The 144179-nt window shown below is 41.9% G+C and overlaps 8 protein-coding genes and 2 long non-coding RNA genes across 11 annotated transcripts; 5 read left to right on the plus strand and 5 right to left on the minus strand.

Moving 5' to 3' along the window:
- Positions 1-9072: 9072 nt before the first annotated feature.
- Positions 9073-10257, minus strand: LOC134291436 (uncharacterized). The gene is made up of 2 exons (XR_009999089.1): positions 9935-10257; positions 9073-9864 (listed from the first exon to the last, which is right to left on the minus strand). It is a non-coding gene; the product is annotated as an uncharacterized LOC134291436 (long non-coding RNA).
- A 12717-nt stretch (positions 10258-22974) lies between these two features.
- Positions 22975-24592, plus strand: LOC109418534 (DNA polymerase interacting tetratricopeptide repeat-containing, protein of 47 kDa). Its single transcript, XM_019692734.3, has 4 exons — positions 22975-23236; positions 23308-24065; positions 24199-24363; positions 24430-24592. The coding sequence occupies exons 1-4, from the start codon at positions 23090-23092 to the stop codon at positions 24533-24535; spliced, it is 1176 nt and encodes a 391-aa protein (XP_019548279.3). The 5' UTR covers positions 22975-23089; the 3' UTR covers positions 24536-24592.
- A 4484-nt stretch (positions 24593-29076) lies between these two features.
- On the minus strand, positions 29077-47111 carry LOC109413090 (uncharacterized). 2 transcript variants are annotated; one of them, XM_029857642.2, is made up of 6 exons: positions 46427-47111; positions 36641-37690; positions 36451-36568; positions 35265-35947; positions 34291-35195; positions 29077-34228 (listed from the first exon to the last, which is right to left on the minus strand). In XM_029857642.2, the coding sequence occupies exons 2-5, from the start codon at positions 37676-37678 to the stop codon at positions 34308-34310; spliced, it is 2727 nt and encodes a 908-aa protein (XP_029713502.1). In that variant the 5' UTR covers positions 37679-37690; positions 46427-47111; the 3' UTR covers positions 29077-34228; positions 34291-34307. The 2 variants fall into 2 exon arrangements, with proteins under 2 accessions (XP_029713502.1, XP_029713501.1); XM_029857641.2 differs by having other exon boundaries at positions 29077-35195.
- A 173-nt stretch (positions 47112-47284) lies between these two features.
- Positions 47285-66431, plus strand: LOC109418478 (ATP-dependent RNA helicase DDX24). Its single transcript, XM_029857749.2, has 5 exons — positions 47285-47579; positions 47641-48111; positions 61676-62304; positions 65105-66145; positions 66213-66431. Exons 1-5 carry the CDS (start codon positions 47376-47378, stop codon positions 66343-66345), a joined length of 2478 nt encoding a protein of 825 aa, XP_029713609.2. The 5' UTR covers positions 47285-47375; the 3' UTR covers positions 66346-66431.
- On the minus strand, positions 57520-59204 carry LOC115260723 (uncharacterized). The gene is made up of 2 exons (XR_009995621.1): positions 58472-59204; positions 57520-58198 (listed from the first exon to the last, which is right to left on the minus strand). It is a non-coding gene; the product is annotated as an uncharacterized LOC115260723 (long non-coding RNA).
- An 18586-nt stretch (positions 66432-85017) lies between the features above and the next one.
- Positions 85018-86712, plus strand: LOC115257444 (sister chromatid cohesion protein DCC1). Its single transcript, XM_029857034.2, has 4 exons — positions 85018-85180; positions 85239-85320; positions 85383-86437; positions 86507-86712. The coding sequence occupies exons 1-4, from the start codon at positions 85164-85166 to the stop codon at positions 86604-86606; spliced, it is 1254 nt and encodes a 417-aa protein (XP_029712894.2). The 5' UTR covers positions 85018-85163; the 3' UTR covers positions 86607-86712.
- A 4481-nt stretch (positions 86713-91193) lies between these two features.
- LOC115257666 (uncharacterized) lies at positions 91194-93747 on the minus strand. Its single transcript, XM_029857505.2, has 2 exons — positions 92643-93747; positions 91194-92336 (listed from the first exon to the last, which is right to left on the minus strand). The coding sequence occupies exons 1-2, from the start codon at positions 92910-92912 to the stop codon at positions 91467-91469; spliced, it is 1140 nt and encodes a 379-aa protein (XP_029713365.2). The 5' UTR covers positions 92913-93747; the 3' UTR covers positions 91194-91466.
- Positions 93748-99785: 6038 nt separating this feature from the next.
- LOC134290795 (uncharacterized) lies at positions 99786-106229 on the plus strand. The gene has a single exon (XM_062857996.1). The coding sequence runs from the start codon at positions 99786-99788 to the stop codon at positions 106227-106229; it is 6444 nt and encodes a 2147-aa protein (XP_062713980.1).
- A 29274-nt stretch (positions 106230-135503) lies between these two features.
- On the plus strand, positions 135504-136485 carry LOC109418514 (RNA polymerase II transcriptional coactivator-like). The gene is made up of 3 exons (XM_029857418.2): positions 135504-135668; positions 135787-135890; positions 135952-136485. Exons 2-3 carry the CDS (start codon positions 135837-135839, stop codon positions 136207-136209), a joined length of 312 nt encoding a protein of 103 aa, XP_029713278.1. The 5' UTR covers positions 135504-135668; positions 135787-135836; the 3' UTR covers positions 136210-136485.
- Positions 136486-143056: 6571 nt separating this feature from the next.
- LOC109413086 (transmembrane protein 222) lies at positions 143057-143911 on the minus strand. Its single transcript, XM_019686779.3, has one exon. It carries the CDS (start codon positions 143770-143772, stop codon positions 143230-143232), a length of 543 nt encoding a protein of 180 aa, XP_019542324.3. The 5' UTR covers positions 143773-143911; the 3' UTR covers positions 143057-143229.
- Between the last annotated feature and the right edge of the window lie 268 nt (positions 143912-144179).

The raw sequence follows: 144179 nt of genomic DNA on the forward strand, positions 1-144179 counted from the left end.
GCCTGTTCCGCGCCTGTTTGTAACGTGCCTCATTCGCTCTCGTACGGTGTTGCAGCATTCTCGCCCATGCAGCATTGTTCTCGTTTTTCAACTGTTCACATTCGCCGTCGTACCAGTCGTTTCTGTGATTCGGAGTCGCGAAGCCTAGTGCTGTAGCCGAGGTACTACCTATGGCGGATCGGATGTCCCTTCAGCCATCTTCAAGTGTAGCAGCGCCAAGCTGCTCTTCCGTTGGTAGGGCCACTGCTAACTGCTGCGCGTAGTCTTGAGCCACTTCTACGTTACGAAGTTGCTCGATGTTGAGCCGCGGCGTTCGACTTCGACGCGTGGTGATAACTGTCGAAAGTTTTGAGCGCATGCATACAGCGACTAAGTAGTGATCCGAATCTATATTCGCACTGCGGTATGTGCGGACGTTGGTTATATCCGAGAAGAATTTACCGTCGATTAGAACGTGGTCGATTTGGTTTTCTGTTTGGTGGTCGGGTGATCTCCAGGTGGCTTTGTGGATATCTTTGCGGGGAAAGAAGGTGCTTCGGACTACCACCCAGTCAACCAGTCATCGTATAAGATGTTGTATAAGATGATAAAGTGGAGGCGATATGCGTACATTTTACATGCGCCTAAATGGAGGCATGCACGCATATGGCCTTCACTTTATCATCTTATACAACATCTTATACGATGACTGGTTGTCTGGGCATACCACGGGAGGCTGCAAAGTTTACGCATCGCTGGCCGTTATCATTCGATACGGCGTGCAGGCTGTTTCGCCCGATTACCGGTCTGTACATTTCCTCCCTTCCTACCTGCGCGTTCATGTCGCCGACAACGATTTTCACGTCACGCGGCGAGCAACCATCGTATGTTTGCTCTAACTGCGCGTAGAACGCTTCTTTCTCGTCATCGGGTCTCCCTTCGTGTGGGCAGTGGACGTTGATGATGCTGTAGTTGAAGAAACGGCCCTTAACTCTCAACATGCACATCCTTGCGTTGATCGGCTGCCACCCGATCACACGTTGTCGCATCTTGCCCAACACTATAAATCCTGTTCCCAGTTCATTGGTGGTGCCACAGCTTTGGTAGAAGGTAGCCGCTCGATGCCCGCTTTTCCACACTTTCCGTCCAGTCCAACAAAATTCCTGCAACGCCACGATGTCGAAGTTGCGGGGATGTAGTTCGTCGTAGATTATCCTGTCACATCCTGCGAAACCTAGTGACTTGCAATTCCATGTTCCAAGTTTCCAATCGTAGTCCTTATTTCGTCGCGTGGGTCTTTGCCGATTGTATCGAGTCGTATTTTCTCCCATGTTATTCGCAATGGGGATTTTTACGGGTGGCTTAGGGAACGTCCATAAATTACGTCACGCATTTAGGGGGGAGGGGGGGTTCAGTAAAATGTGACGATCCATACAAAAAATCCAGAGGTCTCATACAAAAAGTGTGACATAGGGGAGAGGGGGGGTTGAAAATGGGCAATTTTTGCGTGACGTAATTTATGGACGTTCCCTTATTGGGCCTACGCCAACACTCCTGTCTCGCCGGAGGGCCATCGTGCCAGTTCTGTTTAACGTCCCAACCAACACTGGGACGACCACGCTGATGGGGCTACCACCTTGGATCTAGCTGGGCGTGGTGCAGCGTTTCTTACTCAGCCGCTGGATGCCAGAACAGACGCTGTTTGAGCCGCACCTCCTTGGTGAACAGACACTCGGATCGTACCTCCTCAATCTAGCTGAAGTCAGAAGGACAACAGTGCCCAGGCTGCACTACCAGCTAAGCACACAACTCTTAGCTGGCGGTCTTTGTCATCGTTTTACCCGTGGAAGCATGAGGTAGGAACTTGTGAGGACCAGACGCTCTCCTTATCGACTCACCGTTTTGCAGGCTATGTTCCACTAGGAACGTAATTCCTTCAAGAAAAAAGCAGAAGGTGGTGCATTTCATCATAAGGAACTACTTTGTAGAACTTACGAAAATCTCCAAAAATCCTTTGGAAAAGTGATAACGAAACAACTTTAAAATTCTATCGCACTCTAAAGTGGGTTGATTACAAAGGTGAAAACTCCAAAATAAAGGGTAAAGTATATAGAACATTTTTTTCTAAGCCACCCTTCCGCTAAAATCAATACTTGAGATTGCCAAAAATGGATTATGGATGTAAACCCGGATAAAAACTAACCATAGGTAATTTGGTAAAAACCATTCCTGCACCATGTTTTGATATTTGATATGGAATACACTTTAAAGTTCGATCTGGGTTTTACCCAATTTACGGTTAAATTAATCACACCAAAAATTAGTAGTTTTTCGCCAAATGCAGATAAAACGCCATTTTTTTATAACTTCGACTGATTTAACTCACTGTTTTATTTTTCAATTTTAGAGATAATATGTACATCTTAATGAATTTTAGGTTTTTACCTGAAGCTGCCACATGACTCAAACTTTTGCCCCACTATGTGTAAATATGATTGTAAATCTTTTTTGCAAAAAGTTATATATATGCCAAAGCATCTTCAAAATATACCTAGTTATAGGCCCCAAAATCAAATACCATCAAAATTCACCGTGGATCTAAGAGGATTCGGGGCGAAGAAGGGCTGCAATTGGACACCAATCTTATAAAAAATGATGGTGCCGCAGTTAATTGCCTTTATTGTAGGTTAAAATGAAAGTAATATCCACAAAAGTAGAAAAAATTTCACAAAACTTGGTGATATTAGTAGAAGGTAGTAAGGTCGCCTGATTCCGTGGTAGTAGGTACTCATTCACCGTGTACATATCAGATATTTTTTTCTTTTTTTGTTTAAAATGATCAAAACAATCCAGCCAAGGGAATTTTCATCTTTTATATTCATTTCAAGTAATAACTTGCAAGATGTAATTAGAAAAACGAATGTTCAAACTTTTAAATTTTTCTTTTTATATGGGACAATATGGGGCACGGTGAATGGAGACCATCGATTTTTAGGGCACTCATTTACCGTGCCCTTTTGTTTCACTTAAAAAGTACAAGTAAACGTACGTTCTTGTTAAACCTGCTTCGCAAATGCAAAATACGTACCTGATATGAGAATTTAATTGTTTCTTGATGGAATAAAAACGTTAGTATATTCAGTTTATCGCTTCGCTTGAATCACCTTAGTGCAGTTTTCGTTTTTTGACTATGAATGCAGTAAACGAGCAAAAAATCGCTTCATGTAAACACGCTTTAGTGTCAAAATGATACTTTAAAAAGTTTCTATTGAGCGTTTTGACATAGTAACAATTCATTATTGTTGTATTAGTGAAATTGAAGGGAAATTGTCATACCATTCAATCGTGGAATGAAAAAATATTCGAAGGCACACGGTGAATGGAGCCCCCACGTGAATGGAGCCCCTACCCCCGGTGAATTCATTAAAATTTCAATCCACACATTGGAAGTACCAACGCAAGTTACATTTTTTTTATCAAAAACCAACATTTCGTCATAACTTTTCAAAATATTAATCAATTTTCATAATTTTTGGAGTGAAAGACTCTCATTCTAAAAGGTATCGAACAACCTTGACACCTGAAAGAAATAATTTGAATTGAGCTCAAAAACTTAAAAAAAAAATCTTGACCCACTCGAACTTTTTCCCCACTCTACTATACCGTTACCAGAGCTTGAAGCAAACAGATGCCCACCATTTCCAGGTTCGTCTTGATCGTCTTGAGATCATTTCCAGCTAACTTATCCCTCTAATACCCAATCCCGCATTTAGACGGGGTATAGTTTGAACATTTTTGTAATTTTTGTTTCGAGGAAAATCATTTTTTTATATTTTTGGCTGATATTCAGGACTGTTCTGTATATCTCAAAATGGTTTTTGGTATATTTTAAAGCGTATTTACATTTTTTAAAAATCATTGAAAAATTGATGTTTTAGTCACCTTTTAGAAGTCGTTGTTTATTTTGTATTGAATCGCTACAATTAACATATTTTAAATTTTTCCCAAATCATTCTATCCTTGTTTAATAGTTTACGGGAATCGAATACGCTCTAAAATTATTTTCCTTAAAATTACACAGAAAATAAAATTTTCTGTGAAAAAAATTTAAGATAATAATATTTTAACAATAATCATAAAATCTCAAAATGTTTCCATCTCAAAAAATCCGTTCCCCAAATTGGCTTCCAGGAAAAATATAAAACTGTGGGGATGTTCAAAAATAAAAATTAAAAAAATCAAAAACTGAAATTCACGAAATCGAGAATTAAAAAGAATCATCTTCCAAAACATGCTTAAATCGATTTTAGATGACGAAAAATGATATTTAGATCAACATCAAAAATTTGGGTATTAGAGGGTTATTTAAAAAAAAATTAAAAAAAAGACACGGACACCGACTTTAGCCAGAAGCTGTACAGACTGAACGAAACGTTAACACTAGAATCGAACCCTCACCCCATGGCGTGGTACATTTATACGCTTGGTGACGCTAACCGCACGGTAACGAGGCTCCACATTATTGTTGTTGAGTTGTTGAATGGCACCTTCAACGCCATTTAGCAAATGCCGCCATGCATTCGTAGTAATTTCTTCAGCTCACGAAATGCTGCTTCCACCTTTCCAACGCCTCATATTACACCCAAGTAACCCAAAGTTCCGCTTCTCAATGCACCTTCAAGTTCCATCCCATAGAATCTATGAATCCACGAATTTCAGATAAAGTTCCGAATGGAACTTTCTCATGGCTTAAAATACTAACTTGTTGGAACTACGCACATTCCGTTGCCAAACTTGTACTAGGTATGTATAAGCTGAATAACAGCTCAACTGCTTTCCGCTTAGCACTAAAGCACGCCAAGTTTGTGCCTCCCGGAGATTATTGCCAATACCCATTTAGATATGAGCCAGTACAAATTGAGTTGTTGCTAAACACCTGCGTGCGATAACAGCCAGTAGTGTCGCTGAAAAATTTGTTTATTTTTAGACGGAAGTTTGAGTTGTGCACCATTAGGGAATCGCGCTACTTGGGCGGTGGCTTCTATATTCGTCTGTTTTCCACTATAACTCAGTCAATTTTGAACCAATTGGCACAATTTTTGGAATGCGGTGAGATAGGTATAGTATCTACCCGTGTACAAAATTTCAAGTCAATTGGTTCAAAATTGACTGAGTTATAGTGGAAAACAGACGAATATAACAGACGAAGAAAACCACCGCCCAAGTAGCGCGATACCCTACATAAATTCAGCAATCGGTGCGACTCAACTTCACTTTACGCTATATGTATAAACGCCCAGTCCCTCTCTTCACAACTCAATTTAAACGTTGAGGGTATCGCAATTGAACCCTTTTAACGCATGTTTCATGCGCACATATTATCGTAGTATAGCCTGTGTTTCATTTAGATGAAAAGTGCCCAGCGGCAACCGGTGGCGTTGGGCCGCATGGCTTTGGTCATTCCTTACCTTACCGCATGATCTAGTTGGATAAGACACGCCGACTGGAAATGAATATCGATTAAGTTTCTTTTTTTTCTGCGATGTGAAAAACGCAGACCTGTGGGCCTTTTTTAGGGTAAGAACTATATCTGTGGATTGGAACTTAAAAGAAAGTAAATAGCATAATTAATTCCAATCAGCACTAAGATGAAAGTTCGAAAGCAAAGGACCTTAATTCTTAATGAATATATAATAAGGTAATCAAAGTAATCTTAAGTTTAATTATAATCTTCATCAAAAATAAAAATGAAAGACAGATAAGAATTCTTACTATATTTTAAAGGTCATTCAATAATAAAATAAATGTAATAACGAAATTAGCAACCAGAGTGAGATTGAAAGATTATTCAAAATCAATATATATATATATATATATATATATATATATATATATATATATATATATATATATATATATAAGAATTACAATTTAACAAATTACAATGATAACAAAATAATGATAGTAATAATTAGATAAATTTCAAGTTGAAGTGAAGTAATGATCTAACATGTAGTTTACTACTATTATTTGAATATATATTTCTATTTCAATTTTTCCAGTTAAATAGTTGAACGAAGTCGTGGTGGCGTGGAATTGGCCCGGGAATATCCACGTAGTGCACTATTACCTATTTGATAAATTGCACAAACGAACTATTATCACCAATTCTGCAATCCATATTGTGGTTTGAAGCAATTTAAACTCCTAAGCCTACTGGTCTCTCTCCACAGAGCTATTAAGCAGTAGGAGGTAATCGTGTGCATAAGTAAGCTGCATCATCGACCGCCCCCTTCAACTACCGCTTTCATGGTTCATACAAGCGATGCATCCTCGGGAGATATACATGTAAGATTGTGCGATGCTGCTTATGGTACCTTTTTATGATGTGATTATTGTCCGCAAGGTGGTCATGCAATTTGCTGGTTGCAGCTACGTCGTTGCCGATGAACCACTATTTGCTATAAGGCGTGCTGCGGACATAATCGAGCGCGCGTAGGTATTTGAAAGAAAATTATCCTACATCAGAGCTGCCTTCGAGATGCATCATAACATGCAGTCTGTGACCCTACAGAGGCTCGGTATGGTCAGAAGTTTGTGGGGCGCGATGCCAGTGCCATGATGTTTCTATTTACGTTCGTACATAATAGCTAATCCTGTTAAAAGTATCATGATCAAGCAGTTAATCACTGCAAAATTGTGCTGTTGCCGTGTTGCATTCTACTGTATTTAGTGCCGATGTAAGTTTTCAATGCTTCTGCCTACTTTCTTACTTACTTACTTACTTACTTACTTACTTACTTACTTACTTACTAACTTACTTACTTACTTACTTACTTACTTACTTACTTACTTACTTACTTACTTACTTACTTACTTACTTACTTACTTACTTACTTACTTACTTACTAAACCCTTTGAAGCCGGAATTTTTCCAAGTGTTATTATGGAGTTTTTTCAACGTATTTCTGTAGTTTTGGTGCTCAATAGTATAAAAAAGGTAGAATATTATGCAGAATATTTTTTCCGGATATCCTAGGTCATCCAAACTGTTCTTGAGTTTAGATCCTAGAGTCTACGTAACGGTAATTTCTTTCATTATACAAAGCTTCAATTTGTAATCTATCATGTCCAGTAAGTCTTCAGAAAGTTCAATAAGATCAGTCGGGTTATCCTAGGTCATCCAAACTATTCTTGAGTTTAGACCGTAAACTCTACGGATGTAACGGTAACTTCTGTCTTATATAAAGTTTTCATTTGTAATCTATTATGTCCAGTAAGTCTTCTGAAAGTTCAATTGAGAGTATAAGATCAGTCGAGTTATCCTAAGTCATCCAAACTGTTCTTGAATTTAGATCCTATAGTCTACGGGTGTAACGTTAGCTTCTTTCATTACACAAAGCTTTGGTTTGTAATCTATCATGTCCAGTAAGTTCAATAGACAGATTCAGCTAAGTCGGGATATCCTAGATCATCCAAACTGTTCTTGAGTTTAGATCCTGAAGTCTACTTGTGTAACGGCAGCTTCCGTCATTATATAAATTTTTCATTTGTAATCTATCATGTTCAGTAAGTCTTCTGAAAGTTCAATTGAGAGTATAAGATCAGTCGAGTGTTCTTGAGTGTAGATCCGAAAGTCTACAGGTGTAACGGTAACTTCTTTCATTATACAAAGCGACGATTTGTGATCTATCATGTCCAGTAAGTCTTCTGAAAGTTCAATAGAGAGCATTACATCAGTCGGGATATCCTAAGTCATCCAAACTGTTCTTGAGTTTAGATCCTATAGTCTACGGGTGTAACGGTAGCTTCTTTCATTACACAAAGCTTTGATTTGTAATCTATCATGTCCAGTAAGTCTTCTGAAAGTTCAATAGAGAGTATTACATCAGTCGGGATATCCTAGGTCATCCAAATTGTTCTTCGGTTAGCATCATATTGTCTGCAGGCGTAACGGTAGCTTCTTTCATTATACAAAGCTTTGGTTTGTAATCTATCATGTCCAGTAAGTCTTCTGGAAGTTCAATAGACAGTTGGAACATTTTCGAATATGATTTCTTCACTTGACCATTGCTTGAATTTTTAATCCAATATGCTGAATTGATAGTTTGAATGAGAAAATTTCAGGTAAGTCTGCTTGATACCGTTATAGTATCTTGACATGCCTTTTGAAATTCCAAGATGCAATCTAGTTGATTGTGTTCCGTAATGTTTACAGTGAAAACACCTACTATTACGGTTGTATATATTGAGAACAGAGCTGAAAGTTATTTGGACAACTTATAATATCCCAAAAGTATTTTACCTGACAAAATGGTTCAGTGCACATTGTTGATTATTGAACGTCTTTCAACCCATTGTAAAATTCATTTACCATAATTGTAGACTTGAAGCTCTGAACTCAAAATTATTGACCGAGCACCAAACCATGGCTGATTTTTTTTTTTTGTTTGTATTTACGTGTATTTTAACTTATGCTAATTCTACACTTACCATGGCTGATGTGGAATGTGGAATTATCGCAAAAATTATCATGAAGTATCCCTTGAAAGTTTAGAGGTTCATAGATCCTATTTGGTAGTACAACGTTACTATCTAAAACAAAATCACCGCGATTGATTATGAAACTTTACTCAGTATGTCGGATAAAGCTGATGTTACGAGTGTAGACCTTAAGTTCTGAACTCCAAGATAGTTTGGCTGACCTGAAATATTTCCATAGTGTTGTAACCGTTCAAGAGCTCAACCGAGGTTTTTTGTAAACTTTCGGTGGCTTTAGCGCCACTCTCGCACGCGAGAGACCACCAGTCTGTTGATTTGCCCGACTTTGCTGAGACAGGTCCTCAGGGGTTATTCGAACGGCTGTTTTGACTCACCAAAAGCAAAATGACCAAACTTGACACCTTCTAGAAAAACGTCAACCTTATTGCTCAAATTACCCACACCTTTATCGACTCGCTCAACCCTAAATCGCAATACCGAATGAAAGATGGAAGTCCGGCGGCTCAATTTAGCCCTAACGTAGATGGAAACAGAACTCAAGAAAAATGAAAGACCTTCAGTGCTAAACGGGACAAAACTAAGGCTCGGAACTTCAACTTAATAATCAGTTTTATTGAATTAATACATTCGGGTTGGACGGAACTTTTTCTGGTAGCGGGAAAGGAAACAACTATTCATGGCCATGAACTAGAACTACCACATACCTGCGCAGGATTTTCGATGTCGTTGACTCGAAGTGACGGATGCTACGGTGATGGCTACGTTGGCTTTCCGGCGGGGTGCCGGCAAAATGTTGGTTGAAGACGAAGCCTTGCTAGCGATCTGCCAGCAGCGATCCTCGCACGATGGCGGCGAGAAGCGAACCTGAGCTCGTGCTAATATGGCCGATCTAAAGCTGCGGTGGGAAGTGGCGGCTGGACGGAGGCCTTCCGATTTTCTTCAGAGGAGAGCTTCCCGTCGACAATTGGTCGCGGGGTTCCCGAGACTGTCTTCCGGACCGACACTAGACCTAACGACCCGGCTTCACGTACCTTTCCGTTATGACCGAGCGAGGAATAGCGCCGACCTTTGGACTGTACGGAAAGGGACACGCTTTTGGCGACGTGAACCCAATCCGAGCTCTCCTTAACTCCCGATCCACAGAGGTTGTAACGGTGGGTGGATCGTACACAACGGTTGATTGGCGACCGTTGGAGATTATCGCTCGACTTGCAGGCGATCTACACTTCCCCCGTTTAACTGCCTTCGTGAGGCGGGCCTTAGCGGATGCACGAGCTCTTTCACTTGAAGACGGTGGCTTGGACGGCTTCACGATAACCCCGAAAACGACTCCGCTTGTCGAAATCTTTAAACTCCAGCCCGTACCAAAAAAGCGCCCATGCGCTGAAATGTCCAACACGAATGACGATTTCAATTAACTGACAATTTAAATTTAAAACTACTAAAAATTTACCTTTTTTGTACGATAAACTGCGAAATCACTGATAGCGTTCGCGTAAGAAAAGCAGAGACTACGTCTCAAGCTATAAAAACACAAAAAAAATCAAAAAAATCACCGTTTAGGAACACTGCACAATTTTTCACTTTTTCCTAAATTACCTTTATAAAATTTGAACTAAAGCACAATTCAATATAACTCAACTAAAGAAACTCAACTAATAAATTTGTCCTGAACGCGATAACTGCTATCCTCCAGCCGATATGCGAGCGAAGTGATCGAGCTTAAGTCGTCTTCCTATCATGAAACCTAACTCTAACAATCCCCCTATTATCTTCTGCAATGGATCACTAAAATAACTAAAACAGCCGCTATAAAATGAACAGATAGCGCCACCGTAGTCTTGTGTGTTTGACATAACTCGACTGCTGTCACTGTGTTACAGTCCATATACGGTGGCTCTTTTGTTTTGATGCGGTGAATAGCGGAAAAGTTGGCTTCAATGATCCATTGCGCCAATGACAAATTCAAATGGCGATATAAGAAATTGGCGCTTGTCTAGGTTCGTCAGGATGGTGATAATGAGACACATATATTCAGGAGCCATTGCTGCACTCACTACGTCTTATTATGGTATGGTTATAGCCGAGATACAAACCAGTCGACATAAACAAATTTACTTCTATTTTATTTATTTATTTCGTCAACCGTTTGTAGACTACATACATACATAATTTGTTCTATATTCTATGGTATCGTACAGAGTTGAAATATTGTTTTAACTTTACGCGAGACATGGTCAAGTCGATAGATTCGTAATGCTTATTGTAAATTAACATCATTCTATTGATTGGGCTGAATTTCGCATAATTTGTACGATGATGACTGACCGCAAATATGTTTCGATTTCTTAATTGTCGAGTCGGAGTATAAAAATTTAAACAGAATAGCAGATTGCTGCAATCTACACGTTGCGAAGCAATGTCATTTACAAATGTTATCATAGCATATTCACGACGTTCCTTTAAAGTTTGTATGTTTATTAACATACAACGTGATTCATAAGAAGGAAGTGGAAAAGTTGTCCATCTCAGTTTACGTAGAGCAAATAGCAAAAATTTCTTCTGCACCGATTCTATGCGTTCTTCATGAGTTTTCATAAATGGGGACCAAACAATACTACAATATTCAAGAATCGATCTCACATAAGAAATGTACAATGTTTTGATAGTGTATGGATCGTTAAAGTTGATACTAAATCGCTTAATGAACCCCAGCATGTTGGTAGCTTTATGAATTATAGTATTGTAATGATCGATAAAACTCATTTTAGTATCTAAGATCACACCTAAGTCTCTAACTCTTTCACATCGTTCAACGATTTGATCCCCTAAGGTCACACTAGTTATATGCTGGTTCCTTTTTCCACTAAAGGTGATAGAATTACATTTTTTAACGTTTAACTGAAGCAAACTTTTATTACACCATATGTAGAACAAACGTATTTCGTTTAGATATATACTAGTGTCTTCTTCACTTTTGATTTCCATGAAAATCTTCATATCATCTGCATAAATTAATATCTTTGAATGCTTGAATATATACACGGTGTTCAATAAGTTCGGATACACAGTAAAATTGAATTTATTTCCCATATGTAATTCAGTTTTGCAAAGTGAATGTATTAATTGAAAGCTTACATAATACTGATCAAATACAGTATATGTTTTGAAATAAACTGTCCTTTATCCTTTTGTAATAATTGCAAATGTGTCTCAAGTTCCTTTCGGCCGGCACGCACGTCTGTCATTGGTATTTCGTCTAGTTTTTATTGAGTAATGGTGTTAAGTTAAATCAAATTAGGTTGTTGTCCTCAGCATTAGTGGTAGCAACTATGGCCATACGAAATAATCTATAAGATTCAGATTGGGTAAAGTACGAACTCATTTTATTTTGATCTTTAAAATTGCTAAAATTGCCGCTGTACCTGTTTTAATGATTTTTGTTTTGTCAAAAAGCAAGGCTGTGTTATATCTCAGTTTAATCCATAGTTCTCTTTTCCAAAACTTGAATATATCCCTTTTGTGGCAAATTTGAACCAAAATTGGCTTTATATAATGTATTTATGCCTTTTTCATAGATTTAAGCACATTTTGACTAAACTTGCAAATTTATCACCATATCATCACTGAAATAGCAGTGTAAAGTTTTTGTCTATTAATTTAGTTATTTTAATTTTGTATAGTGAGATGGGAACTCAAAAGTTAACGTTTTAGACTTCTGTAGCTTGAGCAACTTATCGAAAATTATTCCAGCGTGCCGGAGCTAACAAACTTTAGATACATCCAAGGCTTATGAAAAAAAGTAGAAAAAGACTTTATTCAAAACCATATGCTATATTTGATCAGTGTTATATGACCTTTCAATAAATACATTTACTTTGAAAATCTGAATTACAGATGTAAAATTAATTCAAGTTATATGCTGTATCCGAACTTATTGAACACCCTGTAATATGCGTCGTTCACATATAAAATGAAAAGAAGAGGACCTAAATGTGAACCCTGGGGGACACCAGACGTTACATTAACGGGTTGAGATTTGCTACCTTCGAAACGTACTGTTTGTTGTCTATTTGTTAAATATGATTGAATCCAAGAAAGCAGTTTATCATCAATTCCTATTTACGAGAGTTTGAACAGCAATAAAGGGATATCTATGCGGTCAAAAGCTTTACTAAAATCAGTATACACTGAATTCTTTTTTTACACGACTTTTTTTTACGCGATTTTATTTTGCACGACTTTTTTTACGCGATTTTCTCGAAGTTACGCGACTTTTTTTTACGCGATTTTGGTCATTTGCGGAGGGCAAATCGCGTAAAAAAAATTTCCTTTGGATTTTTTTTTGCGCGAATTCTCGAAGTTACGCGAACTTTTTTTACACGATCTTTTTTTGCGCGAACGCATCCATCGCGTAAAAACAGAATTTAGTGTATAGAGCCTCCACATAATTGCCGTGGTCCATAGCATTTACTGTGAAATTTACAAACTCTAGCAGGTTAGTTGCAGTTGAGCGGCCCTTGAAAAACCCGTGTTGAGAATTCGTTATTCTGTTCTTCACTTGATTAAACATTTTTTATTAACAATGGATTCAAACAGTTTTGGGATACAAGAAATAATTGCAATTCCACGGTAATTTCGTATGTCGGACTTTTTTCTCGATTTATATATAGGGATTAAAAATGAGTTTTTCCAAATACTGGGAAATGCAGATGATTCAAGGGACATGTTAAATAGCCAAAATAGAGGAGATGTCAGCTCAATTGCAAAAGTTTTCATAAATACTGGGGGAATTCCGTTCGGTCCTGATCCTTTTGAAGCGTCCAAACTTTTTAAACCTGTTAAGGACAAGGTATTTGGAGTACATAGCTCAAAATTTCTAGAGCACCGTTTTTTAGAACCGTTGTACGGATTTGGATGAAAATGCATCACGCTAATTGTTCAGTGGTTGTCAACAGCGTGATGCATTTTAATCCAAATCCGTTCAACGGTTCTAAAAAACGGTGCTTTAGAAATGTTGAGCAATGTACTCCAAATACCTTGTCCTTAAAACGTCCTCCACATTGATATGACTTACATGAACATCTCTTGAAAATGAGGGCATGAATGAAAAATATTCTAGATCACGATCATTCTCGGAGAAAGTCATACAGATGTCTTGGAAAAATATAGCGAAGAGATCGCAAATCTCCTTAGAGGTTTCAGCCGTTTTTTTCATCTAATATCATTTTTGAGGGGAAATTACTTGATTTTGATTTAGTCTTAACATAATTGAAGAAATTTTTTGGACAAGACTTGATTTCGTTCTCAGTTTTCGCATTATACTCTTCGAGTGTTATAATGATGGCTGTATTTAATTGGTCACATATTTCCAAATATATTTGTAGATTTTCATCAGTGTTATTCTTCTTATATATTTTGTGAGCTTTTTGCTTCCGGTTTCTTAAATTTATGATATTTTTGTTGAACCAGACTGGATGTTTAAAATTTCCATGACGCCTTTCCATTTTAGTAGGAACTTCTTTGTCGATTATTTCATATAATATTTTATAGAAGGTACCAAACCAACCGCATTTTCAATATTATCTTCACTTTTCAAGATTGATTGCCAGTCTACCACATTTAATTTATGCTTTATGTTGTCATAGTTTGCTTTATGGTATTCGAATACTTCCTCATATTCATAGTCATTAGATCTCGGAATGTTGTGGACGAATAGAGAATATTCTATGGCAGTATGAAATGCTTCATTTTTCCATAGAGGAGAAACACATGCATTAACGCAGAAATCCTCGTTAACATTGGTCAATAATAAATCCAGGTAACAATTTTGCTGATTTTTTACATTATTTATTTGATTTAATCCCATAATGGCAATTTTGTCGAACACAAATTGTAAAGTTTCGTTGTCCCCAACAACTGGTAACAAAATACCTTCATTGTCTATGTCTGGTATAAAATCAGCATTGCGTTGATTAAAATCGCCGTATATGTGGAGTTTTATTTCTGGGGGTAGCTGTGATAAAATTTCGTCAGCGTTAGCGAAAAAGACTTCATATGCCGTTTTACTTGCAAAATCTGGAGGAAAATAAACTGATGCAAATACATGTGTTTCACCCGCAACACAAGTTTTAACCCAAACATGTTCAAACTCCTTAACTTTCGATGAGTTTATCAATTCCGAGTTGAATTTAGAGGACACCGCAATAACAACTCCACCTCCTGACTTTCTTTGTGACAATTGTAAATTGCGGTCGTCTCGAAAAACATTATAATCACTTCTTCACTTTTTATGCCTTCATCCCAACTTGTTTCAGTGCCGAGAACAACTGAAAAAGATGAACTTAATAAATTTTTATGAATCTGCTTGATTTTCAACGAGCTTCTCATACGATTAAAATTTTGACAGTATATTAGAATTTCATTGGTATGAGATTGAGAAGAAGTTTTTGAAAGATTGTCATTATTGATTGCGTTAATACCTGAAGATATCTGACAACATTCTGTCTCTAGCGTCAAATTATTCAAAAACTCGATTGTTGACAGGAACACGATGAGCAATGATTACTGAAAGAATTCCGCATCGCCGGGCCTAATGTCCTATTACAGCTGGTAGAAGAACTCGTTTGCGGGAGTTGGCAGTCTGCACGAATCGGATTTAAGATCTCACCTCTATGGAGCTTTACGCCTCGGTGCGCCGAAGGTGGCTTTGAGAATGCTACTTTCGCTGCTGCTAGCAGGTCCTTATCCAGTGGAAGAGTTTGCGCATCATGATGGCGGGAATGGTTTTTTGTGCTCCTGTTACTATTGTGGCAGGACGGGCGAAGTCTAGTGGTGTCATCGTCAATATTGCTTCGATGTCTGTCGTCATGATTATAGTTATGAAAATAGCTTGGCGGTGATTCATTGTTGTTTGTTGCCATTTTCCTTCGGCGATTTTTTAACATTTTTCTTCTATTCTTTGCTTTATCGGCAGCTTTTTGCTGTAGTTTACGACGTTGCTCCCGTTCATCATAGTCAGTCCAGTAATTTTTCCAGATTGTTTTAGATCCTAAGGTTCGCCATCCTGATTGGGCTTTGGGTGAGCTCTTTACAAAAGTTGGATCGCGATTCAGCTCATTAGCCAAACTGTCTGGTGAATCCGATGAGATGTTTAATACATCCTTCGAATTTGCATCATTAAATTTGGAAAATCCTACGGACAGCGTTTTAACTTCGTCCATAATTTCCATGATGACTTCTGACGGAAAGTCACCTGACGCTGATGCAATTGAAAGAAAATCGTGACGATCGCTATTCATTTTTTCGATTATCCGTTCCACTGAATCACTTATATTTTGTTTGATAATATCCACAAAGCTTGAATTGCCCTTAAGTACAATTTCGCCAATTTGGTCAGCGGTTTCCGTTGATGAAGGCTGTTGTGCCATGCTGCTCAAACCGTCCATAATGTTTTTGCTGTGGGTTGCATTTTCGCACCAACGCTGCTCCAAAACGGTCAACCGCCTTTCAATTGCATCAGCCATATCAAGCATAATGGTAATGCCTTCCAACTGTGTGTGTATTTTATATTGTTGCTCCATTTGTCGCATGCAAAGCATTTTTAGGTCGACGGTCTCAAAAAAACTTGAGGCACACTTTTTGCACAAAGGGAGAACATAATTCCGAAGATTCCCCTCCCAATCACGCTTAGCGCCTATGCGTGCTGTATGGAAGCTTTGTCCACAGGTTCCACTACACATCCACACATGTTGAGTGATTGATGCACGGCATTCCGGGGCGTTGCAAATCATGATAGTAAAGCACACAAAATCGCGCACGACGGGCGAAGCAAATTTAAAGCTGACTTAATAAAAATGATTAAAATAAAAAAAAACGAATTACGCGCGAGGTGCGGGAGCAATTGAAAAACGCGTCCGAACTGGTCGACGATCGATTGAGTGATTGACTTCTAACGTGGACAGTCACAAGCAAAGTCAGGTTATGTTTCAATCTAATCCAAATGCTTTTCGTCTGTGAATTTAAACTTCAATTTTGTAATAGAAATAAGTCAACTATTTACTAAATACAATAATTCAAAAAAAAATTTGCTTAAAAAGAGAAAAACGTCAAAGCGTTTTTCTGATAATTAATTTCGATTAAGCAATTGTATTAACTCAAGAATTTATTTCAATTTATACTCTTGAATAGAAACTATATACACATTTAACGTAATTCAAAGCAAATTTAAACGAAATTTATTTATTTTACTTAAAAAGACAAAAACGTCAAAACGTTACAGTGTCTCTAAATAACTGTTAAGATTTCAAGAGCTTCACGGATCTCAACAGATTATCCTATGCTTTTATTTATGGTGAAAACACAAAGTTTTTCTTGTAGATTTGAAGGACTCCATTTTAGAACAGTTTGCCCGACCCTGAATGTCCTGAAGGTTAATAATAAAAAGTAGCTTTTAGATTGGTCCAGTAACCACAGATAAATATGCAACGTTACTTAGTATTGCAGATATGACTGTTGTCACGAATGTAGACCTGAAGTTCTGAACTACAAGGTAGTTTGGCTGACCTGAAATATCCCTATAGTGTCTCTAAATGACATTTGAGATTTTAAGAGCTTCAGGGATCCCAGCAAATTGTGCAATACTATAATTTGAGGTGAAAACACATAAAGACATTCTTGTAGATTTGAAGAACTTCATTATAGAACAGTTTGGACGACCGTGAATATCCCAAAGGGTTACAATAAGCAAGAAGACTTCAGATTGTTCCAGTAACCACGGTTGATTATGCATATTTACTCAGTTAAACAGCTATGGCTACTGTTACGAGTGTAGACCTGAAGTTCTGAACTCCAAGTAAGTTTGGCTGACCTGGAATATCCCTATAGTGTCTTTAAATGACATTTGAGATTTCATGAGCTTCACGGATCCCAGCAGATTATGCAATATTATTATTTATGACGAAAACACGTAGAGTTATTCTTGTAGATTTGAAGGACTTTTTTATAGAACATTTTGGACGACCGTAAATATCCCAAAGAGTTAAAATAAGCTAGAAAACTTCAGATTGCTCCTGTAACTGCGGTTAATTACGCAGCGTTACTCAGTATAACGAATATGGCTACTGTTACAAGTGTTGGAAGTTAGGTAGCGTAGAACGCTCGAGTAGCGTCGAACCTTCAGGTGCGTGAACGGCGGCAGTTTTGTTGGTAGGTACAATTGTTGGAGAGATGGCAGAGGTATGAAGTTTGGAAGAAGTTTGTTGAATTGTATATACCTGAATGGAATAAAGAGTGTGGCGGTTGCAGATTGAGGTATCAGTCGGCAGCCGTCTAGTTTGATGGAAGATGTCTAGCGTTCTATTTTCATTGTAATTTAGAAACAGTCATCGACGGAGCTAGCCTCGCTATGGCCTTCATGGCTATAGTGGACTAGCCTCCAACAGGTTATGGGCCCAGGAGCGTGTTCCACAGCACGTATCGACCGGGAGAAGGATCGGCCGCATAAGTCGCGGAGTCGCAGCACGGGATCCTTGGGCGGATGGATTGGCTGCAACGGAGGACAGGATCCATGGGAATGTTGGCGATACGGGTCAACTGGATGACTGCTGGCTGGTCACCGGACGGAGCTCGAGGATTGTTGGGTCGGATGCAGCTCGGTGGTCGCACCTGGACGAAGAGGTTGGCGACAGGAGGAGTGATCCGGAGGACAACAATAAAGGTGGAGCTCGGAGATGGACCTGGTCGGAGCTCAGAACTGGTGTAGAGCTGGTGCAAGCGTCGGAGTTGGGCCACTTGTCAAGCGTTGGAGTGAGGAGGAGCTTCGAGCCAGGAGGAGGTGATCGTGTTTCGAAGGTTGCGACGCTAAGGAGGAGTGTTGGAAGGAGGAGTAGGTAGTGTAGAACGCTCGGGTAGTGTCGAACCTTCAGGTGCGTGAACGGCGGCAGTTTTGTTGGTAGGTACAATTGTTGGGGAGATGGCAGAGGTATGAAGTTTGGAAGAAGTTTGTTGAATTGTATATACCTGAATGGAATAAAGAGTGTGGCGGTTGCAGATTGAGGTATCAGTCGGCAGCCGTCTAGTTTGATGGAAGATGTCTAGCGTTTTATTTTCATTGTAATTTAGAAACAGGCATCGATGGAGCTAGCCTCGCTATGGCCTGAATGGCCATGGTGGACTAGCCTCCAACAACAAGTGTAGACCTGAAGTTCTGAACTCCAAGGTAGTTTGGCTGACGTGGAATATCCCTATAGTGTCTCTAAATGACATTTGAACATGAATGAGATTTCAAGAACGGTTTCACGGATCCCACCAGATTATACAATACTATTATTTATGGTGGAAACACATAGAGTTATTCTTGTAGATTTGAAGGACTTCATTATAGAACAGTTTGGACGACCCTGAATGTCCCAAAGGGTTATAATAAGCTAGTAGACTTCAGACTGCTCCAGTCCCCGCGGTTGATTATGCCACAGGGAACAGACATCCAGGCTAGAACAAATTTCATTCAGAAAGTTGTGTAAAGATGTAAATCTTCACTTGAGTAAGGTTGCAAACCAATACACGATGAAAACACTAACGCCGCCAAACACCATATTGCCAGAGTCAGTGGTGAATTGAAACATTTCAAGTGGTGAATTAAATTAGAATGGGAAATTAACCGATTGCAGCGCCACGATGTTGCCACTTGTGTTGCCGATTTCAAATGGCCGTTAAATTCCTTACACAGTTTCGGAACTGGACTTGGATGTCCGTTCTCTGTGATTATGCAGCGTTACTCAGTATAACAGATATGGCTATTGTTACGAGTGTAGACCTGAAGTTCTGGACTCCAAGGTAGACTCCAATAGTGTCTCTAAATGACATTGTAGATGTCAAGAGCTTCACGGATCACAGTAGGTTATGCAATGCTATTATTTGTGGCGAAAATACATAAAATTATTCTTCTAGATTTGAAGGACTTCACTCTAGGACAAGTTGGAACACCTAGAACATCTCAAAATATAAAACATCTCTTGATATTCTTGACCAAGGGTTAATGAATACATATAAACGTAACCCATATCCAAGTTCAGCTTTTAGAACAACTGGTATGTCAATTATTTCGTTTTTCCAAATTTCATGGTGTTCAGGATGTTCTAGGTTGTCAATGAAGTCTCAAATACAAATATTCCCATTTTTCCATAATAGAGGACTCAATTTGCAACAACTTTGCCGAAGACAGTATTCTGTTTTGCTGAATGGGTGAATTTATACAGCCGTTTCTATGTTGGGGTCATATATGACCCCTTCGGCTCCAAAGGGTTAAGTAAGGGCTCTCCCAGGAATTCTTGCAAAACTTCCTTCAAGAAATCATTTTATGGTTTTCCCAGGCATTATTCGAAGTATTTCTTCAAAGATTATTCACTTTCTGTAATGCTAACTATGGTAGATTAGATATTAGGTATTAGGTTAGATATTAGATATTAGGTATTAGATATTAGGTAGACCGCACGATTATCGGAAGCTTAATCCAAGGATCTCTTCAAGTATTCTTGAATTCTTGAATTCTTACAAAAAATTCAGCGGATTTTTCCCAACTGTTCCTACAGGAATGCTATCAAAGTATTTCTGTAGATTTTTTGTCTAGGATTTTTAACAGAAATTCTTATAAGGATTTTTGAGGAAATTCTTGTAAGAACTCGTCCTGATTTTTTTTCAGGATTCCTCGAGAAAATTTTCCGATGATATCTCTTGGAATTCTTTCAAGAATTTCTGCAGAAGTTACTGAGAAATCATTTATATGAATTCCTACAACGGTTCTTGAGTTAACTTATTAAGAAACCTTCGGAAGTACAGTGGTTTTTCGGATTTATCACGATCAAAAAAAATTTACCGTGATATAAACGAAACCGTGAATTTGGTTACCAGTTTTGGTGGACAGCATTGCCCAGTATTGATTTTATATTGATTTCGGAATGTTTTACAACAAGTGTGATGAAAACGAAACGAAAATCGTGATAAAATCGAATAGAAAACCGTGAATTTGGGCGAGTAGTGATTACAACGACTAGTGATAAAACCGAAACGCCACTGTACTCATTTAGGTATTCTTGATAAGGATTCTTGAAGAGATACTTTACAAGATCCGGTGGAGGATTTTCAGGATGAATCCTTGGAGGTCTTCATTGAATTATTTCGGTATAAATATCCTAATGAATCCTAAAAGATACTCCTGGAAGGTTTCATGGAGAATTTTTTGGAGAAATCTTTGTAATATCTCTTGAGATACCTTTTAGAGGAACCATCAAAAGATGCAATTGGAGCAATTTCTGGAAAAAATCTTTAATACATTTCTTAAGTAATATTTCACTATTGTTCTTAGAGAAATTCGCAAAGGAGCTCATGAAAAATTTTCAGGAGAAATACTGCAAGAAAGCATGGATGAATCACAGAAAAACAAACGTAACACTGTCAAAATTATCATCGCCCACGATAGATTTACTTTCACAACCAGAGGCGCGTGCATCCTTTTTGTTCGCATTTTACGTTTCACACTAGCGCCTGCTGTTGACGATATTGCAAAGCTCAGTGCTTCGCGCAATATCGTCACCAGCTGGTGCTAGTGTAAATGAGCGATAAATTTTTGAGGTATTGTCTATCCGGTTGGAATCAAAACAGACATTTAATCAAAAATTGTCATTGTCATGTCGCAACTGTTTCGCATCTAGTGCGCTATGTTGCTGACAACAACGGGAAGGATGCGTACTACTTTTGACATGATTCAAAAACGTCGCGAGTTGGGTCGCGTCGCGACTAGATTCTGCGACGTCCGGTTTGGTGGCGGCCCAGCAATATTTGTTCTAAGTGTTACGTCTGTTTGTCTGTGGATAAATCCTTAAAATAAATCCTGGAGAATTAATTGGAGTAATTTTTGGAAGAGTTCAATATTTTTTTCCTGAAATTTCAGCGAGAGTTTTTCCTGAAGTTTCTTCGAGCAAATTAGTGTTCTGGAAATGCTTCCAGAGGTTTCACGGAATGATCTTTCTGGATATTATTGCAGACTACATCGCAAATTGAACTATCACACTTTTTTGATACGCCTAAAAAGTGTGATAAAAGTGCGCATTTGCCACGGATCGTCTTGACGTCTTCGGTGCACTTATTCCTCTATTTACAAGGAATAACTGCACCGAAGACCTCAACTCGATCCGACGTGATCCTGCGCTGCAATCACACTTTGAAGGTCTGTGCACACTATTGTGTCAGTCCAATTTGGGGTGCAGTCAACAATATCAGAAAATTCTTCCAGATGTTCCCTGGATTCACAGCTTCCCCAAAAATACTTTCACAATTTATACCGCATTTAGTTCACGACTGGACTGCGAACTGCGACTTCATAAGTGCGAAAACGTAAATAAAAGTGCGCGATTGCATCAAATCAGGTTGATGTCTTCGGCGCACTATTCCTTCAATCTATGGTGAACAAGTGCTCTGAAGACACCGAGTTGATTTGATGCAATCGCGCACTTTTATTAGCGTTTTCGCACTCGTGAAAACTAGTGCGATAGTCCAGTGGTGAACTAAATGCGCTATATATCGGGAATTCTTCCGGAAGTTTCTTCAGTATATCTTCCAGAAGTTTCTTATAAGTTTTTCTGAGAAATTTTGCAGTATTTACATTTTTCCGGGTTTTTCAGATATTCCCAAAGGATTTGTTCCAGAACAATACTCAGAGAGAATTCTTTCATCCTCAGGGATTCTTCCAGATGTTTCACCGGTAATTTTCCGAGTTTTTTTTTACGAGAGAAAGAATGTTCCTTTGAATGTGTTACATACGGGTAAAAATAGATTTAAAATCAAGACGTTCCCTTGTAAAATGCGACCATGACGCAGCACCTCCATGAATTCCATGAAGTTTCCCAAGAAATTCCTCTAAGACTTCAGAAATTTTTCTAGGAGTTCCTGCGAGATTTATTTTGGATTTCTTTAAAGGCTGTTTTTTTTTCGTTAATGTTCTTCCCGATTTTCTTAAAAATTCTTAGGAATTCCTCCAACCATTCCTCCCGTATATTCTCAACAGATTTCCTCCAGTTTTTTTTTCGGAAAAAAATTCTCCCAAAATGTCACCAAGAATAAATTCCATAAATCCAGTGTAGGGTTTCTCCATCGGATTTTTCCAGGAGTTCCTCCAGGGACCCCTTTATAAAAGGGACGATTCAAAAATTACGTCCATCGTTTTTCGGGATTTCTAGACCCCCCCTCCCCCCTCTGTCACGCAATTTCTCTATACCCAATACACGTACTGTCACACTTTTCTAGACCCCCCCCTCCCCCAAATGTTGGACGTAATTTTTGAACGTTCCCAAAGAGGATATAAAAACAGCATTATTGAATTCTTTCCATTTATCGTGTAGTCACATATCCCGACTTCATGAGCCTCGACTGTGAAAATTGACATTTGTCGCACGTGCGTCACTCGCACCCGCATTGCACCGAGGCGATTAATTGTTTTGATTTCGTTGTGCGCAAACGAGTGAGTGGTCGCATTTCCTGCTAACAAGTTTTTATTGAAATATTCAAAATATTTAATAGATATTAAGTTGAAATTACACATTAGATTAGAACGATGGAATCTGCGTGTAAGAAACCTAAAATTTCCGACGAGGAGCGGTTGGAGTTGGCTGCCAAGCTTGATAAAGATTTGGACCAGTTCATCAATTCCCTGGAGAAGCGACGATACACCGAAGGATGGCCCGAGGATCGCTGGGAAGAGGTTCGTAGAAATAGAATCATTTGTGCACCTTGTTATTTTTTACTTCAGTTGAGAATTTTTCTCCGGAACAGGAAATGGCCAAACATCCGTTTTTCACGCGTAAAGCACCTGAACCTGGTGAGGCACTAAGCCCTCTGATGGAGGGTTTACAGCAACTCAAGTATGATCCTGAGGAGAACACAGCTCAGGAACTGGCCGAGGCGTACAAGGATGACGGTAAGTTCTACATGCAGCACAAGAAGTTCCGACTGGCAGTTTTGAGTTATACGGAAGCACTGAGTTTCGGTGTCACCGATTCGGAGTACCGGGCTGTGCTGTATAATAACCGAAGTGCTGCGAATTTCTTCCTCAAGAACTATCGGTCTTCGATGTTGGATGCCCAGAAGGCACTGGAACTCAAGCCAGACTATGATAAGGCACGGTGGAGGGCTGCCCAGAGTGCCGGTCAGTTGGACAAATTCGACGTGTGCATCGAGCATTGTGACGAAATCCTTCGAAAAGATCCAACCAACGCCCAAGCCCTGGAACTTCGGAAAAACACGCTGGCTAAAAAGACCACCAAAGAGAGAGATGCTCGCAAAATGGCCCAACAGGAGCGCCGGAAGCAGGAACAGCTGGAAAGGACAATAGACGCTCTGAAGAAGCGGGCAGTGCAATTCGAAGAATCGGATGCTTTGACCAACGAAAAACGGTTGAAACCTAGGTTGGCTCCGCTGGAGGATTTCATGGTGAAAGCCGATGGCAACGGGGTGCTACATTGGCCAACGGTGTTTTGTTATCCGCAGTTTTTGAGCACGGACTTCCAGCAGCAGTTATCCGAGGAGTGCACGTGAGTACCTACCAGTCATATTAACGAGAGTTCGGGTAGTTTTGGTCCTGGGTGTCAAAATTAGGAGTGGAAGACCCCAATGCTATGCAAACAGAACAAAAGCACTAGAATATAATGTCCTTATTCATTCTAGCATGGAAGATGTTCTGATAAACTTGTTCGAACAACCACTGGAACTGGACAAGGAAGGAGAATACGTTCCGCACAAGTTGAATGTGTACTACGAAAACAGATTAGCTGGAAAAGTGCACAAAGTTGATGTCAAGAAAGCCATCAAGGAAATCGTGCGGGAGAAGACGTGAGTTATTATTTAATAATTCTATTAAGACAGGGCAAGACAAATGAATTGTGTTATACATTTTAGGTTCTACGTATATGACGGAACGCTGGCATTCTTCATTCTTCCAAAGGATACAAAACACGAGACAGAATTTTTGAACCAAACTCGAGTGCCTCTCCGTTTAAAGTAAGGTCATAAGGTTATAAGGCGGGTCTTATCCAATAAAAACTCAATTATGTAAAGTAAACTAATGTATTGTCATTGTCATGTCATTATAAGCCAAATTTTCTATCTATCTATCTATCTATCACAAACGAAATTATCTGTTCGATTGTTTGCACACGTGTCCATCGTTGTTTTTGTCAATCATGCAAGCTTGCCGTTAGCTTCCATGGTTTTCAATAGCTCTGTTGGGTCGCTCCTGAACGTCAAATTTAAGATGAGACAATTATTGTTATTCTTTCTAGAACTCTTATAGATATACCACTTGAAATGCCTTCCAGAATTTCTCAAAAGATTGCTTCCTTTCATGATAATTTTCTTAGTATTCCACATTAACCCTTTCCTTCCCACGACTTTGAACGACTATTTCTTTGCTAAGAAAGCGTTTCCGAAAAAAGTGCTTGAACAAAAGTTATTGCAAATTGGTCAAATTTTTCGAAATCAACGAAAAAAATTTTAGTTGTAAATCAATAGTATTTTGATTGTTTATCAATAGTTTCACTATTGAAACAAGTAGTTGGGAGTTGGGTTTACCTAATGGGATTGTAATCATATTCTAAAAACTATTGCATCATATTCATCTGATTCCGTTTGTCTCGAGTTCGTCGAAAATCGATGGTGCTCTAGAGCAACCATGGGAAGTAGAGGGTTAAAGTCCTCTCAGAATAGAGACGAACCAGCCAAGGGCTGAAAGTCTCTTTAATAAAGACAAATCAATCAATCCTCTCAGAGAGTCTGCCTGATTCCCACCGGCACTTTCTTAAGATTTTAGCAATTCTTTTCGCAATTCCTCCGGGCGAACTTTCCAGGATTCATGAATGTTGACAGATTTTGCCTGAAGTTTTGTATCTTGCTGCAATCTCCTGAAACCGCACAAGACACCCTGAAACGATGACACTCCATGGAATCACCTAAAATTCGCTTGGACGACCTGAAACGCCCTCGAAATGCCCTGAAATCCCTTGTACCATCTTATGACGTTAATGAGACCCACTGAACTCCCCTGAGACTCCTTGAGTTCCTGTGACACGCCCCTGAGACCCTCTCAAATACCCATGCATGAGACCCCCTGATCTTCTCTAAAATCCCTTTCTAACACATCAGAAACCCCCTGAAAGCCTTCTGATCCCTTTTAAATCCACTTGAGAACCCCCCTTCGATACCCCCGAAACTCCCTGGAACCCATTGAAATGCTCCTAAAATCTCCTGGATGCTTCTGAGATCGCCTAGACGTCCCTAAAACTGAAACCTTAGAATTTCTTTAAAACACCTGAAACTCGTAAAGCTCATAATCTCCATGAAACTGCCATAGACATTCCTTTGAATGTCCGCTAGAACGCCCTGAGCAGAAAGCTTATTGGCGTGTTCCAAGAAACTTACGAAACGAAACCCTTTTTGAAACCTTTGAAATCCCCCCGAAAACCATGAAAAAGCCTCTCTGCTGTTGCTCTCTCGTAAAACTCCCTAGAAGTCTGTAAACTTTTAAGAAAAATTTTCAGGAGAACTACTATAGAAACCTGGCGAGAAATTCTAAGATAAACTCAAAATAGAACTTACCTTACCGATCAGGCTAAGGCCTGGGTGGCCTCTGCTGTACATAGTAGCCGTCTCCACTCGGTCCATGGCTGTTTGTCTCCAATTCCGCACTCTGCGTAGGGTCCACAGATCGTCCTCCACTTGGTCGACCCACCTAGCTCGCTGCGCTCCACGTCTTCTTGTACCGGCCGGATGACTCTCGAGAACCATTTTAGTCGGGTTGCTATCCGACATCCTGATGACGTGACCCGTCCACCGTAGCATCCCGATTTTGGCGGTATGGACGATGGTTGGTTCTCTCAGCAGCTGATGCAGCTCGTGGTTCATTCGCCTTCTCCAAGTCCCGTCTTCCATCTGCACTCCGCCGTAGATGGTACGCAACACCTTCTGTTCAAAAATTCCAAGGGCGCGTTGGTCCTCTGCACGTAAGGTCCATGTTTCGTGCCCATAGAGGACTACCGGTCTAACCAGCGTTTTGTAGATTGTAGTTAACTTCGTGTTACGGCGAACTCGATCGTAGAGTTCTGCGGAGTCCAAAGTAAGCACGATTACCTGCCACAATACGCCTCTGAATTTCTCTGCTGGTGTCGTTGTCGGCGGTCACCAGTGAGCCCAAGTATACGAATTCTTCAACCGCCTCGATTACATCACCGTCGATATAAATTCGGGGTGGCGGGAGCGGTGATTCCTTCATGGAGCCCTTTGCCAGCATGTACTTTGTCTTCGACACATTAGTATTGACTAATCCGATTCGCCTGGCTCCACTCTTTAGTCGGATGTACGTTTCCGCCATCGTCTCAAATTTACCAGCAATAATATCAATATCATCAGCGAAACCCAGCAGCTGAACGGACTTCGTGAAAATCGTTCCACTCGTGTTAATCCCCGCTCTCCTTATTACACCCTCTAACGCAATGTTGAACAGCAAGCACGAAAGACCATCACCTTGCCGTAATCCTCTGCTGAGATTCGAAGGGACTCGAGAGTGTCCCTGATGCTCGAACTACGCACATCACTCGATCCATCGTCGTCGCCTTGATCAATCGTATCAGTTTATCCGGGATACCGCATTCGTGCATAATCTGTCATAGCTGTTCTCGATCGAATGTATCATACGTCGATTTGAAATCGATGAACAAGTGATGTGTGGGCACGTTGTATTCGCGGCATTTTTGCAACACCTGTCGAATGGCGAGCATCTGGTCCGTTGTAGCAATTCAAAATAGAAGCATCCGCTCGATAACTGACTGCTGTTTAACTGGACTGCTTTTTAATTGGGCGCTCGATAACTGGACCAAAGTCCAGTTAAAAAGCAGTTGTCTGTCAAAAATAAACAAAATTTAACCTCACATTTTGCAAATCAGTAAACAAAACAAAATATAACAATAGCCTCCGGCTCCGGGAGCTCAGTCCAGTTATCGCACGGCGCTCGCTAACTGAATTGTCGTCAAAGCCCAGTTATTGAGTGGAAGCTGTACTGAATTATCGTTCAAAACTCCTAGAGAAATTGTTGGAAAGTTTCCCTGGAAAAAGCACAAATACAAATCTCCGAAGGAATTTAGGGATTATTTTAAAAGGGTTTCCGGAAGAAATCTCCTGCAAAAACCCTGCTAAAAACTCCTGCGAGAACTCTAGAAGGAACTCTGGTATGTACAAATCCCTTCAACTACTCACAGAAGTCTCAGTAAGAACTCTGGGAGCAAATCGAGAAAAACCCCTTGGATGGAGTCCTGGGAGAAACTCCTCGGCAAATCTAGAAAGAAAATGTTCCACAAGTAGTATTTACTACCAAAAATGTAGTAAACTCAAGTTTACTACTTATTATTCATACAACCCAGTCTCGTGTACGTAGAGAAGTACCGTTTTTTTACATGATGCATTTGTTGCGGAGGTGCATCTTTTTTTATCACCGTCTCTTCTGCAGCCCGTAGTGCGCACGACTTCCAGGATAATGGCGTGTCTTCGTATTTCACGACTCACGCCCTCAGTAAGGATCCAAGGTAGACGAATTCCTCAACTATTTCGAAGGTAGTCCAGCCTATCGTAAAATTACTTCCTATACGGATTCTGTCGTGATGGGTTTCGCCTACCAACATGTACTTTGTTTTTGACGCATGATGTTGACGGAAGAATGCTTCGATGAGCGGGTTGGCTGACATCTTATAGAACGTCCTGAAGGATCTCGCGGCCAATACTTGCATCAATGGTGTCGACACCTTCCAGCTTGTGGAGATCGACCGTCGGGTACAAGAGATTCAAGTTGAGCGCCATTTTAGGCAGCTTAGGGCCGATTTCTTCACCTCGGCTTAACTGGTAAGCCAGGCTTACCCATATAGTTAAACCTGGTTTAACGCTTAAGCCAGGGTGAAGAAATCGCCCCTTAGATGCGTAGGTAACCGGATGATGCACTTGACCACCAGCAGCTTGTTTTTGATGTGATGTTTGGGAACCTATGCTCCAAGATATTTAACTTCATCGTCCCATGTAGTTGGCTGACCATTGACCCTGATCGACCTACGGGGAAGGTGTTGAGCAGCACGCCTCCACGTGATGAAATTCGCCTGGGTTTGCCTGCATTCAGTTTGATTCGCAATTTCCGTTGGAATTCCTGGAGATTGTTCATCGCCGCTTGGAGGTGACGATTTGCGGGTCTTTGTCCGACACCAGGAAAGCCGTGTTGTCCGTACATATATCGATCGTTGTTCGTTCGTCAGTTCTTGGGCGCGCGTCCACCTTCTGACCAGCCTGAACATTTATATCTCCTATATGATGATCTTGACCGCTATGATGAGTAGCAGTCGTATTCGCGTATGCGTGTTATGTCATCATTAGTGCTTCCGAAAATGGAAGATAAGTTACAAGCTGGTAGTTTTGAGTATGCGAGAATCCAACTTAAAACTTGAAAGCTACCCGCCTTATTGTCATCGGTTTCAGGAGATTTCTTTCCACAAATAACGCTACAACTGGTTCCAATTAATTTGCCCATTAAACTTGATAATGTTTTATTAGTTCACGGTTTGCTTGTTTATTAAACGATTTAATTCATGAATTTTCTGACATGTTCCGGTTCATCTAAGCAGTATCTGCTAGTGGAGCAGCAAAATATGTGAGACGCTCGCGAAAGGCGCCAAACCAGATGGGTTGTTGTAAGTAGAGTTCGTACAGAACCATATTTTCTCTTCCAATCCGGCGAACGCTCAAACGGAGATATTGCCGAATACTACGACCTCACCGTCGTTTCGCTTCATCACACACGCGAGATTTTCTTACAGTGTGTTTATGCATTTTTCAAATAAAAAAAAAACATCTTTTTTTCATGACGACGCTTCATCATACTCTCACAGATCGTAGTTTTTTGTTTGCCTTGGCTTCTGGATACCAAAAAATGTATCTGGCGTGTTTTACTTTTTCGTTTTATGAAAAATAGCTTCATAAATAAGAAGTGATACAATTCTTATGTTTTAGGATAAATAAAACATTTTCCTCCTCGACACTTTTTTTTGATTCGATTTCCTTGTCAATCAATCAATCAACAATAATGGTTGTTGTTGTTGTTGGTTTTTTTGTTTTCTTCCTAGAGAGGCGAGCGTTTGGTTCTCTGCTGTTTTCAGTGTTTCAATTTTCATATTTTTCCTAAAAATTCTCTTTCGACGCGGGATGGGCGTCGAGACGCGCACAAAACCTTCACATAAGGTTGCACAAAATGTTCCGAACGATCTTGGCTGGCCAAACGCCGTCAAGATCCTCCCTATAAGATTGTGTGTGTGTGTGTGTGGTTCGCTTACAAACAACAATGTATTACAAAGTTACCCGATTTGCTTCTCTGTTTTGTATGTGTGTCTTGTTTCTTTTTTATATTTGTTAATTCGGTTGTCATTTTTTCACAGATGCGAGTTTTTTTCTTTTTGTTTTGTATATCGATAATGACTCTTTTGTTCGTTTTTGCTTGGCTGTTTCACCTGTCTTCTACGACGACATACTCTCTTTCTGATGGTTATCACAATATCACCCAATGGAAAGCGCAAGAGAGTACGGATCTTGCTTGTAAAACGAAAGTTTTTGTTTTGTGTTTCGGTAGAAGTGTGAACACAGCGCATTTGCCTGCGCATCCATGTTCTAGTACTGCGTTGGTTTGGTTGTGAAAGAAAGTTTTCTGGTTAACTTTTTTGTTTTATTGCAACATTTGTGTTGTTTGTGTTACGATACTCGAGAGAAGTAAATTTCTTCTGTTTTGTTATCATAGGTTTGTTTAATGATTCTAGCTTTATGAGAACTAAAAATACCACGTGGTTTTCGATCAGGAACAATTTGACGAATTTTAATTTTTCATTTCGTTTCGATTTTAACATAAAGTAAATTTCCTTCGTTTGTGTATCAATATGAATACTTTTGGCATACATTTCATTTTTGTGTCAATTGAATGTATTTTAAACACTTCTAACTAGTAGTTCTTAAACAACAATAATCAGTCAGCCAGAGTATGAACAACTCCGAATCACACACGAATGTATTGTTCTAGTACTTATTAGCTTTTGTAAATAACAAAAAATATAGTAGATTTGTAGGTGATATAACAAATGAAGGTGTAAAAAATGAGTTTTGATCCCCCGTCGAAAAGGGGGAGTTATACGAACTTGTCCTCTTACAACAAAGTGATGAGAAAAAGGAACGAGACGAGATTTGATACGATCACAGTTCATTTAAAGGCAATTTGGTTATGGTTATCCGTTCATGTTTTCTGCTGTAAATCTATCGTTCGATTTCGTGCTAGTAAATGTCATGTGGATGCCATGCATTCAATAACAGTGCGCGCGCTGAACGAGAAAGAGTCCCTCGTTTTGAAGCAGATGAAAATACCACTGCCGAGTGCCCTCTAGCGGGAAGACTAACAATCCACTTAGGTACTAGTGGTTGTTTGATTGCGCGTTGCTGTTCTACTATCTTTTCCTAAATTACTCTTTGTGTTTGGTTTTTGCTAGTACTTTTCTCGCATCATCATCGAGAATTGATGAAAATAGTCTCATCTCTTCATTTTTCTTGTATTTTCCGTAAAAAAAAAAGAACCATAAAAATGCCACTTTTCGCAACGACAGTGGCGCTATTCACGTTATCACACGTTGGATTTCCCCTATGTATGATAAATTCTAATAAAAATACAAAATAAAACAACAGTTTTTTCGGACTAGATTTGTGTGAGAAGGAAATCCATGCTTTTTAACTACTACCGGTATTCAACTGACGACTGTTGATTACTGTTATTTGTCCCCATATTTCCCATAAACAATTTGAACAGTTTGCATTTTTCATCTCTCAAATTGATGCTTAAATTAAAATTCGTCTTTTCATCATTCACTTTGCTCTCGTCAACTACGTTTTCGCGTCTATGTTTTTTTGCGTGATTCTTGTTTTACTTTTTCCGACTTTGAACAGGTACTGAATTGTGTATGTGTGTTTTCAATGAGAGAAAAACCTAACAACTACTGAGATATACCGCCCGAGAAGGGGGCCCAACACGCAGCAGTTTGCTTCTTTTAAAGGAATGTGGCCTCTAAACATTACTACATAGCCTATTACACAGATTCTCAGACGGAGCTGTGGACGCTTCGAATGCGACCGATTTTCGCCCGCTTTGGACTTGTTCGCATGCTTTTTCTCGTAAACATGTGTCACGTCTGCTGTGTTGTTTGTCAATGATACGCGCGCGAATTTACTTTCTCGACTTTCTCTCCAGGTTGCCGGGGGTTTAGCTTTTTTTTTTCTAAATTAATGCTGGCGCGATGTGTCAGATACGCGAAAGGAAATATTTACGAATATCACAAATTTCATTAAATAAAACAAAAAAGTTTTCAAGTCTCTTGCCTTCATTGTGTGTTTTTGTTCTGTTTGTTTGCGTACTTCAGTTTTTGTATTGTTTTCTGTTGTTATTATATCATTATCATTCTCACAAGTGACATCAACGTTTATCACACAAGTTTATATCTTCGCTTAAATCTTAGGCGCTCGCCGTCTCTAATTGCTCTTATCGATTTTTGCCTATCCGTTCTCATTAGTATTCTAGTTATCCACTAGTCTTTTACTCTTTTTCACGTTACGCTTCTCTTGGTTTATCCTCTTACTTACGTAGCAGATTGGTTTCCTTTGTAATTGTCTGTATTTCTTGTAAATTGCCACCAAACGTCACCGCGTTCCGGTGACGTCTGTCGGCAGTAAAATATTCTTTTCTGGAGAAACAGCTTTCTCTTCTGTTTCCTCACTTTTTTTGGGTTGCGTTGTATTCTGGTTCTGCTGTTGAAATTTTTCTTTTAGAATAAATTTTCTAGTTCCTGTGTGTTCGCTTTTTCCGGCGAACTTATCTATACGAACTCCGAATGCGCCCTTTTTTTGCGGTAGGTTACTTTGGCAAGATGGTCACCCCATACAGGTATTCCACCATGCCATTTACGGGTGTGTATGCGTGATGCATTCGCTTTTTTGCACACTTTCAATGCTTTGTACCAAACGTTTCACATACATACTTTGGATATGGAAAGGAGGGTAGTTTTGGAATTGTTGACTCTGTGGGGACCGCCCGGTGTCCCCGGTGACACGGATAGCTATTGGTGCGAAGTATTCCAACGCCAATAGAACCGATTTGTTAAACCCCTAATTTTCTTACGCACCGTGTCATACAATGAATACGTGTTTCGTGGAAGTGTGATTTTGTTCTTGTATGATTTCAGTGAATATTTAACGAAAAATTTAACTTCCTACTTACAGCTGCTAATCGACACGGTTATTCTTTTTCCGAATGATATCATTCGCGTTTTGCTTTATTGTAGATCGGTAATGTGGAGGACGGATCCGGAACTATTGCTTGTTATCACTCAAAAACCCAAGTTTACCAAAACTGATAACAGCATTAGTCGTGCATCTTGATGCTAAAATAATCCAAATTCAGCTCGCATTGCAAAAAAGAGTATTCAAAATACATAACTGGCGTTATACCATACGCCTCGCTGTTATGCCAAATAAAACACTATAAACGTGTATAAACTTAACAACCGAAATTTCGAATGAAAACTCGAAGATTTTGCTTTGAAATTTCCCTATTGATCTTCGAGTTTCTACCAAATCTCAAAACTTCTGTGCTTTTGGTTACAAATTTAAAAATGTTGACGAAATTCCGACGACGTTTAGTTAACCGTAGCCGTGCATTGCGGTCAATGACAGGCACGCTGGGCGTCAGCGCGGGGGAAGGTTTTACTACTTTTCATTCATTCATGTCCCACATTCCAAATTAAAACTCTGAGTATCAAAGTAAGCAAATGATCAAACTAACCTTCCCACCCATCACCAGGATCAACAATCAGCAAAACACTTGCAAAACCGAAAGAAAAATCCCTAACTTTGGTGGTTCAGTTCAGGTCGGACAAGAAGTAAAAAAAAATTAAACATCCTCACATCACCGAACTCATAACACAACGAAAAGGAACCTAATGAGAATATACACGTTGGAAAATGCATAGCGTTTGTTGTTTCGTCTGCTTAGGTATGAATATTTCCTCGTTCAATAAATAGAGATGTGTGTAAAACTACCAATGCCTGAATGCAATGTAATATTATGTTTTTATGTAACTTTATACGTGTTTGTGTAAGATTAAATTTGTTTTCTCTCTCGGCTTTCGAGTGTGTATAGCTTGTGTTTCTTTTTTTTACTGTGTGTGTGTAATTACGCTTACAATCTAACAAACATACGTGAAGGAGAGGGAAGGACCCCCTCTCCGGTCGCGTGGACCACCACCGACCACACTCGCTAAAAGACAAAACGTCCATTTTTTAATATATAATCGCTTTCTTGTGTTTATCCAAGCTTTCCTCAATCGGTTGTTGTAATTTCACATTATTTAGATTCACAATAATATTATTCTAAGATATTATTCCTTCCAATAGAATGAATGCTTTCACATAATAGATATATCGGGGAGAAAGTTGAAGTCCTTCTAAACGTTACGAAAGGTGAAAAAGAAAAACACACAGTTTGCGCAATGCCTAATTATAGGGAAGATTATTCTCTTCACGAAAAGAAAACGAACACCTTCCGTTGCGGTTAATAAGTTAAAAGTATGGAAATTAACGAGCTTTCTTGCTGAAAAATGTTTAAATTCTCATGCTTAGCAATATGTTGGTTGTATAAATGTGTTTGTATACCTTCGGAAGCGGCGAGCTTACTGCTGGACCGGTGGAACGACCGGAGGGGCCTGGGTTTGTTGGGGTGGCGGCGGAGCAGCGGCCGCTGGGTACGAGTAGTACGCAGCAGCGGCTGGAATTTGGTACGATGAAGTGAAAGTACCCATCGCTCCCTGAACGCCAGCCAGCGGATCGTATCCGGTGAATCCAGCCGTTGGAATGGTTTGTCCACCACCGACAGCAGCGGCGGCCGCAGCAGCCGCAGCTGCCAACTGTGCTGGGTACGGATTAGCCGATCCGGTCGCGTAGCTGTTGGTGAACTGTTGCTGCTTCGGCTGATACGGGGGACGTCCACCAGCTGGCTTCGGACCAACATCACCGTTGTACTGGTTGTTCGGATTATAACGGCCACCTGGACCACCAAGCTGAGTCTGCTGCATTCCACCAGCACCCTGATGGGGCTTGTTCGAATAGAAACGTGTGCCGGTATGGCCATTGAAGGTCTGCGGAGCTCCTCCGATCATTTGGTTGGAGAAATCTTCGTACTGATTCGGATTCTGGTACATCGTGTTCTTCGAATGGAATCGCATCTGCTGGTGAGGTTCGTACAACTGCTGCTGCGGTGGCGACTGCTGTGGCGTTCCGTTCTGTGCCTGATGCGAAGGAACCGTCTGGTAACCTCCAGTGTTCTTATTCCAACTGTTTTCACTTCGGTATCCACCAGGTCCGCCGTATTTGTTCGGTCCGGGATTGTTGAACCGGTTCGGTCCCATTCCATTGGATGGAGGACCTCCAAATCGATTCTCGAAAGGCTTCTTCTGGAACATCCTGTTACCTCCAAAACCGTTCTGATCCCGATTGTATCCTCCGGAAGTCAACGCACCTCGGACGTTGTATCGGCTTCGTCCACCCTTACCTCCTGGAGCCTGTATGAATAGAATTAGCAAAAAATGTAAATTGAAGCTAAACAACATTTTCTCCAAACGCCGCCTTACCTGTTTGGCCAAGTCGATCAGCTGCGCCGTCGGTTGCTGTCCTGCTTCCTCCAGAACTGAGAGCAATTCGCGCGCCTGCCGACCGTTGCCGGGCGTGAAGAACGTGTAAGCCGTTCCGTACGACGAGCATCGACCCGTTCGTCCGATTCGGTGAATGTAATCTTCCGAGGAATTCGGATAGTCAAAGTTGATCACATACTTCACGTCTTCCACGTCCAAGCCACGTGCGGCAACATCGGTGGCCACCAGAATGGTGCTCTTTCCGTGGCGGAAATCTTGCAGCACGTAATCACGCTCCGATTGGGACTTGTCACCGTGAATCGACGTCGCACCATATCCATCCCGGACGATATTCTTCAGCAGGTCTTCCACCTTCTTCTTGGTTTCGACGAAAATGATGATCTTGTTGTTGACATCGCTAGCAATTTCCTTCAACAGCGACAGCAGTTTGCCCTCCTTTTCGTTCTCCTCGCACACGTCCACAATCTGGTGGATGTTGTGATTGGCCGAAAGATTCAACGATCCGATGTTGATCTGGATGTAGTCATGCAGGAAATCTTCGGCCAACGCCTGAACTTCCTTGGGCCACGTGGCGGACCACATCAGCACCTGTCGATCCGGTCGGATTTGTTCGATGATCTTGCGAATCTGAGGCTCGAAGCCCATGTCCAACATACGATCGGCTATGTTTCATCAAGGAGAAAAAGAGGCATTTTTAATTATTCCAGTTCAGTGAAGAGAATTGTCAGACAAAAGAGGCACAAAACAAGCAACAAAGAAGGTGCGACGATTACTCTTTATCCCTATACTGGTAACAGATAATGACATGATCTCGAAATTTTTTGTTGCAGACAAAACGGAAGCTGAATTTGTTGCGTACTTTCAACTCGTGAATAATTAATTATTGCTAACCCAAAGTCGAAACTGTTTGATGATAGAGCTTCACCAGAGTTGCAGTGTTTACCGACTCGAAGTTACCGTTCGAGAATCGCAATGCAAGGCTTAAAAATCTCTAAACTCGTGGTGTACGATGTTAATCCCATTATTTTCAAGTTGGGACAAACTTATGTCGCATGGGTTTGTTTGTCGCAACAAATACAGGTTGCGACATTGTCATTATTGTTGCGCGATGGTTGAATTTTGATTCACTGTTCCAGTTGGATTTTCTAAAGCATTCAATAATTACCTTCATCGAGCACCAGGTAAGTACAACGGCGCAAATTGGTGATGCCCCGCTCGAGGAAATCGATGAGACGTCCAGGGGTGGCAATCACCACTTCAACTCCACGTTCCAAATCACGAACCTGCGAAAACACACAAATCCATCATCAAAACACAATCCCCACGAGCTTCACATTACAAAATCGTCCACCTACCTGAGGACCCTTCAGTGCTCCGCCGAAGATGCAAGTGTACCGAATCAACGGCTTCGAGTGGGTGCCAAAGTCCCGGACCACGGTTTGAATCTGCTGGGCCAGTTCACGGGTTGGCGCCAGCACCAACACTACCGGGCCTTCACCACGCTGCAGTGGCTTCTGGTGGGCGATGTGCACAATACCGGGCAGCATGTAGGCCAGCGTCTTGCCCGAGCCCGTCTGAGCGATTCCGACCAAATCCCGACCGGAGAGAGCGATGGGCCAGCCTTGAGCCTGGATGGCCGTCGGACTTGGGAAGCCCATTTTGTTGATTTCGTTCATGACAAAGTCGGGGAAGTTGCCTTCCTCAAAGTCCTGGGACGGATGGGGCACGCTGTTGCCCATGACGGTGATTTGCATGCGCTCGCGGAACGCCTGCACTTCTTCCGGTGTCCGAGCCATCACGTTCGGGTGAGGAACGTAGAAGTCCTTCTCGAATGGCTCTAGATCCTTCCAGATCGGCTTCACCAGTCCTTGTCCGGGGAATTTGGCCTTCAGCGACTGAATCTTGGCCCGTTCCTCTTTGCTCATGTTGTTGAAGTCCGGCTTCGGGCCGTAACCATTTCTGTTTCCGTACGAATTTGGCATGGAGTTGTACTTTTTGGGGCCTCCGAAAGCATCGAAAGGTTTGTCGTACATCGGCTTACCGTTCATCGCTCCCATTCCAGCTGGAGCGCCCGTGCCGAACATCTTCGGTCCACCAAAGTCCTTCTTTGGCGCCATTCCGCCGAGTTCTGTGGGACCACCGCCGTAGGTGTTCGGGCGGAACTTGTTGAAACGGCCGGGACCACCGGCCGGTCCGTTAGGTCCACTGCCATACATGGGCTTCGGTCCACCGAATCCGTTCGGATTGAAGGGCGGGATCGTGGGTGGTCCACCGGGTTTGTTCATGAAGTGTGGTTTGCCTCCGGGGCCACCGTTTCCACCGTAGAAATCTGGCTTATCGCCACGTGGGCGAAAACCTCCCGGATGGGGTTGTCCGTTTCCTTGGAACTGCATTATTATAGAGATCTGTGGATGGAGAAGATTGGAAGAGCATTACAAATGGCGGTCAAGTAAATAGAAGATTTCAAACATTTTTTTCGATTAGTTCTAAATTGATTGAATTACAGCGGAAGAGCCCAAAAGAGAAGCCCTGCCGAAATTGTTCCAAAGATGACTGAATAGTCTTTGCTGACCACATAAACGCCATGGGATAGGAAAAGGGTATTTTGGTGAGGGATTAATAGGGTGTTGGTATAGACTTGACGATATCAATGTTATTCATGTGCAAAATAATTTTGAAGCTCAATAGTGAATCGCATACCTTCCAAAACCAAAAAACATCCACAAAATGCCAAGCAAGTCACAGAAATCAAAAGCGCCCGATTGTTTATTTTGTCAATTATAACAAACGGAAACTTCTACCCTCTCCAACTCGCCAGTCACCCCGGAAAAATGTCCCTTCACTAACCCACATTGCCCATTCAGGGGTCTGACTGGGCCTATTACCCTCCCTCAGTTTGTAATATTCTCACCAACTTGGAATTATATTTTCCCGGCACATAAATTACATTAACATGCAAACCGTCGACCAATTCATCAACCGCATTTGGGAGAAATTTCGTGCCAGTTGCCAGTTGTCGATTAATCCACTAATCGAAAACATTCTGAACGACTAAAGCATCTGTGATATATATATTTTTTTTATTCTGTTTTCTTGGTTTTTTTTTTGACTTGCTAGTTGTATTTTTCCAAGATGTAAATATCAATGTTTGTTATATCAATTCTTTATGTTTTCTGTAATAACTATTGCTAAATGGTGTAGTTGTAAATGAAAAATCTGTATCTCTACGTAAGCCAATGACTAAAATATTTGTTTAAATAAATAAAAATAACAAACGGAATCTTCCACCCTCTCCGACTCACCAGTCACCCGAAAAAAATGTTCCTTCAGTTCTGGAAAATATATTATACCCAATTAAGCCCTTAATCGAATTGTCCGCGTGGTCTTGTAGTAGCCCTACTAGGTAAGAACCAGTCACTGCCATACATATTAAATGCTAAACATGACCCCATGGATAGCATTTGCATATGTAAAAGCTTTGCTGATATGACTTTCCTATTAGGCAATTCTCTCATCTCATGTTTGTCTTCAAAACCTTGTCAAGCTTAAGAAATTGAAGTTAATAAACAATACATTACAAGGTTTGAATTTCCACAGAATGAGATTATTCATTCGCACTACTACACCATAGGAGATAATATCACATTAGCTGATTACAGTACAAATGCGAAAAATCTCCCTTTTCCCCCTATCCACAACCCAGGGACGCGCCTTGTTGGATTTCGAAAGCCTCGGAGAATATTACAAATATTCAATGGCATTCCCATACACTAACCCACATTGCCCATTCAGGGGTCTGACTGGGCCTATTATCCTCCCTCAACTTGTTATATTCTCACCAACTTGGAATTATATTTTCCCGGCACATAAATGACTTCGACAAATGTTCGATATACTATGCAGCATCATGATCAGCATAACTATATCAGATTACGATGACTTGAAGATCTGATTTTTACAGAATTGTTTGCCATTGATTATACATTCAGCTATTCCAATCATTACTGCAAAGCACATCGATCGACCACATGCCTGAAATCAAAGCTCCCTGGAAGATATCATCCAAGCCCAGGGATAATGGCAACTCCGTATCCATGGGCTCAAATCTGCTAGATCAACTCCTCCATGATGGTTGGAACAATCGCCTGCATGAAAAGGAGGGTTCGTTACGTTTCGAGCAGTACACGAATCTTTTCCTTCAGCTCGCTCTAGGACTAACAACTGTTTTCTCACTGTTGGCACCGACGGATTAGTCCCGCACTTGTAGGCACTTCGTGACCATCTCATTTATTATGTAGAAAAGTTGTTCGTAGTCCAAACGAATGCCGAGCACAGAAGAAAGCTCCTCCGTCGGAATCGCTTCCTCGATTTCATATTGAATACAGCCGAAATTTTCCTCCATGTCGGGTAATTTCCGGATCCGATCATGAACTTCGAACGCCTGCGTTTTTCGCTCCGCTAGGTGCTTCACACTTGCAAGAACTCTCTTCAGCCTCAAAAAAACTTCTCCATGGAAACAGCGTTCACACAAAACGTTAACATCAAAGACCAAAATACAGCCAGGAACATCGTAGCAGACACCATCAAAAACAGGATAGCGCAGTAAGGTAAATCCAGACGAGACAAGGATTTTAACGGAACTTAAAAAGAAACCAGTATAATACATGAAGGCAGACAAAGGCAACGCGGTTGTTATTATGGACGAGAAGAATTAAGGTGAAACTGGAAGCATTTCCTCATTTTTTTGGTTTTTGATTTTTTATAAAATAACGAAGCAACATTTCCAAAATCGGTTTTCGTGCACATGTAGAGTATGGATCAAGGTATCTTCTGAATTTTTTTTAGATGGATAATGTGTTCCATTTTTGCAGAAACCATTTTTTTTGTGGATTTTTGTTCAAAAATGGTTTCTGCAAAAACGAAAAACATTTTCCACCACGAAAAAATATCAGGAGATACCCTGATCCATACTCTACATGTGCACGAAAACCGATTTTGAAAATATTGCTTCGTTATTTTATAAAAAATCAATAACCAAAAAGTGAGGAAATGGATCCAGTTTCGCCTTAAGACGAACAGATGGAGAAGAAGGTAAACGAAGGACCATACAGACATCTACGAGTAGACCCACTACCCGGACTAATTAGACTGACAGACAATACCCTGAAAGACTATAAACCCATCATCGAAGAGGCTCGTTTGAAGGAAGCGAACCCCATTCTTCCGCGGATCAAAGGTCTTCCTAAAATTCACAAACCGGGTCAAAAGATGCGAGAGAACCAAAAAGTTATTGGAATCAGGAACCATCGAGGAGGACGAGATGATGGTTTCTTTCGACCTCGCAGCACTATTCCCAAGTGTCCCTGTAAAGGATGCTCTTAATCTTCTCGAGGATTGGTTACTACTCCAAAAGTCTATTACAGATTAAGTAACCTATTATTTTTACCTAAAATGTATTGTCGTCGCGGTTGAAACCCGAAGTTTCCCCACACCCGACAATCGAATTTTCTCAAAATCCATACGTCAAACCTAACGTCGGACGTAGTGCGCTGGACAGCGGACCTGGCCCTTCATCCAGCGCACTGTTTCCGACGTACGTCCGACACACGGTTTAGGAGAAACATCGATTTTCGCGTGTCAAAAATTCCGATTTTCAACTGCAAGAACAATATAAAACGTGTAGAATGCGATGGATCTCTTCAGTCGAGTCAAATACAAGACACAAGACGACCTTACAGTTGAGGTCGAAATACGTATCTGTCAAAGGATGCAAAATTCTTAGTGGAATTCAAAGGAACAGTACTTAACACGATTTTCTTTTTACTTAACAAAACTATTGGAGCCAATCAAACGACGCGTAATGATTCGATTCGCTCAGTGCCGCTATTGTAGTTAGGAGATCCTGATTGCTGATCCGTATTCCAGCATTCATCTGACATATGCTGAGTATGTTAGATGCGAGTGTTACAGAACGCCCAAATCTTTAACACATTACATTGGACTCGTCCGATAGGCGTGTCGGTATCGAATAGCGTGTAGACGAAGGATACTGACTGCATGAATGCTTTTGGAGGAGATGCATGAATGCTTTTCAGGGTTCACGGTGGGATGATTAATGCCGTTTTTCTTTATTATCCAGTTCCAACCTGGGTTGAAACTGGATCAGATCAGAGTTTCAACCCCAACCCGACTTCGGTTTCGCTTGTACTAAAGTTTGTTTGACGTTGTTTGTTTACACATTTACCGTCAATCCAGTTCCAAGCCAGGTTAAAAAAGAAAAACGGCATAAGTGTACACCACGTTGACCTGTTTCTGAAGAATGCGACAGTCTGCAGTCGTACGGATACGCAGTAAGAGCTTCGACTGGAGTGCGCCAATTACAGAGGAATAACATTTCTCAAATCAGCGTACCAAATTTTGTCTGTGAGGCCGACTGAAGCCGATTTAGTAGACCTTCGTCGGCGACTTGGTCGGCGAATGTCAGGCGGGGTTTCGTGGAGACCCATCACCTTGCGGCAGATTCTAGATAAATTTCGGGAGTGCAACTTGCAGACCCATCGTCTGTTTACTGATTTCAAGGCGGCTTACGATTCAGTGAAAAGAAACGACTTACGGCAGATGATCGAAAATGGTTTTCCAACGAAGTCAATTAGACAGATTCGTGCGACGTTTGACGGATCGAAATCAAGTGTACGGATGGAAAAGTCGTTCATACCTTTTAAGAAGGCTACTGCGAGGAACACCTCAATGTCCAAGTACATGATTGTTGCTGGTCAACGCCGTTCCGGCCGTGACAGTGGAGACAAAGTGGTACTAGATGGTTAAAAGCTTGATGTTGTGAACGAATGTGTTTTTGTACACTGAGGATACTGCAACTCCGAAAATCATACGAATCAACTATGATTTTTTGCCACAAGAATTTCTTGCGAAAATCATAGTTACAAACTATGATTTTGGATTCAAAGCGCCAACTATTATTGTCATACTGTTACTGTATAAATTTCATAACACTCACGTATGAAAATCATACCGATAACGTATGAAAACTGAAACTATGTCATATGAATATCATACATATTTTTATGAAATATTTTGCTCAAATTAAAAAAAAATCGCAACCTGGAATCGAACCAGGAACGTCAAGGTTAGCGAGTGCGTGTTTTACTCATTCGCCCATCGACGCTTCGGAAGTTGAAGTAGTTAGAAGCCAATAAAAGGTTGTGTTGTTTTTTGACAATGTGTTTCATAACACATCTTATGATTTTCATACGATGCTTCTTATGAGATTTTTCATACGACTAGTCTTATGGATTTCGCTTTTCAATGTATGAAAAGCATACGAGAACTATGAAATGATAAATAAAAAGAAAATCGCGTTAAGTACTGTTCCTTTGAATTCCACTAAGAATTTGCATCCTTTGACAGATACGTATTTCGACCTCAACTGTAAGGTCGTCTTCAGTGTCTTGTACTTGACTCGACTAGTACAAGACACTGAAGACGACCTTACAGTTGAGGTCGAAATACGTATCTGTCAAAGGATGCAAATTATTCTTAGTGGAATTCAAAGAAACAGTACAGTAGACGTTCGATAAGTACAACATGTTTACGTTTCAGTTACCGAATGAAATTCGCTAACTGCAACGACTGACAGCCGTCAAACAGTTGTCAATCGCTGTTGAACGCAGCCAAAGTGCACTCAAGAACATCGCAATGCAGCTGTGTTGCATCCGAAAACATCGCAACTCTGTTGACGTTTTGTTTTTGACAGATAGCGGTGCGATAACTGCAAAATTGTTGCACTTAGCAAACTTCCGTAATAATTAGCGAAAAAGCCGTAACCAACAAAATGTACACAATTTGAGTAATTGCAGGAGTGCAAAGAAGCTAGATTTGTCTTCTAAATGCTCACAAAGTTGATATCACTTTTCTAACTATTGAAAATCACTGATTGAGTGAAAGGCGTAATCCCATTCTATTCCAAACGAACAAAAACAAGAATTACGCCTTCTACTCCTTTGTTTTGTTTGGTGTTTTGTTTACGAAAGTGAAAGGCGAAACTGAAATCAACACGTAAACACGGCGATAGTAGAAGGCGAAACTGAAATCAAAACGTAAACACGGCAAAAGCAAATGGCGAAATTCTGTCAAAATCATAAACAAGGCGAATAGTAAAAGGCGATTCTGAAAATGATATCGATTCGAGGCGCATAGTATTGGGCGAAATTAGCATTCTCAGGTATCAATTCAGGCGTAATTAAATAAATGCAATTTTTAGTGCAAAAAATATCAAATTCGTGCAGTGTTCTTAGAAAAACAAGAAACTATGTCAGAACTGTATCAATTAACCTTATTTAAGTTGAATTATTCTGTATTACTTATAAATAGGAATTAAAATTTGATCAGCAAAATTCGGTTGTTGTTTTCGCATTGTTATTGCTTTGTTAGTTACGCCCTATTCGCGAATTACTCCCGACTTGCAGTTGAAAAGCATTGCAGTTAAACCGTTTGCACCGAGCGAACGTCTACTGTACTTAACGCGATTTTCTTTTTATTTACAGATATTATCCTAACAAGCCCAGGTTAATCATCATCAATATGAAATAATGAAAATAATGAAAATAACGGATTCATAAGATGTAAACTATGAAAAACATACGAACAGTATCCTCAGTGTAGGTACTCCAGTGACGTGCGATAATGATGTTACGCGAAACAAAAGGCGAATTGTGGTAGCGGATCGGACTTTTTTCAATCTGCGAAACGAAGATAAAAGTCGCGTTACACAAGATGCTTCCGTTTTCCTTTATACGGCCATGAATAATGAACGTTGAAAGAAGTTGATCGGAGAGATTTAGGAGTCTTCGAACGTAAAGTGCTGCGAACAATACTCACTCGGCGGTAAACTGAAGGACGGCATCTGGCGGTGTCGCATGAACTATGAATTGTACCAAGTATATAAGGAGATGAGTTCAGCAGAGTTAGGAAGGGGGCGTCGGTTTCGTAGCAGACCGTGCGCATGTTGGCCTTTTGCAGTTGAAGAGTACCTGATACTGAACGTTCAAGGCGACTGAAATTGCGTCCTATTGACCTAGGACCAAGACCAGTGACTGGAGACGATTGCTTCATTCGGCGTAGACTCACCGCTACGAGTAACAAGCTAATCTGGTCATTTTCTTCTAATTAAGTTTTTAACCGCGATAACCGGACGGTGTTCGGAAACCGGTATCCCTACATCAGGGAATAAAACGCGCACGAATGTACGGATAAAAACTACCAGTATTCGCGACACGTTGAAATGGTACAACATAATTTAGTGGAGCCTCGTAGCCGTGCGGTTGGGGTCACCAAGCTTCTAATCGCACCATGCTGTGGGGTGAGGGTTCGATGAAACTTTTCGAGAGAATAGTTTTTTCTCCGTATGCACTGGTACATGCTCTGTGTGTCCTTTGTCTAGTGTTAAGTATCATTCAGTCTGTGCAGCCTTTGGCTGAAGACGGTGTCCGCATCTTTTACAATAAATTTTATTCGCGAGACGTAAACAATAACTAACTTTAATGGACAACAATACACAGACACAGAGCACAAACGATAACCAAGTTCAAATACATTGATGCGTTTCTATTGCATCTCGCACGACTGTAGTGCTATAGTGCTTTGGAAGATCGATCAACCTATTTCTGGCGACGTAGTTCACATGATTGTCAAACTTCGGCGCTTGTCGAAAAGCACTCCAAGATACTTGACTTCATAGTGTCATGTTGTTGGTTGGCCATTGGCCATGATCAACCTGCGAAGAAGGTGTCGAGCGTCCTCTTTGAGGAGAAGGGTTGAGTCGTTGAATTTTCCCTGCATTCAGATTGATTCGCCACTTCCGTTGAAATTTCGCCAAGTAACTTGTTGTTCAAAGCAACGTCAGAAGAATCATGCCAGTCATCTGTCCGATAGAAAAGCGTGTTTTACCTTTTGCGTGATGCGAGCAAGTTGGCTGCTCAAGAGATATATATATCGATCGATAGTCAGCTGGACTGGTGATTATTCTTGTTTGCCTTCGGGATGACTATAAACTTTGGCGTTCTTCCATCCGGTCGGAAAGTAACTTAAGCAAGACCATCCACGTGTTGGGAACTTTAGTTTTAACGAGTAAGGCCAGTAGTACATAGGGTCAAATATTTGACAAGGAAAGAACTCAAGAAACAACATCAGTTTGACACTAATGAAAATTTGATCGAGTCAAACAAGATGTTTGAGCATTGGTTTCTTTTCGGACAAATATTTGACCCTGTGTACTAGCAGCTTAACACTTTTCTTGGTGGGTGCTTGAGGCAGGTGTTCCACATTCTAGCCTTGCCTGGCGGATTTTAGACTTTTCAGCGTGCGAATGATTTGTTTCTCCGATTCCGGATAAATTCAGTGTTCACAGCTGCCGAAATTTCCGGATAGCCTAGCTTGTCGTTGTCATGAGCGGCAGCAAACGCTGCTGAGAACGCAACATGAATTAGTAATTCAATTGGACAATTTTCCTCACCTTGGCGTCCCTGATGTTCAATCTCTCTGGTGCCATTTAGGTGTTCATCAATGTGCTGCTACCACTTTTCAAGATTAGCCGTTTTTCTTCACAATCCAACTCCTGTCAAAAAGTCACATCCAAGTGTTCCAAGTTCTAATTGGATCTGCCATGTTTGATGTTTTCGGCTACTGTATGAGCAGATGACGGTTTCTTTTTCAGGTAGGGGTGCCTATAAAATCTCCAGAATGCATCGTCGCCATGTTATTAGGTTCAGTTTGGGAAGATCCCGTCATTTACTTCAACCTGCTTTCCGGCCCTAATGATTGATTTAGCTATATTATAGACATTCAACCCTTGACTGGTTCGTCATTCGGCCCTTTTCTTTTCTTTTTTCTGGAATATGGATATTGTTGGACAACTATTCTCGTTCACGGTACATAGATAATTAAAAAATGTGCTTGTTTATGGAAAAGAGCAAGTTGGACAGCAACCTTTATGTTAGGAAAATCTTAGATATGAATGAAAAGAGATAATTCTAAATTAACAACACAATCCGTAAGTAACGGTGACAACAAGAAAGGGAAAATATCGATTTTTCCTGCATTATACTTTAGAAAACTGCAATGCTTACCTTCTCGTGCTTTCCCTTCCTCGCAGAGCCGACACAAAATGGGACTTGTTCGTTCGCTGCGTAGAGAACTGCCTTGTATTAAAACTGAGCTTTGTCCTCTCTGGTGTGACTGCTTCCTTCTAATGCGAATCTGCTTGACGCCGGTCCACAAATCTTCACTATTTCACTTCTTATTCCTCGCTGCGCATTGGCTTTCTAGTGCACTTTTTCCCCGTTTAGTTCTCTCGTCTGTCTGCTGCGCTGCGACTGTCGCACGAAAACACTTTCGCAGAGGAGGAATAGTTCCCGTCTGGCCTAGCGCTCCGCTTTGGGGTTGACACGAACACTAACACACACACACTCTCACTCACACGGTGTCGGAGTCGATCGAAGAAAAAAGATGGCGATCGGGAAGGTGGAAAAATTTTTCACTTCCAACTTGGTCACCTTGCAGATTGGGGTTTCGCGTTGCTCGGGGCGTTCACTTTCCGGTTTCACTTTACAGCTGAACTTTTGCGTTGCTGGAAAACGGTACTTTTGCGTCGAATTTAAGCTCTACTACTTCGACTTCCTCGCTGGAAAAATTGGTGTGAAAAAATGGAAAAAAAATCTTCCACTTTTTTCGGATGGCTTCAGCGGGAGCACACAACGCACACACCTTGTTCGGTCGAGGAGAGAAAGCCGAGAGACGAACCGAGTCCAGCCAGGCAGCCAGCAAACCTCGAAAAGTGCATCAGGCAAGAGCACGAAGCAAAGCCGAACGCGCCCGGCGGTGACAGCTGATTTCGCGAGTCCAGGACGCAGCCCAACCGGTATAACGTTGTTGTGACAGCCGTCTGTTTGGAAACAGCACAGCGCAACGAAGCGCATGTTTTCGCGAATCGCTTCGCAGCTCAGCACGTGCATTCAGTGTTTGTTCCGAAACTAAAATCAAGAAATTTAGTGTAAATTAGGCTAATTTCGGTGAAAAATGGTGCAAAAGAGTAGAAAATTCAAGCAGCGATACCGGCCGCCAGCTTCTAGTGGACCAAAAACGCTACCGGAAGCCTCCTGGAAGCATGTGAAACTTAGCGGGCCGGTCATCTCCGACGATGGTGGCGATTTGGCTGGGCTGATCGGATTGGAGATTCTGGAAAACTACGACCGCACGCTGGTGACCAAGGATAAAAAGAAGGTAATTTTTAACGAATTTGGATAGTTTGAGCAAACGTTTAAAAATTGGTTTCCCTCGATAGAAGTCCAAGAAGGAGGACGCACCGGAAAAATCCCGTCCGGGTAAAAAAGGCGCAGCAAAGCGAGTCGCTGAGGATAGCGACGATGACGAGGAGGACAGTGAGGACGAGCGACCGTCCAAGAAGAAGTCAAAACCATCGAGGAGGGAAAGGACACCGGAATCCATGTCTGAAGGTTCCGATGAGGATGATGATTCGGGATTTGATGATAGACCGACTAAAAAGCAAAAGAAGCAAGAGAAACGAACGGCCAAACTCGTTGAAAGGTTGGATGACGATGAGGGCGATGAAGATGACGAGACGATGGAAGAGGATCATGTTCCCGGACGCTTTGTTATGGTGCAAAAGACCAGTGAAGGTGGGAACGAGCCGGAGAAGAAGAAACGTAAAAAGCGGAAAAATAAGAAGAAAAAGGGAAAACCAGAAGTGAACGGAAAGGACAAGGAGGATGATTATTCCAGCGCGGAGTATTTCGTAAGTCAAAAATTTAACATTTACCTATTTGGGGCATTTAGGGATTTTGTGCCATCACCAGGAACATGAGCCTCAGCATTGGGCAAATCTGGCTGAGACATCGATTTTTGTGAATCGATTCGAATCGGATCAGCAAAATCGATTCACCGATTCAATCGAATGCATTGAATCGATGTTTTCACATCGATTCGAAATGATAAGGTATGACAAAACTATAAAATGATTCGTTTCTGCATTTAGTTCAAGTTCATGGTATGTTTTATTTGTAAATTCAATATCAAAATTTTAGATTCCACATCGAACATTTCGCGACTCTGATTCGAAAATGGATATAACGTTGACAGTGCATTTTTGAATCGAAAGAAAAATCTTGAGATCAGGAAACTTCCCAGAACTCTGAGTACTGCGATAAATGACCACAGACTGCTGAGAGAAAATCCCCCAGAATCGCCAAAGTTCTGAAAGAAGTTCAAAATGCTGAAAATTATTACACCAGCATCCTGAACGACATTACCTAGAAAAGAAAGCAAGACACTTCCGGTATCTTGGTAGGAATTCACTCTGAATTCCGTTAAAGATTTTCTTAGAATCCTGAAAGAGAATACTCCATATCTATGAGACGGATTGTAGTCCCGAGGGGAATTCTCCCAGAATTATGTGATAGTTTGTCTCAGACTCAAAAGCTTTCCCTTGAGATTCTCCCAAAATGTTCCAAAATCCTAAGACGAATTATTCCAGAATCCTGAATAGGATTATCCCAGAATCCTAAAGATGAATTCTCCCAGTATCCTGAGGAATTCCAAGAGCAGTTCTTCCACATTCTTGAAATAAATTCATCTAGAATACTGAGAGAGATTCTCACAAAAAAAAAAAGATTTACGGATTTCTAAGATGAAATCCCCAAGAAACTTTGACCCAGAATCCTGAAAAGGGTAGCTTAGAAGCCTAAGCAGGGTTACTCTAGAATCCAGAATTACTAGAAAGGTTTCCTCAAAATACTAGGCGGGATTGTCAAACAAACACGAGATATAGGTACTCTCACAAAATTCTGGAGGATTGGATTTTCCGAGAATCCTGAGAAGAATTCCTCCAGAATCCTTTTAAGTATTCTCCCAGAATTCCCCTAAAATCCTGGGTGGAATCCTTTAGAACCGCGCTTCCCAAACTCTGTTATCGCGGCGCACCGGCCTCATGCAGAATCGCTTAAATGAGTGGAAAAAGCGAACCTGCGATACGTTGGGGCGCCGCGAAAACCGAGTTTGGGAAGCGCTGCTTTAGAATGCTGAGATTGATTCTGCCAGAATCGCGAAAGGTATTCCCCTGAATTCTACGAATCCTGAGAGGGATCATAAGAGGTGTTCTTCCAGATTTTTGAGAGAAATGTATCTAGAAACCTAAGATGGATTTGTCCGAAAATCTGATAAGGATGCTCCCTGGAAGAGCTTACGAAAATTTGGACTTCCCCAGCATCCTGAGAAGGAGTTCTCAGAGGTATTCCCACATAAAACAGAAAAATTACCGCGGATTCCTCGAAGACATTCCCCCAGAATCTTTAGAAGGACTACCCTAAACTCCTGAAAGGGGTTGTCCTAGAACTCTGAGAGTGATTCCTCTAGAATACTTTAAATTATTACAACAGAACCTCAAGAGAATCGCCCTATAATCTTGTCAGGGATTTTCCCTGATTACTAAGAGGGATTTTTCCAGAATCCTGAGCGGGATTTCTGGAAGCAACTGCTCCAGAATACAGAAAACCAAATTCTTTTTAAATCCTCGTAGAATGCTGAGAAGGATTCCCTAAGAGGAAACCCTAAGAGGAATCACAAAATTTAAATTTCTATAGAGAATTCTGCCCAGAATTTCGTGAGAAATTGTTCAATAATTAACAATTCTAAAAGAAAGAGTCCTAGCATCTTGAAAAAAAAAGCTCCACAATCCCAAGGTTTACTCCGTAAACATGAGACAAATTCCCAGAATCCTGACAGGGATTACCCCAAAAAGCCCAATTTTCAGAGAATCATGGGAAGAGTACCCGCAGATATTCCCCCAGAATCTTTAAAGGATCTTACGCAGAATCTTGGAAAGGATACCACTAGAATTTTGTGTATGATTCCCCCAGAATCCTTACGCAGAATCTTGGAAAGGATACCACTAGAATTTTGTGTATGATTCCCCCAGAATCCTTAGAAATATTCCTCCAAAATTCTGAGAGGAATTGCGCCACAAATCTGAGAATGAATATGATTCTCCAAGAAGTCTGAGAGGAGTTCTTGAGAATGCTGGGAAAGATTTCCTCAGAAGTCTTAGTGGGATCCTAATTGAGGATCTTCCAGAACCCTTACAGAGGAATCAATCCAGATAATCCAGAATTTTTTTAGAATCCTGAAAGGGATTTTATCCTTGGTAGAGACCCCTAGTAGGGAATACCCTCAAATTCTGAAATGAATTTTCTTAGAATCCAGAGATTCGCTAGAATTTTTATAGGTATTCCCGTATAATACTGCTGCGAAAAATTCTTCAGAATTTTTAAAGGAACTCTTCCATAGTTCTGAGGAATTCTCTAAAATTCGGTGAGAGATTCCTTCAAAATGCTGAAAATTATCACATCAGCATCCTGAGAGTTCTGATCCCAGAAAATAGAGAAAGACTCTTTCAGTAGGAATTCTCCCTGAATTCTATTAAGAATTTCACTAGAATTCTGGGAGAGATTACTCCAGTGTTGAGAACCACTGGATTGTCTCTCATGCTCTCGCCTTTCTGCGTGCTCGCCGATAGCATTTCGTGATGCTTTCGGTCGATGCACAATCGCAGATATGATTTGAATTAGAAGAATTGTAACCGCCGTGTTCAACATACGTGTCGTCTTGTAAATGTAATTTTTAGTAAATAAAGTTATGTTTAAATGTGTTTTTCGCTACGCCTGGGAGTTTGAATAGACTGTCATGTCTCCCGGCCACCCCGAGCTCCAGGACGTAACATCCAGTTTTCTGAGATGGATTCTCTCAAAATTTAAGAGGAATTCTTCCATAATCCGGAGTGATTTCCGCACATTCCCGAAATGGATACTCCTTAACTCCTGCCTAAGAATCCTGCGAGAAGTTTTTCCTCGGAATTCTCCTAAAATGCTTGGACGGACATCCCCAGAACTCCCTGGCGAATAATTCCAGAATACTGAGAGGGATCTCCTAGAATCCTGGGAGAAATTCTCTAGCAGTATTGAAAGGCATCCCATTAGAATCCTGAAAGAGATTGCCCCAGAACCCTGAGAGGGATCCTAAGAGCGGATCTTGCACATTATTAAGGGAAATTCATCTAGAATCCTGCGAGGGATTCTCAAAAAAAAAATGTCCGGAATTCAGAGATGGACTGACCTAGAATTATGAGAAGATTGCGCTAGAGCCCTGAAAGGGACATTCTCGACCATAAGAAGGATTTCTCCAGAATCCTGAGAAAGCTTCACTTAGACTCCTGGGAGGGATTGTCCAAGAAGTCTGGATTATTCAGTGGACCCTAGATTATATGTAAGGACTGTTCAATTTATAAAACGGACAACTTGCTTGTGCGATATCTTTTTTTATTTTTCAATAAAATCATTATTAGTTCTTTGCATAACTTTCTATAGCTATTCTCAAATGTAGCAAAAATGTAACATTAAGCAAAATGTTCTTTATTGTGTAACTGAAGCGGTTTTCGTAAAACATCAATAAAAACCCATTTCTCAAAGTTCGACATAACTTTCCACATACTAAACATGCATATTTTCATGAAGTTTTTTGGAATCTTATACTATTCTACTAAAGGTAAAGCTCAATAGTTGGTTAGTAATAATGCACCAAGCCAGCCTTCAGCTTGATAAAGTGAGATGCCTTGTTTGCAATGAAATTATAAAACAATATTTATTCAAGTCCTGTGATGCAATAGCACAACGGATTCGGCTAAAAATTTGTCCAGAGTAGTAGAATATTGTTTTGTGAATGATGCAGAAGAAAAAAATACTTTAAATGCATTCTTCATAAAAAATAATCCATAAAGATGGTCATTGTAAAAATTGCATTCTTTTTGTTCCATTGATGCAAATTTTCGACTCTAGCGAATCTTGTTATTATTTATTTTCAACAAAGTTGATCGTACACTCTGAAAAATTTTCACGTCCGATTGACGTGAATAGATAGGTAGTTTTCGTCCACCATATTTTTCACGTAGCCTTCGCCGGAATTTCAAGTAGCTGGACACATTTGAGATTCGGTAATCGACGTGATGATTCAGGTAAATTTGACATGAATTTTACGCATCGTTTACGTGAAATGTGAGTGAGAGCTACTGGAGTCTTAGGTAAATTTTACGTGAAATCATGATTAGTACTACATGAAATTTACGTAATTTGTACATGATTTTTGAACGAAAATAGAGCAGCCGAACCAGCTTGCAACGTATTTGAAGAGGCAGAAGTTTTAAAATCCTCACAAAATGCAATGAAAAAGGCACAGATTTTACCCTACCGTAAAAATATCATTGCATTGTATAAAGATTTTAAAACTCTTGTCTCCTCAAATACGCTACAAGCCGGTACAAATGTGTATCAATTAAAGAAACAAAATCTTCATATTTCTTTTAATGCATGTAAATCAATGAATCTCCAGTTACAACTGTATTATGATTCTCCAAGATTGGATGATTTTAAACAAACCCAAGGATTGTGACTCCAAATTTTCGTAGTCCAGCTCCTAAGCACTTGCCGAACTGGTCCTCCGTCACTGTCAGGAAACATAAAATCTTCTGAAATTATTAAAAAATGAAAAGTCAATACTCATTAGTGCCTAATGTCGTTAGCAACCAAATTACCTTTTAATACTTCCAGCAACTTTCTCGTAATTAGTAAGGAGTTTTAGCACCAACTTACTTCGCGGCGCCATATTGATTTTTTTTTCACACCGGAAATTCACGTAATTTTTGTTTCACGGAGACTTCCAAGTCGGAAGTACACTAACACAAACGCATTAGAACGATTTACGTGAAAATGAGGTGGATTTGACCAAACAGGGTGTGCATACGACATGGTTATCGAGTGAAGGTTACCAATGTCACGTAACTTTTGAGGTTTTCAGAATAAGGATGAGTTACGTGATATTTCACGTAAATCGGACGTGAAAATTATTTAGAGTGTATCTTATTGTACACCTTATTTAATAACAATCGGATGTAAAATGTTTATTTCCAACATCAATGTTATGTAAAATTTGCATTAGATTGCATTGTTATTTAGAAGAACCTTCAAAGAACGAAACTGTTTTGATTACTGTATGTACCTGTAATGGCGCACAGTAACCAAACCAGCAATGCTATTAAGAAGCAGTTTTCTGCATTTGAAACCACATCATTCCTACTTTCGACTGAATGCATAAAAAATTGTTTATTGAATATTTTCATGTCCTTTTTGCTTTACAATTGAATTTCAATCAAAAAATCGAATCTTACTTGATACTTTAATGTTTCAACAACTAATTTTCCAATTGAGTTTAAACTTCATCAGAATGTTTATTATTCATGCTGCTGCAGCATGGCACATACTTATTTGATTTTAAAAACGATACCATACTATACCATATGTGAACAGTAATTTTATATGTATACATATTTAATTTTCAGCAATCGTACAATTCACCTCATTTAACACCTGGCCGATTTTCTATGAATTAATACTATTTTTATTCTATTCAAAAATCATTACTAAAATAAAAGATGATGTACTGAACAACGAAGCAAGGGTGGTTAAATTTGAACTACGCGTCTTCTTTTTATAGCCTTGTAAAGTTGTCCGTTTTATAAATTGAACAGTCCTTACTTTGATTTTATGTTCTTTGATTTTATGTTTTTTTTTTAATTCTACAGTGCATTCTGAAAAAAAAAGAAATTTAATATTTTTGAATCGAAAGAAAAATCGAATGTAAAAAATCGATCCGGTCGATTTCGTGGGGCTTCAATCGATTAATCGGAACAAAAACATCGATGTTGCGAACATCGATTCAAAATTGCCTAGCGTTGGGCATCATATACCCGAGTAAGACAGACAGAATGGGATGGGAGGATCGTCACCCTAGAAGAGGGTTCTAACGCATAAGCGTACCACTATGGGTTCAAACGCTCCCTAAAAACTTTTTAGGGAGCGTTTGAACCCATAGTGGTGCGCTTTAGAAAAAAGGGCACTACAATAACGCATAAAACGTTAAGAGAGCCTATAGCTCTTTACCACAGCGGGTCAAGAACAACAAAACATCCTGAAGATTCAGGGTTCTGAAGTCATTTTTACTGTTTTAGTGTTTACCGAGTACTCGGAAACGTAGTTGCGCAAAAACTGGACAGTTACATATCAAAGATACGATGTTCCATAATCGGATTCACTGCTACCATATACAAATGAATCAGCTTGCTGAATATTCGTCATGTGATAGTAGAGTCGACAGTGGCCACACCGACGAAGTGGCCAGTCAACGCTTTGACCAGCATGCTGAAATTCTGCTAAGACTCGCGACAAAATCGCACTATGTGAGTTCTTCCTTCGGAAGGGAAGCAATGCGTGGGTCCCGAGATAAACTAGCCTAGAGCTTAAAATCCCGTTATATATATAAAAAAAGATTTGTTAGATATTTCGCCACCCTTGGAGATGTCTCAGTACAATACAATTTGGTTTGACGAGACATGACTCCAAACTATCCCAGTATTGTTTGTGTTGATTGGCAGCCCAGATGTCACTCTGAAGCTTTATTTAACACGATACAGAAATAGCTAGCTCAGGGCCAATGAAGTCAAGTGATTCTCCAGTACGAGCTAACTCATCAGCCAATTCATTTCCAGCGATGGAAGAATGGCCAGGTACCCATACAAGGTGAACAGCGTTTGCTGAATTCAGCTCCTGGATATGAGTTCAACAAGCGATAACTATCTTCGACTTGGAGTTGACCAAAGCAAGTGCTTTAATAGCAACCTGGCTATCTGAACAGAAGTATATTACTTTGCCCATTACGTGCTGCTGAAGTGCTGATTGCACTCCGCACATAAGAGCAAAGATTTTTCGGTCTGAAAAACGGTGCAGTGTCTACCAAGTGAATAAGACTGATACAGCCTTAGCTCACGACAATAAACACCAGCACCTGCTCGACCTTCGAGAAGGGAACCATCAGTGTAACATACGATGCCGTTTGAAATACTTCTCTCCAGATAACCAGATGTCCACTTTTCCCGGGAAGAGAATTTCGTGGAAAATGTCCTATATGGAAAATTACAAGCAATTGTAAGATCACTTTTAGCAAGGACAATTTTGTCCCAATTCACCAAAAGTGGAAACAACGAGGTGTGTGTTGATGTGCGGTTCACAGGAGTTTTTTCTAGTAAACCGAGTACCCACAGGCGGTACATGCACGAAAGTGCTTCTTGTTTGAGATGAATGTGTAGTGGAGCAACGTCAAAGAGAACTTCGAGCGCTGCCGTGGGAGTTGAAGAGAACGCTCCAGACATCGCCATTAAGCACATCCTTTGCAGATGGTCTAACTTTGATTAGATCGTTTTCATTTCGCTCTTTTGCCACCACACAAGACATCCATAGGCCAATATTGGCCGAACAACAGTTGTGTAGATCCATTTGATATACTTGGGTTTTAGATCCTAAGTTGTACCAAAGGTACGCCGGCATTGCCCGAAGGCCCATGGTCAAGCTTTCTTGATTCTGAACTCAATGTGAGGTATCCAGGAAATCTTGGAATCAAGAATGACTCCAACGTACTTTACCTGTTCAGTCACAACGATTTCAGAATCAAAGAGACGCAAAGGTCGAACGCCATTATGGTTTCGCCTTTCCGTAAAAAGAACAATAGATGTTTTACTCGGATTTACCGAATGGCCATATTGGCGATACCAACCCTCAACTACCCGAAAAGCGTTTTGCATCAGATCGAAAAGGGTGCTGATGCACATATGTACCGACCAATAATGTTAGGTAGTCGTCGGCAAAACCATAAGTAGGAAAACCGCTATTATTGAGCTGCCTCAATAGCGTACCTGCTACGAGATTCCACAAAAGCGGTGACAAGGCTCCCCCTTGGGGGCATCCACAAACACTCAATTTCCTAATCCCTGCTAGACGCAATCAATGTCGAGAAAAGATCGGTTTTTGAGAACTTGATGAATCCAATTGGAAATCATTCGAGACATACCATGACCCCGTGCGGCTTCTAATATGGCATCGAAAGGCACGTTGTCAAAGGCACCCTCAATATCTAAGAAAACACCCAAACAAGATCGCTTTTGAGCGAATGCTTTCTCGATATCGTAAACAAGCTTGTGTAAAAGAGTCACAGTGGACTTACCAGATTGGTAGGCATGTTGGATCACATGAAGAGGCATGTTGGCCAGATAAACATCGCGGATGTGATGATCCACAATGCGTTCTAAGCATTTCAGAAGAAAAGAGATCAAACTGATAAGTCTGAAACTCTTTGCTTCTGCATACGACGCACGACCCAGTTTCGGAATGAACTTCACAGTAATATCCTCTGCCAAGATTTGGGAATATACCCTGTAGCAAAACTGCAAACAAATATTTTTTTTTTCAAAACATTTTTGAAATAATCAAATGCCTTCTGAAGCAAAATAGGATAAATCCCATCTGCCCAGGAGATTTGAAAGGAGCAAAGCTATTAAGTGCCCACTCAATCGATTCTATAATTACAATACTCCGAGCCGAGGCCAAGGAATCATGGGAATCATAACTGCAAGAAAAAACATCAGGTTCATCCGAAGATGTAATATCCACACATCCGGGGAAAGTGTGTGCTGAACAAGCATCCCAGAACTTCCTCATCAGAGGAAGTCAGATTGCCATTTGGCAAACGAAGTTCGTTCACTCGGAAATCCTTAGATTTCGCAAGGATTTTGTTTAACCGACTGACTTCACTCAAACTTTAAACATTTGTACAAAGGTTTTTTCCAGCCGGATCGTTTAGCAGACCGGAGAGCTTTCCTGTATGCCTTGCGAGCCGACCTAAAAGCCTTCGACCCAGCCGAACATCGTCTGTTCCGACTCTATCTACATTGTTTCCTGAGCTTGGCCAGATCAGAATTCCGCCAAGGGATTCCTCTTGTGGTCTTCACGCAGACCGCAGAAGACAAGCTTATTCAAAAGCTTCCATGATAAAGGCCGTTGTAGCTTAAACGGCATCATCTAAATCACTTGGAGTGTCAATGGATGGTGAGTATCCAAGAAATTTGGCCGCAATCAAATCAGTAAAAATATCCCAGTTCGTGGACCGAGGATTCCTGAAACGCAATTTTTATATATTGAGTTTTACATTTTAAAAGATCTTACGGTTCAAATTAGTTGTTCTTTCAAGTTGGTAAAGGATGAGATTTCGTGTGTCTGGTTTAGCAGTAGATGCTAATAAGAGGGCGAGCCCTTTGCTCGCGAAGCTATTTATTAATAGTCATGAAAAGAGTGTTTGTTCGAACTTAACAATAGGTCACACAATAAATATACATTTGAATCTGCAAGTGCAGTTGATCGTTTTAAGGGTGATATACACCACAGTCCTTCCCCCTTACGAATTTACTTCGATCATATTTAAAAAAAAACTCGTATCTAACAAACGCCTTAGCATATAAATAACAATTCAATTCTGAACGACATACAATAAGTAAACCTAATTTGATCACATGTAATATCAATATCGATATCGATATAACAAACTCGAAAAGTTCATTTTTCAAATTATTTGAACAACAACCTGATTGCGGTACCATAGTCCCAAAAACATAATTATTTACTGCCAGTTGGCATTCACACTTCATACGCTGGATCATCATCCTTATGATTTGGTATATACGAGCGTCGTTGTTGGAAGGCGTCTCTCGTGCCAGAACGTCTACTTCAGCTACTGGTTGTTCCACAAGCACCCTTTTGCCAATTATAAGTGTCGGTCCTACGTCATTGCATGCCGGCCGACAACAAAGCGTTCCACGAATACGTTCCATAGCCACACAATAGCCAGTTAGCCGCAATAGATAGCCATCGAATTGAGATTCCTGCATCATGCGTTACCTTCATAAAAAAAACGAAAAACTTATTATAAATAACCAGTGCGATTTTCTTCAAAGTCGGGCTCATCTAGAATATAAATTTTGTCGAATTATTTGTCAATTTTAGTAGCAATTATCACTACAGTTCAATTAATGCATTAGCACAACACGTTTAAAATGCTTGTATATCAACACTACCCTTTCTTTAGCTATTCAGCTTACCCTACAACCTTTTAGCAGACAATCTTTAACAACTTACACAATCACTGTATCTGGGCAATTGCACCAGTCTTACCACGCATAATAATCAATCTTGACAATTTCGTCGTACTTTTTCCAGTGACTTGCTGGGTCAGTGGAAATTATCTCCGTTTCAGTTCTTTTGTTCATGCACATCTGTTTCAATCGTCGAAAAACCGTGTATCCAGCAAGTTTTACTTTTGATCAAAATGGTATGGAGAACAATTAATAAGCCGAATATTCAGCACAGTGTTCTTGCTACATCCACTACACATATAACCGCACAGAGAACACAGGACAGATAATGTTTGCACCAATCATTCACCCACAGTTTTCGTGTCAGCAGGAGATCTACTGCTCGCTTGCTACACTCAGGCAATGAGGATTAGCAGTCACTTAAACCTATCACCCGGAGAGGTGCTGATGGTGGCAAAATTGAATCACTTTCACACCGCAATTGGTAACTGCGCTTCTCTTTCCCGACTTTTCTTTTTTTCAATCCACTTCACACGCGTTAGAACGATTTTATTTTCTCGTCGCCACTTTTATATATTGAGTTTTACATTTTAAAAGATCTTACGGTTCAAATTAGTTGTTCTTTCAAGTTGGTAAAGGATGAGATTTCGTGTGTCTGGTTTAGCAGTAGATGCTAATAAGAGGGCGAGCCCTTTGCTCGCGAAGCTATTTATTAATAGTCATGAAAAGAGTGTTTGTTCGAACTTAACAATAGGTCACACAATAAATATACATTTGAATCTGCAAGTGCAGTTGATCGTTTTAAGGGTGATATACACCACAGCAATGTTTGCGAAGTAACATTTAAATGTTCAAAAAAGATGTAGCGATGGTCCGATAAAGATTCTTCATCTGACACATGCCAATTGCTCGGTACTAATTCTACTAGAGCAAAGCGTTATATCACAGACAAACAGACGTTTCAAAAGATATTATAGTACAAGATAAAGATTGTCGCTAGTGTAACCATTGTTCCGGCGCCGTAACATATCAGGTACACATCTGTCAAAGCTGAATGTGGATGTCTCGAAATCACTACACCGATTATGATGATCATCGACGACAATCAGCACGATTTGCATAGGGATCCCTAGTGTCTCTCATTTGGCTCTCAATGTTTCTATCCCAACATTTGTTTACACCCTAACATACTTTCTCGCACAAGTGGATTTCAAGTTTCATAAAACTAAACAAGCTTATTTTTCATTAAATAGTGGTTAAACAATAAAACAAAAAAAAATCCATATTTAATACTCGGTTCAGATTACTTGAAGCATCAATTTTAGTAATGAAATTTCATTAGATTTTGTCACGTTTTATGGAGATTGAAATATTCTGTATCAGACGCTTTCACATGTTAGCCTTCCATCGCCAGCAGCTGATCGTGTAAACAAATCGTTTGACAGACGTGGCCCCGGGATGTTGCGGACAGCGACGAGAGCGACAATCTGTATCTTGTACTATAATATCTTTTGACGTTTCACTTGGAATAAATTGTTATAAAAATCATTGTCACGAAAACATAACCGCCCAATGCTAACCAATGCTGGCTGTGTTACGCAAATCACTCAGTAGGTGGCAGTAGTGAGCAAACGTCAACCAGGAGCAAAAACCATGCGAGCGCCGTGACCGAGCGATTTGCGAACTACAAAATATTTGAACTAACCGTTAAAAAGGGTAACGATGAGAAGTGAGTAGAGTGAGACGTCTGTTTGTCTGTGGTTATATCTAACACTTCCTCTCTAGCAGATACCATAAAGGTTGAGCGGTTGCCTATGTTAAGTAATGCAAGATCTGTACTGCTTAAGTACTCCATCAAACTGAAACCTGAACTGAACTGAAGTTAACGTCTGAGCTGCCTCAGATGAGGGTCTGTGTCATTTGGCATAAAGTCATTTGGCATAAGGTCGTTTGGCATAAGTTCACTTGGCATAAAGACATTTGGCATAACGGTCATTTGGCATAATGGACACTTGGCATAACAAAGAAGGGTGCATTTCGATTATGCCAAATGTCCATTATGTCAAATGACCGTTATGCCAAATGTCTTTATGCCAAATGACCTTATGCCAAACGGCGTTATGCCAAATGACTTTATGCCAAATGTCCCGCTCCCCTCAGATGATATGGTGAACATTAGCATCACTGCCAATAATTAGCGAAAAGACTTGGCATGCAGTGTGCGATGACCTGTTTGAAAGCATCCGTAGGGGATGATTTATCGTGCGGTGAATAAACCGAACCATAAACGTATTTCCTGTTGATATTTCCAATAAATACATCAATTGTGACAGCACATACATCTCTGGTAGTGGATAACTGACACTGAGGAAGATTACAAGTGGTAGTCGAAATACGCGTATCTGTTAAAGGATAAGCAAAGTAGCACGGGGATGAATCTTCGTCACGAAAAGCACTGCCCGTTCGATAGCTCAACACTAGCGAACCTGGTGGTGGAAGTCAAGCTTTAGTCTACAGCGAGCATAGAGAGGCGGCGTAGCACGCTTTGATATTTTTTTATTTTCCTATGTAAATTCATTCCAATCTAGTTTTCCAAGTGGAAATTTCACTACTTCCACCTCGAAACTTCACATTTGTTCGAAGATACACATCTGTTCTGTGAAAATAGGGTAGAATTAAAAGGTACAACTGATTAGGTACACTCATTCGAAGAGGGTTTGAAGAGCCGGTTTTAGATCATCTCTGGGTTCGAGTTAGTTAGAGTGTATCAGCGATTGCGTTGTTGACAAGCACACATGCTCGAGGCATAACACGCGAGTTTGCTTTTTCACTTTTGCTGAAAATAGCAAAGATTGAGTTTACAAGGTTTCGTATTAAGTATTAAGGCTGCTTATAAGACCCCCCTAATCATTCATTGCTCGGTCACGGTAAGCATAAAGCTGCATAACACCATGAATTAGTCACACTGACACTAGTGAACTCCTACCACTGGAACAGGCGGGCCGTAGTGTATTCTTAGCCAGTTGAACTAACCTTTACCGACCATACACAGCTATCTAGGCTGATCGAAAAAAAGAAGTTCATATTGATGATCAACTTCATAGGGGCCCGTAAAGCCGGATTACTTCCCTTCAATTAAAAGTTAATCGTGTTTCGTATCAATAGGTTACCCTAGTATCAAAGGAATTCTTCCATGCAAGACTGAAATTCCCCTATGGATTCTCCTCAGAATTCGGTCAAATTCCTCTTGAGTAATATTCCTCCATAATAAATCTAATTTCAGAAATGGACCGAACTGGGCGTATCGGAACCGATCGTACGAGCTCTGGCGGACAAAGGTTTCCGCACGCCGACCGAGATCCAAACACTGTCGCTGCCGGTCGCCATCATGGGCAAGCGGGATCTGCTCGGAGCGGCCGAGACCGGAAGTGGTAAAACGTTGGCGTTTGGAATTCCCCTGCTGGAAGGGATTATGAAGCTAAAAGCGACGGAACCGCCTCGGATGCGGAAAGATAAAAAATCCGCCAAGAAGGAGGAAGAGGCAGAACGCGAGGGGCACGAACTGACGCCTCCTCCGGAGGAACTGGAATACTATCCGACGCCCGGTGGTGAGGATTCGTCGGTTCTGCTGGACAGGGATCTCGAGAAGGACGAACAACCGCAGCTGGATAAACCTTTGTACGCATTGATCCTAACGCCAACTCGGGAGTTGGCTGTGCAGATCAACGACCATCTGAAAGCGGTTACCAAGTATACGGACATCCAGATTGCAACCGTTTTCGGAGGTTTGGCAGCCGTCAAGCAGGAAAGGATGCTGAAAAAGTGCCCGGAAGTGGTGATTGCCACTCCCGGTCGGCTTTGGGAGTTGATTCAGGCTGGGAATCCACATCTCTGCAAGGTCGATGAAATTCGGTGAGTATCTGAATGATTGTCACTATTTGAAGTTTGAACGGAATGGTCCAATTTTATTAATTCCAACTCAGCATCACTATTTGGAGCAATAGCTAGCAAATAATCAAACGGATTGCCACTTCCTTCTTCCAGTAGATATTGAGAATATTTTCAAAAGGAGTGTTTGAGAAATTTCTAGCAGAGTTCTTAAATATACTTCTGTCAAAATTTCTAGAACCATTTTCTGGAAAACTTTCAAGGATAAATGTTTGTATCAGATTTTTATAACAAAGCAAAGCAAAGATAACCGTACACATTGTAGTTGCTACTCCGTGATTGACCAGAACAATCTTTGCAACTGCCCCAAACACGCGTCACTTTCTCCTTCGAACAATGCAACGCGACCGTGATTTCGATCGCAACTGCCCCACCCTGATAAAAAATATCATAAAAATACGATAAATGTTATTGTTACAACACCATTTTTTCGAAAAATATTCACCATTAAACGTATTGTAATTTACACGGCACACTCACCATCACCCCTATTGTTCTATACCATTCGGCGAATGGTAAATGGCACTTTTACAATAAAAAGTGGTGGTCGTTATGTATCTTAACCATAAAATTTTGAGAAAATTTTCATACACTTTTTCGCGAAAAACAATAGAATGTATTGTGTTTTTATGAGACATTTTTAGGGCAATTTTCAAAAGAAAACAATATATCTTAATGTTTTTTCATTGTTCTTACAATACAAATACAATTGATTGAATGGTGTCAAATGAATCGTTGTTACAATAAAAATAGAATAATATTAGTTGTTATTTGTAAGCAGTTTTCGCTTTTGTAAATCCATAGAATTTATATTTCTCGCTAACATTTATATCCAGCATTTACGAGCACTAACAGCCGCCAGAATGATATGCACATTTTATGATAAGAATCAAACACTCTGATGGCTGTCTGGTAAGTATTGCTTGGCAGCTGTTGATAAAATCTATCTTCAATCTTTTCAAATAACTGCCAAATATCACAAGTCAGACCTCAGGTCATATGATCCACACCATAAATCGGTCACAATTCATGTGGCCATTAGTATCTGTAAATGCTGGAGAAAATTGTTACCGAAAATATGAATTCTTTGGTTTTTCAAAGGCGAAATCTGTTTACATAACAACAAATACTATTGCATGTTTATTTTAACATTGGTTCAATTGACCCCATCAAACTAATTGTATTTGTATTGTTATCAATGGTAGTTTACTATTTACTAGATTCCTTTAATTTATTGGAAAACATTAGAAAAATCATTGTTCATCTTTTCTTATCGTAACATCCTCACTTGGCTAAACCTGCTTCAGCTAGTTTTCTATAAGTACTTCCTCAGTTATTCATTGAGAGCTTCCTCTGCCAACACGGCTTGACGTCTGTCAGTCGTTGAAGTTTTAGCGAATAACATTCGATAACCGAAACATCTACTGTACTCAAATTTAAAAAGAAAACTATAAAAAATATGTCAAGTGATTTTGTATTTGATTATACAAACATGATCCAAGCAACAATATTGTTATTTATTTGTTACGAATTGTTTTCAAGTGTAATTGAGAAATAAACTCTTTTTTAATAAAAAGTCCATGAGAACTTTGCAGGCACTTTTGCAACTTTTTAAAAACAACTTAAATTAATTTTTACTGATAGTAACTTTAAATTATTATAGAACTATTGAAAAACAATCGAATCAATTAGTCACTAATGAAGCTAATGTTCACTTATTGTACGAACTATATGGGCTTGATTTCTATTGTAAAAAGTAACAATATATCTACTATTTGTTTTATTGTGCACAATAAAACCAGTCATATGTTAATAATATTTACCATGTACTCAATGATATTTTTTTATCCGGGCAAACACGCGTCACTTTTCGTTTTTTCTGCCGAACAATGCAAATCGATCGAGAACCCCATCGCATTTGCCCCAAATACGCGTCACTTTTTACTTTCTCCTTCGAACAATGCAACGCGACCGAGATTTCAATCGCAACTGTCCCAAACACGCGTCACTTTTCGATTTTTCCGTCAAACAATGCAAATCGATCGAGATCCCCATTGCAACTGCAGCAAACACGCGTTACTTTTCGTTTTTTCGGCCGAACAATGCCAATCGATCGAGATCCCCATCGCAAGTCTGTATCAGATTTTTTTTATTACATTCAAAAAGGAGTGAAACTTTGATTTCGTACCAAGTTTCCTTGCAGGATTCCTGCAAATGTTCCTTCAAAGTTTTTTACATAGATTCCTTTTGGAATTTTTTTCGGGATTCATTTCTGCATTTCTTTGAAAAGTTGCTTCTATAATTATTCCAAAAATTCTTCGCGAAACTCTGAATTTCTCCATCGATTTCTCAAGAGATTCACCATAGACTTAACACTGCGAGATAGCACCAGGAATTCCTTCCAGGATTCTTCCTCACAAGATTCCAACTATTGATTTATAGAAACAAACGTTTGCGTGAATCTTTGTTTGTTCTAAATATTGAATCATGATTATTGATAGCAACTTCATTAAAAGTTTATAATTGATGACCTTGATCGAAAATTGATAATTTCAAGTTTTATGTAGCTCAGCAGAGAGATATTTCATTTAACTTAAATGTCAGCACTGTAACATCTGAACTGAATTAAAATAGAATCATTTTCATGATGATCAATAAATATTATCAATCCAGTTGGTTGGACCTCGTATTTTACGCTAGCAAAAACTGAGGTTTTCAACTGGATTGATAATAACAAAAGTACGAATGTTGTACCCATCTACAGCTTCCTGGTCATCGACGAAACGGATCGTATGCTTGAGCGGGGACATTTCGACGAACTCAAGCAGCTACTGGAAATGATCAACAATAACGAAGAGGCCACAAAGCTACGGCGCAACTACATCTTCTCCGCCACGCTTACCATGGATCATGACTTGCCGGAGCACCTGGTGGCCAAAGCCAAGAAGAACAAAAAGGTTCACATCACGAAGGAAACAATTGGCCAGAGGTTGAACAACCTGATTCAAATCATCGGCATGACGAATCCGAAAGTCGTGGACATCACGCAGGAGCATGGAACGGCCCATACCCTAATCGAATCGAGGATCCTGTGCAAAGCTGAACATAAGGACTACTACCTGTACTACTTCCTGCAGCGACATCCGGGTCGAACCTTGGTGTTCTGCAACTCGATCGACTGCGTCAAACGGCTCGTTTCGCTGTTCGGATATCTGAACTGTGAACCGCTCAGCCTTTTCGGAAGCATGCAACAACGTCAACGGTTGAAGAATCTGGAACGGTTCACCCAGAATCCGGCTGCGCTGCTGATCGCCACGGACGTCGCCGCCCGTGGTCTGGATATCCCAAACGTGGACCACGTCATTCACTACCAGGTGCCCAAAACCACCGAAAACTACGTGCATCGTTCCGGGCGAACGGCGCGTGCCAGCAAGGAAGGTATCACGGTGCTGCTGATAGGAGCCAACGAAGTCGGCGACTACGTCAAGCTGAACCAATCGCTGGGAAGGACCGAAGATCTGCCGATGTATCCCACGTCGGAGCGGATGATGAAGCAGATCAAGGAACGGGTCAATCTGGCACGGGACATCGAGAAGATGGATCTGCGCCAGCGGCGGACCAACGACAGCCGAAGCTGGGAGGACAAGGTGGCAAAGGAATTCCAAACCGATTCGGACCTGGACAGCGAACAAGAGGAAGAACGCAAGCTGGCCAAAAGCCGCGAGAAACGGCAGATGAAGGCGAGGAGATTCGAGCTGAGCCGCCTGCTGGCCACACCCATCGTGATGGATCGAGTCGAATTGAAGTGAGTATATTGGTGTTTGGGGTTGGTTTTGTTCGAGGAATATATTTTTACAACTTTTGTATTGTAGGTTCCCTACGTCGGCCGTATCCGTGAATCTACCGGCGGAAAAGGAACGCTCCGCAATCAACCTAGTGAAGCAAGTCGTCGAAGAGAATATTCAGCTCAAGAAGCAACGAAACAAAAAGAAAAAGTTAGAATAATCAAGAACCTTTTTCAAATTTAGGTTAAATGATGATCCTAGTATTAAGTAATGTAAATAAAACCTTTATGATTCTTCGTTTCATAACTAGCCCTATTTTTTTTTCAACACGATGTCTTTGCCACAGTGAAACATACGTCACACTCTGATTGCCTCCCATCGATCACCTTTTCAACCGCTGATTCAAATGTTCGGTAGTAGGTCGATTGGCCACATACGGCGCTGGCATCGTTTTTGCTCACTACCGCCACCTAGTGATGGCCCGACCAAACAAAATAAATTTAGCATTGGGCGATTGCGTTTTCGTGACGATGCTTATCAATTAATTTTCGTCTAAGTGTTACGTCTATTTCTCTGTGTCTTTGCCTTACCTAATCGTCTAGCACATAATCCAGCATTACTGCCGTTTGAAAATTGTGCCAATCTTCTCTTGTATCCGGTTCGGAATCACATTGCAGAAAACTTTGAGAAGGAGAATTCTAGCAGAATCTTGACAGAAGTGGATCCGAATCCACACAGGATTTACGTAGAATTCAGACTTCCAAAAGCTTTGAAGCAGACGGAATTTCCAAAAAGAATTCAACAGACTTCGAGCATAACTCCGACACGATTCGAGCAGAATCCAGACAGGATTTGTGGAATTCAGGCACTTTAGGACAGATTCGACAGGATTGCAGTCGAAACCCGACAACTTTCGAGCAGAATTCCATTGATCAGTATCAATGATCAATAATTATATGATCCGAGCATAGATGGTTTGAGGAGAATCTCGGCTAGATTCGGTGAGAAAGAACCGGGAACCATCCCGGCTAGATTTGAGTTGAATGCCGACAGGTTTGAACCTAGAATCCTATAAAGATTGACGTTGAGTTTGAAACTGGATTCGACGGAAATCCTGAAAGAATTCAACCAGAATCCCGAGGGGATTTCCTAGAATTCAACATGTACCCGGAAAGGATTGGAATGGAATGCCGAAAAGTTTTGAGCGAAATCTAGGCAGCATTTGGCCAGATTTTCGGATGGATTCGAATAAACTTCCATCCCAGGGGTAATTGGGTTCTTTAGGGGTATCCGGATTACTTTATAATCGGATACTCCGCCCAAAAATTAGTCGAAATCCAAAATTTAATAATTTTTGGAGTCCAGGAACTATTTTTTAAATGCATTTGAAGTTTGTATGGGGAAAATTTTTTGTTCGGGTCGAAATGTCACTTTATCGATTGAACTGTCATTGTATCCACGAAAATTAAAACTGTTTTGTTAATTAAACCATCAAAACAAAGGTATTAGAATCCAATAAAATCACGTTATACTCAGAAAAACGAGCTCTTTCGATTAGGATATAGAAAATAGCAATATTCTATTCATTAAACAACCCAATCACTTCTTTTTCTAACAGGAAAAATCCGCATTAAATTTTATTGGCTGTCAACCGCGTCTAAAAGCTACATGGTTAGCAGCGGTTGAAGACGGATAAAAGCGGATTTTTCTGGTTAGCTAGGAAGTGCCACCAGGGGCGTACAATTTCGTTTCAATGATACACTTTCATGCAACATTTTGAATGAGTCACTTCAAGTGTTTCATACATTTTTCTAATGACTCGGTCGTTAAAAAAAACTTTTCCACTCATCGTAGCACTCGGTAGTCTCCCACCCGGTCGCATTGCTTGTGCTTCACCCGTCAGAGCATTAGTGTCTCACTGGTGCGCGCTAGTCTCTCAATGGTTACGGGCGCCGGTTAATTGGATTTAAGTGGTCGAATTTGTTATCCTCTTTCATAAAACATAATTATCATTCTATTGGCGTGCACCACTATTTAAAAATGTGGTTTAAATAGTGTTTTTAGCATGTTGAAGTATTTCAATGACTCATAAATGAAACGAAAATCCAAGTGTATCATCCCATGTTTCATACACACTTGTTTCTGTAGCAGCAACGAACGAGTGTGTTGCTGGGTGAGAGATGAAGCATCACAGCAGTCCGTTCGCATGGGAAACGATTTGCTACAGTCGTCGTACGTCATGTTTTCCTTTCGAAATTGCACGACCCTGAGTGCCACACAGTGGGACCATTCTGAAAAAAGACGATCAAAACCTCTTAGAGCCATGACATTTTAGCATGTAGGTGTCTTCGGAAGATATGTTCAGAAAAATCTTCTCAATTTTTGTGCATATTCACTGTATGGTAAAACTTATAGATAGTAGAGTAAACATAGATCCGTCGATGATGAATCCGTTGTATCCAAACGAACTGTCAAAATTTGTATCCAAACGAGCATGACGTCACGATTCCAATAACAACAATGGAGCGCATGACGTCATATTCAACAGTCGCACTCCTGAAAAATACTATTCGCACGCTTGAAACATTTCACTCAGTGATGTCCGCAGATCTATGTTTACTCTACTATCTATAGTAAAACTGTAAGGTGAACCCGAGCAAAAAAATATTTTTTCAAAATATTGTTTTAGAGGGTAGACGTCTTCAGCAAAGTTGTAGAACATGTAATTTCAAGTAACTTTGTTGAAGACACCATATAGCTTGGACTTCATTTTTGGGGAGAAAATATGAGAATTTTAAAACACAACCTCAAAATCAGTTTTTTGAATTTTTCCATGATTATATCGTAAAATTTTAACGTGATATGTTCTATATGTTTGTAGGTACTACTAAAATACACTATCTTGCCGAAGACACCAACCCTGTAAAATTGACAATTGCTCCAGTAAACCAATTTTTTTGAAATTTTTTCACTATTTTCACTATTGAATATTTTTTGAATAGGCACTTTTTGGCAGCCATGCTTTCAAAATTTCAATGCTTTATTATGTCCAGTATAGACCAAAAGTCACTTAACAATCGGGTCTGATAAGGCACTTTGATTTCTGATGCTATTTTAATAGTCATTTTTCAAAGAAAATATTCGTGAATTTCATACAAATCATTCAATACAAACTGAAAACTCACGAAAACTTTTCGACATTATTACTAGTTAATCCAAATAGTATTCTGGTTGAAATAGTCTACATTTCTTACACTGTGGTTGACTTTACATTCAATACCCGACAAAAAATATCGCTTAATAAATTTTTAGATGAATTTTTAACACCCATTAAAAATTGTGTTTTTCATCTATTTTTTTATTGCAATATAATGAACGCCTCTAAAAGTTGTGTGTTAAAAATTAAAAATAAAATAAAACGAGTGAAACATTGTTAATTGATTGAAATAACCTGTATCTGTTAGAGATATTCTAGGTTGTAAATTTTTCGTCATGATGAAAATTCTTTATATTCGATTGAAATTGGTTATGCTGTTTGATACTCTTTAAAATTTATTTTTTCCAGTTTTCAAGAACTGCGTCCGTTAGGTCGATTCTTGTCCTTGATGTTCAAAATTCCTTCGTCGTAGACATGTTACCTTGGTTCATCCTTTGACAAATCCGCATCAAGATCACGGCTCGATTATGGATGCTTTCCCAGAGAAGCCATTAGTTTTAAGTTTATATTATAACGATTTTTTGAAAAGATAAAGAGGTTTTGTGCCTTTTTGAGAATAGTTTCGTAGTTGAGGAAATCACTCAAAGGGGCTTTTCCCTCTTCAAAAAATTTTAGTTAAAAATTAAAAACACTAACAATTGAAATAGCCTGCATTTATTGAACTTGTTTTTCTTATTCAGAATTACTACTCGGATAAACTAAAAATGATATCGAAAAGTTTTATGAGATTTGGGAATATTTTCTTTGAAAATGACTATTAAAATACCATCAGATATCAAAGTGCCTTATCAGGCCCGATTGTTAAGTCAATTTTGGTCTATTCTGGACAAAATGAAGCATTGAAATTTTGACAGCATGGCTGCCAAAAAGTGCCTATTCAAAAAATATTCAATAGTGAAAATAGTGAAAAAATTTCAAAAAAGTTGGTTTACTGGAGCAATTATCTATTTTACAGGGTTGGTGTCTTCGGCAAGATAGTGTATTTTAGTAGTACCTACAAACTTGTAGAACATATCACGTTAAAATTTTACGATATTATCATGGAAAAATTAAAAAAAACTGATTTTGAGGTTGTGTTTTAAAACTGTCATATTTTGTCCCCAAGAATGAAGCCCAAGCTATATGGTGTCTTCAGCAAAGTTGAAGCAAAGGAATTCCTGGAGGAATCCTTGAAGGAATTCCTGGAGGAATCCTTGAAGGAATTCCTGGAGGAATCCTTGAAGGACTTCCTGGAGGAATCCTTGAAGGAATTCCTGGAGGAATCCTTGAAGGAATTCCTGGAGGAATCCTTGAAGGAATTCCTGGAGGAATCCTTGAAGGAATTCCTGGAGGAATCCTTGAAGGAATTCCTGGAGGAATCCTTGAAGGAATTCCTGGAGGAATCCTTGAAGGAATTCCTGGAGGAATCCTTGAAGGAATTCCTGGAGGAATCCTTGAAGGCCCAACTAACAATCACTCATTTAACAGGCACCTTAATGACGAAATAATTCAGCATAATGTTGAATAACATTTGAATTATTTTCACGTACAACCTATGTTCGGGTTTTGTTCACACAAATTTGGAGAAGTTATAAAGCATCATGTTGTGCACCAACTTATATTGTTGTTGTTCAAAACGTTTTACAAATGTACAAGAAAGTTGTTATTCAGCTTTGGGAAAAATGACTGAAAATAAATAAAATGCAAAAATGTTAAACTCTCACGAGAGTAATTATTTGCTCTCATGTTGAGAACACTTATTATGAAATAAGAATTACATATAAAATTACCCAAATCCGGATTAGAACTCGAGACCTGTCGATTGCCAGCCGCATGCGTTCCTATCTGCGCCATCCTAGAGATGGTGAGATGCAGCACCCAAAGCAAAACATAATCTTCCCATGACTCAATAATGATCACTCCTGAACTTGTGTTCAGCAGTGGTGAATTACCGCAGAACGTGGTAATCAACTGAACAACGCCTTATACTTCAACAGCTGTTCAGTCCAAAACACGTGTTTTCCATTCTGGTTTCGCTGTCAGTATTTTTATCGCACGGTGAGAAAACTTGTATCGAATGCGGCCAAAAAGTGTTGGTCCTTATAGAAGATATTGTTTCCAGACGAACTAATTGCGATATGAATATGTTTTTATTTTTATTATTAATTATCTATCTTTAAAAATGTATGACAATATGTGGTGCGGTATGGTCTTGGACATGGTGCATTCTCAGCATCTGTTAAGGTAATCTACTCATGCTCAGTCGAAGATCCGTTAAGCATTTTTTTTTATTTAGGCTGGAGACTTTTGGTGGCAACGCAGTCTTTATTCTTAAAACGGGTTTATTGTTTACCCTTAAAAGCTTTATTTATGCTTTTGTCATGGAATCTTGATATTATGTTCAATAAATAAATAAGGATATTTTGGGATACTTGAAATGTGTCGATTTCTGAATGCTGTTTGGTTATCAAGGTGACTGTGAGAACAATATTCAGTAAACACGACAGCACTGAAATGTCAAATGCATCGATCCAAGCGTCTCGTACAATCGAACTGCTGCGGAAGATAAAAAATATAATAATCAAGGTACAAGATATCTTGTTACAGACTAACAATAATAAATAAATGCCTCATTTTTACGTTGATTACGTCTCTTGGCACTCATTGTAAACTACATAATTCTATTCTGTTTGATTTTATGTGATTAGTTTAAAACTTTGGTTCTTTAATAACTTGATAATAATAACAGTTTTAGCCATGATTTATCCCATAATCCGAACAAAGTTCCGAGTCAAACTATGACGGCCTGAAGGCGTTTATTTGACATGTGAAAAGCTGTGAAAAGCACATTGTTCAGGAGCATATACTTATCGATACATCAGCTTAATAAGATGCAGGCAAATGTTTTGTTAAACTCTTTTGTTAAGAAATCAATGCTTGTCGAATAAATTTCTTGTTAAACTTTTGAAAAGTGTTTTAATTTATCATTGTTGATTCCGATGAGGAAAGTCGAACATTGACTATTTTCTCAATTGAAAAATCATTTAAACAGTAATGTGTAGAGCATAATTTTAGTTCAGCTATCATGACCATTATTAAGCAACAATTCAGCAAGCTTGCTTGTTTGTGACTTGCAATTGTTAGTTGGGGGAATTCCTGGAGGAATCCTTGAAGGAATTCCTGGAGGAATCCTTGAAGGAATTCCTGGAGGAATCCTTGAAGGAATTCCTGGAGGAATCCTTGAAGGAATTCCTGGAGGAATCCTTGAAGGAATTCCTGGAGGAATCCTTGAAGGAATTCCTGGAGGAATCCTTGAAGGAATTCCTGGAGGAATCCTTGAAGGAATTCCTGGAGGAATCCTTGAAGGAATTCCTGGAGGAATCCTTGAAGGAATTCCTGGAGGAACCCTTGAAGGAATTCCTGGAGGAATCCTTGAAGGAATTCCTGGAGGAATCCTTGAAGGAATTCCTGGAGGAATCCATGAAGGAATTCCTGGAGGAATCCTTGAAGGAATTCCTGGAGGAATCCTTGAAGGAATTCCTGGAGGAATCCTTGAAGGAATTCCTGGAGGAATCCTTGAAGGAATTCCTGGAGGAATCCTTGAAGGAATTCCTGGAGGAATCCTTGAAGGAATTCCTGGAGGAATCCTTGAAGGAATTCCTGGAGGAATCCTTGAAGGAATTCCTGGAGGAATCCTTGAAGGAATTCCTGGAGGAATCCTTGAAGGAATTCCTGGAGGAATCCTTGAAGGAATTGCTGGAGGAATCCTTGAAGGAATTCCTGGAGGAATCCTTGAAGGAATTCCTGGAGGAATCCTTGAAGGAATTCCTGGAGGAATCCTTGAAGGAATTCCTGGAGGAATCCTTGAAGGAATTCCTGGAGGAATCCTTGAAGGAATTCCTGGAGGAATCCTTGAAGGAATTCCTGGAGGAATCCTTGAAGGAATTCCTGGAGGAATCCTTGAAGGAATTCCTGGAGGAATCCTTGAAGGAATTCCTGGAGGAATCCTTGAAGGAATTCCTGGAGGAATCCTTGAAGGAATTCCTGGAGGAATCCTTGAAGGAATTCCTGGAGGAATCCTTGAAGGAATTCCTGGAGGAATCCTTGAAGGAATTCCTGGAGGAATCCTTGAAGGAATTCCTGGAGGAATCCTTGAAGGAATTCCTGGAGGAATCCTTGAAGGAATTCCTGGAGAAATCCTTGAAGGAATTCCTGGAGGAATCCTTGAAGGAATTCCTGGAGGAATCCTTGAAGGAATTCCTGGAGGAATCCTTGAAGGAATTCCTGGAGGAATCCTTGAAGGAATTCCTGGAGAAATCCTTGAAGGAATTCCTGGAGGAATCCTTGAAGGAATTCCTGGAGGAATCCTTGAAGGAATTCCTGGAGGAATCCTTGAAGGAATTCCTGGAGGAATCCTTGAAGGAATTCCTGGAGGAATCCTTGAAGGAATTCCTGGAGGAATCCTTGAAGGAATTCCTGGAGGAATCCTTGAAGGAATTCCTGGAGGAATCCTTGAAGGAATTCCTGGAGGAATCCTTGAAGGAATTCCTGGAGGAATCCTTGAAGGAATTCCTGGAGGAATCCTTGAAGGAATTCCTGGAGGAATCCTTGAAGGAATTCCTGGAGGAATCCTTGAAGGAATTCCTGGAGGAATCCTTGAAGGAATTCCTGGAGGAATCCTTGAAGGAATTCCTGGAGGAATCCTTGAAGGAATTCCTGGAGGAATCCTTGAAGGAATTCCTGGAGGAATCCTTGAAGGAATTCCTGGAGGAATCCTTGAAGGAATTCCTGGAGGAATCCTTGAAGGAATTCCTGGAGGAAACCTTGAAGGAATTCCTGGAGGAATCCTTGAAGGAATTCCTGGAGGAATCCTTGAAGGAATTCCTGGAGGAATCCTTGAAGGAATTCCTGGAGGAATCCTTGAAGGAATTCCTGGAGGAATCCTTGAAGGAATTCCTGGAGGAATCCTTGAAGGAATTCCTGGAGGAATCCTTGAAGGAATTCCTGGAGGAATCCTTGAAGGAATTCCTGGAGGACTCCTTGAAGGAATTCCTGGAGGAATCCTTGAAGGAATTCCTGGAGGAATCCTTGAAGGAATTCCTGGAGGAATCCTTGAAGGAATTCCTGGAGGAATCCTTGAAGGAATTCCTGGAGGAATCCTTGAAGGAATTCCTGGAGGAATCCTTGAAGGAATTCCTGGAGGAATCCTTGAAGGAATTCCTGGAGGAATCCTTGAAGGAATTCCTGGAGGAATCCTTGAAGGAATTCCTGGAGGGAATTTCTTGAGGAATCCTTGAAAGCATTCCTGGAGCATTCTTTGAAAGAATTTTTGGATGAATCCTCCAAGGAATTCTTGACGGAATTGATAAAAAAAATCCTTGGAGGAATTCCTGAAGAATCCTTGAAGGAATTCCTGGAGGAATCCTTGAAGGAATTCCTGAAGGAATCCTTGAAGGAATTTTTGGAGGAATCCTGCAATGAGCTTATGGAGGAATCCTGTAAGAAATTCATGGAGGAATCCTTGAAGGAATTCCTAAAGAAATCCTTGAAGGAATTCCCAAAGAAATTCTTGAAGGAATTCCTGGATGAATCATTGAAGAAATACCAGAAGGACTATCTGAAGAAATCATCGAAATAATTTATTAAATAACTCTTAAACACATCAGTGAAAGAATCCTTGAAGGAACTCCTAAAAAAATCCACGAAGGAATTTTTGAAGGAATAATTAAAGGAACTCGTGATGGAATCCTTGAAGGAATTTCTAAAATAATCCTTAAGAAACTTCTTCCCTTGAAGAAGTCCTTGAAGGAATTCTTGTATGAAATCATGAAGGAATTTATGCAAGAGCTTCTAAAGGAATCCTTTAAGGAATTTCTAAAGAAATTCTTGATGGAATTGCTGTGGGAATCTCGAAAGGAAGGACGTGCTTGCAAAGATTTCTACGGGAATTCTTTCAAGGTTTACTTCAGAAGTTTCTTCAAAGATTCTGAAAATAATCTTGAAGAAGTTCATAGGAGAATCCTTGATATATTCCTGGAGGAACCTTTGAAAGAATTCCTGAAGGAAATTATTGCTTTGGGAGGTCTTGTTCTTGAAGGAATTCCCCAAAGAAACCTTGAAGGGATTTTCTAAGGAATTCTTGAAGGAATTCCCTCAAAAATCCTTGGAGAAATTTCCTAAGAAATCCTTGCTGGAATTCCCTAAGAAATCATTGATGAAATTCCCTTAAAAATCTTAAAGGACTTTCTTAAGTAATCCTTGAAGGAGTTCCTGAAGAAATCCTTGAAGGAATTCCCTAAGGAATTCTAGAAGAAATTTCCTAAAAAAATCTTAAAGGATTTCTTGAAGGAATGCCTGAAGTAATCGCTGAAGGAATCCTTGAAGGAATTCCTGGAGGAGTCCTTGAAGAATTCCTGAAGGACTCTTTGAAAAAATTCTTTACGGAATCCCTGAATGGATTCCTGACAGAATGCGTGAAGGATGTCCCGACGGAATCCTTGATAGAATTCCTCATGGAATCCTTGAAAGAATTCGTAATGAAATCCTTAAAAGAATTCCTGATTTTTCAAGGATTCCTCAGGGAATTCTTACAAGAATTCCTAAGGGAATTCTTTCAAGGATTCCTAAGGGAATTCATTCAAGCATTCCTTCAGGAATTTATTCAGAGATTTCTTCAAGAATTCCTGCAAGAAATCCTTAGAGAATAATTCAAGGATTTATCAGGGAATTCCGTCAAGAATTCCTTAGTAAATCCCTTCAAGGATTCCTTAGGGAATTCCTTCAAGGATTCCTTACAGAAATATTTCAAGGATTTCTCAGGGAATTCCTAAAAGGATCCCTTCAGGAATTCCTCAAAGATTCATTTGAAAATTCCTTCAAGGATTGCTTCAGGAATTTCCTTAAGGAATTCTTCAGGTATTCCTTCGAAGGATTCCTTGGAGAATTCCTTCAAGGATTTCTTTGGGAATTTCTTCAAGAATTCCTTCAAGGATTCCTTAGATAATTCCGTTATTGATTCCGTAGCGAATTCCTTCAAGGATTTCTTCAAGAGTTCTTGCAAGGATTTCTTAGGGAATTCCTCCAAGGATTTCTTCAGGAATTTTAAAAGGATTCCTTCAAAAATTCCTATAAGGATTTCGTAGGGAATTCCTTCAAGGATTCCTTAGGAAATTTCCTCAAGGATTGCTTCAGGCATTCCTTCAGGGATTCCTTAAAGATTTTTTTTCAGGAATTCCTCGAAGAATTCTGTCAGGTTATTTTTTCAAAAAATGCCTCAGGAGTTCCTTCAAAGATTTCTTCAACGATTTCTTAAGAAATTCGTTAAAGGATGTTTTCAGGAGTTCCTATATGAATTCTTTTAGGAATTCGTTTAAGGTTTCCTTCAAGAATTTCTTCAAATTTGACTAAGATTTTTTCTAAGTACTTCTTCATATATGAAGGAATATATTCCTTTAAGTTATCAGAAATTCTTCAAATGATTCTCTCAAATACCTCAATTGATTCATTCAGGAAATGAATCCTTTGAGAATAATCGATACCCTGAAAGGATTCTTCCAGCAATTCCTATAAGGAACTCTTCACGTACTGTTTAAACGAATCGTATAGGAATTCCTCAAAGGATTCCTTCAGGAATTTTTCAAATTATTCCTGCTCAAACGATTCGTTGAGGAATGCCTCATAATATTCCTTAATGAATCCCTATAAATATTGCTCCATGTATTCCACACAATTGTTCCGCTAATTTCCTTAGTAATTTCTCGAGGATTTTCTCCATATTTTTATAGAAGTTCTGCAAGGATTTCTACAGATATCTACTAGAAAGTTTTACAAGATTGCCTTCAAAAATTCTTTCAGGATTTTATTAAGAATTCTTCAAGGACTTCTCCAAAAATGTTTAGACAAATTACTTAACGGATTCTCTCAAAAATGCATCTATGACTACCTTCATAAACATCTAAAAAGATTCCTTCTGACGATTTTTCAAGTATTCCTCCATGGGTTCTTTCATAAACTTTAAAAAAGAAACCTGCTGGAATTCCTTCAAGGGATCCTCGAGGAAGTTTTTCAAAGATTCTCTCATGATTATGGAGGATTCCTCCACGAATTATTCGAAGTTACCTTCAGCAAAGTTTTTTTTCCATGACTTGAAAAATTCTTTCACGGATTCCTCCAAAGACTTCTTGGGAAATCACCCTTAGATATTTCTTTACGATTACTTCCATCAAGAATTCTCCCAATGATGTTTTTTTTCGGGAATGCTTCTAATCATTTCTCTGTGGCTTCCCCCAAAAATTCTTCTAGGAGTCACTTCGTAACTTCCAACGGATAATTCTACATATTTTTTAAGATTGAAAATGTATATAAGGATGTTTTGCTCGCTGAAATTCCCTGAAAGATTTTCATGGATTCCTCCGTGAATTATCCTAAGGAACTCACGGAGGGATCATAGGATAAATTTCTCGAGGAATTCATGGAGAAACTCCTTATGGTTTGTGTGATAGAATTCTTGGAGAAATTCCAGGAAAAGTCTCTGGAGAAATACTTGGAAAAATCATTGGAGGAATTCCTGGCGGAATCCTTGGTGGAATTCTCTGATGGAGTTTTGAAGGCGTTCCAATAGGAGTCCTTGGTGGAATTCTTCGAGGAGTGATTAAATCCTGTGATAGAAATTGGAGAAACTCCTGGAGAAATACTTGAAGAAATTTCCTAAAGGAACACTGAACGTTTTTATTGAGCAAATCCTCTAAAGAGCTGGGAGAGTCCGCAAAGAAATTGTATGGAGTATTATCTGAGAACTTCTACGAAGAATTCCTCGAGAAACTTTTAAAAAACAAAATCCTGTGTGAATTCTAGCAGAACATCCTGAAGAAATTGATGAATGGATTCCTGGGATAGTCTTTGAATACATCCTGGAGGAATTTGGAAAAGATCTTGGAGGAAATTCTTGTGAAATAATCGGGCGAACTTGTGAAAGAGTTTTCAGATAAGCTTCTGAATGAATTTCTGGGAGAATTGATTAACTGCTAGGATGTTTCCGGAAAAAAACACCCGTAGGAGCCTTGGGAAAAAAACTACCAAACGAACAACGGATAAAATTGCTGGAGCAAACCCTAGTGAAATTCCCAGAACGCCTTTTTGAAAAATTTCTCTGGAAAATTTTGGTTGATCTCTCGGTGGAATATCTGATAGTTTTCATAGAGCAACTTTAGAAAGCATTCCCGGAAGAACTTCTTAACTTTTTATGACCATCGTCCAGTTTGGTGGTGTTTAGGAAGAATATTATAGGCATAAAGAATGGAAATTTCACTCAAAACTTAAAATTTCAACAGTGTTGAAAATGATTTCTGAAATAGGGAATTCTGCTAGAGATCATTTTTTTTATTTATTTAATTAGTACACTGTAAATAATCCATATTCCAATGCGGGGGAAATAGGCCAACTAGATTCCGGTTGTGGTAATTTGCGTCTTGAGTAATCACTCGGCACGGCAATGTATTTCGCCCAACAGATGCGACTTACCTCTTCGATTGCCTGCTGCTCAATGAGTGACGACGAACCGGTGAACGTTGCTGTGCACTGCTACCAACCTAGTGAGCTAGAGGTGCCAACGTTGTGTAACGGCGTTACACACTGTCAGTCGAGAGGGGTATGAATATATTTATATTAAGGCACGTATGCAAGACACCTTACATCCTTCCCCTTCTCTAAAGAAAAAAAAAATACGTTCGCATAAGATCAGTTTATTGTTACTAAAGCAGGCACAACCCAACTAACAATTGCAAGACACAAACAAGCAAGCTTGTTGAATTGTTGCTTAATAATGGTTATTATAGCTGAACTAAAATTATGCTCTACACATTACTGTTTAGATGATTTTTTTAATTGAGAAAGTATCGGTATCAACAATGACACATTAAAACACTTTTCAAAAGTTAAACAAGAAATTTATTCGGCAAGCATTGATCCTTAACAAAATAGTTTAACAAAACATTTGTCTGCATCTTATTAAGCTGATGTATCGATAAGCATATGCTCCTGAACAATGTGCTTTTCACTTGTCAAATAAACGCCTTCAGCCCGCCATAGTTTGACTCGGAACTTTATTCGGATAATGGGATAAATCATGGTTTAACTGTTTATACAACCAAGATATTAAAGAACCAATATTTTAAACGAATCACATAACATAAAACAGAATAGAATTATGTAGCTTATTATTGAGTGCCAAGAGACGTAACCAACGTGAAAATGAGGCATTTATTTATTATTATTAGTCTGTAACAGTCCGCAGCAGTTCAATTGTACGAGACACTTGAATCGATGCATTTGACATTTCAGTGCTGTCGTGTTTACTGAATATTGTTCCCACAGTCATCTAGATAACCAATCAGCATTCAGAAATCGACACATTATCCCTACACATAAGTATCCCTAAACATCCTTATGCACTATTTATTGAACATAATATCAAGATTCCATGACAAAAGCATAAATTAAAAAATTGCCTTACGGATCTTCGACTGAGCATGAGTAGATTACCTGAACAGATGTTGTGAATGCACCATGTCCAAGGCCATACCGCACCACATATTGTCATACTTTTTTAGAGATCGATATTTAATAATAAAAATAATAACATATTCATATCGCAATAAGTTCGTCTGGAAACAATATCTTCAATAAGGACCAATACTTTTTGGCCGCATTCGATTCAAGTTTTCTCTCCGTGCGATAAAAATACTGACAGCGAAATCAGAATGGAAACTGTGTTTTGGGCTGAACAGCTGTTGAAGTATAAGGCGTTGTTCAGTTGATTACCACGTGCTGTGCTAATTCACCACTGCTGAACACAAGTTCAGGAGTGATCATTATTGAGTCATGGGAAGATTATGTTTTGTTTTGGGTGCTGCATCTCACCATCTCTAGGATGGCGCAGATAGGAAGGCATGTGGCTGGCAATCGATAGGTCTCGAGTTCTAATCCGGATTTAAGTAATTTTATATGTAATTCTTATTTCATAATAGGTGTTCTCAACATGAGAGCAAATAATTACTCTCGCGAGAGTTCAACATTTTTGCATTTTATTTATTTTCAGTCCTTTTTGCCAAAGCTTAATAACAACTTTCCTGTACATTTGTAAACGCTTTGAACAACTAAAAATTAAATTGGACCACAACATGATGCTTTATAACTTCTCCAAATTTGTGTGAACAAAACCCGAACATAGGTTGTACGTGAAAATAATTCAAATGTTACTCAACATTATGCTGAATTAATTCGTCATAATGGTGCCTGTTAAATGAGTGATTGTTAGTTGGGAAGTCATCCTTGCTATCAATCTTAATTAGCTAACCTGCACATGTTCACGTATTTAATAAACACCTTAAATCGCAACATAAGTTAAGTTTTCATTCACCAATGTGATGCACAAATTATAAAAAAAAATATTTATATTTCGGTGTATACTATTTATTCGAGCGCTTTGATCGATGTCTGAATTCGAGCACCCCTAACCCGATCGGCACGATCGGCATCCCTGAAACGCTGACGGTTTGACTTTGACATCTCACTGTACACACACCAGTGTGCGTGCTGACAACCATAGTGGTTTCGCAGCGCCATGTCACGAACACTAATGCAAATCTACAGGTTGAAAATATGCCCATTTGATTTTGTTGGGAACAGATGATATTTGTTTGCTATTTTCAACCAGTAACTCAAGTGGTGTTCGTGTAATGCAACGTGTACGTACACGCAACACTAGTAAAAGCAGAAACCTCTATGGTTGCTGACAATTGAACCACACACACCTCAATAAGCAGATTGCCGGGTAAACATTTCTAGATTGAGTTTAAATAAGGGCGAAAGTAACATGAGAGAGTTCTCTTCATCGACTTTCTCTTCTGCAAATTAAAGTGACAAGATGCAAATTCAATCGAACTTTTTTGCACTTAGACGCTAGATTGCATCACAACCTAGCGATTTATGACCAAAAAGTGGAACCATACTTGCATCTTGTCACTTTAATTTGTAGAAGAGAGAGTCGATGAAGAGAACTCTCTCATGTTACTTTCGCCCTTATTTAAACTCAATCTAGATTTTGTTGCCATCAAGATAATTGCATCGTATCCTGATGAAAACAACGAACTCATGCAACGAACCAGATTCTTGACAGCTCCACTATTTTCACCTCGATTTTCACTCTGCTTCTAACCGATTCGAAGAAAAACGGGAGTGAAACTCTCGCCGTAAGCGTTTTGTAGTAGGCATTGTCGTTTTTTCGAAACGGATAACACATTTATCAGTTTTCTCTCTCACTCATTTTTTTAGTTGGGTTACACTTATGATTTCGTGGTTGTTTACTTTACACATTTTATCGCATGTGGTTTTCTTTACCACTTCAGCGGCGCCTCGAAGGTCTTTGGAGGTGGTTTTCTTTACGCACCCTATTTTGCTTGTGGTTTTCTTTACCACTTCGCGGTCGCCTTGAAGGTCTTTGAAGGTGGTTTTCCTTACGCACCCTATTTTGCTTGTGGTTTTCGTTACCACTTCGCGATCGCCTCGAAGGTCTTCGGAGGTGGTTTTCTTTACGCACCGTTTTTTTTGCTTGTGGTTTTCGTTACCACTTCGCGGTCGCCTTGAAGGTCTTTGAAGGTGGTTTTCTTTACGCACCTTTACGATTATATAACTCGTTGTTAAACGTTTTCCTTTACACTTCATTTTACTTCTCGGTGGTTTTCGCTACGCATCACTGTATCAATATTTTTACACCGATTCTTTTCAACATTCAACACATTCCCGTACCGAGTGATTACGGACCAAAAAATATCTGACAGGATCGCCAATGTAAATGATCCATATTCCAATGCGGGGGAAATAGGCCAACTAGATTCCGGTTGTGGTAATTTGCGTCTTGAGTAATCACTCGGCACGGCAATGTATTTCGCCCAACAGATGCGACTTACCTCTTCGATTGCCTGCTGCTCAATGAGTGACGACGAACCGGTGAACGTTGCTGTGCACTGCTACCAACCTAGTGAGCTAGAGGTGCCAACGTTGTGTAACGGCGTTACACACTGTCAGTCGAGAGGGGTATGAATATATTTATATTAAGGCACGTATGCAAGACACCTTACATACACAATAATATTATTTCAGATTTCAAAATTCAACGTTTGTATTAAGATTAATTTGATAAGTTTTCTCAATCAATCTGCTTATGCCGCTCTTAGCCACCGGGAACATTAGTCTCCTAAATTTCTTTCTACCCTCCTCAACCATTAGTACATAAATCACTTTGGTTTGGTCCGGCCATCCGGCATTTGCTCCAATTTTTCCCTAAATCGGTTAGGCATTACGAGCTCAGTGGTCCTTTCATCCGCTGCGGCCCCGGTCGACGAAATGAACTCAGTCCAATTGTGCTGCACAGGGGTCTGCCTCCAAAATGTATGGATACCATCGGTACATTCCTCGAAAATCCGGCTCTAGACGGTGCCGATGATATATCCACTCAGTCATCCGGGAAAAGTGTACTGTGTGATCAGATAAACAGGCCGCCTTGAAGTTTGCAACGTGAACCGGCCGGATAGTACGGCGTCAATGGCCACTGCGGATTGAAAGCGGATCTCTTTCCACATCACGGATGTCGGTTCCTTCTGGCTGTATTTGTGTGTGGTAGGACGACCTTCTGTTGCATTCGATGATTTCGGCTCTTCATTAAAATTATCGGTCTGATGATAAACTTTGCTGATTTTCTTGATTTTCACGCAAAAACACTCAAAACTTGACCGAAATGATAAAACTTTTTCATTTTTGGATGGAAACAACGAAACGAATCGGAAGAGATAAACAAAAATTGACATGACATTCCAAATGACATTGCTGTCAAATTCCCACAGGGTTGGCACAAAAGCTTCATTCGAGCACCAAATTCGAGCAGTTGTATCGTGATATTCAGAATATCACGTTCGGGAAGGTGATATTGGAGATGTCAAAAATGTATGGCTGTATCATGTTCGAGAAACATGATATTGGCCTTGTATCACCAAAACCGCTTGTATCATAATACAACGGCGTAGTCTGAACATAGCATTATACTTGAAATTACATGTTCTACAACTTTGCTGAAGACATCTACCCTCTAAAAAAATATTTTGAAAAAATATTTTTTTGCTCGGGTTCACCTTATAGTTTTACCATACAGTGAATATGCACAAAAATAGAGAAGATTTTTCTGAACATATCTTCCAAAGACACCTATATGCTAAAATGTCATATAATGGCTCTTAGAGGTTTTGATCGTCTTTTTTCAAAATGGTCCCACTGTGTGCCATTCTCCCTGGCCTCATCAGCCCGAGAGCAGGCTTGATAATCCTCCTCGAAATCAAAAGAGTTTTGCAACATGCTCTAGAGCGGTGTTTTGCTTTTGCCTCGTCGCGAGGGAGTAAACGAACCCCAAACAGAGAGGCAATAAAAACTGAGCGAGGAAGAGGGGAACGAAAAAATGAGCCGATGATTATTTCGGGTTTTTGAGTGCGATTTTTGCGAGAGTCTTTCTTTGTATGGGAGTGGAACTCGCAAGAGCTCGCGCTCGGTGCTGTTGAGAATTTGCGTTGTGATTTCTGAGTTTTATTTTCACTCCTCAGAAAATCGCCAAAATCGCTTCCTCATTTTCTCGCGAGGGAGTTTCTGTCAACCCTAATAGAAAAATATGATACAACGTGCTTAACAACCCTTTCGGGCTATCATCTTGATCATATATCAGGCCAAACATGTCTAAAGGTCCTATCTGCAGAAGAGAGGCTCTCTTTGGTTTCCCTCTCTTTCGTTAATTTCTCAGCTGTTTGTTTGTATTATGATTGTCTCCTTTCATTGAACGATGGTCAAAACAATCGTCTTTTGATTTGTACTGCAAAAATTGTTGAAAAGTGTACCAAGTGTACCATTACATTGCAATAATTGAAAGAGAAAGTGAACAAAGAGAGCCTCTCAAATGCAGATAGGACCTATTGAAATGTTTGGCCTGATATGGAATGATACAAGTCTCAGGATTCATCCTATGGTCCACTGCACGAATTTATTCTGGCCTGCTTACTCTCACACGAAATTTGACGTTTGAGAGGTGCCGACACCGCTCAAACGTCAAATTTCGTGTGAGAGTAAGCAGGCCAGAATAAATTCGTGCAGTGGACCATCAGCAGTTTATAATATATTTTTATTAGAGAAGCCTGCCCGAGAGTCAGTTTCCCGAGTGGTCGGTTTCCCCCTTCTAATCCACCCTGTATACATATCGACACTGATTTTTCATTTGGGCCTAACTGACATTTTCGAGTTCTCTTCATCGATCCTCTCTTTGTGTTATCACAGACTGTGTATTGAGTTTTCCAAAGATTTTATGGCTGAAATGCGAAGAAGACGACTACATGTTGCTATAGAAACAAAAAGAACAATGATTTTGTTTGTTTTGATCAAGTTATTAGCGAAAGAGAGAGTCGACGAAGAGAAATCGATCAAGTCAGTTAGGCCCTTATGAAAAATCATTGTCGATATGAGTGTTTGAATAGAATTTCGATAAGTTCGCCCCAACACACCCTAAAATCCAAAAAATATATAAATATCAGTACGCAGCCATTTATACCAGAATACGAAACCACCCCCGCACTGTCAGCACATGGCGCGAAGGGCGCAAACTGCTTGTAAACAACCGCGGAGATATCGTTCGTGCTCGTCGTGTATACAAAAATTATTCTTCGTTCAACTTTTTGTAAAGATTTTAGCAGCTTTTAGAAGTTTCATGCGCATAGAATTAAATAAAAAGTGAAACTCATCGCTTTCTACATAAAATGAACTTCAGTCAAGAGTAAGTTTGTCAAGTTTTAGTGGAAATTCGTTGTTTATTCAAAGGTTCTGCTTTTCAGCTACCAACGTTCGGTTGAGGATGTCCACACGATAGTTCAGTACGCCAAGCTGGACCACAACAACTTGACCAACACATCGCAGGTAAATTGTTTTAAAAGTATACCAAAAGTGGGCAGATATTTAAAACGTCTTCACAAATTCAGGCCATATACTATCCGGATGGCGATCAGGACATGTCCCGACTGAAGCTCCTCGAAGCGGACGATCACATTCTGGAGCAAATCAAGGCAGGCAAGTCGGTGTCCTTCAAGGGGGCCCTGAACGAAAAGGTGGTCATCTGCACCGAATCGCGCACGTACGAAGTCAAGGAAGCGGAAATATCCAACAGTTTGCTGTTGGTACCAAATCTAAAACAAGCGCAGGCCACCAGCCGATCACCGATCAAAAGTCCCAAGGGGGGTGTGAACACCTCGCTGGACAGTAGCACCGAGGAGGTGGACGAGGCGGCGGTGGACAGTATCGATACGGTGGAACGGAAGGATGTGGTCAAAATATTCCACGATTACTTCGAGTGTCGCCAGGTAAAGCCCAAGTACCGGAAAATCATCGACCTGCTCCGGTTGACCAAGTACTCCGGGCCGGAAAACGAGCACCAGGTGGATCGGTCGTTGCTGTTCCGATTCCATCAGCTGTTGGACACGGTTCAGTGTAGCAAAGAGGAGTTCCAGGACGGACTGAAGAAATACCGTGCGATCGAAATAGACGACCGGATTCGCATGCTGGACAGCGAATACGAGTACCGGATTGTCACACTGCTGTTGGCTTTGATTGCGGAAAATTCCTGGCAGCTGGACGAGATCGATAAGGATGTTAGTCTGGAGTCGCTGCAGGGGATCGTACCGTTCGAAGTAGCCGAAGGCGTCTTCGATATCTACACGGAAAAAAGCGAAAGAGTCCCCGGTCGATTCAAGTATCGTGAGAATCTAGTCTGCTCCTTGTTCGCGGAGAAAATTCTTCAGCAGGGTCTGAAGTTTCAAATCGACGATTTCCTGACGACCTGGCAGGAGACCCTACCGGAGGGGTTTACAGCCGACGAACGGTATCTGCGCGGGATAGGAATTATCGATCGCGAAGGAAACGTTCCCTGCGTGAGGGGGTTGAATGAAGCGGATTTACCTACGAATCTACTGGTCCGATTGGTGACGCTGTTCAAAACCAAGGAACGTTGGAACCTGGAGCAAATTGAACCTTACATTGAGTAAGTCGCTATAAAAAAAAACCAATGGGATGGGAGATGTAGGTACTTATTCTCTCTTTCGTTTTTCAGATGCTTCACAACTCCGACGCTGGGTGTTACGTCTATCCTGGCTAAACACACTCGGTCTTTGGTTGTGAACGGCGTGCGAATCTACGTATCCAAGCACTGATATTCAAGCTTCCTACAACATTGCGGTAAGTTTATGAAACATCAGTTAAGTTGCCCTAGAACATAAGATCTAAAATTAGTTTTCTATACATAAATGCTAAACTGAATTTATCGGGAGAAGTATTCTAATGCCGAAATCATCCATATCTAACGGGTATAATTTTTAATCGAAATTTCAATTAACATCAGAAAATTGTACTTGTGATCCCGTTCCATTGGCGGCATGTTTTTCAAACTCTAGGGTTTAACGTTTAACGCAAATGTTCAGAAACCAAACAAGATTCGAGTAGAATTTAGAATTTGAGCAAAAATTTGAACTCCGATATGAATCAATCATAATCTAAAAGAATTCATGCAGAATCCCGAAAACAGTCGACCAGAATCCTTATTAAAACCGAGTAGAATCCCGACATGATTCTAACGGAGTCCCGACAGGATTCGAGCGGAATCCCGACAGGATTCAAGCGGAATCCCGACAGGATTCGAGTAGAATCCCACCGGGATTCGAGTAGAATCCCACCGGGATTCGAGTAGAATCCCACCGGGATTCGAGTAGAATCCCACCGGGATTCGAGTAGAATCCCACCGGGATTCGAGTAGAATCCCACCGGGATTCGAGTAGAATCCCACCGGGATTCGAGTAGAATCCCACCGGGATTCGAGTAGAATCCCACCGGGATTCGAGTAGAATCCCACCGGGATTCGAGTAGAATCCCACCGGGATTCGAGTAGAATCCCACCGGGATTCGAGTAGAATCCCACCGGGATTCGAGTAGAATCCCACCGGGATTCGAGTAGAATCCCACCGGGATTCGAGTAGAATCCCACCGGGATTCGAGTAGAATCCCACCGGGATTCGAGTAGAATCCCACCGGGATTCGAGTAGAATCCCACCGGGATTCGAGTAGAATCCCACCGGGATTCGAGTAGAATCCCACCGGGATTCGAGTAGAATCCCACCGGGATTCGAGTAGAATCCCACCGGGATTCGAGTAGAATCCCACCGGGATTCGAGTAGAATCCCACCGGGATTCGAGTAGAATCCCACCGGGATTCGAGTAGAATCCCACCGGGATTCGAGTAGAATCCCACCGGGATTCGAGTAGAATCCCACCGGGATTCGAGTAGAATCCCACCGGGATTCGAGTAGAATCCCACCGGGATTCGAGTAGAATCCCACCGGGATTCGAGTAGAATCCCACCGGGATTCGAGTAGAATCCCACCGGGATTCGAGTAGAATCCCACCGGGATTCGAGTAGAATCCCACCGGGATTCGAGTAGAATCCCACCGGGATTCGAGTAGAATCCCACCGGGATTCGAGTAGAATCCCACCGGGATTCGAGTAGAATCCCACCGGGATTCGAGTAGAATCCCACCGGGATTCGAGTAGAATCCCACCGGGATTCGAGTAGAATCCCACCGGGATTCGAGTAGAATCCCACCGGGATTCGAGTAGAATCCCACCGGGATTCGAGTAGAATCCCACCGGGATTCGAGTAGAATCCCACCGGGATTCGAGTAGAATCCCACCGGGATTCGAGTAGAATCCCACCGGGATTCGAGTAGAATCCCACCGGGATTCGAGTAGAATCCCACCGGGATTCGAGTAGAATCCCACCGGGATTCGAGTAGAATCCCACCGGGATTCGAGTAGAATCCCACCGGGATTCGAGTAGAATCCCACCGGGATTCGAGTAGAATCCCACCGGGATTCGAGTAGAATCCCACCGGGATTCGAGTAGAATCCCACCGGGATTCGAGTAGAATCCCACCGGGATTCGAGTAGAATCCCACCGGGATTCGAGTAGAATCCCACCGGGATTCGAGTAGAATCCCACCGGGATTCGAGTAGAATCCCACCGGGATTCGAGTAGAATTCCACCGGGATTCGAGTAGAATTCCACCGGGATTCGAATAGAATTCCACCGGGATTCGAGTAGAATTCGAGTAGAATTCCACCGGGATTCGAGTAGAATCCCACCGGGATTCGAGTAGAATTCCACCGGGATTCGAATAGAATTCCACCGGGATTCGAGTAGAATTCGAGTAGAATTCCACCGGGATTCGAGTAGAATCCCACCGGGATTCGAGTAGAATTCCACCGGGATTCGAGTAGAATTCCACCGGGATTCGAGCGGAATCCCACCGGGATTCGAGCGGAATCCCACCGGGATTCGAGCGGAATCCCACCGGGATTCGAGCGGAATCCCACCGGGATTCGAGCGGAATCCCACCGGGATTCGAGCGGAATCCCACCGGGATTCGAGCGGAATCCCACCGGGATTCGAGCGGAATCCCACCGGGATTCGAGCGGAATCCCACCGGGATTCGAGCGGAATCCCACCGGGATTCGAGCGGAATCCCACCGGGATTCGAGCGGAATCCCACCGGGATTCGAGCGGAATCCCACCGGGATTCGAGCGGAATCCCACCGGGATTCGAGCGGAATCCCACCGGGATTCGAGCGGAATCCCACCGGGATTCGAGCGGAATCCCACCGGGATTCGAGCGGAATCCCACCGGGATTCGAGCGGAATCCCACCGGGATTCGAGCGGAATCCCACCGGGATTCGAGCGGAATCCCACCGGGATTCGAGTAGAATCCCACCGGGATTCGAGCGGAATCCCACCGGGATTCGAGCGGAATCCCACCGGGATTCGAGCGGAATCCCACCGGGATTCGAGCGGAATCCCACCGGGATTCGAGCGGAATCCCACCGGGATTCGAGCGGAATCCCACCGGGATTCGAGCGGAATCCCACCGGGATTCGAGCGGAATCCCACCGGGATTCGAGCGGAATCCCACCGGGATTCGAGTAGAATCCCACCGGGATTCGAGTAGAAGAGGAATCCCGACAGGATTCCAGAGGAATCCCGACAGGATTCCAGAGGAATCCCGACTGGATTCCAGAGAAATCCCGACCGGATTCCAGAGGAATCCCGACCGGATTCCAGAGGAATCCCGACCGGATTCCAGAGAAATCCCGACCGAATTCCAGAGGAATCCCGACCGGATTCCAAAGGAATCCCGACCGGATTCCAGAGGAATCCCGACCGGATTCCAGAGGAATCCCGACCGGATTCCAGAGGAATCCCGACCGGATTCCAGAGGAATCCCGACCGGATTCCAGAGGAATCCCGACCGGATTCCAGAGGAATCCCGACCGGATTCCAGAGGAATCCCGACCGGATTCCAGAGGAATCCCGACCGGATTCCAGAGGAATCCCGACCGGATTCCAGAGGAATCCCGACCGGATTCCAGAGGAATCCCGACCGGATTCCAGAGGAATCCCGACCGGATTCCAGAGGAATCCCGACCGGATTCCAGAGGAATCCCGACCGGATTCCAGAGGAATCCCGACCGGATTCCAGAGGAATCCCGACCGGATTCCAGAGGAATCCCGACCGGATTCCAGAGGAATCCCGACCGGATTCCAGAGGAATCCCGACCGGATTCCAGAGGAATCCCGACCGGATTCCAGAGGAATCCCGACCGGATTCCAGAGGAATCCCGACCGGATTCCAGAGGAATCCCGACCGGATTCCAGAGGAATCCCGACCGGATTCCAGAGGAATCCCGACCGGATTCCAGAGGAATCCCGACCGGATTCCAGAGGAATCCCGACCGGATTCCAGAGGAATCCCGACCGGATTCCAGAGGAATCCCGACCGGATTCCAGAGGAATCCCGACCGGATTCCAGAGGAATCCCGACCGGATTCCAGAGGAATCCCGACCGGATTCCAGAGGAATCCCGACCGGATTCCAGAGGAATCCCGACCGGATTCCAGAGGAATCCCGACCGGATTCCAGAGGAATCCCGACCGGATTCCAGAGGAATCCCGACCGGATTCCAGAGGAATCCCGACCGGATTCCAGAGGAATCCCGACCGGATTCCAGAGGTATCCCGACCGGATTCCAGAGGAATCCCGACCGGATTCCAGAGGAATCCCGACCGGATTCCAGAGGAATCCCGACCGGATTCCAGAGGAATCCCGACCGGATTCCAGAGGAATCCCGACCGGATTCCAGAGGAATCCCGACCGGATTCCAGAGGAATCCCGACCGGATTCCAGAAGAATCCCGACAGGGTTTCGAGCAGATTTCCGACAGGGTTTCGAGCAAAATATCGGCAGGGATTCGAGCTGAATTTGACAGAATTCCCGAGTAGAATCCCGGCAGGTTCTCGAGTAGAATTCAGACAGGATTCGAGCAGAATCCCGGCAGGATTCGAGCAGAATCCCGGCAGGATTCGAGCAGAATCCCGGCAGGATTCGAGCAGAATCCCGGCAGGATTCGAGCAGAATCCCGGCAGGATTCGAGCAGAATCCCGGCAGGATTCGAGCAGAATCCCGGCAGGATTCGAGCAGAATCCTGACAGGATTCGAGCGGAATCCCAACAGTATTCGAGTGGAATCCTGGGAAGAATGTTCTAAATAATTAATACGTTGGATATGAGCGAAGAGATTTCTCTCGAATGTAACCCCAAATACCAAGTCCATCAATCCACTTAGGATGACCAATCATGAAGAGCTTATTCTAGTCTATAGCTTCCAGGGTCCGAATTAAAGAAACACGTACTTCCTTGAACTTCTGCCAACAGCATAACATCGAATTTATTACTTTTCCAACATAATTTACAAGAACGGTAAATAAATAAATCTCCCTCACGTGTACGTCGGGCGGTGTGAATTGATGCGAACGAGTGCGATGCGAAACGTATTGCGATGTCATGATTTGAATACCTAACTACCTATGCCTGCCTATGGTACCTTCTCCACATGGGTACAATCGTTGACCGTGCACTTGAGCGGCGTCGTCAGGTTTCTTCCTATTCATTATTGGATGCGGAATGCGTCTACTTCTTGTAGATTCGGACCAGTTGACCTTGCTCGTTGTAGGCATAGACGGGTCCTCGAATGGGTTCCACCTGCGAATAGCGAAGCTGCGCGGTGAAGCCCATGTTGCGGCGGTCATCATCAGATTGGGACGTGGCGTACATGACCCGCTGGAGGTTGTTGTCCGGGCCGAGAACGTAGTACTGGCCGGTGAATGAATTTGCTACGGCAATGACCGTGCGACCGTCACCGTTTGGACCCTGGTTGACCGAATCGTCGCTGTCGGAGCTGGGCGCGTCGGTGGGTTCCGGCTCTTCTGGTAGATCTTCGCTTCCGGACTCTTCGGCATCCTTATCTCCGGGTGTTCCGTAGGTCTGAGTTAGTTGAGCTTGCTCCTGACGACCGAACTTGAACTGGTTGGCGGGGAATGCGCGCAGTTGTCCGTTGAAGGCGAAGATGGGTTGTTGAGGTGCCTGATTGGCTCCCGATGTTTGTCTAGGGTCTGGGTATTGTTCTTCGGGATTGTTCGAGTCGTTGTCATCTTGATCGGGAACGCCGTACGCTTGAGCTGGTTGGGCCTGCTCCTGACGACCGAATTGGAAGTTCTGGTTTTGGGTTGCCCGAAGGCGGCCATTTTGTGGGAACAGGGGAAGTTGCTGTGGAATTTGTTGGTTCTCTGGCAAGTCCTGGGCATCGGAGTCGTTGGCATCTTGTTCTGGTACGCCATAGGCTGCAGCGGGTTGGGCCTGTTCCTGACGTCCGAACTTGAAGTTGCTGCTTGGCGACACACGCAGTTGTCCATTTACTGCGAAGCTGGGCTGTGGTTGCTTCTGAAAATCACGGAACTGGCTTTGAGGCAATCCTTGGACACGGATCGGGTCAAGTTCGGGCTGAAAGAGAGAATATTAAATTTTATATTATTATTTTCATACAGCAAGCTTAAGCTTGATTAACTGTCCTTAACAGACAGTGTCAAAACATGGTTTTCCGGCAAAACTAACTTGAATATCAGATGTATCACTTGCCCACTGATTTTAAGATGGCCGTTATACGCTTATCACTAGAATAATCAACAAATCGGGTCATTTTGCTTGCTTCGCGTGGCGTATCTGTGCAGTTGCTCAAAGCGTGTGTGTCTAACTAAAATTTTCACGACTTCACTCTTCACGAAAGCTAGACTTGGACACAAAGCTTACCTGTTCGGTGGTGGTGGCAGGTGGAAGGTATTCGTTGCTCAACAGCTGTTCAGTGGTAGTTTCAACCGACGTTTCCACGACCTGTGCCGCAAAAGCGACCTTTTCTTTGGTGACCTCGACTTCCTGCTTCTGTTCAACCACAGGGGCTCCGTATTCCGTTGGTAATCGGAACTGAGCTCCCTGAGGACGCCAACCGGATGGAGCGTACCCGGCGAACGGAGCTTCGGCAGCTACAGCCCCCAAAAACAAACACAGCACAAACAATTTCATTCTGATCTATTGCTCAGCTCTTGACGGACTGACACCGGACCACATGTGGTGCCGACATTTTTATACACTTTGTTCTTCAACAATTCATCAAATATGTGCACCGCCGCTGTGCGTGATGATCTCCAAGGAATCGACCGCGTTAGTATTCAGGATAACGCACGCAGGTAGAAACCCCTGTCATAACCGACTTATACCATGTAGCTTACAAGCGTTGAAACGCGATCATTACCATATCAACGCGTAGCGCCAATCAAAAATTCACTGTCGCTAATGGTCAAATAACCTTTAATAGCCAATAGGAATGCGCGTCGCCTTTGCTACCCCAGTCAATGCGGTGATAACGCGTGATTCTCAGTGGCGACGGCGGGCACACGTGACCGATTGATTGGACAATTTGAGTGAGTTTGGCGGTCGCGTTCTGCTCGTTCGTCTGTCAATCTTCCATCCCATGTGCAACTGCATACAAATTTCCTCGGCACCTATAATAAGCACCAAGAAACCTTTTGCTTTGATTTGTGATTGAAGTACAACCACGGCGTCGCACAGGACAATCTTGGATTGGAACACCTTTCCCAAAAGTGACTAACCTACATTAGTATGCATAATGCGTCCTGTATAAGCCGGTGCCGGTGTTTCAGCTCAGTGACTCATTTTGTTTACCATCCAAGGAATAATTCAACACTGGATGCATGTAATATATTTAAAATGACGATTCTTTCTTGTTGATTTGGAAGCGGAAGTTCTTTTTCTTGGCGTAACGTCACAACTGGCACAAAGTCAGCTTCTCAGCTTACTAATGAGCACTTCCATGGTAATTAACTAGGAATTTCCTCTGCCAAAACCATTTTGCATGTGTATATCCGTTACTCTAAGCATCTAATCCTGGAGAAATTCCTGAAGAAATCCAGTAGAAATTTAGGAGAAATCATCTCAAATCCCCGAAAGAATCTCAACAGTAATGCCCAATGGAAATGAAGGAATCGCTGGAAATATTACTCAAAGAATCCCGATGAAATCCTTGGAGGAATTCCCAAATAAATCTCCTGAACGAATACTATAATTAATCCACGGAGAAATCAATGATGCGATCCCGGAAGAAATCCACAAAGAAATCCTGGAGAGAATCCTTGAAAATATCCTTTGAAGAATCTCGGGAGAAATCCCAAAAGGAAACCCGAGAAGAATCAATGAATCTCGGTAGAACTCCTAAGAATTCCTAAAGGAATTGCATGCATAAACACTGTGTATAAAGCAAGCATTACTGGGTATGTACAGTTAAAGCACAGAGAAACAGACGTAACACTTAGGGTCTGTTCCAATTGGTGAATTAAAATTGATTTTTACTAAAATTTGACATTTCGTTACTACCGCCGACAACGACACCAGCAGAGAGATTCAGAGGCGCATTGTGGCAGGAAATCGTGCTTACTTTGGACTCCGCCTAGGACTCCGCAGAACTCTACGATCGAAAAAAGTTCGCCGTAACACGAAGTTAACTATCTACAAAACGCTGATAAGACCCGTCCTATATGGGCACGAAACATGGACCGGGACCCTACGTGCAGAGGACCAACGCACCCTTGGAGTTTTCGAACGGAAGGTGTTGCGTACTATCTACGGCGGAGTGCAGATGGAAGACGGGACTTGGAGAAGGCGAATGAACCACGAGCTGCATCAGCTGCTGGGAGAACCAACCATCGTCCATACCGCGAAAATCGGGAGGCTACGGTGGGCGGGTCACGTCATCAGGATGTCGGATAGCAACCCGACTAAAATGGTTCTCGAGAGTCATCCGACCGGTACAAGAAGACGTGGAGCGCAGCGAGCTAGGTGGGTCGACCAAGTGGAGGACGATCTGTGGACCCTACGCAGAGTGCGGAACTGGAGACAAACAGCCATGGACTGAGTGGAATGGAGGCGGCTACTATGTTTAGCAGAGGCCACCCCGGCCTTAGCCTGACCGGTACTTAGTATTAGATGAATGGAATGATCATTACACACAGTCGCACATGCTTCTCGGCTTTGCGGGAGTTATTGGTTATGTTGGGTACGCTACATCAACGCCCGTCGAACACCATATGCCCCACTCCAGCTATAGCTGATTTGCCACACCCAGCACCTACGGAGAGGATCGTTCGAAGTTGAGAAGTACACACCACAATGCATCTATGACAATAGACATGAAATTACGTTCGCTCGGTGATGACTGTGCTTGTGATAAACACCTATGAAATTGAGTGGAATATCTTTATGACACGATGTTAACTAGTACACGGTTTATTGAAGAAAGAGAAAGAGTTCAGGTACAGGGGTGGTATATATAATGGGATTCAAATTCTCATAGCCTACTACTATTTATGGGTCTATTACTAATTCTTGTTTCTAACACCCCCTCTTAGACCCAGTGTGGATCGATGCTTCAGGAAAGCTGGACCAGGTAGGCCCTTAGTGAAGACGTCCGCCAATTGTTCTTCAGTCGGGATGTACTGAAGCTTGATGATGTCATTCTGGATGCACTCTCTGATGAAGTTGTAGCGAATGTCCAAATGCTTCATCCGCTTCTGGTCCCGGGGTTCTTCGGCAATATGAATACAGGACTGGTTGTCCTCGTGAATCACCAAAGGAACGTCCAGATTCACTCCAAACTCGGTGAGGAGATTCCGCAACCAGATTGCTTCGCACGATGCTTGGCTGAGGGACACGTACTCAGCTTCTGTAGACGACAACGAGATCGTCGCTTGCTTCCGTGTAGTCCACGATACTGTGCTACCATAGACTTGGAACACGTAACCACTGGTGGAGCGACGGTCGTCCATGTCACTGCCCCAGTCCGCATCCGCAAATCCAACGAGTGGATCGGCATCAGTGTTGCGTCGATATTCCAGGCACAGATGCTTGGTCCCTTGAAGGTATCGCAACACGCGTTTGAGGTGGCTCCAGTGCTCATCGGTCGCGCCACTCTGAAAGCGGCTCAGGAAGTTCACCGCGATGCTAATGTCCGGACGAGTCGATAACATCAGATAGGTCAGACAACCTATTAGCTCTCGGTAGGGATGCTGGGTCGCTCCCTCGTTATCCTTCTTCCTCGTCAGTTTTTGGTTGGCGTCCAATGGAGTCATCGCCGGCTTGCAATTGTCCATCCCGAAACGCTTTAACAGAGCAGAAATGTATTTAGTTTGATTCAATCGCAACGTACCTTCTTCCATGTTGTACTGAATCCGCATGCCCAGGAAGTTTTTCAGCTCCTGCATATCGTCCATCTCAAACTCGCTCTTCATTTTACGTTTAATCCGTTCAATCTCTTCCAGGGAACTTGATGCCAAAACGATGTCATCGACGTATAGGACTAGGTACGTCCACACGCCGTTCGCCTTCCTCGTGTACAGGCAGCTGTCGTACTGTGAGCGTTGGAACCCGAGCTTCAGGATGAAACTGTTGAAACGCTCATTCCAACTACGAGGTGCCTGTTTCAGGCCGTACAAGGATTTGTTCAGCCTGCACACCTTGTTCCCCCTCTCAAATCCTGGTGGCTGCCGCATGTAGACGGTTTCCGTCAAGTTTCCGTTGAGGAACGCCGTCCGCACATCCATCTGGTGCAAATGGAGGTTCTTCTGCACCGCCACCGCCAGCAGGGTCCTGACGGTTGTCATCCGGACCACGGGAGCATACGTTTCCTGGTAGTCGTAGCCTTGTCGTTGGGAACACCCTTTGGCCACGAGCCGAGCTTTGTACCTGTCGATTGAACCGTCATCACCGTATTTAATTTTAAATACCCACTTGCAGGGAACCGGTCGAACACCAGTTGGTAGGTCCACGAGATCCCAGGTACGATTCTTCTCGAGCGCATGCATTTCGTCGTCGATCGCACGCTTCCATTCCGGCCAATCATCACGCTTCCGGAGTTCATTGATGTCGTCCGGCAATGCTTCCACGTAGTTCTCTGCATTCAACGCAAACGCCATGCAGACGTCGAAGTCGGAAAAACGAGCAGGTGGCCTGCGAAGCCGATCGCTTCGCCGAACTGGAACTTCGTCATCCTCGGCGCTTCCAAACTCGTCAGCTGATGAATCGTAACCACCAGCAGCTCCATCTTCCGTTTCTTCGATCGCCGGTTCGGAATTTGGTTCAGGATTCGCTTCACGTCGCAGATTTGGCCGTTCTTCCAACGGTTCTAGACGGTCGGACACCAGGTGGTCGTTAGTGTGCACTTCCACCCGACGCTTCGATTCCGACTCTTCAACGACTACGTCCCGAGCGATGGTGATCTTCCGCCGTACAGGATCCCATACACGATATCCGTTGACACCGTATCCGACGAGGTAGCAAACTTGACTCTTCGCATCGAGCTTCGTCCGCTTCTCCTTGGGAACGTGACAGAATGCCTTGCTTCCAAAGACTCGCAGTCTGGACACATTTGGCTTGTGCCCAAACCACATCTCGTACGGGGTTCTATTTTCGGCCAAGGCAGTAGTAGGGCTCCGGTTGATCAAATGTACCGCGGTCAGAACCGCCTCGTTCCACATCGACCGCTTGAAGCCCGCATCGTCTAGCATCGACCGCGCTCGTTCCATAATGGTCCTGTTCATCCGTTCTGCGACGCCGTTCTGTTGCGGCGTATATGGCACAGTTGGCTCCATGACGATTCCTGCTTCCTCACAAAATTGTACAAAATTGGCATTAATGTACTCACCACCGTTGTCGCTCCTCAACCTGGCGATTCGAGTTCCAAAATGTACGGTGGCCATCGCTGCATATTTCCGGAAAGCGTCGAGCACATCCCCCTTGGATTTCAGCACATACACCGCCGTGAAGTGCGTGAAGTCGTCGATGAAACTGACGAACACCTTCTGACCGTCCCAAGAGGCTGGTGTGAACGGACCGCAGACATCCGTGTGGATCAATTCCAATGGGCGCGATGAACGGGGCTGAACTGCTTCGTCGAACGGTTGCCTCGTTTGCTTCCCCATCATGCATGGCTCACATACACCTCCATCCGGTTTCAAACTTCCACTGCCAACATCGATGCCTTCGACCATGCCAGTTCGGATGAGCTTCACCAATCCAGCGTTTCCAATGTGGCCGTACCTGCGGTGCCATAACGTCAGCTTGCTTCCTTGATCAGCTGCCATGGCGGATTCGATCTTCGGTACATCCACATCCAATTCGTACAGCCGGCCCTTCCGACTCGCAGTGCACACTACTTCAGAGCCACGTGTGATTCGTGCACCATCCTTGCCGAACGTAACTTCCATTCCCCGCTCTGTGACTCGCTTCACGGAGAACAAATTGGCGTATAATCCTGGTACGTAAAGCACGTTGTACACCGTGCAAGTCAGCTGCCCACCTTCCACGTTGGATGTCATTTTTACTTCGCCGGCCACACGACTGGTCAGCGACACTCCCGACTTGGCGACGTTGATGACGATGGGGGAATCCAACGTGCGCACATTTTGCAAATAATTTTTGTCGCTTACCATGTGCTCCGATGCGCCGCTATCCAAAATCCAACGGAATTCGCCTCCGGCTGGTTCGCCGTCCACCGTCATGAAGGCCACATCGCTACCAGATTCCGCCACGTGCGCTTTGCTTTTCTTCTTCTGCTTTTCCGGTTTTGCTACAGGACGTTCGTTCTTCGCATTTTCTGGACAGTTTGCTCTCTTGTGTCCGGGTTTTCCGCAAGAGTGGCACTTGAAGACGAACTTACCACATCTTCCAGCAAACGCCGTGCTCGTTTCCGGTCTGTCCCCGTTGTGCTGTCGCTTCGCGTCCTCGCTGAGCAGCCTCGACTTGACGAATTCCATCGAGCACTGCTCGACCGGTAGCGTCTCCAGTACCGTGATCAGCTGGTCGTACGATTTTGGCATTGACTGGAGCAGGAAGAACACCACCACCGGCTTGTCGAATTTGATTTCCGCCGATTCGAGTTCTCGGATCGTCTTTTCGAAGGCCAGAATGTGCTCTTCCATCGGTCGTCGTTCGTCGTACTTCATTCCGGCGAGCTGTTTGAGTAGGTAGAACACGCCCGAAACTCCTTTCCGCTCAAACGTGTGCTGCAACGTGGTCCAAATCGCTCTCGAGGACGTCTTTCCTCGGATATATTCCAACTGGGAATCCGCAATCTTGTGGATCAGGATCGACTTGCATTTGGCGTCTTCTTGCTTCCGCCTGGCCCGCTTGTCCTCCTTTTCCTTCTTTACCGCTGCCGTGTCCTCAGGAACCACCGGGAAAAAATCTTCTTCCTCCAGAGTTTTCTCGATGCAATGGAGCAAACCCAACTCTTCCAGGTACGACTCCATGCGGAAACTCCAGTTCGAGAAATTCGTCCCGTCGAATAGGTACACGCGCTGCGTCCGATCGTCCTCCATTTCCGCGTTTTTACGACAAATTTTCCGTTCCGAACCGAAACCACGCTACTGACGCCACGTGACTCGCGTGAGAAAATTTTCTTCGTCCGTCGGTCGCGTACTTACTCGCGGTTGCTATGGTAACGTGGAGTGCCCATAACCTGATAAGAAACACGATGTTAACTAGTACACGGTTTATTGAAGAAAGAGAAAGAGTTCAGGTACAGGGGTGGTATATATAATGGGATTCAAATTCTCATAGCCTACTACTATTTATGGGTCTATTACTAATTCTTGTTTCTAACAAGCAGTTTAGGATCTTACAGTAACAACCGCAAATAGTGGACCACCACCTGGTGTTGAAGAACTTCTGTTGAGTGGTAGCTAGACTACAGTAAGAACAAATTAATCCACATGCGAACACTTTGTAATGTAACTTTTTTCCTTCAGGAATTTTGTAATTACCCAATAAATTCTTACAAAATCAACCAAACCCTACCGCCCAACATCTTACAAAATTCTGTAAGGCATGTCGAGAAAGGCCTCTCCGACTGGATCCGGATTAAGCTCCAACGTAGGAGCAATAAATCGCCTCTTCTCAGCTGGCGCCAGTCGTAGCGCACCCGAGGACCACGGGATTCCTTTATCCAACGACGCTGTGGTCACCGAATTCAGCAACCTGGCCATCGTGAACAACGCAGGACGCGGAGCGAATGAGCCGGCGCGGTCGGTGGCGAGTGCACAGGGCAACGCAGCAGTGGTAACAGGAGTGTCTTCCCCTCCTCCTCCCCAGGTAACAGATGATGATAATCATAGTACGAAGGGCCAACAGTTAGGGACCAAGCGTAAGGAAGGAGCTAGTTATACTGTTACGAATAATCCAGTCCGGTCTGTAAATACGGATATATACAGAAAACCCGTCGCGCGCGGAAATCCTAATCTTCGCGTTCGAATAACACGGTTCAGTCACTGTGAAATGTGTAACGAACGAGATACGAGTAGCATGGTACAGTGCGATAATTGTGATTTGTGGTATCATTCCTCATGTGTGGAAGTAACTGGAGGAATTGCGGATCGAAGTTGGGTCTGTCCGGCGTGTGGTATTCCCGAGATCGAGCAGCGTAGTACTGATCTACTGAAAACAGTTCCTGTAGACCCACCCCTAAGGCTGGAGAACTCGCGGAAGTCTATCGGTAAGGCAAGCAGCAATCGCAGCAATCAACGAAAAGTCGCCTTGCGGCTACAGATGCTGGAGGAGCAGAAGCAGTTGGAGCAACGGTTTTTGGAAGAAAAATACCGAATACTAGACGAAGAGGAGGGTGACTGCGAAACTGTGGTTAGCGAAGAGGATGTAAGATCGATGGAAATGTCCAAGGTCCAAGGATGGCTGGTAGACACCAGCAAATATGGTGAGGATTCCGGTTTGGTCGAAGGAGACGGATCCGAACTACAAGAGCAACGACCTGGTCTGAATCAACGACCTGCGTATGCAGGACTCATCGAACCACGTTCGACGCTACCATTCAATCCCAATCAGCGATCGACGCCTCGTCAGCAGAGTCTCGGAGTGGAGCGGACTAGAAACAACAATTTACTCCGAGAATCGATTCCCGTATCGCAAAGTATGTTTTACCAACCTTCATCGCAAGTACCGCAAACTACGTTCCGTCATCCATCATCGAACGTAGAATTCCTTCACCGGAACCGTCAACCTGGTACAGCAGTCCAGTTTCGTCAGCCCCTTGATAATCAGCATGCAGGTCCAGTTCCGGTACTTCAATACACGCGACGAGGTCATCCATCGGCCCCAATAGAACAGTTTCAGCCAGCCACTGGGGGCTATCAAGTGCCTCGAATGGATCCAGCACCTCATTTCTCTAGACACCAGGAATCCAATCTTCGAGACGTGGAAGACAACGTTTGCATACTCAACCGAAGTCAGTTGGCAGCTCGCCAAGCCGTATCCAAAGAATTACCGGAGTTCTATGGAAATCCAGAGGATTGGCCGTTATTTTTCTCCATGTATAACTCCTCTACGCAGATGTGCGGTTTTTCTAACGAGGAGAATATGCTTAGACTCCGAAAATGCCTGAGGGGAAAAGCTCTTGAAGCAGTGCGATGCCGACTGCTACATCCTTCTAACGTTAACAGCGTAATTTCCACCTTGAAGATGTTGTACGGGAGACCGGAAGCCATCGTGCAATCAGCAATCCGGAAAGTCCGGTCATTGCCGTCACCGCAAGTAGAGCGGCTCGATACAGTGGTAAACTTCGCACTAACAGTCGAAAATTTGGTGGCCACAATCGAAGCATGCGGAATCGAGGATTTCGTGTATAACGCTTCTTTGAAATTTGAACTGGTAGATCGACTACCTCCTGGACTGAAGTTGGATTGGGCGAAGCATTCCAGAAATATCCCATCACCCAATCTATTGGATTTCAGCGGATGGCTGTATTCGATTGCTGAGGATGCTAGCGCAGTAATGCAGACTTCGGTTGGCGGAAGCAGAGGCCGTGGGACGAAAGATGGATTTGTGAATATTCACGCTGAAACTGAACACTCAGGAGAAACGCGAAGCGAACCCACGATACAAGGATCATCTTCAGTAGCTGTACAGGATTGCTTCGTGTGTAAAGGTAGATGTCCATCAATCGTCAAATGCAAACGTTTTGGGGAGTTGAGCCTGGATGCGAAGTGGGCCGTTGTTCGCGACGCAAAACTGTGCCGTAAATGCTTACGAAGGCACAATGGATCCTGTAGGCAACAAAAACCTTGCGAAGTCAACGGCTGTACGTTTTTGCATCATCCGCTACTGCATAATAAATTGCAGGATACAGAAAAGGTGCAATCAGACCGAGCATCGCCGAGTACCATCGGAAGCTGCAACGTTCATCAGGTTCAAACCAGTGAAGTTTTATTCCGTATTGTTCCGGTGCAGCTGCATGGGCCATCGAAAGTTATTCAGACATACGCGTTCATTGACGATGGCTCGGAACTAACGCTACTGGAGGACAGTTTAGCACAGGAACTTGGAGTAAAAGGACCTCGAACATCGTTGTGCTTGAAGTGGACGGGAGGAACCAAGAGAGTGGAAGCTGAATCGCAAATAGTTGATGTGGGAATATCGTCGACCGGAAAATCGGATCAGCCATACAGGATGACCAAAGTCCACACGATACAAAATCTGCAACTTCGACCTCAGACCTTAGTGCTCACCGAATTGCTGCAGCGTTTCAAGCATTTGAAAGGATTACCGATCGAATCATACACTAATGTGTGTCCCCGCATCCTGATTGGCCTGGACAATGCTACACTGGGACATGTAATGCAAGGACGGGAAGGAAAGTCCTGTGAACCAATAGCGGTTAAGACTCGGTTAGGATGGATCGTATATGGAAGTTGTTCGCGAACACAGCAAGACATTAGCTACGTGAACGTGCATGCTATTGAGGTATGCGAATGCAACAGAGTCTCGGACGATGATCTTCACACTGCCATGAAGGAATACTTCGCTTTGGACAGCCTCGGGATCGCGAAGCCCAGTAAGATCCTACGGTCTGCAGAGGACGAGCGAGCAATGGCGATTCTGGAAAAGCAAACTAACCGGAAGGAAGACCGGTATGAATCGGGGTTGCTCTGGAAGTACGATGATGTTCGCTTTCCAAACAGCACAGGGATGGCTTTCAGAAGATGGCAGTGTTTGGATCGACGAATGAAACGCGATAAAACGTTTTCGGAAACAATTCAATTGAAAATGACTGATTATGTGAATAAGGGATACGTGCGCAAGTTAACGGACGCAGAACTAAATACACGGAAGGCTTTGGAGTGGTATATGCCTGTTTTTCCGGTAACGAATCCCAATAAACCGGGGAAGGTAAGACTGGTGTGGGACGCAGCTGCCGCTGAGTATGGCGTTTCTCTCAACTCGCTGTTACTCAAGGGTCCGGACCTCTTGACGTCCCTCCTCACCGTTCTCGTGCAGTTTCGACAATTCCGAATTGCTGTTTGCGGGGACATTCGGGAGATGTACCTGCAGATTCTATTGAAACAGGATGTTCGATTGTGTTTTTTCTGGAAAGACAGTGAAGACGACGAAACCCCTAGTGTGTACACGATGTTGGTGTTGCCATTTGGAGTGTCATGTGCCCCAACCATTGCGCAATATGTGAAAAACACCAACGCTCAGCGGTTCACCAAGGAGCATCCTGCGGCGGTCCATGCTATCGTCGACCAACATTACGTTGACGATATGCTTATGAGTACTGAAACTGAACAAGAAGCGATTGACCTGGCAAGAAACGTCAAGAAGATCCATGCTGAAGTCGGCTTCGAGATGAGAAACTGGGTCTCTAATTGTCCGCAAGTTTTGAAAGCGCTAGAAGAGCCACAAACGAAGGAGAAAAGCCTTAACCTGGAAGATGGTGTGGTAACCGAAAAAGTATTGGGAATGTGGTGGAATACGACCACCGATTGTTTCTTCTTTAAGATTTCACCACGGTATGACCCGGAACTGATGTCTGGACAACGAAGGCCCACGAAACGCGAAGTTTTACGAACCTTGATGATGATCTTTGATCCCTTGGGGCTTATTGGTCATTTTTTGATGTACCTGAAAGGAGTACTGCAAGAAATCTGGCGTACTTCTGTCGGGTGGGATGAGGTAATCGAAGAAAAGCATTTCAGAATGTGGATGGAGTGGCTCAACGTTCTTCCAGAGGTGGCGAAGGTAAAAATACCGCGATGCTTCAGGGCTACTACATCTATCGAAAGCTCAAACGAAATACAGTTGCACGTTTTTGTTGACGCTAGCGAGAAGGGGTTTGCAGCAGTGGCTTATCTTCGATTTCAGGAGAGACAGACAATTGAAACAGCGTTAGTGGGATCGAAAACTCGTGTTGCACCGATCAAGTTCCTATCGATCCCACGCTCAGAGCTTCAGGCCAGCGTCATCGGAGTAAGATTAGCGAACAGCATACAGCAATCTCTCACTATCAAGGTAAACCGGCGTTTCTTCTGGACTGATTCAACGGATGTTATCAGTTGGCTTCAATCTGACCATCGGCGATACAGCCAATTCGTCGCGTTTCGTGTAAGCGAAATATTGGAAACATCTGATGTTAGAGAATGGCAATGGATACAAACGAAACAAAACGTCGCAGATGAAGGAACCAAGTGGAAACGAGTTCCAGACATGAGCGGATCCAGCCGGTGGTTGAACGGGCCGGATTTTTTGGGCAAACCGGAAGCAGAATGGCCCATCCAGCATCAAACTGCTGGAGCAACTGTAGAAGAATTACGTCCTCATCTGCTAGTGCATATTGCGTCATCTGAAGCAATCATCGATCCTCATAGATTCTCCAAATGGACCGAACTGCTACGCCGTATGGCCTACGTGTTCCGTATTGTCAAAAATACAAGGATTTCCAAACAGGAGAGGAGCTTTGGGCCTTTGACGTCATCGGAGTTGGCTGAAGCTGAAAACTATTTCTATCGGCTTGCTCAACGGAGTGTCTTCGCCGATGAAGTAGCAGTTTTGTTAGACAGAAGAATGTCGGAAAACTCCAAGCTTGCCATTCCAAAGAGCAGCTCAATACACAACCTTTGTCCGTTCCTAGATAAAGATGATGTACTACGCGTACGTGGTAGGACCGGAGAGTGTCGGTTTATCAATCAGGAGACTGTCAACCCCATTATCCTTCCGAAGGCTCATCACGTCACTTGTCTAGTTGTGTCTCATTATCACAGGAGATACCATCACCAAAACCATAATGTCACCATCAACGAACTGCGACTAAAATTTAGTATTCCCCAACTGAAGGCTACATATAACAGGATCCGCCGAGACTGCCAGCAGTGTAAGAACGACTCTGCTCGGCCACAACCGCCGGCCATGGGGGATTTACCCTTACCTCGATTAGCTGCTTACGCTCGTCCTTTCACGTACATGGGAGTGGACTACTTCGGCCCCTATGTGATCATTCTGGGACGTCGTTTAGAAAAGCGGTGGGTACTTCTGGCCACCTGCCTCACCACTCGAGCCGTTCACTTGCAAATAGTTCACTCTATGACCACCGATTCATGTATAATGGCTCTCAGGAACGTCATGGCCAGGAGAGGTGTTCCGGCGGTTATTTACAGCGATCACGGGACAAATTTTCAAGGCGCCAGCAAAGAATTAGAGGAAGCTATGGAGAACCTGGACCGAGCGAGGTTCGAAACCGAGTTTACAACTTCTCATACGTCCTGGAAATTCATCCCACCGGCTTCGCCGCATATGGGCGGCGCATGGGAGCGCCTCGTGCGTATCGTGAAGCAGAACCTTGCTAAACTAAAACCGAGCAGGACGATGTCACATGAAGTCCTGGAAAACATGTTGACGGAGGTCGAGAATGTGGTCAATTCGCACCCGATGACCAATCTACCGTTGGACGACGACCAGTCGCCAGTATTAACCCCAAACCATTTCTTACTGGGTTCTAGCAATGGATTGCGATCGTGGGTACCTTTCAGTGACAGTTCGGAATTGTTGAAAAATTCTTGGAAAGTTTCGCAGAGCCTGGCCAACCAGTTTTGGAGGCAATGGCTACGAGATTACTTGCCGTATATTACCCGACGCACGAAATGGTTCACAGATGTGGAACCGATTAGAGTCAACGATCTGGTTGTCATCGTAGACCCAAAACTTCCACGGAATACCTGGCCGAAAGGCCGCGTTATTGGCGTCAAACAAGGACCAGATAACCAAGTGAGGAGTGCCACCGTGCAGACTTCCCAAGGTATTTATGAGCGGCCCGCAGTGAAGCTCGCCGTGCTCGACGTAGGCGTTAGAACCAATGCAGCCCTGAACGACCGCATTCGGGGGGGAGTGTTGGGTACGCTACATCAACGCCCGTCGAACACCATATGCCCCACTCCAGCTATAGCTGATTTGCCACACCCAGCACCTACGGAGAGGATCGTTCGAAGTTGAGAAGTACACACCACAATGCATCTATGACAATAGACATGAAATTACGTTCGCTCGGTGATGACTGTGCTTGTGATAAACACCTATGAAATTAAGTGGAATATCTTTATGAGTTTGGATTGCTACAGTTAGAATTGTTTGCGCCTATCTAGAATTGATGATATTATCCCAGCCTGGTTGATAAAAGTGTCGCTTGGAAAGCAAATGAATTCGGACACATCAATTGAAAGGCATATATCGACTGAATTAAATCTTAATCCTATCAATTTAAAGTTAATTCATGCTAGAATTCTGCGAGATTTGTCAGCAATAGTAGCCAATTAAGTTCCATTTGAATCTCCATTTAAGCAGTTTAGGATCTTACAGTAACAACCGCAAATAGTGGACCACCACCTGGTGTTGAAGAACTTCTGTTGAGTGGTAGCTAGACTACAGTAAGAACAAATTAATCCACATGCGAACACTTTGTAATGTAACTTTTTTCCTTCAGGAATTTTGTAATTACCCAATAAATTCTTACAAAATCAACCGTTGGACGACGACCAGTCGCCAGTATTAACCCCAAACCATTTCTTACTGGGTTCTAGCAATGGATTGCGATCGTGGGTACCTTTCAGTGACAGTTCGGAATTGTTGAAAAATTCTTGGAAAGTTTCGCAGAGCCTGGCCAACCAGTTTTGGAGGCAATGGCTACGAGATTACTTGCCGTATATTACCCGACGCACGAAATGGTTCACAGATGTGGAACCGATTAGAGTCAACGATCTGGTTGTCATCGTAGACCCAAAACTTCCACGGAATACCTGGCCGAAAGGCCGCGTTATTGGCGTCAAACAAGGACCAGATAACCAAGTGAGGAGTGCCACCGTGCAGACTTCCCAAGGTATTTATGAGCGGCCCGCAGTGAAGCTCGCCGTGCTCGACGTAGGCGTTAGAACCAATGCAGCCCTGAACGACCGCATTCAGGGGGGAGTGTTGGGTACGCTACATCAACGCCCGTCGAACACCATATGCCCCACTCCAGCTATAGCTGATTTGCCACACCCAGCACCTACGGAGAGGATCGTTTGAAGTTGAGAAGTACACACCACAATGCATCTATGACAATAGACATGAAATTACGTTCGCTCGGTGATGACTGTGCTTGTGATAAACACCTATGAAATTATGTGGAATATCTTTATGAGTTTGGATTGCTACAGTTAGAATTGTTTGCGCCTATCTAGAATTGATGATATTATCCCAGCCTGGTTGATAAAAGTGTCGCTTGGAAAGCAAATGAATTCGGACACATCAATTGAAAGGCATATATCGACTGAATTAAATCTTAATCCTATCAATTTAAAGTTAATTCATGCTAGAATTCTGCGAGATTTGTCAGCAATAGTAGCCAATTAAGTTCCATTTGAATCTCCATTTAAGCAGTTTAGGATCTTACAGTAACAACCGCAAATAGTGGACCACCACCTGGTGTTGAAGAACTTCTGTTGAGTGGTAGCTAGACTACAGTAAGAACAAATTAATCCACATGCGAACACTTTGTAATGTAACTTTTTTCCTTCAGGAATTTTGTAATTACCCAATAAATTCTTACAAAATCAACCAAACCCTACCGCCCAACAGGTTATATCGGAAATAGTTGGTTTTGGATACAGCTGTTTTTTCATGAGTGCTTGTGAAGTTGCACATTTTACGATGACCCTACAGATGGATGTTAATTGGTGAGCTCGTTCCATACATTACATTTGGCGACGTTGCAAGTACCGAAGGTGGTGTGGTAACAGATCTAGGAGTATGTGCACAGGACGAAAGACTTCCGGCCCCTGACCTTCAAGAGATTGAGGAGGAGGTTGGCCGGTTGAAAAACAACAAAGCCGCTGGAGCAGATCAACTACCAAGCGAGCTTCTAAAATACGGTGGAGAAGCACTAGTGAGAGCACTACACTGGGTCATTACCAAGATTTGGGAGGAGGAAGTATTACCGGAGGAATGGATGGAAGGTATCGTGTGTCCCATCTACAAAAAGGGCGACAAGTTGGATTGCGGGAACTATCGCGCGATCACACTACTGAGCGCTGCCTACATAATACTCTCTCAAATTGTATGCCGCCGACTATCACCGATTGCAAGAGAGTTCGTGGGGCAATATCAGGCTGGATTCATGGGTGAACGCGCTACAACGGATCAGATTTTCACCATCCGCCAGGTGTTGCAGAAATGCCGCGAATACAACGTGCCCACACATCACTTGTTCATCGATTTCAAATCGGCGTATGATACAATCGATCGAGAACAGCTATGGCAGATTATGCACGAATACGGATTCCCGGATAAACTGATACGGTTGATCAAGGCGACGATGGATCGAGTGATGTGCTTAGTTCGAGTATCAGGGACACTCTCGAGTCCCTTCGAATCTCGCAGAGGGTTACGGCAAGGTGATGGTCTTTCGTGCTTGCTGTTCAACATTGCTTTGGAGGGTGTAATAAGAAGAGCGGGGATAAACACGAGTGGGACGATTTTCACGAGGTCCGTTCAACTGCTTGGTTTCGCCGATGATATTGATATTTCTTCTTCTTCTTCTTGGCGTAACGTCCTCATTGGGACAAAGCCTGCTTCTCAGCTTAGTGTTCTATGAGCACTTCCACAGTTATTAACTGAGAGCTTCCTCTGCCAATGACCATTTTGCATGCGTATATCGTGTGGCAGGCACGAAGATACTCTATGCCCAAGGAAGTCAAGGAAATTTCCTTTACGAAAAGATCCTGGAGCGACCGGGAATCGAACCCATCACCCTCAGCATGGTCATGCTGAGCCCTTATATTGATATTGATATTATTACTCGTAAATTTGAAACGATGGCGGAAACGTACATCCGAATAAAGAGTGAAGCCAGGCGAATCGGATTAGTCATTAATGTGTCGAAGACAAAGTACATGATGGCAAAGAGCTCCAGGGAGGAATCACCGCGCCCGCCACCCCGAATTCATATCGACGGTGATGAAATCGAGGTGGTTGAAGAATTCGTGTACTTGGGCTCACTGGTGACCGACGACAACGACACCAGCAGAGAAATTCAGAGGCGCATTGTGGCAGGAAATCGTGCTTACTTTGGATTCCGCAGAACTCTACGATCGAATAAAGTTCGCCGTAACACGAAGTTAACAATCTACAAAACGTTGATTAGACCGGTCGTCCTCGAAACATGGACCCTACGTGCAGAGGACCAACGCGCCCTTGGAGTTTTCGAACGGAAGGTGTTGCGTACCATCTACGGCGGAGTGCAGATGGAAGACGGGACTTGGAGAAGGCGAATGAACCACGAGCTGCATCAGCTGCTGGGAGAACCAACCATCGTCCACACCGCAAAAATCGGGAGGCTACGGTGGGCGGGTCACGTCATCAGGATGTCGGATAGCAACCCGACAAAAATGGTTCTCGAGAGCCATCCAACCGGTACAAGAAGACGTGGTGCGCAGCGAGCTAGGTGGGTCGACCAAGTGGAGGACGATCTGCGGACCCTACGCAGAGTGCGGAACTGGAGAAAAACAGCCATGGACCGAGTGGAATGGAGACGGCTACTATGTACAGCAGAGGCCACCCTACCTTAGCCTGATCGGTAAGGTAAGTTGTCGTAGTCTCCGTCGAGATTCGAATGAACTGGATAGGGTAAAAGCTCCCTTCCTGGAGGTAGTAGCAATAGTGGTGGTAGTGGCAATTTAGCACTATTTCGACCAAAAAGCTTGCAAATGACATTTTTCATAGATGCATCATACCTAATTGATAACATTAATTCAGTTTTGTGTTCAGGATTGGTCGAAAAACCTATTTTAATCAATTGTTTTCCTTAATTTTTTTGCTCCTTTGCACCTATAGTGGTGGTAGTGTTCCTATAGTGGTGGTTCCCATAAGAATTCAATGGGATGCGCCACTATAGGAACCAATGTTAAATTTTACCTCCATAATAGGAACCGTGTACCTATAGTTGGTACAAGTGCTTTATTACCAACAACTGAAATAAACAATGGTTTTTACATTTTTCCTAGCAAATTGAGGTGGAAAACTACCGATTAACGTTTTCAGACTTCTTATTTTGTGGTATTATCAATTTTATTCAATTATTTTACTACAAGGAGCTACTAATAACACCACTATTGGTACATTTACCCTAGTTCACCCAAAATACGCTGTTCTGCATACCGTCCATCGTTGCTCTTATCAGTCTAGTCAGCTTCCTAGGAAAGCTGTTCTCGTCCATGATTTTCCATGTGCGGTCGATGAACAGGTGGTGCGGTATAGACGAGTGTACCGCCCTTTGAAAGTTCACTCGGGCAGCGAATTTTGACACCACAGTGGGGTCGACTCTCAACAACTTCTACCCAGCTGAAAATTTGTTTAATTTATTGCATCTAGCTATAACTTTTTCGCTTGTTAAAAATTTCAAGTTAAGTTAAATGTTTTCCAGAGTTCATTATATGAGTCATGAATGGTCAAAATTTCATTGCAATCGGTCAATTGAATCCGGAGATATAACAGCTCAAAGTTGGCTATCGGATAATTTTATCTTTTTCAAAAATCTTTATAACTTCGTGAAGAATTGTCCGATCTTTTCCAAATTTTGTCCACTGATACACAACTAGTTGAAGAACTTACAGTAAAAAATTGAGAATATTTGATGCATTTTTCGAAAAGTTACAGCTAGTTGAACATTTTTTGGAAAGTGAAAATTTTGCCTGTCCCGATCATTTTGTCTATCCCCTGTATATGCATTAGTATGGGACACGCTTGTATGGAAAAAATAAATCCTCGCTCCAGTCGACTTTTTAGATCCCATTTAGGTCCCATATGAACTGTACAAAATTTCAGCGCTATCGGTGAAACTATAATTTAGCGCAAGCGGTTCAAAGATTGCATAGGATTTACTATGGGAAAAGTTACATTTTCAAACAAAAAATCCCAGAGGTCGCCCTTTGTCTCCTTAAGTTAAATCGATTAACTCTTCTTGTAGATATAACATTTATGAAACTTTCCTTCGAAGACCGCAAAACCATTGGATACCCGTGGAAAAAGTTATTGCTTTATTACCGATTAGTGATTCAACGAACGGATTTTTGTTTTGTTTTATCAGCAGCACTGCTGCTGCCGTTGTTGCGTGGGGTGGCGGGAGGCATCACCACCCCCAGAAACAGCAGCACCCGAGGCAGCAGCTACAGTGCTGCTAATAAAACAAAACAAAAAGCCGTTCGTTGGATCACTAATCGGTAATAAAGCAATAACTTTTTCCACGGGTATCCAATCGTTTTGCGGTCTTCGAAGGAAAGTTTCATAAATGTTATATCTACAAGAAGAGTTGATCGATTTGACTTAAGGAGACAAAGAACGACCACTGGGATTTTTTGTTTGAAAATGTAACTTTTCCCATAGTAAATCCTATGCAAACTTTGAACCGCTTGCGCTAAATTATAGTTTCACCGATTGCGTTGAAATTTTGCACAATTCATATGGAACCTAAATGAAATCAAAAAAGTCGACTGGAGCGAGAATTTGATGTTTGTCCCATACTAATATGCATATGCATCACTTTAAATGGAAGTTCATGTAAGAAATCGAAGAAAAAAACTAGGAGTGGGTAATGTTTGAGACATAACCGCAATGTTGACGTAGGACAAAGGCTGGAACGAGATTCCGACTTTTATATTTCCATAATACAATGTTTGTTGTTATGATAATACAAATGGGTGGACTGATGTGTTGAGTAAAGTTGTTGTGTGATCGCTTTCGCTGAACGCATTTATAACCCAACAAACATTTTTGATGTATAAGAGTAAAACAAATCACTCTTAAGCTAACTTTAGCTCAAGAAGCTGTTATTCAGCTGGTTCGGTTACTTGGGAAGATGTTGACTAGTTCAAGAGTTATTTCGTTTTGAAGCGAAATGGTCAAATTACTGTTCTACGAGAGAATTTTCATCGAGCGGATAAAATTATTAGATAATTGAACGGCGTTGGATAGATCTTTTCAACTAAAGTTTAACATGAAACTCTTTCGACAATACGTTGTTTTCTTGCGAGAAGAACATATTAGTGGCCGACTTCACTATTGCTGAACTACCAAGCTTTCAGTCTGTCGCTTTTAATTATCCGAATCATAACTCTTGAGGAATCATTTTCGCTGATCCTATAAAAGACCGTTTATAAAACGGAAGATTTTGGCAAGACAATTGCATGAATTCATCACGCAATGCGATTTTACCCATACTGAATGCGGCCGTTTGCTGTCGTGGATGAGATTCCTGGTGCTGCCACCACGATAGCCGAAGAGTCATCGCTAAGTTTGTGTGCTGCTGCCTAGTTGGGAGGTGACATCTCCCTTCTCCTTGACTGATCCAAGGAAAATGACGAAAGATAACAGAGGAAACAGCTGTTATGCCCCTAGATTAGCAGATGAAGCTCCTCCCATTCGGCGGGCTTTCCAGTTTATTCCGTTTGCATGACCCGCCCACATTGTGTCAGACGCTTCAAACGACTAATCAACCGTTCTTTGAAACAATTTCTAATCGAACGGATACACTAATTGAAGTATTGAATAGTTAAGATCATTTTAGTTTGATAAATATTAGAATGAAACAATGTTCCAGGCACAATTGTCCGAATAAGATAATACGTTGCTAAATTTCGTGTAGAAAGATTAGTGATCGATTTTGCTGTTGCTGAGCCACCAAGCATTCAACCATTTACTTTTCGAATGCACTACACTTTTAACGATCGATGGAATATATCCGAAAATTATCCGATTTATAACTCTTAAGGAATAATTTTCTCTGGTCCTGAAAAGGTCCGTTCAAATAACGGTTGATTTTAGAAAGACAATTGAAAATTATTCGCACTGAATGCGGGAAGCCATCGAAAACTGCCGCCGCCTGCTGCCCTGAATGAGATTCCTGGTTCTATCAGATAGATAACCGAGAGCCGTCGCTGGGTTGGTGCGCAGCTACCCAGCTGCGGAGGTAACTTGCATTGCCGGGCCCACCGCAGCCGTGATCAGTGGATGAGATTTCTGGTGCTATCACTCGTCGCAGTTGACGTGCTGCTGCGCAGCCGTGGAGGTGATATTATCCACCTCCACCCTCCCTGACTGATCCAATCAAAATGACGAAAGAAATCAGAGGGAACAGCTTTTATGCCCCTAGATTAGCAGATGAAGCTCCTCCAATTCGGCTGGCTTTCCAGTTTATTTCGATTGCATGACCCGCCCTGCATGCTCCGGACGCTTCAAACGATTTTCAACCAGGAAATGGGAGAAATTTTCATTTAACAAATAAAGTAACCAAAATATAAGAAGATTTAGATCATTTTAATTCGAAAAATGTTAGAATTAAACAAGGGATCGTCCTTTAATTACGGCACACAAAAATTAGTCATTTTCAACCCCTCCTATGTCACACTTTTTGTATGGGACCTCTGAAATTTTTGTATGGGTCGTCACACTTTGCTGACCCCCCCCCCCCCCCCTTTAAATGTGACGTAATTTCTGGACGCTCCCCAATGTTTCACGAAAAATGTTTCTGATAGGACAATGCGTTGCTAAATTCTGGGTGGAACGATTAGTGGCCGGAATTCAATCTTTCATTTTTCGATTGAACCACACTTTTCTCGATTGATGGAATGAAATTATCTGATTTACAACTCTTGAGAAATTATTTTCGGTGGTCCTGAAAAGGATTGACGATTTTAGGAACGAAATGGCATGAAAACATCATGTCACGCAATGCGTGTTGGTTTCTCATTGCTAAATACAGGATGCCACCGAAAACTGGTACGCCGCTTTCTGCCATGGATGAGATTCCTGGTGCTATCCGCACGATAGCCGAGAGTTGCGGCTGGGTTGAAGTGCCACTGCTCAGCTGTGGAGGTGACATCCACCCTGCCTGACTGATCCAACGAAAATGACAAAAGAAATCAGAGGGAACAGCTTTTATGTCCCTAGATTGGCAGATGAAGCTCCTCCCATTCGGCTGACTTTCCAGTTTATTTCGTTTGCATGTCCCGCCCCGCATGCATCAGACGCTTGAAACGATTAATCAACCGAGAAATGAGAAAATTTTCATTTAACGAATAAAGTAACCAAAATATTGGAAGATTTAGATTATTTTAATTCGAAAAATGGTTAAATTAAACAATGTTTCACGAAAAATGGTCTGGACAGGATAAAGCGTTGCCAAATTACTGGTGGAATCATTAGTGGCCGGCATCATTATTGTTGCGGGGCCACCAAGCATACAATTTTTCACTTTTCGGTTGCACCCCACTTCTACCGAGCGATGGAATGAAATAATTATCTGATTCACAACTCTTGAGGAATAATTTTCTATGGTCCTGAAAAAAACCGTTTGAATCTTGAACGATTTCAGACAGAAAATTGACATGAATTAATCATGCCACACAATGCGTGTTACATTTCCCAGTGCTGAATGCTGAACGCCGTCGAAAATTGGCCCGCCGCTTGCTGCCGTGGATGAGATTAGTGATCGCCTTCACTGTTGCTGAACCACCACCAAGAATTCAATCTTTCACTACCTATTTGGTTTCACTATACTTTCTCGGTCGATGGAGGAAATTTATTGAATTAACTCACTAGGAAGCATTTTCGATGGTCCTGCAAAGAACCGTTTGAATTATGGACGGTTTTAGGAAGAAATTGAAATCAATTCATCATGCCACGCAATGCGTGTTGGATTTCTCCGTGCTGTTTGCTGGAAGCCGTCGAAAATTGGCCCGCCGCTTGCTGCTGTGGGTGCGATTCCGGATTTTGCTGCTGCCTCTGCCACCACCGTCGATCAATCTGATGTTGAAACACTTCCTTGGTCTGCCGCGTTAGAGGGTGAGAAGGTGAATGTGCAACAGCACCCTTGCCGAAAACCACCGCCATCGAGCTGACACGGCCGTCAAAGAAGAATGAGCGAAAACGCAAGCGAAGAAAGTGCGCAGCTCTCGTTCGATGCGTTCACCTCGAGACGACAAAGACAAATGAGGGAAGATGCGAAGAAGCAGTAGCTTTTATATTCGACGGGAGCATCCAAAATGTGCTCGATCGTGATTGGCTGGAAAAAACATGGGTTCACTTTTCCCAATTTTTCAATAGTTTGTTATTGAAAATCAGCAAATGTTAATATTGGACATAATTGGTGTAAAGATTTCCAATCGAATGGAGCCAAAATTTTGAAAATTCGACGAGAAATGGCTGAGTTATTAACGCTCAAAATCTCCACTTCAAACGTAACGCGGCCGATTTCTGAAAATTTAGAATGACACCCGGTATAGAAAAGAGAGAAAAGAGAGTCCTACGTCAAAATATCAGCGCATTTTGGTGATGCATCTCTGAGTAAAAGTTGTTGAGAGTCGACCCCGCTGTGCTGTCAAAAATTTTCAGGCCCAGTGAACTCAATGTTCATCGGTGCACTCGTCTATTCACGGCATTTCTGGAGGATTTGCCGTACGGTGAAGATCTGGTCCGTTGTCGACCGGCCGTCGATGAAACCGGCTTGGTAACTGCCCACGAACCCATTTACTTTAAGTGAAAGACGACGGTAGCTGTTCGGTTTCTCTGATCTTGACTACTAACCGGTACAGACAGGTGGCCAACTTTTTAGCTCAACTTGATGAGTTCTGCTGCGATACCGTCCTTTTTACCCTTCTTACACCCATAAGAAGGGTATAAATACCGCTCGAAAAACCGACTTTCGATCCGAGACCCGCAGGGCCGAGTCTCATATACCAATGAACTCAGCTCGACGAACTGAGCAAATGTCTGTGTGTGTGTGTGTGTGTGTGTGTGTGTGTGTGTGTGTGTGTGTGTGTGTGTGTGTGTGTGTGTGTGTGTGTGTGTGTGTGTGTGTGTGTGTGTTTTTTTTTATTCTAGGAGTCCAAAAATCTTCCAAAGACGCTGTGTGGGATTCGAATGTGCGCCTACCCACTAAAAACACTCTCCTAGTTCACCTCCACCTTAAATTCCCCTCCGGTACCACCATGCAGTATTTCTTCGGAGGGGAGGCGTTTTGTGCCTTGTGCACCATCACCAATTTGTTATTCTACGCTTTTGTTGTTATAGTTTCCTAAGCTCTTTCGCTACCTTCATGCTGAGCCATTTAGCTCTTGCTATTAATTTGTTTAATTTCTAGCGTTTCACCGATCAGCGTGCAACATGCGTCGTGCTGAGCCATTTAGCTCATGTTAGTGAATTTGTTATTTTCCTACTTTTGTCGCCATTTAGCGACACTTCAACTCCAGTCAGTGCACATTACAATTTGTTAATTGCAATTTGCAATTTGTTAATCTTCTACGTTTTTTCGCCATTAAGCGACTTACTTCGGCTCCTGTTAGTCCAAAACTATCAGTTCACCACGGTCGCTCGCTACTCGGATAGCCCCCGGCGGTGGACCCATCCTACTCCGACGAAGAGTTCCCCGGCGATGGAAGTTCTTCCGAACCGATCTTCCCGGGTCGGCGTCAAGGTCAGTCCTGAGATTCCGGTTGGAGACTGGCTTCCGGTTCAAAGGCGCCCCAACGACCGTTCTCCGGTGCTTTTCACGGCCTACTCTGTCTAGTCCCCGGCGGTGGACCTAGCCTACTCCGACGGAGAAAATCCCCGGCGACGGAAGTTCTCCCGAACGCGCAGTTCAATCACGACCGGCCAGGTGCCGAGGTCGACCCAGCGATTCCGGTTGGAGGTTGGCTTCCGGTTCACTGGCGCCCCGACGACCACAAACCAGTACTACGTCACGGTCTACTCGGTCTTGTCCCCGACGGTGGATCAAGCCTACTCCAGGGTGGCCACCCAACCGGGAATACCGGGAAAACCGGGAATTAACCGGGAATCGCGAACAACCGGGAAAAACCGGGAAAATACCGGGAATTTGCTTAGAACATGAACTTCCCTTGGTAATGAAAGTCCAGGATAATCATTATTGCATCTATATAAGAATTATTGTGATTTTTCTAGAACAGGATCTATCAATACTAGATCCTAGATACTAGATACGGAGATCGAAACCTAACCCTTGAATAATCGCACAACACGTTGAAAACATCGCATTTTGTATTCAGCATAAGCGTGGTGGCCAACTGATGGAAGGTCAAGATTGATTGAAATGATTGACTTTCACTTTTAGAACGATAATGATTTTTAATCTAAAAAACTTTATAAATATGTTGATTCCTTGATGTGCGAAGAGTAGTAAGGACAAGTAAATATCTTGGGTAGGCAATCAGTGTATTGTTCTACCTCAGACATTGCAGAACAAATCTTTTCACTAAAAATAATATATTTGAACTCTTTACATTTCCAAATCTGTATGATACTAAAAATCTTCCAAATTCGATCGTTTTCAAGAATTTTTTAATGTTTTTTTTTCTGTAAACCTGAACATATTTCCCAGAAATAGAATAACATTGATTATTGCTGGTAGCCTAGAATCCCTCTTGGTGATTAACCAAGGCTTTCTTCGCAAATTTTCCAGAGATTTCTCAAGACATACATCGACTGATTTCCACAGGAATTGCTCGAAACATTCCTCAACTAACTTTTCCAACTACATTTCAACAAATTCAAGATAATCGAGCAATTTTACCAATAATTTCTCGTGTGAAGAATTAGCAATAAGTTAAAATTCACAAATACAAAGAAACTAAAAAAAAAAAAAAAATAATTTCTAAAGACGTTCTTTAAAATTACATGCATTTTTATTACAAGAATTTCCGGAGTAATTCATTTGGGAATTCTAACAATATCTTCCCGCGGATCTTTAAAATCTTTAGAAATCCTTCTAGGCATTTCATTCGTATTCCATCTATTCTAACAGAAAACATTATCAAGGATCCAATAGTTATTCCAAAGTGTTTACAATCATTTTACGCAGATTACCATTACTAATTTGTTCAAGATTTTTTTTTCCAAAAATCCACTTTCGTGATTTTCGAGGGATTGCTTCAGTGGACTCTAGAGAAGTCTATTCAAAAATGCGATATGATTTTTTCTCCAACTATTTCAGTTGACATTTCCATTACAAATTTCTACCATAATTTTAGTAGGATTTTCTATAAAATTTTAACAACATTTCAGCCAGAGTTTTCCTCCACCAAAAATTTTGATATAACCTGGCTATCAGTAAGATTTTTTTCCAGCTTCACAAGGATATTTTCTCAAAGTTATACACGGAACTTTCACAATTATAGTTTTTAAAAATTAGCTTGAAGTAAATGTAGAGCATTGATGGAAAAAGTCAAATTTAATTTCTCAGTAAAATGTAAATCAAATCATCACTTTATTTTAAACTTCCAATAAAGCAAATTTAATATGTATAAAATTTCAAAAATATTTCCTTGAACAATATATCATTTTTTCAGGATTAAAGAAAATGTCACTTTCATTATAAAATTTAGTCTTTATCAAATATTTTTTTCTATTATAAATGCTATAACTAGAACTCCCCGCTTAAATGTTTTTCTGTATCACTTAACAAATTCAGAAAAGTGAGAAAATTGAAAATAGTAATGACAGTGTTTCGATTTTACCATATAAATCAGTTTCTACAAAACCGGGAAAAAGTTGTTGAAGAACCGGGAAAAACCGGGAAATAACCGGGAATTTATTTTACCAAGTTGAGTGGCCACCCTGCTACTCCGATCGCGGTCAGAGATCCTCTGGTCTTCACGCCATTTCCTTTGCAGCTCGGACAGTATTCGCCTTACCACGCGGTCGACAGCGTTCCATTTCTCTTCTTCGCGGCACATTTCGCGGACGACATTGTCAGCTGTCATACCAGGCAAATCCCTGCGCGCTTCGTCGAATCTGGGACATTCGAAGACGACGTGTTCTGGTGTCTCTTCTTCGTTTCCGCACTCTGGACAGAGAGGCGAAGGTGCGTGACCAAACCGATGCAGATATTTCCGAAAGCAGCCGTGCCCGGACAGGAACTGCGTCAGATGAAAGTTCACCTCTCCATGCTTCCTGTTCACCCACTCAGATACATTCGGGATGAGCCGATGGGTCCACCTTCCATTTCCCGCATTGTCCCACTCTTGCTGCCACTTAGACAACGAATCCGTTCTAACGATGCTCCGCACGTTCCTTGTATTCCTTCGCTGATAGCATTCCACGTCCTCGGCCAGGGTAATGCAAATGGGCATCATCCCAGCGATAACGCATACTGCCTCCGATGAAATCGTACGATAGGCGCTTGCGACCCGCATGGCCATTAGTCGGAACACTCTGTTCAGCTTCCCTCGGTTACACTGTGTTTTCAGCGCTGCGGCCCAGGCCGGAACTGCATATCTCAGGGTTGAGGTTGCAACGCTAGCCAGAAGGCGTCTCTTGCTGCTTCTCAGTCCGCCGACGTTTGGCATAATCGTAGCAATCGCGTTGACAGCCTTCGACGCCCTTTCGCAGGCGTAATCGACGTGTGCGTTAAAATTTAAACGGTCGTCGACCATCACCCCCAGGTGCTTCAGCGCACGCTTCGACGCAATTTCGTATTCTCCGACGTTGATGTTTACTGATTGAACGGCTTTCCGGTTGCTCACTAGCACTACTTCCGTTTTATGATGAGCCAACTGTAGTTTAGCTCCCGTCATCCACGCTTCAACGGTGTGCAACGCCTCCGCCGTCATCATCTCGACCTCTTCTAGCGTCTCGCCGGTTACCGTAAGAACGACATCGTCCGCGAATCCAACGATTTCAACTCCACTGGGCAGCTGCAATGTTAGTACTCCATCGTACATCGCGTTCCAGAGCGTAGGACCTAGAATGGAACCTTGTGGCACCCCAGCCGTAATCGTGGTTGATTTTTGGCCCAACTCCGTTTCGTACACCAGCACTCTGTTCTGGAAGTAACTTTTCAGTATTCTGCACAAGTAACTAGGAACACGCATCCTGTGTAGTGCTACGGCGATAGCCTCCCAGCTAGCACTATTGAAAGCGTTTTTCACGTCGATTGTTACTACCGCGCAAAACCGTTTTCCTCTCCTCTTTTGCGTGGCTGCCTTCTCTGCACTATGCACGACTGTCCGGATTGCATCCACCGTTGAGATACCCTTTCGGAACCCGAATTGCTTCCTCGATAGACCATTCTCGCTCTCCGTGCAATGTGTGAGCCTGTTAAGGACTATCCTTTCCAATAGCTTCCCGAGGGTATCCAACAAACATATGGGTCTGTACGATGCTGGGTCCCCTGGCTGCTTCCCCGGTTTCGGCAGTAAGACCAACTTCTGGATCTTCCATCTATCTGGAAAATTGCCTTCATCAAAGCATTTTTGCAATACTATCCTGAACATATCAGGGAACGCCTGTATCGCCGTTTTCAGCACTACATTGGGTATTCCATCCGGGCCAGGAGCTTTCTTCACCTTCAGACCCTTCGCAACTATTACTAGCTCTTCATTGGAGATCCGTGAACCTCTGGATTCATCTTCTTCGTCCTCATATGGCGTAGGCGGCCACAGCGTTGGATCATGGTGCGGAAAAAGGCCTTCCACGATCGTCTTCAACTTTTCCGGGCACATTTCAGCGGGGGTCGCCGGGCCCTTCAACTTTGCCACCACGATTCGATAGGCGTTACCCCATGGGTTGGCATCAGCTTCTTGGCACAGTTCTTTGAAGCAGTTCAACTTGCTCAGCCTAATCTCCCGTTTGAAAGCCGCGCGAGCTTCGCGAAACACGAGTCTCCGTTCTTCTCTCTCGACATCAGTTCTTGCCCTCTGAACACTTCTTCTGGCTCTGAGACATGTAGCACGTAGGATACTGAGTGATCCATTCCACCAGTAAGCTGGGCGCCGTCGGAATCTGGGCTCCAACTTCCTTGGCATTGATGCGTCACAGGCTGTTGCTACCGCTTCTGTCAGCTCCTCTGCGTCGAGATTTGCACCGCTGTGTGTCCGAAGCGCCTCAATGAAGAGACCCTTGTCGAAGTCCTGTATCTTCCACTTCCGCTCTCGGGTCCTCGTTCGTCTCGTTGCCGAATAGGCTCGCCAGCTGACGGTGTAAGTTATCGCTTGGTGATCGCTGTGGGAGTACTTCTCGCTGACTCTCCAGTTCATGTCCTCCGTAAGCGAAGGACTGCAGAACGTGACATCGATTATTGATTCACGTCCGTCTCTGCGGAATGTGCTGACCGTACCGTCATTACAAAGCTTTACGTCCAGCTTCGCCAGGGCTTCCAGTAAGCTGTATCCTCTTGAATTGGTAAGTCTGCTACCCCACTCCACGGCCCAGGCGTTGAAGTCACCCCCGATGATAACCGGCTTTCGTCCAACCAGCGCGTCGGTGAGTGCATCCAACATCCTGTTGTACTCTTCGTCCGTCCACCTTGGAGGTGCATAACAACTGCACACGAAGATTCCGTTGATTTTAGCAATTACGAAACCGTCATGTGAGCATTCGATCACTTCTTGGATAGGGAATCTACCCATGACTTGAATTGCCGCTATCTTAGCTCTATCGGCCACCCAGTTGCCGTTCTCGGGGGGAACCCGATACGGCTCCGCAATAATCGCAACATCACACTTTGACTCTGTTGTCGACTGCCACAACAGTTGCTGTGCGGTGTCGCAATGATTCAGATTTATTTGAGTTATCTGCATCATTGTTGGCCTGTCCTCGCCTTTTTGTAGGCCGGGCACTTAAAGCCTCCAGTCGGATGATCATTGCCGTCCTCCGGCTTGCACAGCATGCACCTGGGTTGCTTCGTGCAGTCCCGAGCAACGTGTCCGTTTCCACCGCATCTCCAGCACCGTTCGGACCTGTCCGGACCCTTGCAGTTCCTCGAGTGGTGACCAAACTCCGTGCACCTGTAACATCTCTCCATTTGCTTGGTCAAACGGGGAGCCAGTCGCAGCGAGCACACCGCCCATCCAACTTTGACCTTGTCATTCACCACCAGCTTGTTGGCAGCATCCGCCGGCAATCGGATTGTCGCCGTCTGGGTGCCTCCATACGACTTCCTTATCCGAATCACCATCGGCCCTTCGACGTTGCACTGCGCAGTCAGTGCGCGCTTCAGATCTTCTTCGGTAGTGACCTCGTCCAGATCCTTGATTTCAACCACCGTCTCCTGTGATAAGGTTCTCACGTTAGCCTCGCTGCCCAGGGATTTGGCAACAAGCTCCCTGAACGCCGAGCTCTTAATCATCGGATCTTTCTTGAGCTCGAACAGCATTTCTCCTTTTTGGGTGCGTCTGGTCCTCACCACGTTTTCGCCCAGCTCCTTCAACTCCGGGTCCTCCTTCAATTTACTAAGGAGAGCAGCGTACGTCGTCTTGTCGTTCGCCTCGACGATCAATGCGTCGCCCTTTTTCCTCTCCCTTGGGCGCCGGTGCTTTTCTTTCTTCTTCTGTATCTTCTTCTTTTCTTCTTTCTCCTTTCGCTTCTTCTTCTTCTTCGCCTGCTGGTTCTCGACAGTGCGCCATCCATCATCACTCCGATTGCTGGCACGCTCCTGTTCGCTTCTCTGTTTCTTCGGGACTTCCTCCTCGCCTGGCGTGTCCCGGCCCCTTTTCTCTGAGCGAGTATTCCGGTGGCTCTTCGGCGTCTCCATGCTTTCAACCGTTGCTCGTTCCGTTGCTTCCATCAGAGACTTCTCGGCTGTTTCCACTCTCAGCTTGAGCGCCTTTTGCTCGCGTTCGGCGGCTATAACAGCAGATTTGATGTTTGCCACCAGCTGCTTAATTTTCAGGTGCACGTTGTGTTTGTCCTTCACAAACTCGTACAGTTCGTTCACCTTCTTCCTCACCTCACCCAGACCCGACTCCTGTACAACACTGCTCTTCGAGGTCGGTGTGAACACTCGTTGGTTCGGAGTCCCGAGCTCCCGTTGGCTCCCTTGGGGCTCGCTCCGTATCGCGCTGCTACTCGTTCTCGCAGCTGTTTCCAGCGGCGTCACTGGTGATCGCTGCACCACTCCACTTCTTCTGAACGCGTCCGCGTTCTCTCCAACTACTTCGGTATAGTTTGATGTCTCCATTCTATTGGGTCCCCCCTCCGCACCGCTATCACCATCCGTTGTATCTAGTCGCTTTCGTGATCTCTTGGTTGTCTATGAAACAGGGAGGCCAAGCGAGGGTTGAACACGTTCCTTCATGGGGTCCGTGTCCAGAGCCAGATCAGCGTAAGTCGGGAATGTTCCATCCGAGCCTAGTACCCATCAACGTGATGGACAGATGATGAACGTATCCGGAGGCCTGCCAAGGTTTTACCGGGACGGAGGCAAACGTGCCATTAGCCCACTCGCCGTTTCAAGTTGGTGTCACCCTACTTTACTCAGGGAGCAGAATAGCCCGAATGTCAGCCCATCGTCGCCATCCAATCCATAATCCGTAGTCCGGTGTCGTTAGCGTTTACCAGTATGCCATAATCAGGATCTTACTGGCATCGATCCTGATGTGCCGGTTGGCACTCCAGGTGTTTGGGCTAAGGCACTTTGGAAGCGGTACCAGGTCGCTTGCACGGAGTTGCTTGCGGATGTGTGGCTTTTTATAGGGAACCAACAGAGCCCACTGTTGGAACCCCACCACATCCTAGGCATACTCTGCTTGAGCTGTCTGGAAACCAGAAGCCCAGTCACTCCCCGAAGGAAGAGCCAAAGGTGGTAATCCACACGGGTGTGTGGACGGTTTTCGCAAAGGAAATATTCCCAAGCTTCCACCCGACTCGCAGAAGGGGGGGTTCGTCAAGCCCCTGGACTCCTGTCCCTGCTGCCTGTTGTGTGTGTGTGTGTGTGTGTGTGTGTGTGTGTGTGTGTGTGTGTGTGTGTGTGTGTGTGTGTGTGTGTGTGTGTGTGTGTGTGTGTGTGTGTGTGTGTGTGTGTGTGTGTGTGTGTGTGTGTGTGTGTGTGTGTGTGTGTGTGTGTGTGTGTGTGTGTGTGTGTGTGTGTGTGTGTGTGTGTGTGTGTGTGTGTGTGTGTGTGTGTGTGTGTGTGTGTGTGTGTGTGTGTGTGTGTGTGTGTGTGTGTGTGTGTGTGTGTGTGTGTGTGTGTGTGTGTGTGTGTGTGTGTGTGTGCGTATGTTACAAAAAAGTCACGCACGTTTCTCAGCCGTCTGATATCCGATTTGGATTCTCTTAGTTGCAAATGAAAGCTACAACGCTACAACATCCTAGTAGAACCCTATTGAATTTTATTACGATCTGACATTTGGTTACCGAGATATCTTTCGAAGAGTACTTTGAAGTAATATAGGTTAGCTTTTTGAGAGATTTTTGACATTTAGCATATTGATGAATATCTCAGTCGTCTGTCAACCGGTTTGAGTTCTATTAGCAGCAAATGAAAGCTACAACATCTTAGTAGAACGCTCTGAAATTTTATTTCGATTGGACATTTGGTTACTGAGATATCTTTCGAAGAGTACTTAGGAGTTATACAACTAAATTTTTTGAGATTTTTAACAAAGTGTATCATACTAAATATCTCAGCCGTGTGTTAATTAATTTAGGTTCTGTTGGCACCAAATGAAAGCTACAACATCCTAGTAGATTTTATTTGGATTGGACATTTGGTTACAGAGATACTTTTCGAAGAGTACTTAGGATTTATACAACTAAACTTTTTGAGATTTTTGACCAAGTGTATCATAATAAATATCTCAGCCGTCTGTCAACCGATTTCGGTTCTCCTGGCACCAAATGAAAGCTTTAACATCCTAGTAGAACCCTATACAATTTTATTAGGATTGGACATTTGGTTATCGAGATATCTTTCAAAGAGTACTTGGGAGTAATACAGGTTAACCTATTGAGAGATTTTTGACCAAGTGTATCATAATAAACATCTCAGCCGTCTGTCAACCGATTTGGGTTCTCTTAGCACCAAATGAAAGCTACAGTATCCTTGTAAAAGGCCCTGAAATTTTATTTTGATTGGACATTTGGTTACTGAGACATCCCTCAAAGAGTATTTTAATAAATTCCTTTTTTATTATTATTATATTCGCTTGTTATCTTGCATGAGCTTTTGACCAGTCTATGGGAAATTATTGTTCAATAAATAATGCTGACCTCATATAAAGTGTATACTAGCAGGTTATTGTTTTTGTTACAAATAAACAGGAATTCTATGAAAACTAACAACATGTTAAATGAAAGCTTTGAATTTATATATTGTGGGAAAAATGCAAAACTGGACAGCCAAAATAACTAGCTAATTCCAAAACTGATTACCATAGTAGATATAATATTTTTGTCCTTTTTACACCATAACCATGAATACCAAGTACTTCGGAGCTAATTTATTCGACTGATTAAGAGATATTAGACAAAGTGTATCTCGCTGATTTTCTTATCCATTTGTTAATCGATTCCAGATCTTTTGGCAGTTAACAAAAGGTACAATATTCCAGAATATGTAAGCTATTTTTTTTTTTAATTTCACACAAGATTCTAGAATGTGTCTGGCATTTCTGGTAGTTTAGTCCATGCTCCATGATGCTATTTTGGAAACCAATCCACTAGATGCCAAATCCACAATATTTTCAAGAACTTTTGGTCCATCACACAAAATAAATATGTTAAATACAAATAATACAACAATAGTTTTAATAAGTGTAAGAAGGGTTCTGTTCACCATAGGTGGATTAAATCGGTTTTTTTTCTCTGTTCGGGACATAACCACTGCGACCAATATTTTGATCTATTGTGGTATACCCCGTGTCCTTTGTATAGTGCATGTCGTATTACTTTATCGCCATTGAGAAGTTATAAAGTATTCGGTTACAGTAGTCATTTACAGTAGTCATTTTCAACAAAATCGCAAGGAAGGATTCTGATTGATAGGTTCCGCTTTTACCACGCTCCTTTTTTCAGTCAAAATCGGATCCCTTAACGAGAACGTCAAGAAATGATACCGATATTGACCATACATCGGAACCCTAGTCCTTCATGTTTCAAACCAGTGCACACCCAATAAAAGATTAGGAATAGGTACTAACCCATGTTTCCTTGTTTCAAGATCCATCTCGGCCACACCTAAAACCGAGACCTTTCTCTTTCAACAAGGTATAAAGACTGCCCCAGAAAGTATGGACGCACCTAGTCTTCAGTTGTCTGGGCCTGATCGATGGTTCTTGTTTCAGGCTTTGTTTTGGCTGTTTCTGTTTACTATAGGATCGAAAATTCAAACGTTCTTTGCCACGATGAACATTGGAATTCGAAATGGTAACTTTTTTAGTCATACCCCGCTTTGTGTAAGTTAGAAGGTTTTTTCTTGTGCTCAAACACCTTCATTATTTGTTTATCCGAACAACGGTTAGCAGGATCTTTATTTTTTACCCAATTTTTGCCTATGCTTAAACGTGTTATCCCCACCGTGGTTATTGATTGCTGCTTGCACGATTTTCTCACTTACTCCCAATAATTTTGTTCATTTACTGAGTGACCTTTCAAACTCTGTACATCGTTTGTGCACATTTTTTCGATGATGTTCCGTTGAAAGTTCTTGTATTTTGAAACAAACTCTTGGAATCGCAAAAACCGCTATACATATGTTGAGAAAATAGGTTGACCAACAGAATGTAGCTTTCAAAAAGAACTAGTCATCAATAGTTTTGGAATGCCAGTATTTTCTTACTGCGTCCATACTTTCTGGACCGGTCTTTAAATGTAATAAGGACCAAAGTGTTTTCCTTTGATTACTAAAATATGCTGTTCCACTAGTTTGAAGCAGTTAGGACTAGGGTTCGAATTGGTAGATCTTTCGCCGCAACGCAACCCAAAAACGTGATCTATCCACTCTACGGGCTCCGTTAAAGATCGAGCATATTTTAAACCCCCTCAACCATTTTGGTGGACTTTTACCTCCGGAACAGGTGGTCCGTAGTGCTATTCTAAGCCGGCAACTACACGGGCACGGTACCGTCCTTACCAGCCGCTTTGTTGTTTTTGAGCTGGTGGATGGCATCCCTTAACGTCCCTCAGCGTGGGAGTTGGTTCGCCACTCAAGTGCCCGTCGGAGTGCTGCTTCCACCTTTCGATCACCTCACGTTTGTCCGTCAGGGGGCTCCCGTCCTTGTTCCTGCAGATTTCGGCTTGCGGCACGTGCGGGATGCGTTGAGCTTCTGGTAGAATTTACGTGTTTCTTGTGCAGTTCCATTTCCTCGCACTTCGCTTTTTTCAGGCGGCGCCTTTTCTCCCGGAAGAGAAGGATCTGCTGCTTCCGCTTCTATCTGTATCGCTCCCCATTTTGTCGGGATCCATCTAGGGTTTAAACGCTGAATCCAAAAGTAACAATGCACAGTGGTCCACGAACCAGATTTACGAGGAAAGATGCATTAAACACCTTCAAATGAGTTTTTAGGCAAATATGGTCTTCTACAAAGTTGTCCCTAATAATAAGGCCCTCTTTTCAATGTGCATAAAAATTAGGGTGGTCCATATTTTCAAAAAAATTGGCAACCAAACTTTTTTATTTGCAAGAATAACTATATACATTATTCGGGAAAGTTGTAGATCTATCAATTTTGAGCAAGTTTGCTGAAGACACTTTTTATGTAGCTTTAAAATTGACCGATCTAGAGGTATTTTTTTGAATAAGCTTAGGGTGGTTCAAGAAAAACCGGTTTTCTGGCGTTAACTTATTCAGTTTTGATTTTTCATCAAAGTCGCCCAAGAAACACTTGTAGAGCATTTGAAGACGCGTCGTTTCGTGCGCTGAGATGGTCGTTATCTCTTTTGGTTCAAAAGTTACAGGCGTTTTTCTTAAAAAATCATAGTTTCTTAAAAAGGTGTTATGACGGGTTGGGGCAAACATAAAAAATATCTTTTGCCCGCATTCAAAAGAATAAATGTTGTTGTAGAACATATCAAAAAATTAGAGAGGTGTTATTTTTGTAACTCAAGTGAAAAATACTTGAAAAGTGACTATTTTTTCTAGAAAATCATCAATATCTTTTGAACGGAATGACGTAGCAACATTCTCAGCGCACGAAAATGTGCGTTTTTGAAAGCTCTAAAAGTGGTTCTTAGGCGACTTTGACGAGAAATTTGAAACAAAAAAGATAAAGCAATAAAACGATTTGTTCTAGCGTCACCCTATGGAAACTATGGGAAAATGCTCCAAATTTGGTCAAAACAGTTTAAACGCTTTATCTCTTTTGTTTCAAATTTCTCATCAAAGTAGTCTAAGAACCATTTTTAGAGCTTTAAAAAACGCACATTTTCGTGCGCTGAGAATGTTGCTACATCATTCCGTTCAAAAGATATTGATCATTTTCTAGAAAAAATAGGCACTTTTCAAGTATTTTTCACTTGAGTTACAAAAATAACACCTTTCTAATTTTTTGATATGTTTTACAACAACATTTCTTCTTTTGAATGCGGGCAAAAGATATTTTTTATGTTTGCCCCAACCCGTCATAACACCTTTTTAAAAAACTATGATTTTTAAAGAAAAACGCCTGTAACTTTTAAACCGAAAGAGATAACGACCATCTCAGCGCACGAAACGACGCGTCTTCAAATGCTCTACAAGTGTTTCTTGGGCGACTTTGATGAAAAATCAAAACTGAATAAGTTAACGCCAAAAAACCGGTTTTTCTTGAACCACCCTAAGCTTATTCAAAAAAATACCTCTAGATCGGTCAATTTTAAAGCTACATAAAAAGTGTCTTCAGCAAACTTTCTCGAAATTGATAGATCTACAACTTTCCCGAATAATGTATATAGTTATTCTTGCAAATAAAAAAGTTCGATTCCCAATTTCTGTGAAAACATGGACCACCCTAATTTTCATATATATCGAAAAGAGGGCCTTATTTTTAGGAACAACTTTGTAGAAGACCATATTAATCTAGAAAATCATTTGAAGGCGCTGAATGCATCTTTCCTCGTAAATCTATTTCGTGGACCATTGTGCAATGAATTCAAATGGTAATTTATTATTTGTCTAATTAACAATGGAATCTTATGTAATCATTATAAAAAATCAAGTTTTAAAATATACTGTATAATATACCGCATTTAGTTCATCACTGGACTGCGCACTGAGTCTTCATAAGTGCGAAAACGTAAATGAAACTGCGCGATTACATCAAATCAAATTGATGTCCTCGGCGCACTATTTCTTCGATGTATGCTGAATAAGTGCTCTGAAGACACCAAGTCGATTGGATACAATCGCGGACTTTTATTTGCATTTTCGCACTTGTGAAAACTAGTGCGATAGTCCAGTGGTGAACTAATGCGGTATACATTCACAATAGAAAGCAATGTTAACATGAAAATCTACCCAGGTAACCATTGAGCCGTAAAAATGGCATTAAATCAGTTCTATAGTGGAATATAGAACCTGGCTAACAGAGCTAATTGGTTCTAGGGTCTGGGACCATTTGGGCAGGAGCACCTATTTTGGGCACTTGCTGCTATAACTAAGTCAATTTCGAACCAATTGATATGAAATTTTGTTCATGGCTAGATACTGTGCGTATCTTACCCTATTCCAAAATTCAAGTCAATTGGCTGAAAACTGACTGAGCTACAGCAGTAAGTGCCCAAAATAGGTGCTCCTGCCCAAATGGTCCCAGACCCTATATCCTCTAATAGAGCTGCTCAAAAGCCACTTTTGGCGCATTATTCGGCTGATATACGGCCATCTCGAAAATTCCGTGCCAAGTCTCTGGAGCAAAAGTTGTCAAAAATGAGACAAAGAAAAAAGAAAAAAAAATGTTTATCTTCTGTTCATTTCTCATTTCTTTTTTTTCAAAAAGACACGGACACGTTTAGTACTTCCAGTGAGCTATTCGCTCTTTGAAGGAAGCACGACACTAGACAATGGACTAGCATGCAACGCCCAGTGGCACAGCCGAAAACTTTTCCTGACAGCTGCGGCGGGAATCGAACCCGCGCTCCTAGCACGATGCGACTGAATGCTTGGTGACACTAGCCGCACGACCACGAAGCCACTTTTGCTTCCACTGAAGTTGTTTTTTTTTTTGCTGCTTGACCCAAATTCCAGCTCTTGTCCTCCAGGTTCCTGATCGAAACTACAAGTTCACTTGCGTTCCCCATCTGATCTACTAATGCACCATGGAATCACTGTGATCAAACTAATATTTAAACCATGCAAAACATAATAGCATAATAGTTTTGTTATCTCGACGGTTCAAAATGATATGGGAGGGTGATGATTTAGTGATCAATTTGGTGGTGAAAAACGCTGGAAGAGAAAAGATGCAAGAGAAGCAACATGTGTATACTAATGATCGGAAAACGTTGCTGCTCCTCTTCCGCAACGTTTTCCGACCAGAGCTGGAGTTTGTAGAACTAATAAACTAAAAGAATCGTGTCTGGAATCACCACATTTGCTTGAAAGATTCCATTATCTTTTATCATTCCGAGCAGCATTCGTCGAATGACAACAAAAATGATCCTGTTCCTCCTACACTGAACGAAAATATCCTCCTCAGTACGAATGAATCATCATTCCCAGCTATCCAAAATAGAATCCGCCCTTTTTCAACTGACTGTGTCAACCGACTGACGAACCACAGCTTTTACGAATGATAGTCAGTTGATTGATGCACTCAGGCAAATAAACCTAAGGTTATCATAGAGTCTAACTTATGAAATGGCCTTTAAACAATTCATAACGGCTAGAACGATTTTCATAAGGTCGGTCTATGACGCAGAATCGATTCACAGTTTGGCTTTTATACACATTTAGCAACACGATATTCTCAAGCGTCGATAGCCGCGTGGGTTGGGCACGAGCTGAGTGATCTCGACGTTCATGGATCGATTCCAGTCTGCATCATTTTGTGATTTTTCTGCTCTTTTCATAAGTTTATCTTATGTAATTAGGTCATAATAAGCATGATCAATTTTCATAAGGTATTCTTATGGCATCCATACTTTACAGTTATGGCTAAATTTCATAAGGTATTTTGATGAATTTCGGTAGTTCACTTCGCTGAGTGTGTGTTACAATTGCGACGCCTACAGCATGCACCATCATTCGAAAATCGGATGATATGAAATCGAGACAGGATCATCCACAAACTGGATGATGTTTGTTCCGCGCGTGCCCCACAACGCATATCATCCAGTTTTCGTATGCGCTTTTCACTGGACAGCAGCTGATGCGTGGAACGCGCCGCATGCAAGAACTTGTTTCTCTAGTCCGTGGTAAAAAGTGTTTTGTTCGGCACGATGTTCGGCAGCCATTGTTGGTGCTTGTTTTAATTTCTATTTGTAATCCAGTTTTTACGTGAAATAACCACGTTACAGTTATGGTAGGAAATAAAATTCAACAACTAGTTTATTTTCGCTCATTAATAATGCAAATTTGTTAAAATTTCAGGAACTTTCAACCATAGTAATCCTGCAATACCGGAGTGACCGTAGGAGCGACCGTCTTCATCCGGGATACTTGTTAGCAGTCAGCGGCGTAACGAAGTGTATTTACTTATACTGCCGTTCTACGTCCAATTGTCCCATGTTATATGGGAATCCCATATAACATGGGACAACTATACGTAGAACGGCAGTATATGAGTCAATAATGTGGTTTTGATTGCTTCAGCATGAAGCCTTTTGTGTAACGTGAAAAATGCTTTAAAATAAATAAAATTTTTGAGTATTATTAATTAACAGGAAACCTTGTTTTATTTCTATACGGTCTCATTCCAATATTTTTTTCTACTTAAAATCAAATAAATTACACTACAATCTATTATCTATACATTTCATTTACAAATGAAACGCATTCGAGCCATATAAGATTTGCAACTGAATTCCAATACGAATGCTTTACTCTAATCGGATGACAAGCAAACGATTGTTCGTCATCCGATGTTGAACCGGAGCGTCTGATCATCATCCGATTTTCGACTGATGTTCGTTAAAGGGCGCAAGCATATTAGTTTACAGTCATTTGCAGGATGAAGTGTTGGTTCAGTGTAGTGTTCCTCCGATTCCGATCCGTTATGTTAAAATGTATCAACCATGACCGACTTGAGTTTGTTTTGGTCGAAATAAATTTTAACTAGATTGAGTTTAAATAAGGGCGACAGTAACATGAGAGAGTTCTCTTCATCGACTCTCTCTTCTGCAAATTACAGTGACAAGATGCAAATTCAATCGAACTTTTTTTCCTTGACCCGATAATTATAAACTGGTTTACGTTCGATCAATAAATACAATTACAATTACAATTTTTACATTTAGACGCTAGATTGCATCGCAACCTAACGATTTATGGCCAAAAAGTTCAATCATACTTGCATCTTGTCACTTTAATTTGAAGAAGAGAAAGTCGATGAAGAGAACTCTCTCATGTTACTTTCGCCCTTATTTAAACTCAATCTAGATATAAACGTCATGTACTCCACTCCAAGCCATGTGACAGCACAGACAAGCTTCTTTACAGCTTGTAGGCTTCATATAAGCATACAGGGCTTAATTTATGTCGTTTTCGTTTTTGCGGCGGTGCTCTAGGAGTTGCTCTCGTTTGCACAGTGTCTTGCCCCTAGGCTCAGAGTTGCGGGTTTCACAGTGTCTTGCTTGTTGTCTTGCTCTTAGGGGCTGTCCATTAATTACGTAAGGGTTCATAGGAAGAGGGGAGGGGTTGAGAACTCTTGGGTTCTCATACAAAAAATCTTACAAGGGGGGAGGGGATGTCGAAAATTCTGGAAATTTCCCTTACGTAATGAATGCACAGCCTCGTGCACCAACTGAGAGCGATCCAAAGAAAAGTAAACAGCAATAATTGCTGTTATTATTATTATTCTATTGTTAATAGTCTATTTTACGAAACGACAACAGTGTTGATATTGATATTAACACTCACGAGCTTGGGCGCAACCTCCTGTCAAATTTTCATTCATGAAATGAGCGATCAGCTGATCCGAAATGTCTCGTAAAATGGCTCATTCACACTAAGATTCAGATGTTCCAGCTCAGTAATTTTTTCACTGAGTTCAGTATTATTTTTTCCATCTTTTTACTGAGTTTTCAACAGCAGATTTATCTCGGTACACTCGGTTATCTTATTTACCGTTCATCAGTAATGATATTTACCGTGTACATATCAGTAAGTTTTGACAGTTCATTATCGGAGCTCGGTAACTCATTTACAGAATAGGGAACTGCATGAAATTCTCCCCTTCTCTTTCAATCTTACAGAAATTTTTTAAACAACAAGGCCAAGAAACGTCAAAATCCCATACAAAATCAAAACAGTGCAGTGCCCTATGGTCCACTGCACGAATTTTTACTGGCCTGCTTACTCTCACACGAATTTTGACGTTTGAGAGGTATCGGCACCGCTCAAACGTCAAATTTTCAGTGAGAGTAAGCAGGCCAGCATAAATTCGTGCAGTGGACCATATCCGCAAAAGAAACAACCGAGTGTACCGAGTTAAATCTGCTGTTGAGAACTCAGTAAAAAGATGCGAAAAATATCTGCTTAGCTGATCTTAGTGTGTTGATAAAAATTTCCTGACCGACCGGAAAATTTGCGCTGTTGACTGTTTGGCAGAGACGATGAGAACAAGAACGAAAGAAACCAGTGAATCAAAATTCAACCATCGCGCAACAATGTCGCAACCTGTACTTGTTGTGACAAACAAACCCATGCGACATAAGTTTGTCCCAACTTGAAAATAATGGGATTAACATCGTACACCACGAGTTTAGAGATTTTTAAGCCTTGCATTGCGATTTTCGAACGGTAACTTCGAGTCGGTAAACACTGCAACTCTGGTGAAGCTCTATCATCAAACAGTTTCGACTTTGGGTTAGCAATAATTGATTATTCACGAGTTGAAAAGTACGCAACAAATTCAGCTTCCGTTTTATCTGCAACAAAAAATTTCGAGATCATGTCATTATCTGTTACCAGTAGGGATAAAGAGTAATCGTCGCACCTTTTTTGTTGCTTGTTTTGTGCCTCTTTTGTCTGACAATTTTCTTCAAACACAGACGAGACGAGCAAAGACAACTGGGGATGTCAGACAATAATCGACAGTCGATTAACTTTTTTAACAGCCACCGTGCGGAGAAGCTTATCGCAAATCAGTCCTATCTGCATTTTTGGGTTGTTTGAGGGTATTATTTAATAATACCCTCAAATCAGGGGGATGACGAAGGGCCAGAATCATCTACCCAGCATTCAATTCAACTTGGCGTCCAATGTTTTGTTTTGATTGCTTAATTCATGGAAAAAATGCTCTGGAAACATCGACGCTGCTTCGCTGCTACATATAATATCGTGCAAAGTGATAAAGAAAGAGAAACAATCATCAAAAACAACGATTTCATTTAAAATGTGTAATTTCTGAAATAAGCACTAGCAACACCAAGAGCAACACACGAGACACACACCCGAAAATCAGGAGCAAGTTAGGGTAAACCGACCAGAAAGTGGGTACCAAAACGCGCCGTACCAAAAATGATGATGGGTGGAGCGGCGATGTACCGAGTTTGACAGCCGTGTCACCCCACTGCCTCAAACAACCCAAAAATGCAGATAGGACTGATTTGCGATAAGCTTCTCCGCACGGTGGCTGTTAAAAAAGTTAATCGACTGTCGATTATGCCTGGTTTAGACGGTGCAAGTGACTTGATTCCAGTCAGTTGAAAATCAGGCCAAACATTTCAATAGGTCCTATCTGCATTTGAGAGGCTCTCTTTGTTCACTTCCTCTTTCAATTATTGCAGTGTGATGGTACACTTTTCAACTATTTTTGCAGTACAAATCAAAAGACGATTGTTTTGACCATCGTTCACTGCAAGGAGACAATCATAATACAAATAAACAGCTGAGATATTAACGAAAGAGAGGGAAACCAAAGAGAGCCTCTCTTCTGCAGATAGGACCTTTAGACATGTTTGGCCTGAAATGTCCAATTGAATGCGAATTGAACGTGTAAACACCACCGTTCATCTCACTTGAGCAACTGACTTGACTTGAACGAAAGTTGAACATGTTGAACTTTTCCGTTCAAGTCAAACAAAATCATCTCACTTGCCCCGTCTGAACCCGCGATTCATGTGAGTTGAATTCAAGTTATCTGTCAAATGAGCTGAATTCAATTCAGTTTGCTTACGCACCGCGCGAATTGATCAATGTAAACACTTGCTTCAACTGAAATGCATTCAAGAGCATGCAAGTGGCCGTTCGAGTCGTTTGCTGAGTCTAAACACATCATTCGTTTCGAATGAATATATTTGAGGAGTTGGCAAGTGGAATGCTCGTTTCAGTTGAACCATGTAAACCAGGCATTATTGTCTGACATCCCCAGTTGTCTTTGCTCGTCTCGTCTGTGTTTCTTTCGTTCTTGTTCTCATCGTCTCTGCCAAACAGTCAACAGCGCAAATTTTCCGGTCGGTCAGGAAATTATTTTCTCGTTTTAGTAGGTGTTTCTTGTTTCAAGGGTTTATAAACTGTTCAATTCAGATTATTGCTTGGTAAGTAGAATAGTTATAATTTACATTATTAAATTTATCTGAAAGGCAAACAGTTGATCAAAAATTACATTCAGCTGCCAAACATAACCTCAACAATGTCTTGTTTTTTTTTGTTTAGTTTATTTCAGCTGTTCACTCGAAACCGGTCTCCCGTGCCACAAACCAAATATGCCGAAGAACAAGAAGCAGGATACTTCCGATTCCGATTCTGGCCCGGATGATGTGAGTAAAAGTTTGATAAATAACTCGACTTCCCTAGCATTTAAACTGTCCCATTCCCTAGCGCACACCGGTGAAGAAAACCAAAACCGACTCCGCCAGCACAACCAACGCTGACGGCGAAGCGGAATGGACCATCGATCGCAACCGGAAGGTTACGGTGAAGGAGTTCAAGGGTAAGATTTACGTCAACGTGCGGGAGTACTACGAAAAAGACGGTCAATCCCTGCCGGGCAAAAAGGGCATCAGCCTTACGGTTCCCCAGTGGAAGAAGCTGATGGAACATGCCGATGAAATTAACGATAAAATTAAGACGTTTTAGGAAGCGCTGTGTGGTCGGGTCAGAGTGGGTCAGTTTCTCGTCAATCCGTGTTGGTATGAGAAATGGGATCCATTGTCCGAAGATGATGGTTGATTCCAAATTTTATTGGTTTAATCATGATTACCAGTACTTAGCCCAGTAAGTTTGAAGCTGCTTCCGACATCTGCCTTCAGGTGTACGGTAATGCGGATGTCTCTGTTATCGCTCTAACTAATATATTGGAATATGATAAAATTATTGCCAATAAATTGTTGTTACTCAAGTAGTAGCAATAAACCTGTGATTATCTCTAATCCGAACTCTACCAATTGGGCCCCTTGAATCGCTAGTCAGGAGACGGCGAGATCGATTGCCGGACCGGTCTAGGAGCTTTTCGAGTGATTTAATCCACCAATGAAATGGTAAACCGAACCCGTCCTTTACTTCTCAAAAATGTATTTATTGCTGTATAATCTTCGTAGGTACCTATTCAACATACCTACCGTCAAACGGGGTGACTTGAAACACTTTCCAGATTCAACTGAAAATGTGGATTGATAAATTTGAAATACTACAAACTATTTATAGCATGGGCCCTCTATGGAGTAGGGAGAAGAAGTTATTTAGGCATCCCAAATACACATGAAAATGTAGATATAACGAGGGATTCCATAAACTCTTGTAGGAATTCCTATTGGAAAAAACTGTTAGAATGCCAAGTGGAGGCATATCAGTTTTAATACTTGGAAAAACATCTGGATCTGGAATATCTGCATATCGTTTCCTTTCATCTAATCGTTGGAGTAATTCATGGAGAAATTACTGAAGATATTCTAGAGAAATCCCAGATTGAACTCCTAGATCTATCCTAGAAATTTTCTGAACGAATTCCAGAGAGAATGCCTGAAGAAATCCCACGATGGATTTCTAGAGAAATACAAAGATGAATTTCTAGAGCAATTCCAAGGGAGATCCCCAGATAAATTTCTCGATATTTCCGAGGAATCTCAGCAGCAATTCATGGAGGGATTCCCACACGAATTCCTGGAGGTATTTTAGGTCTACTACCTAAAAAAACCTGGAAAACCGGGAATCCTCAGAGAATTTTGTTTATCTTTAAAAAACCTGGAATGCTAATGAAATATTTTGAATAATCAGGAAAATTTTACACCACTAAAAATAAAACATGAATACCAAGTACCTAATGTACTTCAATACTTGTACATTTACTCAGAAATAAGTCCACAGAGTTTACTGCATTGTATCAGTCTACCGTTACAATGACTTTTCCAGAAATACTATCAGGGTTTTTTTAATGAAATTACTTTAGAAATACCTCTTGGAATCAGAGTTTAAAATTTTCATTTTTAATGAGTACAATCAACGCAAATTTTGAAAATTCTAAAGTGAGGAATCAAAATAATATTAATTTTAATGAATGAATTTTCTCACTTATTCATTCATTTTCTGTCACTCACTGACAATTTTCACTGCGAAATCTAACTAGACCGTAACTCTCGATTATACTTTAAATCATCACAAAACGTGTGTATAGTAGTTAATTAGAATATTAACCATCTGCTCTATTGGTTCATTGAGTAGAATTGTGCGTCTGTTAACGGAAATTGGACATTTTACGACGTGCAAGGAAATATTCGTGGCAGAGAAGTGAATGAAAAAAAAGAGACATTCAGCTGACAATGAATGTGGCCAGAAACGAATGCAAAAATAGAATGTTAATCTTCACTTTGGATCTTCGATTTTTTTACACTCTGCTTGGAATGCCTTCTAGGATTTCTCACAAGATTCCTTCCTCATTTTTTCATGAAAAATGTTTTTTGTACATATGATTTTTTTGAATTCTTTCCGAAGATTTTTCCGGATCCCTACGTGCACTTCTCAAGACTCGAACATTTTTTTCCTTGAGAATACAGGGCTGGTAGCAAGTCACTATTTAGTGACTTAGTCACTTTTTTCGGGTTGGTCACTAAAAAGTCTCTTTTTTCAAGGTCAGGTCACTAAAGTCACTATTTTCACCTAAAAAGTCACTTTTTTCAACTTTTTTGGGAAATTGATAAAATACGGATTGAAAAATATTCAAAAATGTTAAACCATCAAATGATGCCACATTGAAAAAGCCAAATTTTCCCTATGCAAACCGTTCCACACAAAAAAAAACGCTTCGCAACTACTTTTATGTCTTTCTTTAGGATCCATGGGAGACATTGCTCCTATCCTGCTATTTCAATCAAGTTGTCGGCGATGATTGAAATATTGCAACATAAAATTACCATGTTAGCCATTAATTACCTCTGAGGAAACATGAGTCATGACCGCTTTTCTCGGTAGATCAATCATTGCAGAATCTAAATGTGGTATAAGATTTCTTAGTGAAGCGTGTTTTTACTAATGGGAATCTATTTTGTAGACTGGAACAGCCATCTTCATGCACAGATAAACGCCCAAAAGAAAGCAATGCCCTTGTAATTTCATAGTGTTGAAACTGTTGTGTTAAAATTGTTTATTTAAATGTTTACTACACCTCAAATAATGAGAGTGAACCATGCACGGCCTTGAATAATCTTTAAAGACCATTACACGCTTTGCGGACCTCTAAATTCCTTCGCGGACATTATTACATTACGGACATTACGGACCTTCACAGACCTGCACAAGCACTGGTTGTTTTGTGGACTGGACACAAAGGCTTATATTCCATGGAGATCTTGTAAGATCTGTACCATGTATACAGTTCAATATAATACTCCATTTACTTGTTAAAAGGGTCATTGGTCTGGGGCGTATAGAATAGTCATTCGTATAATACTAGTTTTACTTGTAGATCCTGCACCTACATTTCATGGAGTTTTGGGACGGCCTAGATCATATGTAGAACTAAAAATAGTAAAACTGTTATAGAAATCTTCAAAACATATGCCTTAAAAAAACAACATCAATGGAATCCAATCACTGTACGTGTGTATCGAAACAACTTTTATATATACTGGAAGACTGATTTCCATAAACTTTGGAGAGTTTTATAAACTAACGCAAACATATTTTGTATGGAGCCGCCCCATGATGCGTCGGTGAGAGTGCAGGCCTAACAGCAAGTCGCTATTTAGTGGCTTAGTCATTATTTGAGGTCCCCAAATAAAATTAACAACTTCTCCCAGAATGCTTGTAACTACATATTATGAAAATTTAACCAGAAACTATGAGACAATTCAAATAAATTAGTAAATATGAGACATTTTGAAGAAATTAAGAGTTCTATTACATTTTCATAGGCTATTCAAAGAATAACCGTTGTTTTCTTCTGAAAATTTCCAAGGGAGTACGTAGAGAAATATTTCAAGTATTACATCAAAATTACTTAATCACTTTCTGTTATTCATTTTATTTTATTTTGAGAGAATTTTTGCAAAAATATTCAAGAAATCATATTTGAAAAAATCTTATTCAAATTCATTCGCACACTTTTAAGCATTTGTCTATCTAAGTTTCCATCAAGGTGAAATTCAGGACAGAAAACATCCAACAAGTTTTCCAAGAGTTTCATAATTTATTTATTTTTTCTTGGCAGAATTTTCATGCCATGCTCATCTAGTTCTGCAGCACAATGTATTCTATAAAATTGTAAATACATGCAGCTTTGTACAATTTTAGGAATGGAAGATGAAAGTTTTTCTCGAACATTTTCATTATGCGGTACTCCAGGGTTTTCTGAATCAAATTCGTTCTACAATGTTTCCTCACTAAGCATATTTTTGTGCCAAAAGTCACTATTTAGTCACTTTTTTTGCTATCTGAAAGTCAATATTTGGTCACTATTTCAGAGATTTTGATCACTAAAATAACTATTTTGACCAACAGTTCCTGCTACCAGCCCTGGAATAATTATTATCTGAGATTCCAGAATTCCTACCGATTTCTGCTAGTGTTTTTCACGAGGATATTTTTTTCAAAATTTCTTCCAGAGGTGTTTTTGGTATTGCTCCAAGAGTCCCTTGTGGGATTTTCTCGAAATTCCTTCTCCAGTAGATCTTCCTGGAATTTCTTCCAGAGTTGCTGCAGGAGCTCCTGTCGGGATTTCTCTAGAAGTTTCATCAATACATTTTCATGAGCTTTCTTCAGGGTTTCGCTTTGGATTTTTACAGGTGCTGCAGCTGGAATATTTCCTAAAGGTTCCTGCGGGATGTTTTAAGTTTCACCTGAAACTTCTCTCAGAGTTTCTCCCGGTACTTCTCTTGGAAAATTTCTTTCGGCTTCGGTCCTGGGATTCTCAGAATTTTGAATTTATCCTGGGTTTTCTCCTAATTTTTTTAGTGCTTTTTGGGATATCTGCAGAAGCTATTTCTCTAGAGTTCTTCCCGTAATTTAATTTCATTCAGAGCCTTTTCCAGGCTTTTCCTAGAAGTTGATCGCCGCATTTTTTGTGGTGATCCACATAAGATTTGTTTTGGCGATTTTGCAGGAATACTGGAAGGAATCCAGGTGAAATTTAGCGAGAAACCCCTCGAAAGATCTATTGGAAAGGTAGTTTGGAGGAAATGTAGAGAAAGGCTGGGACATATCGGGAAAAAAATCTGGGAATGATTCCGGCAAAAAATTGAAGGAGGAACCATAAAAACCTCTGAAAGAAAACCGGGAATGGTTTTGGTGGGGATATCCAAGAAAAAACATCGGAAACTCTCTAGAAGAAATCCTTGGAAGAACTTCTGCAAGAACCTCGCAAAAATCCTGAGAGAAACTGTTGGGAAGCTATCCCGGAAAACCACTTAGAGACATTAAAGAAGAAACTTTGGATAAGATTTTGAACAATCTCCGGGACTGCCCTCGGACGCATAAATGTCGCATGTTACAATAAAAAAAACACGAGAAAAACACATTTGAAGTTTCAAAATAAACTTTCACTATTGTCGCATTTGATTGACTTCAACGTAATTAAACTGTCGAAACATATAAAAATTCAGACGTTGATAAAATATTTCAAAAATACGTATCAAAATATGATGTTTGACATACAAACCTCAAAAAAGTCGAAATGTAACATGTGACATTTATGCGTCCGACGGCAGGGGAGGAGTTCAGTGAAAACCTCTAAAAAGCCGGGAGGTACCCCAGCAAAGACCCCGTTAAATACCCCTGCAGAAATTCTGGAAGAAAATTTGCTAAGAATCCCAAGAACAACTCTCAGCAACCCCGAAAGAACACCGAAAAAATCTATTTGGAAGTATTCCTCGGAAAAGCCTGAATATTCAATCGGTATCACCAGTATTTTTTACAAAATGGTTGATATGCTATCGTGATTTCCTATTTTCCATAGGATTTTCATCTAAATCTCAACATTACCACACCACTAGCACAGCTAATTGACATCCAGTCCAGTTTCTTTACTAGCAATTTAAAAGTCGGTGTCGTATATCGAGGTGAAAAATCTCGACTCAAATGAAGTGACTCGCCGTGTCAATCAAATGGAGAGTCACCTCATTCGAGTCGAGATTTCTCACCTCGATTAACGACTCCGACATTTGTCACGTCACTCCATTCGCAGAATGTACACAAGTTTCTCCTATCAAGCTGAAATTTTGAACAGATGATATGGGGCCAGAATGAACCTAAAAAAAGTGTACGGGAGTGAAATGTCTTTTTCTGTCCCATACTAGGGCAGATCATGTGTGTTGGACAGGCTGATGACGTCGTTGGAAAATTTGTCCCTTAACCTTCCGTAACTCGCGTGGTTGGCCACCACCGTCAGCACCACGCTAATGCTGAGTACAAAAACCGAGATTTTTTCAACGTGTTGTAGGTACAAAATACAACAGCGCGATGGCTCGAGGATTAAATTCCTTAGAAACCAATTGAATATTTTGTACAGTTACTAATACACTTATAATATGACTGTACCGTCAGTGTACCAGTAGTGGCTCATGACCCAATAGCCACTCACTTTTGCAAAAACAAAGTCATATTTGGATCACCCCTTAATTGGGTTCTTTAGGGGTATCCAGATTATTTTTTAATCAGATTCTCCGCCCAAAAATTAGTCGAAATCCATAATTTTTGGAGTCCGGGAACTATTTGTAAAATGCATTTAAAGTTTGTATTTTTTGTTTGGGTCTGTCATTTTATCGATTGAACTGTCATTCTATCCACGAAAATGAAAACTGTTTTGTTAATTTAACCATCAAAACAAATATATTGGAATCCAATAAAATCACGTTAAAGTAAGAAAAATGAGATCTTTCGATTAGGCTATAGAAAATAGCAATATTTTATTCACTAAGGCATGGCACACAAATTACATAACGCTAAAATCGGCGATTTCAGACTCCCCCCTCCCCCTTGTAACGCTTTTTGTATGAAAACCAAAAATATTTTTTTTTATTATCTTTATTAACGAGATTTTCAGCCCAGGGCTGGTTCATCTCGGAACCAAAAATATTTTGTATGGCTTGTAACGCTAAGCTAGACTCCCCCCCTCCCCCTATAGCGTTACGTAATTTGTGTACGATGCCTAAACAACCCAATTTAACGACCTTGAAGTGCATATTGTATGTAACGGTAAAAATGTATGTCCTCTTGCATACCTGCACATTTGAAGAGTTTTAGTGGCACAATTTACTTTCTGGATACCTTTGAAGAAAATTCCTAATTGTTAAGAGCATTTTAAACGTAAGCCAACAAAATAGGGTCTGATTGATCCAATAATCGATATTGAGAAGTATCTACTTTTATTAGCTCTTCGGAACAATACATACATTATCGTGCCTGCCCAAATTACAAACATGTCCAAATTATATTTTTTACCCTATAGTACCTATACATCGGAATTTATTCTTTTTAAAAGACAATACAACCCATCTGTATTAGTATAGCTATTTAATAATTAGTACATAAATTAAAAATAAATACATATGTTTTCATACTTCACATTCAGTTATGGATAGTGTAAATTCGCCGCTCGGAGAATAGCCATAGCTGGAACGCCTTTTATCCTGTAGCGCGACCTGTTGAATGTCAGTCTCGACTGGGAGTCTATTTCAGATAGACGGCCACCAGCGTACAAGTGACCAGAACCACCAAAAACGGGGTCCATGTCTTAAGCAGTCCCTTGATGCCGACGTACTTTCCAGCAAAGAACATCCAGAACGCCAACACCACCATGTTCCAGTTGGTATACTGCTTGTACTTCATCAACGAGAGGGCCATGCCGACGTGCGAGTGGCAATTGTCGCAGAACAGATTATGCATGCGCGTTCCGTAGACCACCGATGCCTTCGAGACGCACTCGTCCCATTCCCCTATTCCTCCGTTCACAAATCCCGGATCCAGCTGGAGGTATCGGGTCGGCCGCCCGAAGCCCATGTTGTCCTCGGACACAAAGTACGGCCCGGCAAAGTCACGTATCACCCCATTGGACATGGCAATGCCCATATGGCCAATGAACGGGAAGAACCATGTCAGCACCGGAATCGGTGTCCATACGATACAGCACGGAAACTTATCGGTGGCAAAGTTGATCGGTGCAATCGGTTCGGAGGAAGAACTTTCGCTCGACAGACGCCTGCTTCGGTCCATCGTTTCCCTTGCTCAGGAGCTGGACAACGGTATCACGGGACAATCCCTAAGATCGGGCTCAATTTGTTCCACCAGATGTAAACAGTTTTCGTATTGATCTCGAAATATTTTTGATGTGTGTTGACGTCTCGAAGCGTTCTCAAACCAAAAAATGGGAACTCTCAATTCTCAAACAGAACAAAGGGCGAAGTTTCATTTTGCTGATCAAAGTGCCATCTGTACATTGAGCTTAGACAATAATTGGGTTCTTTAGGGGTATCCGGATTATTTCATAATCGGATTCTCCGCCCAAAAATTAGTCAACATCCAAAATTTCATAATTTTTGGAGTCCGGGAACTATTTTTAAAATGCATTTATAGTTAGTATGGGGAAATTTTTTTGTTCGGGTCGAACTGTCACTTTATCG

This window comes from Aedes albopictus, chromosome 3, assembly GCF_035046485.1.
Source record: "Aedes albopictus strain Foshan chromosome 3, AalbF5, whole genome shotgun sequence".
Taxonomy (NCBI): Eukaryota; Metazoa; Arthropoda; class Insecta; order Diptera; family Culicidae; genus Aedes; species Aedes albopictus.

Excerpts from the sequence above, each read along its gene's own strand:
- LOC109418534 (XM_019692734.3), top strand. The coding sequence starts at position 23,090 with ATGGAATCTGCGTGTAAGAAACCTAAAATTTCCGACGAGGAGCGGTTG. Across the intron at positions 24,066-24,198 it reads CAGTTATCCGAGGAGTGCAC|CATGGAAGATGTTCTGATAA; the intron begins GTGAGTACCTAC and ends TATTCATTCTAG. Across the intron at positions 24,364-24,429 it reads GAAATCGTGCGGGAGAAGAC|GTTCTACGTATATGACGGAA; the intron begins GTGAGTTATTAT and ends TATACATTTTAG.
- LOC109413090 (XM_029857642.2), bottom strand. The coding sequence starts at position 37,678 with ATGCAGTTCCAAGGAAACGGACAACCCCATCCGGGAGGTTTTCGCCCA. Across the intron at positions 36,569-36,640 it reads GAGCACTGAAGGGTCCTCAG|GTTCGTGATTTGGAACGTGG; the intron begins GTAGGTGGACGA and ends GTGTTTTCGCAG. Across the intron at positions 35,196-35,264 it reads TGATCGACTTGGCCAAACAG|GCTCCAGGAGGTAAGGGTGG; the intron begins GTAAGGCGGCGT and ends CTATTCATACAG.
- LOC109418478 (XM_029857749.2), top strand. The coding sequence starts at position 47,376 with ATGGTGCAAAAGAGTAGAAAATTCAAGCAGCGATACCGGCCGCCAGCT. Across the intron at positions 48,112-61,675 it reads ATTCCAGCGCGGAGTATTTC|AAATGGACCGAACTGGGCGT; the intron begins GTAAGTCAAAAA and ends ATCTAATTTCAG. Across the intron at positions 66,146-66,212 it reads ATGGATCGAGTCGAATTGAA|GTTCCCTACGTCGGCCGTAT; the intron begins GTGAGTATATTG and ends TTTGTATTGTAG.
- LOC115257444 (XM_029857034.2), top strand. Across the intron at positions 85,321-85,382 it reads ACTTGACCAACACATCGCAG|GCCATATACTATCCGGATGG; the intron begins GTAAATTGTTTT and ends TCACAAATTCAG. Across the intron at positions 86,438-86,506 it reads CAAATTGAACCTTACATTGA|ATGCTTCACAACTCCGACGC; the intron begins GTAAGTCGCTAT and ends TTCGTTTTTCAG.
- LOC115257666 (XM_029857505.2), bottom strand. The coding sequence starts at position 92,912 with ATGAAATTGTTTGTGCTGTGTTTGTTTTTGGGGGCTGTAGCTGCCGAA. Across the intron at positions 92,337-92,642 it reads CTGCCACCACCACCGAACAG|CCCGAACTTGACCCGATCCG; the intron begins GTAAGCTTTGTG and ends TCTCTCTTTCAG.
- LOC134290795 (XM_062857996.1), top strand. The coding sequence starts at position 99,786 with ATGTCGAGAAAGGCCTCTCCGACTGGATCCGGATTAAGCTCCAACGTA.
- LOC109418514 (XM_029857418.2), top strand. The coding sequence starts at position 135,837 with ATGCCGAAGAACAAGAAGCAGGATACTTCCGATTCCGATTCTGGCCCG. Across the intron at positions 135,891-135,951 it reads CCGATTCTGGCCCGGATGAT|CGCACACCGGTGAAGAAAAC; the intron begins GTGAGTAAAAGT and ends CCCATTCCCTAG.
- LOC109413086 (XM_019686779.3), bottom strand. The coding sequence starts at position 143,772 with ATGGACCGAAGCAGGCGTCTGTCGAGCGAAAGTTCTTCCTCCGAACCG.